The sequence below is a fragment of the Scyliorhinus torazame genome, unplaced genomic scaffold (genome assembly GCF_047496885.1).
Source record: "Scyliorhinus torazame isolate Kashiwa2021f unplaced genomic scaffold, sScyTor2.1 scaffold_328, whole genome shotgun sequence".
In the NCBI taxonomy this organism is placed as follows: Eukaryota; Metazoa; Chordata; class Chondrichthyes; order Carcharhiniformes; family Scyliorhinidae; genus Scyliorhinus; species Scyliorhinus torazame.
In genome coordinates this window covers 3,724-114,321 of record NW_027308055.1, presented here as the reverse complement: position 1 = coordinate 114,321, position 110,598 = coordinate 3,724, and the positions used below count along the sequence as shown (strand labels likewise).

At 48.3% G+C, this 110,598-nt stretch overlaps 3 protein-coding genes and 2 pseudogenes across 3 annotated transcripts in view; 2 read left to right on the top strand and 3 right to left on the bottom strand.

Annotated features, from left to right (window-relative positions):
• Positions 1 to 8,977: 8,977 nt before the first annotated feature.
• LOC140406163 (uncharacterized) lies at positions 8,978 to 27,959 on the bottom strand (annotated as a pseudogene).
• A 350-nt stretch (positions 27,960 to 28,309) lies between these two features.
• LOC140406152 (uncharacterized) lies at positions 28,310 to 48,672 on the top strand. Its single transcript, XM_072494292.1, is given in 4 exon segments — positions 28,310 to 28,572; positions 32,385 to 33,470; positions 47,980 to 48,629; positions 48,632 to 48,672. Coding segments are annotated over 3 exon segments (1,614 nt in total). The 5' UTR covers positions 28,310 to 28,572; positions 32,385 to 32,547.
• Positions 48,673 to 52,546: 3,874 nt separating this feature from the next.
• LOC140406157 (uncharacterized) lies at positions 52,547 to 80,134 on the top strand. Its single transcript, XM_072494297.1, has 2 exons — positions 52,547 to 52,809; positions 74,013 to 80,134. Exon 2 carries the CDS (start codon positions 74,370 to 74,372, stop codon positions 75,462 to 75,464), a length of 1,095 nt encoding a protein of 364 aa, XP_072350398.1. The 5' UTR covers positions 52,547 to 52,809; positions 74,013 to 74,369; the 3' UTR covers positions 75,465 to 80,134.
• Positions 80,135 to 85,116: 4,982 nt separating this feature from the next.
• On the bottom strand, positions 85,117 to 90,809 carry LOC140406165 (uncharacterized; annotated as a pseudogene).
• Positions 90,810 to 107,810: 17,001 nt separating this feature from the next.
• LOC140406151 (uncharacterized) overlaps positions 107,811 to 110,598 on the bottom strand; it is a 6,077-nt gene continuing 3,289 nt past the window's right edge. The window contains exon 2 of the mRNA XM_072494291.1: positions 107,811 to 109,278. Coding sequence (XP_072350392.1) covers positions 108,054 to 108,923 — 870 coding nt within the window. The 5' untranslated portion in view covers positions 108,924 to 109,278 and the 3' untranslated portion in view covers positions 107,811 to 108,053. The remainder of the gene's footprint in view (positions 109,279 to 110,598) is intronic.

Below are 110,598 nucleotides of genomic sequence, written 5' to 3'. Positions count from 1 at the left end.
CCAAATCTAACACCTGTCCTGGTTCATTACCCAGTACCAAATCCAATATGGCCTCACCTCTCGTTGGCCTATCTACACACTGTGTCAGGAAACCCTCCTGCACACATTGGACAAAAACGGACCCATCTAAAGTACTCAAACTATACCGTTTCCAGTCAATATTTGGAAAGTTAAAGTCCCCCATAACAACTACCCTGTTGCTTTCGCCCCTACCCAGAATCATCTTTGCAAACCTTTCCTCTACATCTCTGGAACTTTTCGGATGCCTATAGAAAACCCCTAACAGGGTGACCTCTCCTTTCCTGTTTCTAACCTCAGCCCATACTACCTCAGTAGACGAGTCCTCATCAAACGTCCTTTCTGCCACCGTAATACTGTCCTTGACTAACAATGCCACCCCGCACCCTCTTTTACCACCTTCCCTGAGCTTACTCAAATATCTCTTCATCTTTACAGCGGCTGGTTTTTTTTTGGTTAGAGGAGGAGGTAGGGAGGGAAACACTGAAGAAGTGCTTCGGGTTTAAGTGTCACTTGACAACAGCTCCTCCACAAACCACCTTCAAGTTAGGGTGATCACACGGACATATGCAAATTTCCACAGCAACAGCCAATCAGCAGCTCCGCTCTACTGCCCTCTGCTGGATGCTTGTCTTCACTTGAACAGCTAGGGTCTCTTGCACATGTACACCTTCAAGTTAGGGTGACCACACGGACGTATGCAAATTTCCCCTGCAACAGCCAATCAGCAGCTCCACTCTACTGCCCTCTGCTGGAGGCAATTGCTAAAGGCAATTTATCATGGCCAATCCACCTAACCTGCACATCTTTGGACTGTGGGAGGAAACCGGAGCACCCGTACAAAACCTACGAAGACCCTGGAGATGTGAAGCAATGTGCTAACCACTGTACTACCATGCTGGCCATCTTATCTCTCGTTCTAGAATGCCTGAAAGACGTGCTGTTCGGTGAATTGAACATTCTGAATTCTCCTTCTGTGTACCCTAACAGGCGCCAGAATGTGGCAACTTGGGGAGTTTCACAGTAACTTCATTGCCGTGTTTTGAAAAAAAGTTTAAAGTACCCAATTCATTTTTTCCAATTAAGGGGCAATTTAGCGTGGCCAATCCACCTACCCTGCACATCTTTGGGTTGTGGGGGTGAAACCCATGTAAACACGGGGAGAATGTGCAAACTCCGCATGGACAGTGACCTAGATCCGGGATCGAACCTGGTACCTCGGTGCCATGAGGCGGCAGTGCTAACCACTGCACCACCATGCTGCCCCATTGCGGTGTTAATGTAAGCCTTGTGACAAAAATAAAGATTATTATTCTTATTATTAAGTGGGAGTAGCCTCTCCAAGGCAGCCTTCAGGATGCACGACAATGCAGAATCGCCGAGCACAAACTTGTAGCCAAGTTCCGCACACAAGTACGGCCTTGACCGGGACCTTGGATTCATGACACATTACATTCACCCCGCGCCCCCCCCCCCCCCCCCCAACCATCTGGCCTGGGCTTGCAAAATTCTACCAACTGTCCTGGCTTGAGACAATTCATACCTCTTTAACCTGGGATTATCCCTCTCTCCAGTCACTCCGTCTGGACCTGTAAAGACTTAATTACCTGCAAAGATTCGCATTCAAAAGTATCATCTTGCATCATTGACTTTGTCTATGTATGTTTCTGGAACCCATCTCTTCATTCACCGGAGGAAGGAGCTGTGCTCCGAAAGCTAGTGATTCGAAACAAACCTGTTGAACTTTAACCTGGTGTTGTAAGACTTCTTACTGTGCTCACCCCAGTCCAACGCCAGTATTACCATATTAAAGTAAAGGGGCAAAGTGGCACCATGGTGGCGCAGTGGTTAGTGCTGCTGCCTCACGGCGTTGAGGTCCCAGGTTCGATCCTGGCTCTGGGTCACTGTCCGTATGGACTTTGCACATTCCCCCTGTGTTTGCGTGGGTTTCACCCTCACAACCCAAAGATGTGCAGGGTAGGTGAACTGGTAATGCTAAATTGCCCCTTAATTGGAAAAAATAAATTGGGTACTCTAAAAAAAATTTAAAAGTAAAAGGGCAAAGTCTATTTATAGTTTAAGAGATACATTCCTAATAAAAATAGTGTTTAGGCATTGTTGCTTCTAGTTTTTTGCAGTAAAAGTTATAAAACCTGAAGTCTTTGCCTTATGACTCTTTAATTTGTTCACTGGGTTTAGAATTTATCTTTTAAAGTTACTGATCTTTTCAGAAATCTTACACAGTTGATTTAGAGCTACAAGTTTCAACTTCCCATTAAGCCTCAGGCAACTTCTGTCTCTCTATTGCTCATGTCAATGACAGCCCAGCAACAGAGCTGAGGGCTGGAGATGCCGTCACTCCTTGTAGGAGCTGGAATCAGTAGAAAGAAGAACCATAGTTTCTGGTTGAGCTTTGTGTGAGCTGTCTGACCATGATGACCATATATAAATAGCGAACCAGGTAATATGCTCTGATGAGGGTTTAGAAACAGACCCTGGGTAGACGGGTTCACTGAAGCTGTGGGCTTGTCAGCTGTACAATGAAACCAGGCATCCAACAGCCACAGAGACTTCTAATATTGGACACTGGGTTTAACCCTGTTCTGTATTAAACAGACCTATCTGATACTGGGGGTGATAATCTGACCCTTAATTCATTCAATTCCAAAAGTGAATAACATTGTTTCAAGTACAGTGATTACTCTGTTAATCTGTGAATAAAGTGGTGTCAGTTCATGCAGATCTCTGTCTGAACTCAATTTCATTACTTATTTTTGTTACTGACTAGGCTCTCTCTCTCTTCTCTCCTGCCTCTCTCAGTATCTGGTGCGCCTTTCTCCCTCTGCTGCCTCTGTCACTCTCAGCTGCCTCTCACTCTCTGTTATCAGTGCTTAGGAAGGCTGGTGGGATAGTTTCCTTTGGTAGCCGAGGGCCAAGAATATAAGAACAGGGAGATTATGCTGGAACTGGATCAAACACCAGTTAGACCACAGCCGGAGCACTGTGGACAGTTCTGGCCACCACATTACAGGAAGATGTGATCGCACGAGAGAGGCTGCAGAGGGGATTTATGATGATGTTACCCAGGATGGAGAATTTTAATGATGAGGAAAGATTGGAGAGGCTGGGGTTGTTCTCATTGGAACAGAGGAGGCTGAGGGGAGATTGAATTGAGTTGTGTATAATTCTGAGGGGCTCAGATAGAGTGAATATTCCCCTCAGCAGAGTCCAACCCCTGCAGTCAAACATGAAGTCACTGGTGTGTCAGGAAGTGGGATGAGTGAGTGACTCTCTATCCGCACAGAGAACATGGAAATAGCAGCTCCCCAGTTTGAACTCGCTGGTGTGTCAACAGGCTGGAGGATTGGCTGAATTCCATCCCACTCCTGGAACATTTTTCAATGTCCTCTCCCCATTGCCAGCAGGCTGCCTGACTGAGAGAAGCTCTGTCCACAGACAGAGCAGATGAATGGCCTGTCGTTAATATGGAGATGCTGGTGTCATCTTGATGTTGTTCGTTCCGGGGACTTCCGGTGAAACACCTTGGGATATTTAATTACATTAAATGTGCTGTATAAATGCAGATTCATGTATTATTGAAGGCGGTCACTTGAGCTCCTCCACTACCCTGAACACCAAGTCCCCGAACATGAACAGTCTGATTAACCAGCTTATTCACACAGATCAGACCAGCCCACCCATTCTCACTGCATCTGCTTTGCTCAGGCTCCCATGTAACTCCATCCCTGCTCTCACTGCGCTGAGCTCAAGTGCCAACAAAGCATTTATGTCTTCAGATTTTTACTGTGAGGTTAAACCTATCCGGAGACAATGAATAGGCTGGGCCACTGCTCTCTTCAAAATACAACGCTTAGGGGCTAATGGAGGGCTGTAAATTATGAAAGATTTTGATACACAGGGAGAATGTTTTCACTTGTAAGGGTAAGAACAAGACTCAAAGCTGTCAATGTGAGATAATCTAATCAGGAATTCAGGAGAAATTTCTTCCCCAGAGAGTGGTGGGAATGTGGAACTCGCTACCACAGGGATTGGTGGAGGTGAATAACATCGATATATTTATGGCGAAGCTGGATGAACATGAGGGAGAAATGAACAGACGGATAAACTGATAGAGTCAGATGGGAACGCATGAGAGGAAGCTCAAATGAAGTCTAAACACTGGCATGGATTGGTTGGGCTGTATGTTGTATATTCAATGTAATTTAGCCTGGTATTGCCTTTAACTCTCACATAGTCGATTCCAGGTTAAAGTGAAACAGTTTCACTCCCAGAAACATTTCAGCTCATTGTTTCCAGATATTGTCCAATCAGTGCCTCTTGTCAGCCAGGTATCCGTGTGAAGAGTCAAGGTATTCAATTCAACTACAAAGATCTCCTGTAATTTGTAACAATATATCTTTGAAGAGCAGATTTTTTTTCAAATAGACTGGATTATTTAAATTTATTAGGTTTTACTCAATTCTTTAAAGTGCTTGATTATCAGACAGTCTTATTCAAATCGGAGAGTTTGTTTGACACAAGACAAAGTAGGCACATGATCAGCACCCCATTCACCAGCTCCACCATTGATACCCAGTGGCAGCAGTGTGTAGCATCTGCAAGTGGCACAGTGGCACAATGGTTAGCACCATTGCTTCACATCACCAGGGACCGAGGTTTGATTCCCGGTTGGGTCATTGTCTGCGAGGAGTCTGCACGTTCTCCCCGTGTCTGCGTGGGTTTCCTCCGGGTGCTCCGGTTTCCTCCCACAAGTCCTGAAAGATGTGCTGTTAGGTGACTTGGACATTCTGAATTCTCCTTCAGTGTACCCGAACGGGCGTCGGTGTGTGGCAACAAGGGGATTTTCACAGTAACTTCATTGCAGTGTTAATGTAAGCCTACTTGTGACAATAATAAAGATTATTATATTAATCTCCAAAGATTTATTTTCTAAGGGGCCTCGGTAGAGTTGAGGTTTCCATCAGATCAGCCAGGAACTTACTGAATGGTGGAGCAGGCTCGAGGGGCCGAGTGGCCTATTCCTGCTCTAATCCATATGTTATCACATCCTTTATAATAGATTGTAGCATTTTCCCTCCTACTGATGTCAGGCTAATGGGCCTGTGGTTCCCCGTTTTCTCTCTTCCCTCCTTAAATAATGGGGTTACATTTACCACCTTCCAATCTGCAGGAACCATCCCAGAATCTATAGAATTGTGAAAGATGATCACCAATGTATCCAATGTCTCTACAGCCACCTCTTTCAACACTCTGGGATGTAGAGCAGCAGCTTTTGGGGATTTATTAACTTTCAACCACATTAATTTCTCCAGTACTACTTTTTCACTAGTGCTAATCTCAGTTGGGAGCTTCCGGTGACGGCGGGCGGGAGGCTGCCACACAATGGAGGGCTCCCATTCGGGAACGGCATTTTCGGGGCTTTAAGCCCGGTCCCAGGGTCCACGGAGGTGGCAAAAGCAGGGAAAAGGCACAGAGGAGGCAGTGAAGGCACAGTGAAGAAAAATGTCGAGGGTGAGCAACAAAACGGCTGTAAAGAAAACAGCTGAAGGTCCGTCGGGGAGTGGAAAGGTCACCGCGGGGTCACCAAGGAAAATGGAGGCTGGAGCACCAGGGGAGGCCGCATTGTTTACGGCTGAAGAAATAACTAAGGTGATGGCTGCGGAATTCGAAAGGCAGTTTACAAAATACATTGAGACAATGAGGAAGGAGATGAGAGAGGTTTTGAGTGTGCTGGTGGAGGAGGTTACCCCGGTGACGACGGTGGTGGCGAGCGCAGTGGCTGAGTTGCGAGAGCAAGGGGAGGCGCTGAAGGAAGTAGAGGAGACATTATTGCAGCACGGTGATCAACTTACCTCGAAGGGGAAGGAGATGCGGAAAGTGATGGAGATTAACAAGGATCTGCGAGGAAAAATGGAAGACCTGGAAAACAGATCCAGGCGACAGAATTTGAGGATTGTGGGGCTGCCCGAAGGAGTTGAAAGACTGAGGCCGACTGAGTATTTTGCCGCGATGCTGGCAAAACTATTGGGGGAGGATCCCTCCCGATATGAGCTGGATCGGGCTCACCGGTCGTGGAGGCCTGTACCAAAGGCGAGTGAGCCGCCAAGGGTAGTGACTCTGTGCTTCCGTAGGTCCAGTGTGAAGGAGAAGGTCCTGTGCTGGGCCAAGCAGAAGCGGGTGGTGCAGTGGGCTGGTATACGTGTATACCAGGACTTTACGGTGGAGCTGGCGAGGAGACGGGCTGCCTTCAACCGGGTGAAGACGGCACTGTACATTAGGTGCAGTGTGGCATTCTATATCCAGCGAAGCTGAGGGTGACTTACAAGCTCAAGGACTTCTATTTTGGAACGGCGGAAGCAGCGGAGGAGTTTGCGAAGGCAGAAGCACTGTGGGAGAACTGAGAAATGGCCATGTGCCGATGTAACCTCAGGACTGTATTTTCTCCTTTTTTGTTTCACTGCGTGCGGGTGTATGGGTTAAAGGAGCCAATGTTGTATATATTTGGACAAGGGAAGTGATGGGACTTTCACTCGAAATGACGGCTCTTTGGGGTGTAGGTTGATATGCAGGGTTTGTGTGCTAAAAGGGGATTTCTGGGCTTTCCTAGGGTGGGGCAAGGGGGAAAGGGACCCGGACGGGGGCCTCCGCGCTGGCCGGTTTAAGCCGGCCAGTGAACGGGAGTGAGGTGGGGGGAGGGGCTGCGGCCATCGAAGCCTGGCAGAACAGGTCCGAGTGATCACGCCGGGGTGGAAAGTTGGGAGGGGAAGGAACCGAGGTTGGGGGAGGAGTTTTACAAGAGGCAGTGGACGGGAGGAGTTGGAGAGGGGGGTGTGTGTTTACAACTCTTGGGTATCATGTACGGTTCTCTTTCAGAGGTTGGATGGCGTTGAGTGTGTGTGTGTGTGGGGGGGGGGGGGGGGGGGGGGGGGGGGATGGACTCGATAGGCTAATGGTGACCATGTGCGATCCCGGACTCCTTTTTCTTTTTCTCCTTTGTTTTTTGTTTGCACCGTGGGAGGGTTTGTTTCATTGGATGCATATATTGACAGGTGGGCCGTTGTTTGGGGTGGTGGGTGGATGGGATCGTTGTTATTGTTCAGGGGATTGATTTTGTATTTGTTATCATTTACTGTCTGTGGGTGGGGTGTAAATTTTCAAGGAAAATGTGAAAACGGAGAATAAAAACATTAAAAAAATATAAAATATTAATCTCAGTTCCTCGTGCTCACTACGCCCTTGGTTCTCTCGTGTTTTGGGGATGATTTCTGTATCTTCCTCTGTGAAGACAGACACACATTGTTTAGTTTCTCTGTCATTTCCTTATTCCCCATTATAAACTCTCCTGTCTCTGCCTGGAATGGACCCACATTGGTCTTTGCGAATCTTTTCCTTTTCACATTCCTATTGGAGCTTTTCCAGTTCTCCCCAGTTTGCTCTCATATTCTATTTTCTCTTTATCAGTTTCTTGGTCCTTTGCTGAATTCTAAAACAAGTTCCCAATCCTCAGGCTCACTACTATATTGTCTCCTCCATTCATCTAATGGAATATTTAACTTTTCTTGTTAGCCACGATAGCTTCACTTTTGCTGGTGGATTTTTGTTCCTTAAAGGAATCTATATTTTATGTAAGTAAAATGCGAGTGGTTGCCTGTCTATTGTCTATCGTCATACAAAGAACAACAAAGAACAAAGGACAGTACAGCACAGGAACAGGCCCTTCGGCCACCAAGCCTGCTCGGATCATGATGTCGGTCTAAACTAAAACCTTCTGTGCTTCCAGGGTCTGTATCCGTCTATTCCCATCCTATTCATTTATTCGTCAAGGTGCCTCTTAAACGTCATTATCGTACCTGCTTCCACCACCTCCTCCGGCAGCGAGTTCCAGGCACTCACCATCCTCTGTGTAAAAATCGTACCTTGCACATCTCCTCTAAACTTTGCCCCTCGCACCTTAAACCTATATCGCCTGGTTTTTTCAACTTTTCCAACCTAGGAAAAAGCTGCTGACTATCCACTCTGTCCGTGCCACTCATAATTTTGTAAACTCTTATCAGGTCGTCCCTCAACCTCTGTCACTCGAGTGAAAACAATCCGAGTTTATCCAACCTCGCCTCATAGCTAATACCCTCCAGGCCAGGCAACATCCTGGTAAACGTCCTCTGTACTCTCTCCAAAGCCTCCACATCCTTTTGGTAATGTGGTGACCAGAATTGTCGGCAATATTCCACATGTGGCCTAAGGTTCTGTACAGCTGCAGCATGACTTGTCAATTTTAATACTCAAAGCCCCGACCAATGAAGACAAGCATGCCGTCTGCCTTCTTAGCTCCTTATCCACCTGCGTTGCCACTTTCAGTGATATATTTATTGTAATTTCCCAATCTACCACAGACAACTTGCCCCTCATACCATGACAGTTTCCTTCTGCGAGAAACACCCAGATAAATTAGGCAAAAGAACCATGTAACCACCACAGCCCATCTTAATGGCCACGATGTGGAGATGCCGGCGTTGGATTGGGGTGAGCACAGTAAGAAGTCTTACAACACCAGGTTAAAGTCCAACAGGTTTGTTTCGATATCACTAGCTTTCGGAGCGCTGCTCCTTCCTCAGGTGAATGAAGAGGTATGTTCCAGAAACATATATATAGACAGATTCAAAGATGCCAGACAATGCTTGGAATACGAGCATCTTAATGGCAACATGGCTGCTTTGGGAACTAAATATCTTCCAACGTGCAAACACCTTTTCATTCTGTGCTCCCCGTCAAACTTGGAACCAGGTAATCGCAACTAACCTCAAAAATGGTCAGCCCACTGGAGGCAGAGGTGCTAGACTGACCAGTCCAGCAGAAAGAAACCCTCCAATCATCACCATTCACCAGATATCAGAATGAACAAAATGCAGTCCTGGATGTCAGTGAGAGCAGAAACAATAACAACGGAGCCAACATCTGTAATTTATTGTGAACTTGTTGGGAGTCACAACAGGTGTGATGAATCACAAAACCCCTCCCCACATTGAGAGCAGATGAATGGTCTCTCCCCAGAATTAACTCACTAGTGTCTCCGTAGTTGGGACGGATCATTGAATGTCTCCCCTGCTTAGGGCAGGTGAATGGCTTCTTCCAGGTGTGAACTCTCTAGGGTTCCTGCAGGGTGTATGGATATCTGAATCCCTTCTCTCACTAAGAGCAGGTTAACGCCTTCTCCCCAGTGTGAACTCGCTGGTGTCTCTGCAGGCTGGATAACTGAGTGAATCCCTTCTCACACTGATAGCAGGTGAACGGCTTTTCCACTGTGTGAATTCGCTGGTGTATCAGCAGGCTCGATGAAGTAGTGAATCCCTTCTCACAATGAGAGCAGGTGAACGGCCTCTCCCCAGTGTGAACTCGCTGGTGTTTCTTCAGGCTCGGTGAAGTAGTGAATCCTTTCTCACACTGAAAGCAGGTGAACGGCCTCTCCCCACTGTGAACTCGCTGGTGTATCTTCAGGCTGGATAACTCAGTGAATCCCTTCCCACATTGAGAGCAGGTGAATGGCCTCTCCCCAGTGTGAACTCGCTGGTGTTTCTTCAGGCTTGATAAATGAGTGAATTCCTTCTCACACTGAGAGCAGGCAAATGGCCTCTCCCCAGTGTGAATGCGCCGATGAGTTTCCAGTGCAGATGGGACTCTGAATCCCTTCCCACAGACTCCACATTTCCACGGTTTCTCCATGTTCTGGGTCTCCTTGTATTTCTCCAGGTCGGACAATCAGTTGAAGCCTCGTCCACACACAGAACACGTGTACGGTCTCTACCCGCTGTCAATGATGTGATGTTTTTTCAGGCTGTGTAACTGGTTGAAGCTCTTTCCACAATCAGTGCTCTAGCACACTCTCACTCGGGTGTGTGTGTCTCGGTGCTTTTCCAGTCACACTGATGGTTTAAATGTTTTGATGCCGACAGATCGGGTAAACATGAATTATTCTGGATTCAAAGGCCGATGATATTCAGATGCTAATGAATCAAGTGGCTCTTTCAGATCGAGATGTGACGTTTTGAGATTTCTGTCTGTAATTCCTCCTCTTGTAATAAGCTGTAAAAGGAGTTTACAAAGTCAACTCAGTATCAGATAGAAATTCAGAACAAACAATTCTAGTTTCTGTATCACATTCTTTCCTCTCTCATTCCCCAATACCTCGTCTCCAATACCTCTTCCCCATACTTAGTCTCCAGGGAGGGATGGAGTATTGGAGCATAAGTATAACAACCTTACCTCGGGATTCGCGGCCTAAGGTCTCCAGGGAACGGACTCGGAGGCGCGGAGTATGTGAGCTAACAGTAAAAAAACCTTATCTTGGGAATTTCGTCAGAGTCTCCAGGGAGCGGACTCGGAAGGACGGAGTACCGGAACTGTGAGTATAAAAACCTTACCCCGGAGATTTAGTATCAGAGTTGTGGGTATAAAAACGTTATTCGGGGATTCACAACCGAGTCTACAGGGAGCGGACTCGGAGGGGCAGGGTATCGGAGCAGTGACTGTAGGAAGGATGAGCTGGCTGACCACTGCACCCTGGTACAGGAGGCCATTCAAGCGGGGGGAGGAAGTGGTAGTTGTTGGGGATTCTATTAGGGGAACTGATAACATCCTTTGGAAGCAGGACCGAGAGTCCCACATGGTATGTTGCCTGCCCGGTGCCAGGGTGAGGGCATCTCTAACCGGCTTGAAAGGATTTTGGAGAGGGAGGGGGAGGATCCAGTTGTTGTGGTCCACATTGGGACAAACAACATCAGCAAGACTAGGAAAGAGGATCTGTTCGGGAATATCAGAAACTAGGAACAAAATTAAAGAACAGGTTCTCAAGGGTTATAATCTCTGGATTATTCCCCGAGCCACGGGCAAATTGGCATCGGGATGAGAAAATTAGGGAAGTAAACACGTTGCTAAAGGAGTGGTGCAGGAAAGAGGGGTTCCATTTCATGGGGCACTGGCATCAGTATTGGGACAGGGGGGATCTGTACCATTGGGACGGTCTCCACCTGAACCGATCTGGGACCAGTGTCCTCGTGGAAAAGATAAATAGGGAGGTAGTCAGGAACCTAACGTCAGAAACTGCAGCTAATGACAAAACAACAAGAAAGCACAACAGCGCCTATACTTCCTCAGGAAACTAAGGAAATTTGGCATGTCCACATTGACTCTTACCAACTTTTACAGATGCACCATAGAAAGCATCCTATCAGGCTGCATCACAGCCTGGTATGGCAACTGCTCGGCCCAGGACCGCAAGAAACTTCAGAGAGTCGTGAACACCGCCCAGTCCATCACACGAACCTGCCTCCCATCCACTGACTCCATCTACACCTCCCGCTGCCTGGGGAAAGCGGGCAGTATAATCAAAGATCCCTCCCACCCGGCTTACTCACTCTTCCAACTTCTTCCATCGGGCAGGAGATACAGAAGTCTGAGAACACGCACGAACAGACTCAAAAACAGCTTCTTCCCCACTGTCACCAGACTCCTAAATGACGCTCTTATGGACAGATTTCATTAACACTACACCCTGTATGCTTCATCCGATGCCAGTGCTTTTGTAGTTACATTGTATATGTTGTGTTGCCCTATTATGTATTTTCTTTTATTCCCTTTTCTTCTCATGTACTTAATGATCTGTTGAGCTGCTCGCAGAAAAATAATTTTCACTGTAACTCGGTACACGTAACAATAAACAAATCCAGAAGTATACTGGTTAAAGCAAAAGTGAAAAGTAACAAACAAGCAAATAACAAACAAGCAGTGCTGAGGGAGCGGGCAGGGGGAACAGCCCAATTAAGAGTTCTATAGACAAATGCACGGAGTGTAAGGAATAAACTAGACGAGCTTCAGGCGTAAATGCAAGTTGAAGATTATGATGTTGTCACTATTGCAGAGAATTGGCTGCAGGATGGTCAGGACTGGGAACTAAATATACCAGTTATAAAGTTCACAGAGAATATGGCAGAGGGGGTGGAGTAGCCTTTCTGATTACGTGGGGGCATAGGTTTAGAGGAGATGTACGAAGCAAGTTTTTTTTACAGAGGTCAGTGGGTGCCTGGAACTCGCTGCCGGAGGAGGCGGTGGAAGCAGGGACGATAGCGACATTTAAGGGGCATCTTGACAAATACATGAATATGATGGGAATAGAGGGATACGGACTCCGGAAGTGTAGAAGATTGTAGTTTAGACGGGCAGCATGGTCGGCACAGGCTTGGAGGGCCGAAGGGCCTGTTCCTGTGCTGTACTTTTCTTTGATGTGGAGATGCCGGCGTTGGACTGGGGTGAGCACAGTACGAAGTCTTACAACACCAGGTTAAAGTCCAACAGGTTTGTTTCGATGTCACTAGCTTTCGGAGCGCTGCTCCTTCCTCAGGTGAATGAAGAGGTCTGTTCCAGAAATCAGTCGCATTCACAAGACAGCCCCGAACGTCACCCAAGCACAACGCAACGCCATCCGCGCTCTCAAGGCCAACCGCAGCATCGTCATCAAACCAGCAGACAAAGGAGGGGCCACTGTCGTACTGAACAGAACCGACTACTGCAAAGAAGTATACCGACAACTGAACTACCAAGAACACTACAGACAGTTACCCGCAGATCCGACCAAGGAACACATCCGCCAACTTAACAGACTGATCAAGACCTTGGATCCAGATCTTCAGAGCACCCTACGTGCTCTCATCCCACGTACGCCCCATTGGAGATCTCTACTGCCTCCCGAAAATACATAAGGCCAACACACCAGGCCGCCCTATCGTTTCAGGCAATGGGACCCTGTGTGAGAACCTCTCTGGCTACATTGAGGGCATCTTGAAACCCATCGTACAAGGTACACCCAGCTTCTGTCGCGACACGACGGACTTCCTACAGAAGCTTAGCACCCATGGACCAGTTGAACCAGGAACATTCCTCGTCACAATGGACGTCTCGGCACTCTACACCAGCATCCCCCATGACGACGGCATTGCTGCAACAGCCTCAGTACTCAACACCGACAACTGCCAATCTCCAGACGCAATTCTGCAACTCATCCGCTTCATTCTGGATCACAACGTCTTCACCTTCGACCACAAGTTCTTCATCCAGACGCACGGAACAGCCATGGGGACCAAATTTGCACCCCAATACGCCAACATCTTCATGCACAAGTTTGAACAGGACCTACTCACCGCACAGGACCTTCAACCGATGTTATACACCAGATACATCGATGACATTTTTTTCCTTTGGACCCACGGCGAAGAATCACTGAAACGACTACACGATGACATTAATAAGTTCCATCCAACCATCAGACTCACCATGGACTACTCTCCAAAATCAGTTGCATTCTTGGACACACTCGTCTCCATCAAGGACGGTCACCTCAGCACTTCGCTTTACCGCAAACCTATGGATAACCTCATGATGCTCCACTTCTCCAGTTTCCACCCTAAACACATTAAAGAAGCCATCCCCTATGGACAAGCGCTCCGTATACACAGGATCTGCTCAGACGAGGAGGAGCGTAACAGACATCTACAGACGTTGAAAGATGCCCTCGTACGAACGGGATATGGCACTCGACTCATCGATCGACAGTTCCAACGCGCCACAGCGAAAAACCGGACCGACCTCCTCAGAAGACAAACATGGGATACAACCGACAGAATACCCTTCGTCGTCCAGTACTTCCCCGGAGCGGAGAAACTACGTCACCTTCTTCACAGCCTTCAACACGTCATTGATGACGATGAACATCTTGCCAAGGTCACCCCCACACCCCCACTACTTACCTTCAAACAACCGCGCAACCTCAAACGAACCATTGTTTGCAGCAAACTACCCAGTCTTCAGAACAGTGACCACGACACCACACAACCCTGTCATGGCAATCTCTGCAAGACGTGCCAGATCATCGACATGGATACCACTATTACACGTGAGAACACCACCCACCAGGTACGAGGTACATACTCGTGCGACTCGGCCAACGTTGTCTACCTCATACGCTGCAGGAAAGGATGTCCCGAAGCGTGGTACATTGGCGAGACCATGCAGACGCTGCGACAATGAATGAACGGACATCGCGCAACAATCACCAGGCAGGAATGTTCCCTTCCAGTCGGGAAACACTTCAGCAGTCAAGGGCATTCAGCCTCTGATCTCCGGGTAAGCATTCTCCAAGGCGGCCTTCAGGACCCGCGACAACGCAGAATCGCCGAGCAGAAACTTATAGCCAAGTTCCGCACACATGAGTGCGGCCTCAACCGGGACCTGGGATTCATGTCGCATTACATTCATCCCCCACCATCTGGCCTGCGAAATCCTACCAACTGTCCTGGCTTGGTACAATTCACACCTCTTTAACCTGGGGTTACCCCATCTCTGGATCTGTAAAGATTTAATCACCTGCTAATGGTCGCATTCCAGCATTGTTTGGCATCTTTGAATTTGTCTATATATATATATGTTTCTGGAACAGACCTCTTCATTCACCTGAGGAAGGAGCAGTGCTCCGAAAGCTAGTGACATCGAAACAAACCTGTCGGACTTTAACCTGGTGTTGTAAGACTTCGTAATGTCTTTAAGGGAGAGAGACCTGGGCCAAGCTTTGCAGAGTCTGCACCCTCCCTGGATTCACTTCCTTTCCCTTCAGTTGCTGCAAGTCACCAATTGAAGGTGAGAATGAGAAAATAAATGGAACGGGGGAGAAAAGAAAGTGTTTTACTCACAGATGTTTGGAGACAGGAGACAGTTTCCGTCTGTGAAACGCAATTTTCATTCATACAAATCCCGCGCACTGATTGGCTGGAGGACCAGAGTCCTTCCGATCCACCAATTGTTCCCATTGGTCAACACCTCAGCAGGAAGGTCAGGTTGTTGACTCTTCTCCGCACATGCGCAGTCCCGGGCCGCCCGCACGGCGGATAGAACCATTTCTCGAGTGCGAGGAATTGTGGGAGCCGTGACCGCCATTACTCATCTGGAGCCCAGTCTCCAAACTCCTGGGACTGGGATGAAAAGTGGGGGTCCGGGAGGGAGCAGTGACCCAACCCTGACACAAAGTCACTAGATTTGACTGTGACGTCTCCCTTTGCAGAATAGTTTGTTAACTTCAGGGTGTAAAGATTGAGACACCTGGGTGACATATTGGGGAGGGAATAGGTGAATGTGAACTGAACCCGAGAGCCAGCACCTTCAGGGAAGGAGAATTGGGGGAAAAGTAGGAGGAGGATAGTGGGATGAAGTAGTGTTGCAACAGGTAGGGAGGAGGTAGAGATTGGGGACACAGATTTATTGTTTGAGACGAAGATTGATTTTGCTGTTGTTGCTGTACCAAACCTTATTGGTGCTGAAGATTGGGGCCTATTTTTGCTGATGTTAGAGACCCCTGGAACTGAGATGGAATTTAAAATTCTGGATTTAGGTCAAATGAACCAAATTTGAATTGCACATCCTATGTCATGTCCTTCGTGTAGTTCAGTTGGGTCTGCTGCTTGCTGGGTGATCAGTGCCTTTTTAAGAACTGCTGCCTGTGATCTCTCCACATTCATTGAGGGACTCTCAGCTGCAATTATTTTACAATAAAACAGTTCACTTTCAGCATTGCACCCAAACAAATCCATTGGTGTGAAATCAACAATTCCAAGTCTGAAATGTTCCACTGATTGAAATGACATAGAATGGACATCAAATAAACATGCCATAAGGTCCACCTGGTCTGTGATGGTTTTGATGCTCCACATGTTTCCTCCCAGTCTTCTTCACCTTCACTGTCAGTCAGGCTCAGTGGATAACACTCCTGCCTCTGAGTTCCAAAGGTGCTGGGTTAATTTCTCAATCAGGACTGGAGAACAAACTCCACGGCTGCCCTCAAGTGCAGTGCTGAGGGAGTGCTGCTCTTTTGGAGGTGCCATCTTTCAAATAATGTGTGAAACTGTGGTTCCATTTTCCTCCTTTGGTGAATATAAAATATCCCACATCATTCTTTTTGAAGAAGAGCAGGGGAATTAATCTCGGTGTCCTGGTCAATACATATCCCTCAATCAACATCACTAAAACAGATCGTTATTATCCTATTGCTGTTTGTGGGATTTTGTTAACTGTGAATAGGTTGTAGGGAGTCTACAAACAGATACAAACAGGTTAAGTGAGTGGGCAACAATTTGCAGGATGGAATATAATGTGGGGAAGCTTGACTGTGTTCACTTTGGCAAGAAGAATAGAGAAACACAATTCTATTTAAATGGAGAGCGATTTCAATACTCAGTGTTACAGAGGGATCTGGGTGTCCTGGTACAGGAATCACAAAATGTTAACATGAAGGTACATTAAGTGATTAGGAAAACAACTGGAATATTAGTGTTCCCACAAGGGGAATGAAAGTTACAGCTGTGCAGGTCCTTGGTGAGACCACATCTGGAATATTGTGCACTAGTTCTTCACTTTTTTTGAAACACAAAAATATAATTGTGTTAACAGCAGTTCAGAGAAGGTTCACTCGACTCATTCTCAGGATGAAGGGCTTCTCTTATGCAGAAAGGTGGACCATGTTAGGTCCTTAGTCACTGAAGTTCAGAGGAAGGAGTGGTAATATTATAGAAACATTTACAATCCTGACTGAGGTGATTTAATAGGGTGGAAATTAGGCAGATGTTTCCAAATATGAGAGAGACTAGAACCAGGGGACACAGTTTATCAATATGAGGACCACCATTCAGACGGAGATTGAGGAGAATGTTTTTCTCATAGAGGGTGTTTAGTCTGTGGAATTCTCTTCCCCAGAGAACAGTGGGGGCTGGGTCATTGAATATATTCAGGGCAAAGTTGGACAGAGGAGACAAGGGTTATGGGGGTGAGACAGGAAAGTGGAGTTGAGATCACAGCCAGATTAGCAATGATCTTATAGAATTGGGCAGCAGGTTCAAAGAGCTGAAGGGCATACTCCTGTTCCCATGTTCCTATCTTGTTTTGCCTAAATTTGCTGCCACGTTTCCTACACAACAGTGACTTTAATGCACCACGAAATAGAAAGTGCATGTCAGAAAGGCAAGGTCACAGTGATCATGGGGGACTTCAATATGCAGGTGGACTGGGTAAATAATGCTGCCAGTGGACCCAAGGAAAGGGAATTCATTGAATGTTTACAGGAGGGCTTTTTGGAACAGCTTGTGATGGAGCCCACGAGGGAACAGGCCATTCTGGACTTAGTGTTATGTAATGAGCCAGACTTGATTAAAGATCTTAAAGTAAGGGAGCACTTAGGAGGCAGTGATCATAATATGGTCGAATTCAATCTCCAATTTGAAAGAAATAAGGTAGAATCAGATGTAACGGTGTTACAATTAAACTACAGGGGCATGAGGGAGGAACTGACGAAAATCAACTGGGAGCAGAGCCTCGTGGGAAAGACAGTAGAACAGCAATGGCAGGAGTTTCTGGGAGTAATTGAGGACACAGTACAGAGGTTCATCCCAAAGAAAAGAAAGGTTATCAGAGGGGGGATTAGGCAGCCATGGCTGACAAAGGAAGTTAGGGAATGCATCAAAGCAAAAGAGAAAGTCTATAATGTGGCAAAGAGTAGTGGGAAGTCAGAAGATTGGGAAGGCTACAAAAACAAACAGAGGATAACAAAGAGAGAAATAAGGAAAGAGAGGATCAAATATGAAGGTAGGCTAGCCAGTAACATTAGGAATGATAGTAAAAGTTTCTTTAAATACATTAAAAACAAACGGGAGGCAAAAGTTGACATTGGGCCGCTCCAAAATGACGCTGGTAATTTTGTGATGGGAGACAAGGAAATAGCTGAGGAACTGAATAAGTACTTTGCGTCAGTCTTCACAGTAGAAGACATGAGTAATATCCCAACAATTATGGAGAGTCAGGGGGCAGAGTTGAATATGGTAGCCATCACAAAGGAGAAAGTGCTCGAGAAACTAAGAGGTCTAAAAATTGATAAATCCCCGGGCCCAGATGGGCTACATCCTAGAGTTCTAAAGGAGATAGCTGAAGAAATAGTGGAGGCGTTAGTTATGATCTTTCAAAAGTCACTGGAGTCAGGGAAAGTCCCAGAGGATTGGAAAATCGCTGTTGTAACCCCCCTGTTCAAGAAGGGAACAAGGAAAAAGATGGAAAATTATAGGCCAATTAGCCTAACCTCGGTTGTTGGCAAGATTCTAGAATCCATTGTTAAGGATGAGATTTCTAAATTCTTGGAAGTGCAGGGTCGGATTAGGACAAGTCAGTATGGATTTAGTAAGGGGAGGTCATGCCTGACAAACCTGTTAGAGTTCTTTGAAGAGATAACAAATAGGTTAGACCAAGGAGAGCCAATGGATGTTATCTATCTTGACTTCCAAAAGGCCTTTGATAAGGTGCCTCACGGGAGACTGCTGAGTAAAATAAGGGCCCATGGTATTCGAGGCAAGGTACTAACATGGATTGACGATTGTCTGTCAGGCAGAAGGCAAAGAGTTGGGATAAAAGGTTCTTTTTCGGAATGGCAACCGGTGACGAGTGGTGTCCCGCAGGGTTCAGTGTTGGGGCCACAGCTGTTCTCTTTATATATTAACGATCTAAATGACGGGACTGGGGGCATTCTGGCTAAGTTTGCCGATGACACAAAGATAGGTGGAGGGGCAGGTAGTATGGAGGAGGTGGGGAGGCTGCAGAAAGATTTAGACAGTTTAGGAGAGTGGTCCAAGAAATGGCTGATGAAATTCAACGTGGGCAAGTGCGAGGTCTTGCACTTTGGAAAAAAGAATAGAGGCATGGACTATTTTCTAAACGGTGACAAAATTCATAATGCTGAAGTGCAAAGGGACTTGGGAGACCTAGTCCAGGAATCTCTAAAAGTAAACTTGCAGGTTGAGTCCGTAATTAAGAAAGCAAATGCAATGTTGTCATTCATCTCAAGAGGCTTGGAATATAAAAGCAGGGATGTACTTCTGAAGCTTTATAAAGCATTAGTTAGGCCCCATTTAGAATACGGTGAGCAATTTTGGGCCCCACACCTCAGGAAGGACATACTGGCACTGGAGCGGGTCCAGCGGAGATTCACACAGATGATCCCAGGAATGGTAGGCCTAACATATGATGAACGTCTGAGGATACTGGGATTATATTCATTGGAGTTTAGGAGGTTGAGGGGAGATCTAATAGAAACTTACAAGATAATGAATGGCTTAGATAGGGTGGATGTAGGGAAGTTGTTTCCATTAGCAGGGGAGACTAGGACCCGGGGACACAGCCTTAGAATAAAAGGGAGTCACTTTAGAACAGAGATGAGGAGACATTTCTTCAGCCAGAGAGTGGTGGGTCTGTGGAATTCATTGCCACAGAGGGCGGTGGAGGCCGGGACGTTGAGTGTCTTTAAGACAGAAGTTGATAAATTCTTGATTTCTCGAGGAATTAAGGGCTATGGAGAGAGAGCGGGTAAATGGAGTTGAAATCAGCCATGATTGAATGGTGGAGTGGACTCGATGGGCCGAATAGCCTTACTTCCACTCCTATGTCTTATGGTCTTATGGTCTTTATTTCAGAAAGTACATCATTGGCTGGAAAGTGCATCGAGAAATCCAGTGGCCCTGAAAGCTGTTATACAAGTCTAAAGCTACGTTAGAGTATCTGACACTTAAAGGTAGATGCTATTGAAGATATTTCATCACCGAGCTTATGTACAGTACAGATTATTAATTACACAAATGTGTTAATGAGGTGAAGTCTAACAGCCAATTATGTTAAAGTGGCTGACTCCAACTATTCTCCATGGAATCACCACTCTTTTTAGTGACTACAATGTACTGACATCACCAAACCTAAACACGTAGAGCTTCCATGCTCATCGATCCCCAAACAGGCTGAATTTGCCCTACACACCAAAGTGGGGAGTCACAGGAACAGCTAACAGAGGAGCCAAAGAGAAACCATTTGGATCCAGAACATTGTAAATATCCTTTTACTCTGGCTGTCTTTGAGCCTCAACTCATTTTCTGCCTTTTATAACCATGTTCAGTTTCATTAATAAACTTTTATCAGGAAAAATATTTGATTGTTGTTGACTTTTCTTGATTAGACTGATGCACATTAAGGATAGCGGCTAAGAGGGGTTGACAGACTCTTTAACAGAAAGTGAGCCACTCTAAGGCAGTGTTTTTCAAACATTTTTACCTAGTACCCATTTTTACCAACCGGTCGACCTTCACGACCCACAACGGCCGAACTTTGCGACCCACATCGGCCAATCTTTGCGAGCCATGTCGGCTGACCTATGTGACCGTGGGAGTTTTAAAGGATAACTTTCCCTTTCTAACTTTGCATTGTCTATAGTGTCAGCCATGGCTCAGTGGGCAGCTCTCTCACCTCTTGAGTCAGAAGGTTGTGGGATCAAATCCCAGTCCAGGGACCCGAGGACAAAAATCACATCCAACATTCCTTGTTCCAGCACTGAGGGAGTACTGCACTGTCAGAACAGCCTTCTTTCAAATAAGATGTCAAACTGAGGCCCTGTCTACCCCTCTCAGATGGATGTAAAAATATCCACAGCCACTATTTTGAAGAAGAGCAGGGGAGTTATCCCCGGTGTCCTGGTCAATATTTATCCCTCAATAAACATCACTAAAAACAGATCATCTGCTCATTATCACATTGCTGTGTGTGGGATTTTGCTGTGTGTAAATTGGCTGCCGAGTTTCTGACATTAAAACAGTGGTTACACTTCAAAATTACTTAATTGGCTGTAAAGCACTTTGGGACGTCCTGTGGTTATGAAAGACGCCGTAGAAATGCAAGTTTTTAAATTGAAGATTTATGTTATCTGATCTTGTTATCTGGAACTTAATTGATTTCAGTCATCTCCAACATACCATTTAATAAATTCACTTTGGTTCAGACAAGACTTTAATTAATTAAGGCAAAGGCAGAATTCTCTGGATAGAACATTTAAAAATAAGTTTATTAAATGAAAAAGGTTTACTGAACAACTTTAAGACATTGACTTTTACAACATCATGTGGGTGATCAGTCTGTAGAAGCGTAACCCTCTCTGGCTCCTTCTTTGACAGGAATTCTTGTGGAATTCAGCCTCGGGAGTCTGGCTCCTTCTTTGACAGTAATTTCCTTGGAACTCGGCCTCAGGAATCTTCAGTACTTGGCCAGCAAGGAAGACCTTCAGAATCCCCAAAGTGACCATTACCTCACGTCAGAGTTGGGCCTGTTGTAACATGACCATTGGTCAATTTGGTCACTGGATAAATTTAATTGGTTCCTAATTACTGACACCACCTTCTCTCATTATCTCAGACAGGAATACAATAGAACTGTTTCAGACTATCCCTTTATCTGATTCTACACAATCCCATTAATCATACAGTTTCAAATGTTGAGGCGAATCAGAGTTTGAAGGTCTATCTTGCCAGAACATTTATCCTCATTACACAGCAATTTAGCTTTTACATTTTTACAACTAATAAAAGTCAATTCTTTACTATAACTACTGATTCATGATTGATTCATTAGTTGTAATTCGACTGAGGACATACAACATTTCTCGTCCCAGCACTGAGTGAATGCTAAACTGTCAGAACAACCTTCTGTCAAACAAACTACTTATTACTGTACTGACTGGTGCCTAATTAATACAGTAATCTAATTTTTTTTCTTTTAAAATAAATTTAGAATACCCAACTATTTTTTTCTCATTCAGGGGCTATTTAGTGTGGCCAATCCACCTAACCTATACATCTTTGGGTTGTAGGGGTGAAACCCACGAAGACACGGGGAGAATGTGCAAACTCCATACAGTCAGTGACCTGGGGCCGGGATCGAACCCGGGTCCTCGGGCCGTGAGGCAGAAGTGCTAACCACTGTGTCACCATGCCGCCCCCAGAAATGCAAACTAAATATCTTCTCACTTCCAAACACCCTATCCCTGCCCCGGGTCACTGTCTGTGGGTACTCTAAATGTATGTTAAAAAAAACTTCCAAACACCCTTTCACCCTGTGATCCTTGTGACATTTTAAACCAGGTATTTGCATCAAGGCTCAAAGAGCATCAGCCAACTGGAGGTAAAGTCGTGACACCAGACAGTCGAGCAAAATGAAACACTCTAAATCCCCATTGACCAAATGTCAGAAAGAACAAAATGCAGCCCTGGATGTAATTGTTTTTAATTTAAAGTACCCAATTCTTTTTTTTTCCAAATTGAGGGGCAATTTAGCATAGCCAATTCACCTACACTGCACATCTTTGGTTTGTGGAGGTGAGAGCCACGCAGACATGGGGAAAATGAGCAAACACCACACGGACAGTAACCAGGGGCCGGGATCGAACCACTGTGCCACCAGCCCTTGATGTAATTGAGAACAGGAACAATAACAGCAGAATCAAACCCCTTTAATCACTTGTGAACTTGTTGGTGTCTCCGCAGGGCGGATGGATCACCGAATGCCTTCGCACAGTGAGAGCAGGTGAATGGTCTGTCCCCGGTGTGAACTCTCTGGTGTATCCGCAGGTTGGATGATTTACTGAATGCCTTCCCACACAAAGAGCAGGTAAATGGCTTCTCTCCTGTGTGGACACGTTGGTGTACCCTCAGGGTGGATGATTCACTGAATTCCTTCCCACACTGAGAGCAGGTGAATGGCCTCTCCCCAGTGTGAACTCGCCAGTGTATCTGCAAGTGGGATAAATTACTGAATCCATTCCCACACTGAGAGCAGGTAAATGGCTTCTCCCCAGTGTGAACTCGCTGGTGTGTCTGCAGGTTGGATAACTGAGTGAATCCCTTCTCACACCGAGAGCAGGTAAATGGCTTCTCCCCAGTATGAACTCGCTGGTGTTTCCGTAGGTTGGATAACTCAGTGAATCCCTTCCCGCATTGAGAGCAGGTGAACGGCCTCTCCCCAGTGTGACTGCGTCGATGAATCTCCAGCTCTGATGGGTATCTGAATCCTTTCCCACAGTCCTCACATTTCCACAGTTTCTCCATGTTTTGGGTCTCCTATGTCTCTCCAGGTTGGATAATCAATTGAAGCCTCGCCCACACACAGAACACGTGTACGGTCTGTCCCTGATGTGAATGGTGTGATGGTATTTATTCAGGCTGTGTAACTGGCTAAAGCTCTTTTCACAGTCAGTGCTCTGGAACACTCTCACTCGGGTGTGTGTGTCTCGGTGCTTTTCCAGTCACACCGATGTTTAAAACCTCTGAAGCAGACAGACCAGAGAAACATTTCTCCTCCAAGTATCAAAGGCTGGTAATATTCCAGACCCATGGAATTGAGTGACTATCAGATTTTGATGCAAAGTTTGGTTTGAGATTTCTGTCTATAATTCCTCCTCTTCTAATATCCTGTAAAAGGAATTTACAAATGTCATCACTGTCAGTACAGAATAGAAACTCAGAACAGACAATTCTAGTTTCTCTGGAACATTCTTTCCTCTCATTCCCCAAAAGCTGTAAATCTCCATCCCACACACTCTCTCTCCCTCCATTCTCACTCTGCTGTACCTAATATTGACCCTCCCAATTCTCCTGAAGGTGCTGATTCAGGCTGATTGACAGATCCATGCTCACTGCTTCCTGTGCAGGACACAATAGATTCTGCAGTCGGCCATTCGGCCCATTGAGCCTGCTCATCCATTAGAGATAATTGGCCGATCTACCTCAGCACCATTTCCCCACACTATCCTCCATATTCCTTGATATCTTCATCATCTAGAAACCCATTGACCTGAAAATACTTGATGACTCCACAATCCTCTGAGGGAGAGAATTCCCCACATTCTTGGGTGATGAAATCCCTCCTCACCTCAGCTTTCTCTCCATTTTCCTGCCAGTTCCCCATAACCCTCGACTCCCTCGTCAATCAGAAATCTGTCCATCTCAGCGGTGAATATATTCAGTGACCCCCAAACTCCACTGGTCCCTGTGGAAGAGAAATCCAGAGACTAACAACCCTCTGAGGGAAGAGATGACTGGAAATATATAACGTAGCTACAGCACAATATTACACAACTGGAATTAATAATAAATGTATTTTATATGGATTGTTAATTGCAGGCAATAAACATTGCAAATCAGTGAGAGATTTGGTTTGCTGTCAAGGCTCAAGGTCTAAAATCCAATCACCTCTCTCAGATGCAGGGATGAGCATGGGGTGTGAAGTCAGTGATTATTGTAAATTATCTGTGTGGGCAGCAGAGAAGGGAGCAGCTGTTTTTAGTTGCCTGCCCCAACTGCAGCTGGGTTAAGGCCCAACAGTGTAGATCACTGTTTGTCTCTCACAATGCGCTATCTTTATAGGTTTATAGCCCTAATGTAAACAGAAGTAATTGCCCCACCCGTCTATCCACCTTTAGCTGCTCATTAACTATTGAGAACTTGTTCCTCCTCAGCCATTTGTTGAATGCAGTGACCTGAGCCAGGTCTCTTCTTGCTCAGTATGAACCTCCTCAGGATCCGGCCCTCTGGATTTTATCACAAGTGAGGTTTCATTTCCTCAATGTGATGGCAGAACATGATGCAAAATATAGAAAAGGAAGGAGGAACTTCTGTTTCGTGGACAAACGCAAGAAGGTTGGTTTATTCTTCTTGGAGCAGGAATGATTGGGGGGAGTTAATCGAAGTGTTCAATGGGCTGGATGCTCCGGTGCCCCAGTCACGTGTTTCTCAGCAGCGCGCCATTCAAGGGCGGCGGGATTCTTTCTTCCCGCTGTTTGTCGATGGGATTTCCCATTGAAGCCATCCCGGAGAATTCCGGCCATCTGAAGGAGTGAATTCTCCACCTCCCCAGTCGCATGTTTCTCGACAGTAGGGCTCTCCATTCCCGGTGCTGGCCAATGGGATTTCCCATTATATCTATCCCATGCTGCCGGGAATACTGCAGGCGGGGATGTGCGGCCGACACAATAGAAAATCCCACCGGTGGAGAATTCACCTTGAGGTGTTTTGATGGAGTAAATAAACAGATACTGGGCTGCATTCTCCATTCGGGAGACTAAGTGCTGCCGCCGGTGTAGAATCGGGGTGCAGTGAAGAGGGGGTATAGATTTTACAGACGGATATAGGTAGGCTCGGAGATTGGGCCAAACATTGGCGATGGAGTTTAATGTGGATAAGTGTGAGGTTATCCATTTTGGCCAAAAAAAAGAAAGGCAAATTTTATCTGAATGGAAAGCAGATTCAAAATGCATTTGGGCAGAGGAATCTGGGTGTCTTTGTTCATGAATCGCAGAAAGTCAGTATGCAGGTACAGCCTGGAATTAAAAAGGCAAATGGAATGTTGGCGTTTATTGCAAAAGGACTGGAGTAGAAAAGTAGAGAAGTGTTGTTGCAATTGTACAGGGTGTTTGTGGGACCACATCTGGAGTATTGTGTCCTGTATTTGTTTCCTTATTTGAGGAAGGATGTGGTGGCATTGGAGGCAATTCAGAGGAGGTTCACATGATTGATTCCGGGGATGAAAGGGTTGACGTACGAGGAGAGAATAAACATTTTGGGCTTATACTCATTAGAGTTTAGAAGGATGAGAGGGGATCTGATCGAGGTATATAAAATACTAAAAGGGATTGATAAAGTAAACATAGATCAAATGTTCCCCCTTGTGGGGAAATCTAGAATGAGAGGTCACAGGTATAGTTTGAGAGGCGGTAGATTTAGAACTGAGGTGCAATCTTTGTAATTTTTGTATCCTCACTACCTACAGGTGAGGTCCCAGAGGGGCGGAGAATAGCTAATGTTGTTCCTTTGTTTAAGAAGGGTAGCAAGATTAATCCAGGAAATTACGCCAGTGGTAGGGAAATTATTGGAGAGGATTTTTCAATACAGAATTTACTCTCATTTGGAAGTAAGTGGAGGTATTAGCGAGAGGCAGCATGGTTTTGTGAATGGCAGGTCGTGTCTCACTAACTTGATTGAGTTTTTCGAGGAAGTGACAAAGATGATTGCTGAAGGTAGGGCAGTGGATGTTTTCCACATGGACTTCAGTAAGACCTTTGAAAAGATCCCTCATGTCAGAGTGGTACAGAAGGTGAAGTCTCCTCAGAGATAAGCTGGGTACAGAAATGGCTCGGTCATAGAAGGGTAGTGGTGGAAGGGTGCTTTTCTGAATGGAGGGCTGTGACTAGTGGTGTTCTGCAGAGCCTTTGATGTTTGTAAATGATTTGGAGAAAAATGTAACTGGTCTGATTAGTAAGTTTGTGGAAGACACAAAGTTTGGTGGAATTGCAGATAGTGATGAGGACTGTCAGAGATTACAGCAGGATATAGATCGGTTGGAGACTTGGGTGGAGAGATGGCAGATTGAGTTTAATCCAGACAAATGTCAGGTAATGCATTTTGGAAGGTCTAATACAGGTGGGAAATGTACAGTAAATGGGAGAACCCTTAAAGAGTATTGACAGGCAGCAGGATTTGGGTGTACAGGTCCACAGATTACTGAAAGTGGCAACGCAGATGGATAAGGTAGTCATCGGCCGGGGCATGGAGTATAAAAATTGGCAAGTCATGTTGCAGCTTTCTGAACCTTAGTTGCCGCACCTGGAATATAGTGTTCAATTCTGGTTGCCACATGACTAGAGGATGTGGAGGCTTTGGAGAGGGTACAAAAGAGGTTTACCAGGATGTAACCTAGTATGGAGGGCATTAGCTATGAGGAGAGGTTGGATAAACGCGGTTTGTTCTCACTGGAATGATGAAGGTTGAGGGGCAACCTAATAGAAGTCTACAAGCTTATGAGGGGCATGGACAGAAGCTTTTTCCCAGGGTGGAAGAGTCAATTACTTGGGGACTTAGGTTGAAGGCACGAGAGGCAAAGTTTCCGGGAGATGTGCGAGGGAAGCTTTTTTTTTTTTTTTACATAGAGGGTAGTGGGTGCCTGGAACACTCTGCTGGAGGAGGTGCTGGTGGAAGCAGGTATGATAGTAACGTTTAAGGGGCATCTTCACAAATACGTGAATAGGATAGGAATAGTGGGATACGGAAGTGTAAAAGGTTTTAGGTTAGACGGGCAGCATGGTCGGTGCAGGCTTGGCTTGGAGGGCCGAATGGCCTGTTCCTGTCCTGTACTTTTCTTCCTTCTTTGTGACTTGTTTCTCACAGAGGGTGGTGAATTTGTGGAACTCGGCCCTGCATAGTGAGGTAGAGTTTGAGTCATTAAATGGTTTAAAGGAGATAGACATATTTCTGATTTTAAAAACAGGTTTAAGGGATATGGGAACAGGTAGGGAGGTGGATTTGCGAGCAGGAAGAAATCAGCCATGATCTGGTTGAATGGCGGAGCAGGCTTGAGGGGCCGAAATGCCTACTTCTGCTCTGAATTCCGAAGTTCCTATATTACAGAACCATAAATAATATATCCAATCTGTACCATATAAGAACAGTAGACATATTTCTGTCCTATATTAATTTACCATCTCCTTAAATGTCAGCCATCTCCTGGGGAAACCTGCCCTTTAATTGTGAACATTAGGAAAGAGACCATCCTTTAGCCAGACAAATAAATGTGTCAAGCTGAGGGAGGAAAGGATGTCAATGTCTTTAAGCGAGAGAGAGAGACCTGGGCCAAGCTTTCCAGAATCTGCACCTTCCCTGGATTCATTTCCTTTCCCTTCAGTTGCTGCAAGTGACCAATTGAAGGTCAGAATGAGAAAAGAAATGGAAAGGGGGAGAAAAGAAAGTGTTTTACTCACAGATGTTGGAGACAGGAGGAGGTTTCAGCCTGCGTGAAGCTCAATCTTCATTAACACAAAGCTCGTGCTTCGATTGGCTGGAGCACCAAAGTCCTTCCGGTTGTCAGCATATTCCCATTGGTCAACATCTCAGCAGGAAGTTCAAGGGACGGGTTTTCCACTGCCCATGCGCAACTTCCCCTCTCTCGCTCTCTCTCTCCCTCCCTAACCCCCCTCCCCCCCTCCTTTGGACATGCGCAGTCCCGGGGGGGGGGGGGGTGAGAGATCTCACTCTGGCCGGAGTATCAGCCGATTGCCTCGAAACCTTGTCTCGAGAATGTGCAGGAAGAGGGGACACAATCGGTGGGGACGGGGTTCCCGTGTCCGCGCGCCCGGCCTGGAACCCGGAGACATCAGGGCGCAGCAGACTAATTGTTATTGGATGATTCAGGCACGGCGTCATTGTGACGTCACAAAGACTGCCCAGCACATGGCACATGGTCGCCCATTGGGAACAATATCACTGATCCCGGTTGCATGGAGCTTGTCCACTGTCTGCCCAGCAAAGCTGCTGCTCCTCTGTCGCTGAGTGAAGATTGAGCTCCACCCAGACTGAAACATCCTCCTGTTTCCATCATCTATGAGTAAAACACTTTCTTTTCTCCCCCATTTCTATTTCTTTTCTCATTCTGACCTTCAATTGTTTAAATCCCCAGGCCCAGATGAGATGTATCCCAGGCTGCTGTGGGAGGCAAGAGAGGAGATTGCAGAGGCTCTGACAATTTTCAAATCTTCTCTGGTCACAGGAGCGGCGTCAGAGGACTGGAGGACAGATAATGTGGCTCCATTGTTCAGGAAGTAAAGTAAGGAAAAAAATGAAATTACAGGCCAGTGAGCCTAACCTCACTGGTAGGGAAACTTTTGAAAAAATTCTGAAGACCAGAATTGATCTCCACTTGGGGAGGAAAGGATTAATCAAGGATAGTCAGTATGGTTTTGTCAGGGGAGATCATGTCTCACAAATTTGACTTGACTTTTTTCAGGAGCTGTAGTACAATACGGTAGTACAGATCATGTAGACTACAGGGACTTCAGTGAAGCATTTGACAAGGTCTCACATGGGAGACTGGTCAAGAAGGTAAGAGCCCATGGGATCCAGAGCAATTGGCAAATTGGATCCAGAATTGACTTAGTGGCAGGAAGCAGAGGGTGATGGTTGAAGATTGTTTTTGTGACAGGAAGCCCGTGTCCAGTGGTCTTCAATATGGATCAGTGCTGGGGCCTTTGCTGTTGTAGTGTACATTAATGATCTGGATGTGGGGGGAAGTTAGGGCCTCGGCGTGGACCCCATTACGGGGGAACCACCGGTTCGCCCCAGGAAGAACAGGTGGAGGGTTTTCGGGGTGGCACAGGGCAGGCATACGTAAGTTAGGGGACCTGTTTGTGGACGGGAAGTTCTTGAGCTTGGGTGAGCTGGAGGAGAAGTACGGGCTCCCCCCGGGGAACACTTTCAGGTACTTACAGGTAAGGGCGTTTGCCAGACGGCAGGTGGTGGAATTCCCACGGCTACTGCCACACACAGTACAGGACAGGGTGCTCTCGGGGGGGGGGGGGGGGGGGTGTGGCTGGGATTGGGGAAGATCTTGGAAACTTACCAGGTGATGCAGGAGGAGGAGGAGGCCTCGGTGGTGGAGTTGAAAGGTAAGTGGGAGGAGGAGTTGGGAGAGGAGATCAAAGAGGGGACGTGGGCAGATGCCCTAGGGAGGGTGAACTCTTCCTCTTCATGCGTGAGGCTCAGCCTCATACAGTTTAAGGTGCTGCACAGGGCACACATGACCGGGACTAGGATGAGCAGGTTCTTTGGGGGTGAGGACAGGTGTGTTAGGTGCTCAGGGAGCCCAGCAAATCACACCCATATGTTCTGGGCACGCCCAGCACTGGAGGAATTTTGGAAGGGCATAGCGAGGACGGTGTCGAGGGTGGTAGGATCCAGGGTCAAACCGGGCTGGGGGCTCGCAATATTTGGGGTGGCAGAGGAGCCGGGAGTGCAGGAGGCGAAAGAGGCTGGAATTCTGGCCTTTGCGTCCCTGGTAGCCCGGCGGAGGATTCTCCTTCAGTGGAAAGATACGAGGCCCCCAAGTGTGGAATCCTGGATCAGCGATATGGCAGGGTTCATTAAATTGGAGAGGGTGAAATTCGCCTTGAGAGGGTCGGTACAAGGCGGTGGCAACCGTTCTTAGACTTTCTGGCAGAACGCTAGACATTGGTCAATGGCAGCAGCAGCTCGGGGGGGGTGGAGGGGGTATACTTTATTTTTGTTTATGTTATTTACAGTGGAAGGGTCTGAGGGGGTGTATACACCTGTTGTCTTAAGTCGGGGTGTTAATGTTAATTTATTATTTAGGTACAGGGGGAGGGGTTTGGGGGGGTTGCTTTTTTAGATTGTGTTTTGTACTTACCCCTGTTGGGTTCTTTTTTCTTTCTCATTTTGTTATTGATATTTTATGAAAACCTTTAATAAAAATTTTTTTTTTTTTAAATGATCTGGATGTGAATGGAGGAGGTAGGATCAAGTAAGTTTGCAGATGATACAAAAATTGGTTGTATGATAAGTAGTGAGGAGGAAAGATTAAAGGGTGATATAGTCGGGCTGGTTAAATAGACAGAACAGTGACAAATGGAATGTAACCCTGAAAAGTGTGAGGCAGTGCATTTTGGGAGGATGAAAAGGCAAGGGAATATACAATGAATGGTAGGACCCTAGGAAGTACAGAGGGTCAGAGCGACCTTGATGTGCCTGACATAGATCCCTGAAGTCAGAAGGGAAGGTAGATAAGGTGGTGAAGATGGGATATGAGATACTTCTATTAGCTGAAGTATAAAATTTAAGAGTACGGAGGTTACGATGGAGCTGTATAAAACACTCGTTAAGCCATACCTGGAGTACTGAGTGCAGTTCTGGTTACCACACTAGAGGAAGGACATGATTGCATTGGAGAGGATGCAGAGGAGATTCATAAGCATGTTGCCGGGGCTTTTCAGCGATGAAGGGACCCTGGTTAGGAGTTTTCTGGGAGCAGTGGAGGCTGAGGGGATATGTGGTTTGGGCAGCATGGTAGCACAGACCTATGAAGGACATAGCTAGAGTAGATAGGAAGAAAGCTTTCCCCTTAGTTGACAGGTCAGTAAACAGTGGGCAGAAGGGTAAGGTAAGGGGCAGGGGATTTAAAGATGTTTTGAGGAAAAGCATTTTACCAGAGGGTGGTGGGAATCTGGAACTCGCTGCCTGAAAGTGTGGCAGAGGCAGGAAACCTCACAACATTGAAGAAGCATTGAGATGAGCACTAGATAGGCCATAGCACACAAGGTTATGGTCCAAGTGATTGGAATTCATACGTGCTTGATGGCTGGTGCAGAAATGATGGGCCAAAGGGCTTCTTGCTCTGCTGTAAAACTCTCTGTTTTCATCGAATCCCTACAGTGCAGAAAGAGGCAATTGGGCCCATCGAGTCTGCACCAACCCTCCAAAAGAACACCTCACCGAGGCTCAAGCCCTCACCCTATCCCCATAACCCCAGCTAATGTTTTTGGACACTAAGGGGCAATTTAGCATGGCTAATCCACCTAATCTGCACATCTTTGGAATGTGGGAGGAAACACGAGCTCCTGGAGGAAACCCATGCAGACACGGGGATAAAGTGCAAACTCCACACAGACAATCTCCCAAGGCTGGAATTGAACCTGGCTCCCTCATGCTGTGAGGCAGTAGTGCAAACCACTGTGTCTCACCGTGTGTTATATGCTACAGATTAGATATATTACTGATGGTTCTGAAATAAAATACATTAATTAGTCTTGTCTAGTACTGTAGCTACATTATATATTTCCAGTCAGATTTATAAAAGAAGAGGGCAGCACAGTGGCCCAGTGGTTAGCACTGCTGCCTCACGGCGCTGAGGTCCAGGTTCGATCCTGGCTCTGGGTCACTGTCCCTGTGTAGTTTACACACTCTCCCCGTGTTTGCGTGGGTTTCACCCCCACAACCCAAAGATGTGCAAGGTAGGTGGATTGAACACGCTAAATTACCCCTTAATTGGAAAGAATGGATTGGGTAGTCTAAATTTTAAAAAAGAAAAAAATAAGATTTATAAGAGAAGAGAAGGAGTCCATTGGACATTTTGCGTCGAGGCCAACTCCTTGAGCAATTCTGTCAATGTCGAGTGGATCCCATTCTGTAACCCTGCAGCACCCATCCAATTTCATTTAGAAATTACTAATCATCTCTGCTTGACTCCCCTCAGAGGCAGCAAGTTGAAGAACATGATCAGTCACAACCCCCTGTATCTTAACCAACTGGAACAATCCTAAACATCAAAACATTTTTAGTCCAGTAATATTGACATATATCTGCCTGTCAGCCTGCATGAAGATTTTCAGGTCTTCATGTCCAGGACAGGAAGCAGTGAGCAGGGATCTGTCAATCAGCCTGAATCAGCACCTTCATGAGAATTGGGAGGGTGAATATTAGATACAGCAGAGTGAGAATGGAGGGTGAGTGTGTGGGATGGAGATTTACAGATTTGGGAAATGAGAGAGGAAAGAATGTTCTAGAATTGTCTGTTCTTAATTTCTATCCTGTACTGACAGAGATGATTTTTGTAAACTCCTTTTACAGGATATTAGAAGTGTTCCAGAGCACTGACTGTGGAAAGAGCTTTAACCAGTTACACAGCCTGAAAGAACATCGCACCATTCACAGCGGGGAGAGAAAGTACCCGTATCCTGTGTGAGACTTTAACTGATTGTCCGACCTGGAGAGTCACAAGGACACCAGCAACATGGAGAAACGGTGGAAATGTAGGGACTGTGGGAAGGGATTTAGGTTCCCATCTGTGCTTGAAACCCATCAACACAGTCACACTGGGGAGAGGCCGTTCACCTGCTCCGTGTGTGGGAAGGGTTTCACTCAGTTGTTTCACCTGCAGCGACACAATTTCACTCATACCAATGAGAGACCCTTTAAATGCTCCGACTGTGGGACTGGCTTCAAAAGCTCTCAAGAACTGATGTCCCACCAACGAATTCACACTGGGGAGAGACCGTTCAGCTGCTCTCAGTGTGGAAAGGGATTCGCTCACTTATCTAACCTGCGGAGACACAGTGTCACTCACACCAATGAGAGACCCTTTAAATGCTCTGACTGTGGGGGTGGCTTCAAAAGCTCTCGAGAACTGATGTCTCACCAGCGAGTTCACACTGGGGAGAGGCCGTTCACCTGCTCTCACTGTGGGAACGGATTCTCTCAGTTATCCACCCTGCAGAGACACCAGCAAGTTCACACTGGGGAGAGGCCGTTCACCTGCTCTGACTGTGGGAAGGGATTCTCTCGGCTATCCATCCTGCAGACACACCAGCGAGTTCACACTGGGGAGAGGCCATTCACATGCTCTGATTGTGGGAAGGGATACACTCAGTTATCTGGCCTGCTGGCGCACCAGCGTTTTCACACTGTGGAGAGGCCACTCACCTGCCCAGACTGTGGGAAAGGATTCACTCTGTTATCCACCCTGCAGAAACACCAGCGAGTTCATACTGGGGAGAAGCCATTCGCCTGCTCTCAGTGTGGGAAGGGATTCAGTCATCCAGCCCACCTACGGAGTCACCAACGAGTTCACACTGGGGAGAGGCCTTTCATCTGCTCTCAATGTGGGAAAGGATTTTGTGTTTCATCGCACCTGCTGAGACATCAACAAATTCACAAGTGAACAAGGGGTTGGATTCTGCTGTTAATATTTCTGCTCTTAATTACAGCCAGGACTGCATTGTGGTCATTCTGTCAGTTGGTCAATGGGGAGGGTTGGAGGGTTTCTTTCTGCTGGACTGGCCGGTCTCACAACTTTGCCTCCAGTTGGTTGATGTCCTTTGAGCTTTGTTGTGAATACCTGGTTCCAAGTTTCACGAGGACCAGAGTGTTAGGGTATTTGGACATTGGAAGATATTTTGTTCCCATTTCTGTTTGGAACCCCCAAAGCCAATGCCACATTGCCATGAAGATGGGCTATGGTGGTTACATGGTTCTTTTGTTTAATTTATCTGGGTGTTTCTCACAGAAGGAGACTGTCAACGTATGAGGGACAAGTTGTCTGTGGGCACATTGGAAACTTACAATAAAAAGTGTGACAATAGATAGACAATTGCTAGCATTTAAAATATTATTACATATTTACATCAAATATAAATTCCTTTTAGAAACAAAAATCCAACAGGAAACGTGAAGGAACCGTGGCAAGCAAAGTTTAAGATTCCCATTAGTTCAAAGGAAGAGATTCATAAAGTGGGTAAGAGTGTAGTCAGCCTGAGGATTGGGGACTTGTTTAGAATTCAGAAAAGGAGGTCCAAGAAACTGATGAAGAGAAATTAGAATATGAGAGCAAACTCCGAATAGTCAACATGGAGTTAGGAATAGGAAATCATGTTTGAGCAACCTTTTGTAGTTTTTGAGGATGTTACTAACAGAATTGATGAAGGGGAGTCTGTGGACGAAGTACACTTGGATTTTCAGAAGGTTTTGATAAACACCCCACAGGAGGTTAGTTAGCAAAAGGAAAGCACATGGGATAGGAGGTAATATACTGGTGATGCAGTGGTTAGCCCTGCTGCCTACAAAGCTGGGGACCCGGGTTCGATCCTGACCCCAGGTCACTGTCCATGTGGAGTTTGCACGTTCTCCCCGTGTCTGCGTGGGTTAGGTGAATTGACCATGATAAATTGCCCTTAGTGACCACAAAGGTGAGGAGGGGTTATTGTGTTACGGCGATAGGGTATAAGTGAGGGCCTAAGTGGGTCGGTGCAGACTCAATGGGCCGAATGGCCTCCTTCTGCATTGTATGTTCTATGTTCTAAACCCCCGCAACCCAAAGATGTGCAGGGTAGGTGGATTGGTCACGCTAAATTGCCCCTTAATTGGGAAAAATAATTGGGTACTCTAAATGTAATTTTTGTTTTTAAAAAATGTCAATTTAGATTCTCTGCCATTTCTCTATTCCCCCTACTATGGCGAGAAACATAAAAAAACGACTGGTAAAGCTCCTATAGGAATGTGAAAAGGGGGGAAACGATTCGCAAAGACCAATGTGGGTCCATTCCAGGCAGAGACAGGAGAGTTTATAATGAGGAATAAAGAAATAGCTGAGAACTTGGAAATATTACATTGACTCTCCACACCCAAATCATTGTATAAACTGTGAACAGCTGGGGCCCAAGTACTGATCCTTGTGATACCCCACGAGTCACAACCTGTGAGAATGACCCATTTATTCCTCCTCTCTGTTTTCTGCCTGTTAGCCAATCCTCAATCCATGCCAGTATATTACCTCCCATCCCATGTGTTTTCATTTTGCTGACTAACCTCCTGTGGGATGTTTATCATAAACCTTCTGAAAATCCAAGTGTGTCACATCCACAGACTCCCCTTCATCAATTCTGTTAATAACATCCTCAAAAACTTCAAAAGGTTCGTCAAACCTGATTTCCTATTCCTAAATCCATGTTGTATTTTCCCAATACTGATGTCAGGCTAACAGGTCTGTAGTTCACCATTTTCTCTCTCCCTCCCTTCCTGAATATAGGGCTGACATTTACCACCTTCCAATCGGCAGGAGCCATTCCAGAATCTATAGAATTGTGGAAGATGATCACCAATGTATCCACTATCTCTATAGCAACCTCTTTCAACACTCTGGGATGTAGAATATCAGGTCCTGGGGCTTGTCAACTTTCAGCCCCATTAATTTCTCCAATACAGCCTTCTTCCTAATACTCATTGCCTTCAATTTATCATTCTCCCATGTCCCTTGGATCACTAACTCTGGGAGATTTCTTGTGTCTTCCTCAGTGAAGACAGACACAGAGTAATCATTTAAATTCTCTGCCATTTCTCTATTCCCACTTCTATAAATTCTCCTGTCTCTCCCTGTAACGGACCCACGTTTGTCTCAGCCAAATATTTCCTTTTTACGTACCTATAGAAGCTTTTACAGTCCACACAAAACCACTACTGTTTGCAACTCATGTTTGCTGCCCTCTGCTGTTTCTTACCTCCACCTAAACAGTTTCCACATATTGTATTCCTGTTCTGAGATCCTCCCTTACTAATGTACTGACGCCACCCCTTGTTTTCGGCGCAGCATCACCTCTTTTTCCTTTTTGCCGCAGTATTAGCAAACGTAACGATCAGGCCTTCAGTCCCTTCATCAAAATCATTTATATAAATTTTAAAACGTTGAGGTCCCAGCACTGATCCCTGTGACACCCCACTCGTTACATCTTGCCAACCAGAAAATGACCTATTTATGCCTACTCTCGGTTTTCTGGTAGCTCGCCAATCATTCGCTGTGAAAGACAGTTCTGGGGTTAAAGCCTGCAGATTGGGAAAAGAAAAGAACGGAAACCTCGGGAATGAATAATCACTTTGGACTGGTTCTGAGACAATTAAGTTTCGACTTCCGGGGTAGAGTCGAGAATAATTGTGGAGTAGAATTTTAGATTGTGTAAAAGGGAAAAGTTATATTTTATACTTTAATGTATAGGTTTCCTTCAAAAATAATGTTTAGTTAATGTTGCTTCTATTTTGTTTGTTGCAGCAAAATCATCAAGGAGCATTGTCATGTAATCCTTTAAATTGTTGACTGGGAATTAGATTTTTTAATATTAGTTACTGATCTTTACTGAGATCCTAATCCACAAGTTTTGACATCCCATTTGAGCCTCGGGCACTTTTCTGTCTCTCTATTGCTCACATCAGTGACAGTCAGGCAACGGAGCTGAGGACTGAATTTAGCTGGGACCTGCATCCCAGTTGGGAAATTGTCACGGGCGTGACACTAATAAAGAGACAGGAAGGTGCTGGAGGACTGACTGGAGAATGGACCCTCCAACCAATCCGGGTTCGGTGCTGGGGTAACTGGAGCTGATGGGGATGTGACCCCCCAGGTGCAGTGCCCCTGTGTCCAATGTGAGGAGTCACGGGAACAGAGTACAGGGGAGTTGAAGAGAAACATTTGGGTCTAGAACATTGTGAACATGTTTTTATTCTGTTTATTCTTTTACTCTGGTTGTCTTGGATCCTCAAGTCATTTTCTGATTTTTTTTAAACCCATATTCTGTTTAATTAATAAACTTGTTTCATTAAAAATAAATGTTTTTTTGGTCTTTTTCTGATTAAATTCATTCACTTTGGGGAAAGTGTGTGAGAGGGGTTGGCAGGCTCTTTAACAGAGAGTGAGCCCCTCAAAGGTAATTAGCAAAGGAGCCAGAGGGGTGGAGGAGACCTTTTCTTTTGACACACAATGTTTAAAAATGAGATTCAGGGATGAACTAATTTATCCAGGCTCTTTGAGGAGGTAACAAGGAATGTTAATAAAGGGAAACCTTGAGATGTGGTTTATCTAGATTTCCAGAAGGTATTTTCCAAGGGGCCGCATCAAAGGTTATTACATATAATACAAGCTCATGGTGTAGGGGGGTAACATGGATAGAGGATTGGTTAGCTCACAGGAAGCAGAGAGTAGGTATAAATGGGTCATTTCTGGGTTGGTAAGATGCGACAAGTGGAGTGTCAGAAGGATCAGTGCTGGGCCCTCAACTATTTACAATCTATATTAATGAGTTGGGTGATGGGATTGAATGTATGGCGGCTAAATTTTCTGATGACGCAAAGATAGTTCAGAAAGTAATTTGTGAAGTGGACATAACAAGTCTGCAAAGGACGTTGAGTGAATGGACAAAACTCGACAGATGGAGAATAACGTGAGAAAATGTGAATTGTCCACTTTGGCAGGAAGGATTAAATTAAACAATATTATTTAAATAGTGAGACATTGCAGAACGATGAGGTACAGAGGGATCTGGGTGTCCGTGTACAGGAGTCACAATAAGTTAGTTTGCAGGTACAGCAAGCGGCTCGATCGAGTCCTTGAACAGTTTCATCAGGCTTTATCGAGTGAGTTGGAAGCAGTTCAGAGGAGGTTGGCCCCCGGATTCCTGGAATGAGGGGGTTATCTTCTGAGGAAAGGTTTGACAGGTTGGGACTGTATCCATTGCAGTTTAGAAGAATGAGAGGATTTCATGTGTTTCTAGAAGATCATGAGTGGAATTGACAAGAGAGATTGCTGAGAGAATGTTTCCCCCTTGTGGCAGAGACTAGAATTAGGGGATACTGCTTAAAAATTAGGGGTCTTCCATTTAAGATGTGGATGAGAATATTGTTTTTCTCCTGAGGACTGTGGGTCTGCGAATCTCTTTCCCCAGAGGGTGCTGGAGGCAAGGTCAGTGAATATGTTTTCGGATTGAACTTAAAAGATTCTTTTTTTAAAAATTCTTTTTATTCAAGTTTTTCTTAAACAAAATGTTACATAACCAATAACAAAAAGGAGAAAATTTAACAAACAAGGTGGTTATAGTCCATTTACAAAAGAAGAGTATGCATTCCATACACAGTCCTCCACCCCTCCCCCGCCCCCCAGATTGCTGCTGCTGCTGACCTTTCAACGTTCTGCCAGAAAGTCAAGGAACGGCTGCCACCGCCTGGAGAACCCCAGCAAGGACCCTCTTAAGGCAGACTTTCTCCTCTCAAGACTGAGAAACCCAGCCATGTCACTAACCCAGGTCTCCAGACTCGGTGGCCTCGTGTCCCTCCACATTAACAAGATCTGTCTCCGGGCTACCAGTGAGGCAAAGGCCAGGACGTCAGCCTCCTTTGCTTCCTGCACTCCCGGATCTTCTGACACCCCAAATATCGCAAACTCCGGACTCGGCTTTACCCGAGTGTCCAAGAGGGGCTGTTTCGGGGCTGTTTAGCACAGGGCTAAATCGCTGGCTTTGAAAGCAGACTAAGGCAGACCAGCAGCACGGTTCAGTTCCCGTGCCAGCCTCCCCGAACAGGCGTCGGAATGTGGCGACTAGGGGCTTTTCACAGTAACTTCATTGAAGCCTACTTGTGACAATAAGCGATTTTCATTTTCAAGACCTTGGACATAGCCTTTGCAAAGCCCTGCCAGAATTCTTTAAGCGCCGGGCACGCCCAGAACATATGGACATGCTTTGCCGGGCTCCCTGAGCATCTCGCACACCTGTCCTCCACCCCAAAGAACTTGCTCATCTCGCTGTCGTCATGTGTGCCCGTTGGACGACGTTAAACTGAATTAAGCTGAGCCTGGCACATGATAAGGAGGAATTAACCCTGCCTAGGGCATCAGCCCACAGGCCCTCATCCAGCTCCTCTCCCAGCTCCTCCTCCCACTTGCCCTTCAGCTCCTCCGCCGAGACTTCCTCTGCCTCCTGCAGTTCTTGGTATATGTCCGAAACCTTCCCCTCTCCTACCCAGATGCCAGAGACCACCCTGTCCTGTATCCTGTGGTGGAGTAGTAGAGGGAATGCCACCACCTGTTTCTTCAGAAAAGCGCAGGCTTGGAGGTATTTAAAGGCATTCACGTGGGTAGACTAAATTTCTCCTCTAGCGCCTTCAGGCTAGGAAAAGTCCCATCTATAAACAGGTTCCCCATCGTTTTGATACCCATCCTATGCCAACTTTGCTCAGAACAAATCTATGATTATGCCGTATCGGGGTCCAGACTGAGGCCCCTTCCTCCTTCCTGTGCTTTCTCCACTGACCCCAGATCCTCAGTACCGCCATCACCACCGGGCTTGTGGTGTACCGTGCCGGCAAGAACGGCAGCGGTGCCGTTATCAGTGCCCGTAAGCTGGCGTCCTCGCATGACGCCGCTTCTAGCCGCTTCTATGCTCCCCCATTACCCATTTCCTAATCACCACTATATTAGCCGCCCAATAATAACTGCAGAAGCTCGGCAGCGCCTGCCCCCCCCCCCCCCCCCCCCCCCGGCTGCGCTCAAAGAACAGTCTTTTAACTCGCGGGGTCTTGTTTGCCCACACAAATCCCGTGATAATCTCGTTCACCCGCTTGAAGAAAGATTTGGGGATGAAGATGGGAAGGCACTGGAAGACAAACAGAAACCTGGGAAGGGCCGTCATTTTCACGGACTGCACCCTACCCGCCAGGGAAAGTGGGAGCATGTCCCACCTTTTGAAGTCTCCCTCCATCTGCTCTACCAGCTGAGATAGATTGAGCTTGTGTAGGGCATCCCAATTCCTAGCCACCTGTAAACCCAGGTACCGAAAGCTCCTCTGCACCCTCTTGAGTGGGAGCTCCCCCAGTCTCTCCTCCTGGCCCCTCACATGGATCACAAATAGCTCACTTTTCTCCTGAGGATCTGCATGACCTCCCCCATCCTCTCTAGCGGGTCCAAAATATACAGGAACAGGTTGGCTTGCTCCCCCAGCCCCCCCCCCTCCCCCGAACCAGCCCCCTCCAGTTTCTTGAAGTCCTCAATGCCATGGCCAATGGCTCAATTGCCAGGACAAATAGTAGCAGGGACAGGGGGCACCCCTGCCTCGTCCATCGGTGCAGCTGAAAAATACTCTGACCTCAGTCGGTTCGTGGACACACTTGCTACGGGGGCCTGATACAGTAGTTTGACCCACCCTATGTATTCCTCACCAAATCCAAATCTACTTAACGCTTCCCACAGGTACTCCCACTCCACCCGATCAAAGGCTTTCTCTGCATCCATTGCAGCCACTACTTCTGCGTCTCCTCCTTCTGAGGGCATCATAATAATGTTTAGGAGCCTCCGCACGTTCATGTTCAATTGCCTGCCCTTGACGAACCCTGTCTGATCCTTGTCAATCACCCCCAGGACACAGACCTCTGTTCTGGTGGCTAAGATCTTAGCCAGCATTTTGGCATCTACATCTAGGAGCGATATCGGCCTGTAGGACCCACACTGCAACGGATCCTTGTCCCGCTTAAGGATGAGCGAGATCAAACCCCCGACATCGACGGGGGGAGGGTTCCCCTCTCCTTGGCCTCGTTAAAGGTTCTTAGCAGGAGTGTGCTCAGCAGCTCCGAGAATTTCATGTAGAATTCTACAGGGTAACTGTCCGGTCCCGGGGCCTTGCCCGACTGCATATTCTCCAAGCTCTTAACTATCTCCTCCAACTCAACCGGGGCCCCCAATTCCTCCACCAGCTCCTCGTCCACCCTTGGGAACCTCAATCGGTCCATAAATTGCTTCCTCCCTTCCAGGGGCTCTGACTCATACAGCTTGCTGTCGAACTCCTTGAAGACTTCATTGATCTCTTCCGGGCTCAGGACTATGTTACCCCCCTTATCCCTAACTCCCCCAATTTCCCTGGCCGCCTCCCTCCTTCGAAGTTGGTGTGCCAGCAGCCTACTCGCTTTCTCCCCATACTCATATACTGCCCCTTTCACCTTCCTCAGCTGTGCCTCTGCTTTCCCTGTGGTCAGCAGGTCAAACTCCGCCTGCAAACTCCGGCGCTCCTTTAGCAGCCCTTCCTCGGGGGTCTCCGCATACCTCCTGTCTACCCTGAGTATCTCTCCCACTAACCTCTCCCTCTCCGCCCTATCCTTCTTCTCTCTGTGGGACCTGATAGAGATTAACTCCCCTCTGATAACTGCCTTCAAGGCCTCCCAGACTGTAGTCACTGTTACCTCTCCCGTATCGTTTGCTGTCACATAGTTTTGGATGCTCCTCCTAATCTGACCACAGACCTCCTCATCCGCCAACAGTCCCACGTCCAATCTCCAGAGAGGGCGCTGCCCTCTCTCCACCCCCAGTCTCAAGTCCGCCCAGTGTGGAGCATGGTCTGAGACCGCAATGGCCGAGTACTCTAACCCCTCCACCCCTGGGATTAGCGCCCTGCTCAACACGAAAAAATCAATCCAAGAGTACACTTTATGCACGTGGGAGAAGAAAGAGAACTCCTTCGCCCTTGGCCGAGCCAATCTCCACGGGTCCACTCCCGCATCTGGTCCATGAAACCCCTCAGGGCCTTGGCCGCTGCTGGCCTCCTCCCCGACCTGGACTTGGACCTGTCCAGTGCCGGGTCCAGGACTGTGTTGAAGTCACCCCCAATTATCAAATTGTTTGACTCTAAGTCCGGTATTTTACTCAGCTTGCGCTTCATGAATTCCGCGTCATCCCAATTTAGGGCATAAACGTTCACTAGCACCACTCGGGCCCCCTGTAGCTTACCACTCACCATAATGTACCTGCCCCTATTGTCCGCCACAATACTTCCCGCCTCAAATGCCACCCATTTGCTTAACAGGATTGCGACCCCCCTGGTCTTCGCATCCAGCCCTGAGTGGAACACCTGGCCCACCCATCCCGTCCTCAGTCTAGTTTGGTCAGCGAGTTTTAAATGCGTCTCCTGTAGCATGGCTACGTCTGCCTTTAATCCCTTTAAGTGTGAAAACTGGCCCGTTACATCCCCGTTTAGGCCCCCCCCTCCCCGCTGACTAGCCATCTCCTTTTTCGCCCAGCCACGTGCCCGCACCCCCCGCTCACTCAAGCCCTCCCACCGGAGGCTCTCCGTCCCGACTCTCCGTCTGTTCCCGAAAGTTGGCTCCCCTTCAGCCAGCAAAGCAGCATCCCGCCACCGCCCCCCCACCCCCCAATCTCAATCCCCCATGTCAAGCCCCCGCTTAACACTAACTCTCTCCCCATTGAACTTCCGTAAGTCAGCTGACTTATGCTGACCCGGCCGCTCCCGCCTCTCCCTCCAATCCTCCTGTTGTCTCCTTCTTCAGGCCCCCAACCACCCCTCCCACAGGGTAAGAGGGAGAGAGCCACCCCATTCTTCCCGTGCAACAAGAAAAAACAACGAACAAACTCCGGGCTTTACCCCGAACAACGAACGACCCCCCCCCCCCACCTGGCGAGCTGCCCTAACTGACGGGCCCATCTCCCCCTCCTGCGGCATGGCTCCGCGAAAGCAGAGGACTGGCAAAGGACCCCGAGGGCAAAAACAAAGAGAGAACGGGGCAAACCAACATAACATAGCTCCTCCAGCCGCCTCCCCAGCCCCCATGCAACTTACACTCTGCTTCCAATCTTACATTAGGGCAGCACCCGGTTACACCTCTTCACCCGGGCGTTCCAACAATGTGCAGCTGCCCATTAGTTCAAGTCCAACTTCTCATTCTTAATGAATGTCCATGCCTCGTCTGGCATATCGAAGTAGTGGTGCCGGCCTTGGTACGTGACCCACAGCCTCGCCGGATGTAGCAGCCCGAACTTCACCCCTTTGTTGTGGAGGGCTGTCTTGGCCCGGTTGAATACCGCACGCCACTTAACCAGATATGCTCCCCTGTCCTGGTCAATTTGAATCTCATAGTTCTCCCATTTATTGCTTCGCTCCTTCTTTGCCCACCGCAGGACACGTTCCTTGTCTGTGAAGCGGTGGAATCTTATCACCATAGCCCTCGGCGGTTCGTTCGCCCTAGGACTCTGCGCACCCCATCCAGTTCCAGGGGCTGCGGGAAGGCCCCCACGCCTTTCAGCGACCCCAGCATCGTGGTCACAAATGCGCTCGCATCCGATCCCTCCGCACCTTCGGGGAGGCCCAGGATTCGCAGGTTCTGCCTCCTCTACCTATTTTCAAGTTCTTCCAGTTTCTCCTGCCATCATTTGTGCAGGGCCTCGTGCGCCTCCACCCTGACCGCCAGGCCCAAGATCTCATCCTCATTTTCAGAGATCTTTTTTTCCACCTCTTTGATCGCCTTCTCTTGCATCTTTTGAGTCTCCACCATCCTTTCCATGGAAGCCTTCATAGGGGCCAGCATCTCCGTCTTGAGCTCTGTGAAGCAGCTTCTCAGGAATTCCTGCTGCTCCCGCGACCACTGGGCCCCACGCCTCCTGGTCCGCGCCGGACGCCATTTTGTCGTTTCGCACCCGTGCCCCTCGTTTCACCGATCCAGCCTTCTTTACTGCCCCACTACTGGTCCACTCCATACAGCGCTGGGGGGAACCTCACCAGCGTTTACTGTCCCACCGGGGATCGCCGCCCAAGTGCCGCCAAATGTCCGATCTCGGCGGGAGCTGACGAATGTGCGACCACGACCAGAAGTCCACCAATTCCCTTTTCACTTGGCGCAGTCTTATCAACGGGTTGAACTGTTGATTACCAGAGGCAGCAGCAACACATCCAGCTCTACCTGGCCCTGCTTTCCTCTGCCTAAACTGGTCACTATTTCTGGATTGTTCCTGGAAGCAAGGACAACCCAGATTCTGTTCTTCATGATCATCTTCTTAAATCTCTCTCCTGACTTCAAACAAGTGCAAGGAGCTCATTGATTTCTTTGTCACTGACACTGAGATCATCCGTTCAGCTGAATCTACTTCCTAAAGTTATTAGTGAACTCGCCTGTGTCTCATTAGGTTTTGTGACTGCGTGAATCTCTTCCCACACATGGAGCAGTTGAAAGGCCTCTCCCCGGTGTGAACTCGCTGGTGTGTTAGAAGGTCAGATGAATTAGTAAAACTCTTCCCACACTTGAAGCAGATGGGCGGTCTTTCCCCAGTGTGACCACGTTTGTGATGAACTGCTGAATCCCTTCATACACACAGAGCAGATGAATGGCCGCTCTCCAGTGTGAATTCGCTGGTGTGTGCGAAGGTTAAACAATCGATTAAATTGTTTCCCACACATGGAGCAGGTGGAAGGTCTCTCCCCTGAGTGACTACGCAGATGAGTTTCCAGTTGGGATGGAGATATGAATGCCTTCCCACAGGCCCCACATTTCCATGGTTTGTCTATGGTGTGGATGTCCTTGTGTCTCTCCAGGTTGGACGATTTCACACCTGTAGATTTCAAATTTCCCATAAAAAGAGTTTATGAACATCATCATTGTCAATACTGAATAAAAATTAAGGGGAGACAATTCTCATTTGTACGGAACAGATTTTCTGCAATTGTTTCTGCGAAACCGTAAATCCTCATCACATCCATTCTCCCTCCTCCCTATGCTGGAATCCAAACCCCAGGGTGACAAACCAGCCCACATTTTATGGGCCATATTTGAATCCACTGAGATTTGCTGCTTGGGTGTCTGACTCGTCAACTGGACCTATGTAGAACTCTGTTCCAACCGTTCTGGCAGCCAATCACCCCCTCCCTGGCCTCGCATTTCTGTCAGCAGCCCACCCAACACCGCCCACCTCTTCACACAGACCCATGCAGGCTTACCTTTAATTTTCACCATGAGAGTTTGTCAGTCTGCCAAACCTTTCTAACCATCTTCAAAATTCCATTCCTTACAGTTTACCCGCTCCCTCCACTCTGGCTGGGTTCAGTTCTCAAGTCCCTCTGTGCAGTGAGAATAAATCGGTAATTTTCTCTCCTGGTCACTGGTATCCTGATGCCCCGCCCACTCTGTTGTTTCACCAGGACGGCCGCAGCTGAAGCAAACAAGCCCCGGGAGCTGCAAAATCAGGATCTGTGGGTTCTTCTTGGCGGGTTGGGGCCTCCAGCGGGTGTTTGCGAATCCTCCCTGCCCACCTCCCAGAGTTTCCTTCCTTTCCAGAGATCAGAGTCCTCATTGATTTGAGTGCAAAGTGTGAGCTCTTATTTATTGTCCCCTCTCCCCCATCTTATGATGTGAACCATCCTCCAGTCGCTGAAGCAGGATGGTGACCGTTAACCTGGGCCTGTTCCTAGGAGGGAGAAGCCCCGCAGCTGCAAACCAGGGAGCTGACAATGATTGTGTAGGGTTTGCGGATCCTCCCTCCCACCGCCTGATGCTAACTTTGCTTCCGCGGGACAAAGGACTCTCCTCCAGACGAACAATAGCATTGCACCTGCGCGCTAGTGTCTCGCCTCATCAACCGCACTGCGCATGCTCCAGATCACAATGCCCAGGGGAATGATTGACGGTGGCTCAGGACCACTAATAATAGGGGGCAGGACTGGAGAACTGAATGGGAGCGGCTGGTCCTCCAACCAATCTGAGCGAATGAGGGGCAGTGAATGAAGCATGCGCAATGCTGGAAATGGCGAGGGGTGGATGATTTATTGCTCGGATCCGTAATTTGTAAGCGGAAAATCACAGATCGGAGCGTATGATGGAACCGGCGTGTGGACGGGAAGATTTCTATACAGATTTTGTGATCTACAAACTCCCTCAAAAACTCATCAATCGCATTTGTACTGAGCGGGGCCAAAGATCCCTTAAATCGTCCCAGTTAATGATCACCATCTTTATTGGGGGCAATGTGCAGCACTGAGCATGTGCGGCCGCCATCACGTTGGGGGCATTATTTTCATAGCTGGGTGGAGCTTGTCCCCCATTGTTTCGAATTGAGACAACCTGTCCATCAAACTGGGTCACCCTTTGAGTCCCAGTGTCTTAATGATGAGGCAGGGTGGAAGCAGGGAAGGAAAGAAAAGGATGTAAATCCTGCTCTCTGGATCCTACTACCTCAAGGGACGTCCTGCCTTATGTGCCCAAAAATCTGTGGCGAAAGTACCCTAAAACATATGGAATTATGTTCACTACTCCCAAAATGTTCCCCTACTGAAACCTCAACCACCTGTCCAGGCTCATTCCCCAATACCAGATCCAGTACTGCCCCTTCCCTCGTTGGACTATCTACATATTGCACCAAGAATGAACTGCTGACAATGACAAGGGGTAAAGTTAAGTTCAGTAGGGCACACGAGTGGTCATCCGAAGTTAGAATTATATTCACAACCAAAGATGTGCTGGTTGGGTGGATTGGCCACGCTAAATTGCCCCTTAATTGGAAAAGAATCCCTGTTTCTGGGAGGGCAGTTTACGAGCTTTGAGGGGCTGATTGAGATGTTTGGGTTGGCGTGGGGAGAATGTTTTAGGTATATGCGGGTGCTGGACTTTGCAAGGAAGGTTTTCCCGACCTTCCCAATAGTGCCTGTCTCCTCGCTGTTGGCGGCGGTGCTGTCAGCGGACCAGAGGGTGGGGGTGGGGGGTGGGGGTGGGGGGGGGGGGGGGGGTGAGGGGGGGGGGGACTGGACAGGGGTACGTCTCGGTGATTTACAGGAGCGATTTAGGTGTAAATCGAAGTGGGAGGAAAAGATGGGTGTGGCGCTGGAGGAGAGGGTGTGCTGCGGAGGCTGAATGCCTCAACTCTGTGTGCGAGGCTGGGGCAGATACCACTGAAGGTGGTGTACAAGGTGCACCTTACAAAGTCTTGTGGTCTTGGCACCTTCAGGTGATGCCACCTAAGACAGAGTAAATAAAATCAGGAATACTCAGGAAGTATCAATTCGAGGAGCATAGATCTCTCAGAGATAACGAAGGAATAGATCAGAGTTTTAGCAACAGATGCTCTGAGCCTTGGCTGGAGTCAGGCAATGTTACTGAGGTGGAATCCAGTCTTCAAGATGATGTAAATATGTGGTTGGGAGCAAGCCACAGGGTCAAATATCACACCAACCATTTGGACAATCTCAATCTCAATCTCAAAACAATGACCAGGGTGAGGGATGGAGTCAGTGGCTAATAAATGGAGTTTGTTACAGGGGCTGAACGCAATGTCTTCCCAATACTGAAGTGGAGAAAGTTTCTGCTCACCCATTACTTACTGTCAGAACTGTGTGTGCCTTGGAGGGGAACCTGGATGTGATGGTGTTCACAGACCCGATATCCTGGTCCTTCAAGGAGGTGGAGGTTGAGGGTTTGGGAGATTCTGACAATGTTCTGGTTAGATTTTGGAAATATAAATTCTCTCTCCTTCTCCTCTGCTCTCAATCTTTTCTCACTCTCCTCCCCCCACAGAGGCCTGAAACTTTTCTGGCCCAGACCTGTGGAAGATTCCCTTCCCTGAACGACATCAGTGAATCGGTTGTTCTTTTGTGAAAATCTGGCAGTTTTCAAGGTCACCTTTTCCTAGTGCCGGCCTCACAAATGACCAGATTTCAGCTCAATTTCACAATCCACCTTTGTGTTTTTCTGCATTTTCTTTCACTCCTTTTTTTCTGTCTAAACTGATTTCACAGGATATTGGAAGGGGAAGGTTTGCATTTGGGAAACATCACATCAGGATCTGACGGAGTCGCTTAAGTTATCGTTACTGAATATCAGCAGGTTTTGAACATAATATAAGAACATAAGAACTGGAAGCAGGAGTAGGCCACCTGGACCTTTGAGCCTGCTCCGCCATTCAATGAGATCATGGCTGATGTATTGTCGACTCAGCTCCACTTTCCCGCCAGAACACCATAACCCTTTATTCCTTTATTCTTCAAAAAACTATCTATCTTTATCTTGAAAACATTTAATGAAGGAGCCTCAACTGCTTCACTGGGCAGGGAATTCCATCGATTCACATGGAAGGAAAAAACACCGTTCACAGTGGAGAGAAACCATACATGTGTTGTGTGTGTGGACGAGGTTTGAGCCAATCGTCTGGCCTGTCAAGACACAAGCGCATTCACACTGTCGCGAAACCGTGGAAATGTGGGGATTGTGAGGCGGCATTTGGTTTCCCGTCTGAGCTGGAAACTCATCGACACACTCACACTGGGGAGAGACCATTCATCTGCTCCATGTGTGGGAAGGGATCTACTTGGTCATCAAACTTGCTGACACAACAGCGGGTTCACACTGGAGAGAAGTTGTTCACCTGCTGTGTGTGTGGAAAAGAATTGACTGATTCATCCAAGCGACTGAAACAGCAGCGAGTTCACACCGGGGAGAGACCATTTGCCTGCACTGAGTGTGGGAAGGGATTCACTCATTTATCCACCCTGCCGAGACACCAGCGAGTTCACACTGACAAAATGCCTTTTAAATGTCTGCACTGTGGGAAGTTCTTTAAAAGCTCTGGAAAACAGATGTACCATCAACATGTTCACACTGATGAGAGACCTTTTAAATGCCGAGCCTATGTGAAATGTTATGAAGGCTCCTGGGAGCTGATGTCCCACCAATATATTCACACTGATGAGAGACCGTTCAGGTGCTCTCACTGCGGGGCTGGGTTCAGGCGATCATCTAAACTCACTTCCACCAGCGAATTCACACTGGGGAGAGGCCATTCATCTGATTGTGGGAAGGGATTCATCCACCTTGCTGAAATACTGGTGGGATCATATTGGGGTGATACAGTAGCACAATGGTTAACACTGTTGCTTCATAGCGCCAGGGTCCCAGGTTAGATTCGCGGCTTGGGTTGCTGTCTGTGCGGAGTCTGCACGTTCTCCCCATGTCTGCGTGGGTTTCCTCCGGGTGCTCCAGTTTACTCCCACGAGTCCCGAAAGAGGTGAACATAGAACAATATGCAAGAGCAGCACGGTGGCGCAGTGGTAGCACTGCAGTCTCACGGCACCGAGGTCCCAGGTTCAATCCCAGCTCTGGGTCCCTGTCCGTGTGGAGTTTGCACATTCTCCCCGTGTTTGCGTGGGTGTCACCCCCACAACCCAAAAAAATGTGCAGGGTAGGTGGATTGAATGTGCTAAATTGCCCCTTAATTGGAAAAGATGAATTGGGAACTCTAAATTTAAAAAAAAACCAGAACAATACAGCACAGAAACAGGCCCTTCGGCCCTCCAAGCCTGCGTCGATAATGGTACCTGCCTAAACTAAAACCGTCTGCACTTATGGAGTCCATATCCTTCCATTCCCACCCTATTCATATATTTATCTAGTTGACCCTTAAATGCCACTACCGTACCTGCTCCCACCACCTCCCCAGCCAGCACGTTCCATATATTTCCACCCTGTATAAAAAACCTACTTCGCACATCTGTTCTGAACTTTTCCCCACGCACTTTAAACCTATGTCCCCCTTGTACTTGACTCTCCTATCCTAGGAAAGAGCATCTGACTATCTACACCACTCATAATCTTGTAAACCTCTATCAGCTCGCCTCTCAAACTCTGTTGTTCCAGTGAGAACTGACCGAGTTTATCTCACGTGCTGTTGGGTAATTTGGACATTCTGAATTCTCCCTCCGTGTACCCGAACAGACGGCAGAATGTGGCGACTCGGGGCTTTTCACTTCATTGCAATGTTAATGTGAGCTTACTTGTGACAATAGAGATGATTATTATTAAAGACAGACCTTTCAAATGTTTAAACTGTGGGAAATTCTATAAAACGTCCAGGGAACTGATGCCCCATCAGCTTGTTCACACTGATGAGACTGTTCAGGTACTCTCACTGTGGGACTAGATTCAGCAACTCACTGTATACCGGCGAATTCACACTGGGGAGATCTAAACTTTCCTTACAGTTAAAATTCTCCATCCCTGGTAACATCATCATAAATCTTCTCTGCAACGGGCAGCATGAGGTCCCAGGTTCGATCCCGACTCGGGGAGATTGCACATTCTCCCCGTGTTTGCGTGGGTTTCGCCCCCACAACACAAAGTTGTGCAGGGTAGGTCGATTGGCCACAATAAATTGCCCCTTAATTGGAAAAAATTAATTGGGCACACTAAATTTAAATAAATAAATCTCCTCTGCAGTCTCTCTCGGATGATCACATCCTTCCTGTAATATGGCTGTGGTCTAACTGGTGTTTGATGCAGTTCCAGCACAATCTCCCTGTTCTCATAATCTCAGCCCTCGGCTACCAAAGGAAACTATCCCACCTGCTTTCCTAAGCACTGAAGAGAGAGAGTGAGAGGCAGCTGAGAGAGACAGAGGGAGAGAGAGGAAGCAGAGGGAGTGAGAGGCACCAGAGAGAGAGAGGAACACCAGAGACTGAGAGAGGCAGGAGAGAGGGAGGAGAGAAGAGAGAGACAGTCTAGTCAGTAACAAAAATAAGTAATGGAATTGAGTTCAGATACGGATCTGCATGAACTGACACCACTTTATTGACAGATTGACAAGGTAGTCACTGTACTTGAATCAATGTTATTCACTTTTGAAATTGAATGAACAAAGGGTCAGATTAACTATATCACAATCACCCAGATTCAAATAGGTCTGTTTAATACAGAACAGGATTAAACCCAGTGTCCAATATTACAGGTGCCTGTGGCTGTTTGATGCCTGGTTTCATTGTACAGCTGACAAGCCCACAGCTTCAGTGAACTCGTCTATCCAGGGTCTGTTTCTAAACCCTCATCACAACATAATACCTGGTTAGCTATTTATAAATGGTCAGCCTGGTTGGACAGCTAACACAAAGCTCAATCAGAAACTATGGTTCTTCTTTCAACTGATTCCAGCTCCGACAAGGGGTCACAGCATCTCCAGCCTTCAGCTCTGTTACTGGGCTGTCATTGACATGAGCAAGAGAGAGACAGCAAGTTGCCTGAGGCTTAAATGGGAAGTTGAAACTTGTGACTCAAAACCAACTGTGTAAGATCTCTGAAAAGATCAGGAATTTTAAAAGATAAATTCTAAACCCAGTGAACAAATTAATGAGTCATAAGACAAAAACTTCAGGTTTTATGACTTTACTGGAACAAACTAGAAGCAACAATGCCTAAACACTATTTTTATAGGGAACGTATCCCTTAAACTACAAATAGAATGTAGCCCTTTTACTTTTCAGACAATCAAAAATCACACTCCATGGTTACGTCGCTGAAGTTGTAACTCAATTCTCCTGGACCCAGCCCAATGTGATTCTTCGTTCCTGTGTTTACTTCCATTGTGTTCCTTTGCCTGACTGGCAATCCTTAACCCCAGAAGTATCTTTTGCAGTGATGGTTCTCCTGATGATATTCAGGTCCCGATAAACCAAGTGACTCTTCCAAATCCTGAAGTGGCGTTAGGTTTTTTTCTGCAAATCTTCATCTAATATCCTGTAAAAGGAATTTACAAATGGAAATTGAGAACAGGCAATTCTAGTTTCCATCCAACACTCTCCCTCCATTCTCACTCTGCTGTAATATTCATCCTCCTAATTCTCTAAAGGTGCTGATTCAGGCTGACCGACAGATCCTTGCTCCCCGTCTTGGAGAGGCCTGAAAATCTCCATGCAGACTGCCAGACAGAAATATGTCTATGTTACTGAACTCAAAATGTGTGGAACATAGACTGGATTCACTTCCTTTCTCTTCAGCTGCTGCAAGTCACCAATGTCCCCTCAGAATGAGAAAAGAAATGGAAAGATAAAGTAGACTTGGAGCGGCTGCTGCCTCTTGTGGGGCATTCCAGAACGATAAGCGGTAGCAAATTCAAAAGTTTTAATTAAAAAAATTTTTTTTTAAGAGTACCCAATTATTTTTTTTTCCAATTAAGGATGGAAACTAGAATTGCCTGTTCTCAATTTAGTGTGACCAATCCACCTACTCTGCACATCTTTGGGTTGTGGGGATGAAACCTACTCAGTCACGGGGAGAAAGTGCAAATTCCACACAGACAGTGACCCGGGGCCGGGATCGAACCCAGATCCTCAGCGCCGTAGGCAGCAGTGCTAACCATTGGGCCACAGTGCTGCCCTATTCAAAACAGAGTTGAGGAGAAGCTGCTTCTCCCGAGGGCTGTGAATCTGTGGAATTCACTACCCCAGAGTGTGGAGGAGCTGAGACAATGAGTAAATTTAGGGAGAAGTTAGACAGATTTTTAATTGGGTTGAAGGGTTCCGAAGAACTCTCAGGACGGTGGAGATAAGGCCAGGATGAGATCAGCGATGATCGAATGGCGGAGCAGACTCGATAGGCCAAATGGCCTAACTGTTCTTATATCGTATGAACTTCTGTAAGGGGGAGACATTGATTTGCTCCCAGATGTTGCCCAGAGGAGGACATTTTAGTCTGAAACCCATTGTTCAACCCCCACATTGTGACATCACAAAGCTGCTCATCCTCTAAATCAGCCAATAGGAATCCATTCGCTCCGTGCTGACGTCACTGCATTAGTGCGCACACGCCGGCGTGGGACACGCGAGCGACTCCCCCAACACATCCTCGAGACGGTTTCCAGCAACCGGCTGACAGTTCCGGCCTTCGGGGATCGCCCCTTCCCTGATCCGGGACCGCGCATGTCTCAGGGAGAGGGACTGTTGCGCATGCGTAGGGGAGCTCACTTCCGCTGACCTTACCTCTCAGGTGTTGACCAATGGGAAGAGTTGGACGACCGGAAAGACTCTGCCCCTCCGCCAATCAAAGCTCCCCCATTGTCTCGATGCGAAAGCTGCACATGGCGGTTTCTGCCGAGCAAAGCTGTTGTTCCCCCAACCCTGAATAAGTTTGAGCTTCACACAGACTCCTGTCTCCAACATCTGTGAGTAAAACACTTTCTTTCTTCCCCCTTTCCATTTCTTTTCTCATTCTTTTTAAAAAAATATATATTTTATTCAAATTTTTTGGCCAAACATAACAATAGTTTTTTCCTTTTTAACAACAATAAAGCAATATAAATAACAGTGGCCAGTTTTTAACAAATAAATAAATAATATATAAACAAACAACTAAATGGCAACTGCCTTATCAAAAATAATTATTCTCCAAAAATACAATCCAACAGTCCAATATACATTATCATAGAATTTACAGTGCAGAAGGAGGCCATTCAGCCCATCGAGTCTGCACCGGCTCTTGGAAAGAGCACCCTACCCAAGGTCAACACCGGCACCCTATCCCCATAACCCAGTAACCCCACCCAACGCTAAGGACAATTTTGGACACTAAGTGCAATTTATCATGGCCAATCCACCTAACCTGCACATCTTTGGACTGTGGGAGGAAACCGGAGCACCCGGAGGAAACCCACGCACACACGGGGAGGATGTGCAGACTCCGCACAGACAGTGACCCAAGCTGGAATCGAACCTGGGACCCTGGAGCTGTGAAGCAATTGTGCTATCCATATACAGAGACATCCCTGAGAACCCGCCCGGGTCCTCCTCCCCCCCCCCCCCTTCTCTCCCCCCTTCTCTCCCCCCCCCCCCCCTTCTCTCCCCCCCCCCCCCTTCTCTCCCCCCCCCCCCTTCTCTCCCCCCCCCCCTTCTCTCCCCCCCCCCCTTCTCTCCCCCCCCCCCCCCCTTCTCTCCCCCCCCCCCCCCTTCTCTCCCCCCCCCCCCCTTCTCTCCCCCCCCCCCCCTTCTCTCCCCCCCCCCCCCTTCTCTCCCCCCCCCCCCCTTCTCTCCCCCCCCCCCCCTTCTCTCCCCCCCCCCCCCTTCTCTCCCCCCCCCCCCTTCTCTCCCCCCCCCCCCTTCTCTCCCCCCCCCCCCTTCTCTCCCCCCCCCCCCTTCTCTCCCCCCCCCCCCCCCCCTTCACCCCCCCCCTTCTCCCCACCCCCCTTCTCCCCACCCCCCTTCTCCCCACCCCCCTTCTCCCCACCCCCCTTCTCCCCACCCCCCTTCTCCCCACCCCCCTTCTCCCCACCCCCCTTCTCCCCACCCCCCTTCTCCCCACCCCCCTTCTCCCCACCCCCCTTCTCCCCACCCCCCTTCTCCCCACCCCCCTTCTCCCCACCCCCCTTCTCCCCACCCCCCTTCTCCCCACCCCCCTTCTCTCCCCACCCCCCTTCTCTCCCCCCCCCTTCTCTCCCCCCCCCCTTCTCTCCCCCCCCCCCTTCACTCCCCCCCCCCCCTTCACTCCCCCCCCCCCCCTTCACTCCCCCCCCCCCCTTCACTCCCCCCCCCCCTTCACTCCCCCCCCTTCACTCCCCCCCCCCTTCACTCCCCCCCCCCCCCTTCACTCCCCCCCCCCCTTCACTCCCCCCCCCCCCCCTTCACTCCCCCCCCCCCCCTTCACTCCCCCCCCCCCCTTCACTCCCCCCCCCCCCCTTCACTCTCCCCCCCCCCTTCACTCTCCCCCCCCCCTTCACTCTCCCCCCCCCCCTTCACTCTCCCCCCCCCCTTCACTCTCCCCCCCCCCTTCACTCTCCCCCCCCCCTTCACTCTCCCCCCCCCCTTCACTCTCCCCCCCCCCTTCTCTCCCCCCCCCCCCTTTTCTCCCCCCCCCCCTTTTCTCCCCCCCCCCCTTTTCTCCCCCCCCCCCTTTTCTCCCCCCCCCCTTTTCTCCCCCCCCCCCTTTTCTCCCCCCCCCCCTTTTCTCCCCCCCCCCTTTTCTCCCCCCCCCCCTTTTCCTCCCCCCCCCCTTTTCTCCCCCCCCCCTTTTCTCCCCCCCCCCCTTTTCTCCCCCCCCCCCCTTTTCTCCCCCCCCCCCTTTTCTCCCCCCCCCCCTTTTCTCCCCTTTTCTCCCCCCCCCCTTTTCTCCCCCCCCCCCTTTTCTCCCCCCCCCCTTTTCTCCCCCCCCCCCCTTTTCTCCCCCCCCCCCCCTTTTCTCCCCCCCCCCCTTTTCTCCCCCCCCCCTTTTCTCCCCCCCCCTTTTCTCCCCCCCCCTTTTCTCCCCCCCCCCTTCTCCCCCTTCTCCCCCCCCCTTCTCCCCCCCCCTTCTCCCCCCCCCTTCTCCCCCCCCCCTTCTCCCCCCCCCCTTCTCCCCCCCCCCCCCCTTCTCCCCCCCCCCCCCTTCTCCCCCCCCCCCCCCTTCTCCCCCCCCCCCCTTCTCCCCCCCCCCCCTTCTCCCCCCCCCCCCTTCTCCCCCCCCCCCCTTCTCCCCCCCCCCTTCTCCCCCCCCCCCTTCTCCCCCCCCCCCCTTCTCCCCCCCCCCCCTTCTCCCCCCCCCCCCTTCTCCCCCCCCCCTTCTCCCCCCCCCCCTTCTCCCCCCCCCCTTCTCCCCCCCCCCCTTCTCCCCCCCCCCCTTCTCCCCCCCCCCCTTCTCCCCCCCCCCCCTTCTCCCCCCCCCCCCTTCTCCCCCCCCCCCCCTTCTCCCCCCCCCCCTTCTCCCCCCCCCCCCTTCTCCCCCCCCCCCCCTTCTCCCCCCCCCCCTTCTCCCCCCCCCCCTTCTCCCCCCCCCCTTCTCCCCCCCCCCCTTCTCCCCCCCCCCCTTCTCCCCCCCCCCCTTCTCCCCCCCCTTCTCCCCCCCCCCCTCTCCCCCCCCCTTCTCCCCCCCCCCCCTCCCCCCCCTTCTCCCCCCCCCCCCTCTCCCCCCCCCCCCCTCTCTTCTCCCCCCCCCCTTCTCTTCTCCCCCCCCCCCTTCTCTCCCCCCCCCCTTCTCCCCCCCCCCCCCTTCTCCCCCCCCTTCTCCCCCCCCCCTTCTCCCCCCCCCTTCTTCTCCCCCTCCCCCCCCCCTTTCTCCCCCCCCCCTTTCTCCCCCCCCTTCCCCCCTTCTCCCCCCTTCTCTCCCCCCTTCTCTCCCCCTTCTCCCCCCCCCCCTGCTCCCCCCCCACCTCCCCCTGCTGCCCCCTGGGTAGCTGCTGTTGCCTTCCCATTCCCTCTGTCGTTCTGTGAGGTAGTCTATAAACGGTTGCCACCGCCTGGTGAACCCTTGAGCTGAACCCCTTAATGCGAACTTTATCCGTTCTAGTTTTATAAACCCTACCATGTCATTTATCCAGGTCTCCACGCCCGGGGGTTTGGCTTCCTTCCACATAAGCAATATCCTTCGCCGAGCTACTAGGGACGCAAAGGCCAAAACATCAGCCTCTTTCGCCTCCTGCACTCCCGGCTCTTCTGCAACCCCGAATATAGCCAACCCCCAGCCTGGCTCGACCCGGACCCCCACCACCTTCGAAAGCACCTTCGCCACCCCCACCCAGAACTCCTGTAGTGCCGGACATGACCAGAACATGTGGGTGTGGTTCGCTGGGCTTCTCGAGCATCTCCCACACCTATCCTCTACCCCGAAAAATTTACTGAGCCTTGCTCCGGTCATATGCGCCCTGTGTAAAACCTTGAATTGTATCAGGCTTAACCTGGCACACGAGGACGATGAGTTTACCCTACGTTGGGCATCAGCCCACAGCCCCTCCTCAATCTCTTCCCCCAGCTCTTCCCATTTCCCTTTCAGCTCATCTACCATGATCTCCCCCTCGTCCCTCATTTCCCTATATATGTCCGACACCTTACCATCCCCCACCCATGTCTCTGAGATCACTCTATCCTGCACCTCCTGCGTCGGGAGCTGCGGGAATTCCCTCACCTGTTGCCTCGCAAAAGCCCTCAGTTGCATGTACCGAAATACATTCCCTTGGGGCAACCCATATTTTTCCGTCAGCGCTCCCAGACTCGCAAACGTCCCATCTATGAACAGATCTCAGTTGCACTACCCCAGCTCTTTGCCATGCTCCAAATCCCCCATCCATTCTCCCCGGGACAAACCTATGGTTATTTCTTATCGGGGACCGCACCAAGGCTCCCGTCCTTCCCCTATGCCGTCTCCACTGCCCCCAAATTTTTAATGTTGCCACCACCACTGGGCTTGTGGTGTATTTCTTCGGGGAGAACCGCAACGGTCACCATTGCTTGTAGGCTGGTCCCCTTGCAGGACGCCATCTCCAATCTCTTCCACGCCGCTCCCTCCCCTTCTCCCATCCACTTACACACCATTGAGATATTGGCGGCCCAGTAATAATCACTTAGGCTCGGTAGTGCCAGCCCCCCCCCCTATCCCTCTACGCTGCAAGAACCCCCTCCTCACTCTCGGGGTCTGCCCGGCCCACACAAAACTCATAACACCTTTCTCAATTCTCTTGAAAAAAGCCTTCGTGACCATCACCGGGAGGCACTGAAACACAAAGAGGAATCTCGGGAGGACGACCATTTTAACCGCCTGCACCCTACCTGCCAGTGAAAGGGACACCATGTCCCATCTCTTGAAATCCTCCTCCATCTGTTCCACCAATCATGTTAAATTAAGCCGGTGTAAGGTTCCCCAATTCCTGGCTATCTGAATCCCTAAGTACCGGAAATCTCTTGTGACCTTCCTCAGCGGTAAATCATCTATTCCCCTGCTCTGCTCCCCCGGATGCACCACAAACAACTCACTTTTCCCCATGTTCAATTTGTACCCCGAAAAATCCCCAAACTCCCCAAGTATCTGAGTGCTGAATTTGGTGCATTTGAGTGCGATAGTGAGAGTTTGGTGACCGAGGGAGTGCTGAATTTGGTGCATTTGAGTGCGATAGTGAGAGTTTGGTGACCGAGGGAGTGCTGAATTTGGTGCATTTGAGTGCGATAGTGAGAGTTTGGTGACCGAGGGAGTTAGGTGAGGAGGGAGTAAGGCGCTCCTTTCATTTTGTTTCCGACATTTCCGCAAAGAGTGCGAAGAGAGCCAGGAGTTTACAGAAAGTGTAGCTGACTGGGAGCAGGGTCGGAGGGCGGAGATCTAGTTAGTCCACAGGGCAGCTATATTCTGTCAGGTAAGAGGGGATGGAGGCTAGGCCAGTTACATGCTCCTCCTGTAGGATGTGGGTGGTGAGGGATACCACCGGTGTCCCCACTGACTATACCTGCGGGAAGTGCACCCAACTTCAGCTCCTCAAAGACCGTGTCAGGGAACTGGAGCTGAAGCTGGATGAACTTCGGATCATCCGGGAGGCAGAGGGGGTGATTGAGAAGAGTTACAAGGAGGTAACCACACCCAAGGTACAGGACAAGAATAGCTGGGTTACAGTCAGGGGGAAAATAACAAACAGGCAGAAAGTGCAGGGATCCCTCGTGGCCGTTCCCCTTCAAAACAAGTATACCGTTTTGGATGCTGTTGGGGGGGATGACCTACCGGGGGAAGGCCCTAGCGGCCAGGGCTCTGGCACTGAGTCTGGCTCTGGGGCTCAGAAGGGAAGGGGGGAGAATAGAAAAGCAATAGTTGTAGGAGATTCAATGGTTAGGGGAATAGATAGGAGATTCTGTGGTCGCGAGCGAGACTCCCGGAAGGTATGTTGCCTCCCGGGTGCCAGGGCCAGGGATGTCTCGGATCGTGTCTCCAGGATCCTTAAGGGGGAGGGGGAGCAGCCAGAAGTCGTGGTGCACATTGGTACCAACGACATAGGTAGGAAAAGGGGTGTGGAGGTAATAAACAAGTTTAGGGAGTTAGGCTGGAAGTTAAAAGCCAGGACAGACAGAGTTGTCATCTCTGGTTTGTTGCCAGTGCCACGTGATAGCGAGGCTAGGAATAGGGAGAGAGTGCAGTTGAACACGTGGCTGCAGGAATGGTGTAGGAGGGAGGGCTTCAGGTATTTGGATAATTGGAGCGCATTCTGGGGAAGGTGGGACCTGTACAAGCAGGACGGGTTGCATCTGAACCAGAGGGGCACCAATATCCTGGGAGGGAGGTTTTCTAGTACTCTTCGGGAGGGTTTAAACTAATTTGGCAGGGGAATGGGAACCGGATTTGTAGTCCAGCAACTAAGGTAGCCGATATTCAGGGCGCCAAAGCGTGTAATGAGGCAGTGGGGAAGGGAACACTGACAAAGGAGAGTACTTGCAGGCACGGAGAGGGGTTGAAGTGTGTATACTTCAACGCAAGAAGCATCAGGAATAAGGTGGGTGAACTTAAGGCATGGATCGGTACTTGGGACTACGATGTGGTGGCCATCACGGAAACTTGGATAGAAGAGGGGCAGAAATGGTTGTTGGAGGTCCCTGGTTATAGATGTTTCAATAAGATTAGGGAGGGTGGTAAAAGAGATGGGGGGGTGGCATTATTAATTAGAGATAGTATAACAGCTGCAGAAAGGCAGTTCGAGGAGTATCAGCCTACTGAGGTAGTATGGGTTGAAGTCAGAAATAGGAAAGGAGCAGTCACCTTGTTAGGAGTTTTCTATAGGCCCCCCAATAGTAGCAGAGATGTGGAGGAACAGATTGGGAAACAGATTTTGGAAAGGTGCAGAAGTCATCGGGTAGTAGTCATGGGCAACTTTAACTTCCCAAATATTGAGTGGAAACACTTTAGATCAAATAGTTTGGATGGGGTGGTGTTTGTGCAGTGTGTCCAGGAAGCTTTTCTAACGCAGTATGTAGATTGTCTGACCAGAGGAGGGGCAATATTGGATTTAGTACTGGGTAATGAGCCAGGGCAAGTGATAGATTTGTTAGTGGGGGAGCATTTTGGAGATAGTGACCACAATTCTGTGACTTTCACTTTAGTAATGGAGAGGGATAGGTACGTGCAACAGGGCAAGGTTTACAATTGGGGGAAGGGTAAATACGATGTTGTCAGACAAGAATTGAAGTGCATAAGTTGGGAACATAGGCTGGCAGGGAAGGACACAAGTGAAATGTGGAACTTGTTCAAGGAACAGGTGCTACGTGTCCTTGATATGTATGTCCCTGTCAGGCAGGGAAGAGATGGTCGAGTGAGGGAACCATGGTTGACAAGAGAGGTTGAATGTCTTGTTAAGAGGAAAAAGGTGACTTATGTAAGGCTGAGGAAACAAGGTTCAGACAGGGCATTGGAGGGATACAAGATAGCCAGGAGGGAACTGAAGAAAGGGATTAGGAGAGCTAAGAGAGGGCATGAACAATCTTTGGCGGGTAGGATCAAGGAAAACCCCAAGGCCTTTTACACATATGTGAGAAATATGAGAATGACTAGAGCGAGGGTAGGTCCGATCAAGGACAGTAGCGGGAGATTGTGTATTGAGTCTGAAGAGATAGGAGAGGTCTTGAACGAGTACTTTTCTTCTGTATTTACAAATGAGAGGGGCGATATTGTTGGAGAGGACAGTGTGAAACAGATTGGTAAGCTCGAGGAAATACTTGTTAGGAAGGAAGATGTGTTGGGCATTTTGAAAAACTTGAGGATAGACAAGTCCCCCGGGCCTGACGGGATATATCCAAGGATTCTATGGGAAGCAAGAGATGAAATTGCAGAGCCGTTGGCAATGATCTTTTCGTCCTCACTGTCAACAGGGGTGGTACCAGGGGATTGGAGAGTGGCGAATGTCGTGCCCCTGTTCAAAAAAGGGACTAGGGATAACCCTGGGAATTACAGGCCAGTTTGTCTTACTTCGGTGGTAGGCAAAGTAATGGAAAGGGTACTGAAGGATAGGATTTCTGAGCATCTGGAAAGACACTGCTTGATTAGGGATAGTCAGCACGGATTTGTGAGGGGTAGGTCTTGCCTTACAAATCTTATTGAATTCTTTGAGGAGGTGACCAAGCATGTGGATGAAGGTAAAGCAGTGGATGTAGTGTACATGGATTTTAGTAAGGCATTTGATAAAGTTCCCCATGGTAGGCTTATGCAGAAAGTAAGGAGGCATGGGATAGTGGGAAATTTGGCCAGTTGGATAACGAACTGGCTAACCGATAGAAGTCAGAGAGTGGTGGTGGATGGCAAATATTCAGCCTGGATCCCAGTTACCAGTGGCGTACCGCAGGGATCAGTTCTGGGTCCTCTGCTGTTTGTGATTTTCATTAATGACTTGGATGAGGGAGTTGAAGGGTGGGTCAGTAAATTTGCAGACGATACGAAGATTGGTGGAGTTGTGGATACTAAGGAGGGCTGTTGTCGGCTGCAAAGAGACATAGATAGGATGCAGAGCTGGGCTGAGAAGTGGCAGATGGAGTTTAACCCTGAAAAGTGTGAGGTTGTCCATTTTGGAAGGACAAATATGAATGCGGAATACAGGGTTAACGGTAGAGTTCTTGGCAATGTGCAGGAGCAGAGAGATCTTGGGGTCTATGTTCATACATCTTTGAAAGTTGCCACTCAAGTGGATAGAGCTGTGAAGAAGGCCTATGGTGTGCTCGCGTTCATTAACAGAGGGATTGAATTTAAGAGCCGTGAGGTGATGATGCAGCTGTACAAAACTTTGGTAAGGCCACATTTGGAGTACTGTGTACAGTTCTGGTCGCCTCATTTTAGGAAGGATGTGGAAGCTTTGGAAAAGGTGCAAAGAAGATTTACCAGGATGTTGCCTGGAATGGAGAGTAGGTCTTACGAGGAAAGGTTGAGGGTGCTAGGCCTTTTCTCATTAGAACGGAGAAGGATGAGGGGCGACTTGATAGAGGTTTATAAGATGATCAGGGGAATAGATAGAGTAGACAGTCAGAGACTTTTTCCCCGGGTGGAACAAACCATTACAAGGGGACATAAATTTAAGGTGAAAGGTGGAAGATATAGGAGGGATATCAGAGGTAGGTTCTTTACCCAGAGAGTAGTGGGGGCATGGAATGCACTGCCTGTGGAAGTAGTTGAGTCGGAAACATTAGGGACCTTCAAGCAGCTATTGGATAGGTACATGGATTACGGTTAAATGATATAGTGTAGATTTATTTGTTCTAAAGGGCAGCACGGTAGCATTGTGGATAGCACAATTGCTTCACAGCTCCAGGGTCCCAGGTTCGATTCCGGCTTGGGTCACTGACTGTGCGGAGTCTGCACGTCCTCCCCGTGTCTGCGTGGGTTTCCTCCGGGTGCTCCGGTTTCGTCCCACAATCCAAAGATGTGCGGGTTAGGTGAATTGGCCAATGATAAATTGCCCTTAATGTCCAAATTGCCCTTGGTGTTGGGTGAAGGTGTTGAGTTTGGGTAGGGTGCTCTTTCCAAGAGCCGGTGCAGACTCAAAGGGCCGAATGGCGGCCTCCTGCACTGTAAATTCAATGATAATCTATGATTAATCTAGGACAAAGGTTCGGCACACCTTCGTGGGCCGAAGGGCCTGTTCTGTGCTGTATTTTCTATGTTCTATGTTCTATCTGCATTATCTCTGGCATCCCCTCCACTGGGTCCGCAACATACAGCAATAAATCATCTGCATACAAAGATACCCGGTGTTCTTCTCCCCTAAGCACTCCCCTCCACTTCCTGGAGCCCCTCAGTGCTATGGCCAGGGGCTCAATCGCCAATGCAAACAGTAACGGAGACATGGGACACCCCTGCCTCGTCCCTCTATGAAGACGGAAGTAATCAGACCTCTGTCTATTCGTGACCACACTCGCCACCGGGGCCCTATACAGCAGCTGTACCCATCCGATATACCCTTCTCCAAAACCAAATCTCCTCAGCACCTCCCACAGATAATCCCACTCCACTCTGTCGAATGCTTTCTCGGCATCCATCGCCACCACTATCTCCGCCTCCGCCTCCCCCTCTGGCGGGGGCATCATCATTACCCCTAGCAACCTCCGTATGTTCGTGTTCAGCTGTCTCCCCTTCACGAACCCGGTTTGGTCCTCATGGACCACCCCCGGGACACAGTCCTCTATCCTCGTCGCCATCACCTTGGCCAGAACCTCAGCATCTACATTTAAAAGGGAAATGGGCCTGTAAGACCTGCATTGCAGCGGGTCTTTTTCCTTCTTTAAAAGGAGCGATATCGTTGCCTCCGACATAGTCGGGGGCAGCTGCCCCCTTTCCCCAGCCTCATTAAAGGTTCTCGTCAAAAGCTGGGCCAGCAAGTCCATATACTTCCTATAAAATTCCACCGGGAATCCGTCTGGTCCTGGGGCCTTCCCCGCCTGCATGCTCCCAATCCCTTTCACTACCTCCTCCATCTCAATCTGTGCTCCCAGTTCAGCCCTCTCCTGCTCCTCCACCTTAGGGAATTCCAGCTGATCCAAGAAACACAGCATTCTCTCCTTCCCTTCTGGGGGCTGAGCCTTATATAACCTTTCATAGAATGCCTTGAACACCCCGTTCACTCTCTCCGCTCCCCATTCCGTCTCTCCCTCCTCATCTCTCACCCCCCCTATCTCCCTCGCTGCTCCCCTCTTCCTCAGTTGGTGGGCCAGTAACCGACTCGCCTTCTCTCCATATTTATACTGTACACTCTGTGCCCTCCTCCATTGTGCCTCTGCATTGCCCGTGGTCAACAGGTCAAATTCTTTTTTTTTTTTTTAAATATTTTATTGAAAATTTTTGGTCAACCAACACAGTACATTGTGCATCCTTTACACAACATTGTAACAATACAGATAATAATGACCTTTTTAAATTTAAACAAAAACAACAACAAATAAATAAATATTAAATAACAAAAAATAAAAACTAGCCCGAATTGGCAACTGCCTTGTCTCAGGCCACCCCCCCCCCCGCCCATCCCACCCCCCCCCCCCCCCCCCCCCCCCCCAAGTCCTGGGCCGCTGCTGCTGCCTTCTTTGTTCTCCCCTATCTATCTTTCCGCAAGATATTCGACGAACGGTTGCCACCGCCTAGTAAACCCTTGAGCCGACCCCCTTAGGACGAACTTAATCCGCTCTAACTTTATGAACCCCGCCATATCATTTATCCAGGTCTCCATCCCCGGGGGCTTGGCTTCTTTCCACATTAGCAATATTCTGCGCCGGGCTACTAGGGACGCAAAGGCCAAAACATCGGCCTCTTTCGCCTCCTGCACTCCCGGCTCTTGTGCAACCCCAAATATAGCCAACCCCCAGCTTGGTTCGACCCGGACTCCTACTACTTTCGAAAGCACCTTTGTCACCCCCATCCAAAACCCCTGTAGTGCCGGGCATGACCAAAACATATGGGTATGATTCGCTGGGCTTCTCGAGCACCTCGCACACCTATCCTCCACCCCAAAAAATTTACTGAGCCGTGTTCCAGTCATATGTGCCCTGTGTAATACCTTAAACTGAATCAGGCTTAGCCTGGCGCACGAGGACGACGAGTTTACCCTGTTTAGGGCATCTGCCCACATCCCCTCCTCAATCTCCTCCCCTAGCTCTTCTTCCCATTTCCCTTTTAGTTCGTCCATCATAGTCTCCCCTTCGTCTCTCATTTCCCTATATATATCCGACACCTTACCGTCCCCCACCCATTTCTTTGAGATGACTCTGTCCTGCACCTCTTGTGTCGGGAGCTGCGGGAATTCCCTCACCTGTTGCCTCGCAAAAGCCCTCAATTGCATGTACCTGAATGCATTCCCTTGGGGCAACCCATATTTCTCGGTCAGCGCTCCCAGACTCGCAAACTTCCCATCCACAAATAGATCTTTCAATTGCGTTATACCTGCTCTTTGCCACATTCCATATCCCCCATCCATTCCCCCCGGGGCAAACCTATGGTTGTTTCTTATCGGGGACCCCCCCAGTGCTCCGGTCTTTCCCCTATGTCGTCTCCACTGTCCCCAAATCTTCAATGTAGCTACCACCACCGGACTCGTGGTATAGTTCCTTGGTGAGAACGGCAATGGGGCTGTCACCATAGCCTGCAGGCTGGTTGGTCCCCCTACAGGACGCCCTCTCTAATCTCTTCCACGCCGCTCCTTCCTCCTCTCCCATCCACTTACTCACCATTGAAATATTAGCGGCCCAATAATACTCACTTAGGCTCGGTAGTGCCAGCCCCCCCCCTATCCCTACTACGCTGTAAGAATCCCTTCCTCACTCTCGGAGTCTTCCCGGCCCAAACAAAACCCATGATACTCTTTTCTATCCTTTTGAAAAAAGCCTTCGTGATCACCACCGGGAGACACTGAAACACAAAGAGGAATCTCGGGAGGACCACCATCTTAACCGCCTGCACCCTCCCTGCCATTGACAATGCTACCATATCCCATCTCTTGAAATCTTCCTCCATCTGTTCCACCAACCGCGTCAAATTTAGCCTGTGCAATGTGCCCCAATTCTTAGCTATCTGGATCCCCAGGTAACGAAAGTCTCTTGTTACCTTCCTCAACGGTAGGTCTTCTATTTCTCTACTCTGCTCCCCTGGATGCACCACAAACAGCTCACTCTTCCCCATGTTCAATTTATACCCTGAAAAATCCCCAAACTCCCCAAGTATCCGCATTATTTCTGGCATCCCCTCCGCTGGATCCGCCACATATAGTAGCAGATCATCCGCATATAAAGATACCCGGTGTTCTTCTCCTCCCCTAAGTATTCCCCTCCATCCCTTGGAACCTCTCAGCGCTATCGCCAGGGGCTCAATCGCCAGTGCAAACAGTAATGGGGACAGAGGACATCCCTGCCTTGTCCCTCTATGGAGCCGAAAATATGCCGATCCCCGTCCATTCGTGACCACACTCGCCACTGGGGCCCTATACAACAGCTGCACCCATCTAACATACCCCTCTCCGAACCCAAATCTCCTCAACACCTCCCACAGATAATCCCACTCCACTCTATCAAATGCTTTCTCGGCATCCATCGCCACTACTATCTCCGTTTCACCCTCTGGTGGGGCCATCATCATTACCCCTAACAACCTCCGTATGTTCGTGTTCAGCTGTCTCCCCTTCACAAACCCAGTTTGGTCCTCATGAACCACCCCCGGGACACATTCCTCTATTCTCATTGCCATTACCTTGGCCAAGACCTTGGCATCTACATTGAGGAGGGAGATTGGTCTGTAGGACCCGCATTGTAGCGGATCCTTTTCCTTCTTTAAAAGAAGCGATATCGTTGCTTCTGACATAGTCGGGGGCAGTTGTCCCCTTTCCTTTGCCTCGTTAAAGGTCCTCGTCAGTAGCGGGGCGAGCAAGTCCAAATATTTTCTGTAAAATTCAACTGGGAATCCGTCCGGTCCCGGGGCCTTTCCCGTCTGCATGTTCCTAATTCCTTTCACCACTTCTTCTACCGTGATCTGTGCTCCCAATCCCATCCTTTCCTGCTCTTCCACCTTGGGAATTTCCAGCCGATCCAAAAACTCCATCATTCTCTCCCTCCCATCCGGGGGTTGAGCTTCATACAATTTTTTATAAAATGTCTTAAACACTTCATTCACTCTCTCCGCTCCCCGCTCCGTCTCTCCATCTTCGTCTCTCACCCCCCCTATTTCCCTCGCTACTCCCCTTTTCCTCAATTGGTGTGCCAGCAATCTGCTCGCCTTCTCTCCATATTCATACTGTACACCCTGCGCCTTCCTCCATTGTGCCTCTGCAGTGCCTGTGGTCAGCAAGTCAAATTCCACATGCAGCCTTTGCCTTTCCCTATACAGTCCCTCCTCCGGTGCTTCCGCATACTGTCTGTCCACCCTCAAAAGTTCTTGCAACAACCGCTCCCGTTCCTTACTCTCCTGCTTCCCTTTATGTGTCCTTATTGATATCAGCTCCCCCCTAACCACCGCCTTCAACGCCTCCCAGACCACTCCCACCTGAACCTCCCCATTGTCATTGAGTTCCAAGTACTTTTCAATGCATCCCCTCACCCTTAAGCACACACCCTCATCTGCCATTAGTCCCATGTCCATTCTCCAGGGTGGACGCCCTCTTGTTTCCTCCCCTATCTCCAAGTCTACCCAGTGTGGGGCATGATCCGAAATGGCTATAGCCGTATATTCCGTTCCCCTCACCCTCGGGATCAATGCCCTACCCAACACAAAAAAGTCTATGCGTGAATAGACTTTATGGACATAGGAGAAAAACGAGAACTCCTTACTCCTAGGTCTACTGAATCTCCACGGGTCCACCCCTCCCATCTGCTCCATAAAATCCTTAAGCACCTTGGCTGCTGCCGGCCTCCTACCAGTCCTGGACTTCGACCTATCCAGCCTTGGTTCCAACACCGTGTTAAAGTCTCCCCCCATTATCAGCTTTCCGGTCTCTAGGTCTGGGATGCGTCCTAACATTCGCCTCATAAAATTGGCATCGTCCCAATTCGGGGCATACACGTTTACCAACACCACCATCTCTCCCTGTAATTTGCCACTCACCATCACGTATCTGCCCCCGTTATCCGCCACTATAGTCTTTGCCTCGAACATTACCCGCTTCCCCACTAATATAGCCACCCCCCTGTTTTTCGCATCCAGCCCCGAATGGAACACCTGCCCTACCCATCCTTTGCGCAACCAAACCTGATCTATCAGTTTCAGGTGCGTTTCCTGTAACATGACCACATCTGCTTTAAGTTTCTTAAGGTGTGCGAGTACTCGTGCCCTCTTTATCGGCCCGTTAAGCCCCCTCACGTTCCACGTGATCAGCCGAGTTGGGGGGCTTCCCACCCCCCCCCCTTGCCGGTTAGCCATCATCTTTTTCCAGCTTCTCGCCCAGTTCCCACGCAGCTGTATTTCTCCCAGACGGTGCCCCCCCCGCCCATCCTTTCCCGTACCCACTCCCCCCTTTCCCCAGCAGCAGCAACCCAGTAATTCCCCCCCCCCCCCCCCCCCCCCCCCCCCCCCCCCCCCCCCCGCCAGACCCCCCGCTAGCGTAATTACTCCCCCCATGTTGCTCCCAGAAGTCAGCAAACTCTGGCTGACCTCGGCTTCCCCCCGTGATCACGGCTCGCCCCGTGCGGCGCCCCCTCCTTCCTGCTTCTCTATTCCCGCCATAATTATCATAGCGCGGGAACCAAGCCCGCGCCTCTCCCTCGGCCCCGCCTCCCATGGCCAACGCCCCATCTCCTCTCCCTCCCCACCTCCCCCCATCACCACCTGTGGGAGAAAGAAAAGTTACCATACCGCAGGATTAATCATACAATCCCTCTTCGCCCCGCCCCCCCCACTCGTCCCACCACTTTGTCCAAACGTTCATTTTCGTAGTCCAATCATTCCAATTTTTCTTCTACAATAAAAGTCCACGCTTCATCCGCCGTCTCAAAGTAGTGGTGCCTCCCTTGATATGTGACCCACAGTCTTGCCGGTTGCAGCATTCCAAATTTTATCTTTTTTTTGTGAAGTACCGCTTTGGCCCGATTAAAGCTCGCCCTCCTTCTCGCCACCTCCGCACTCCAATCTTGATAGACGCGGATCACCGCGTTCTCCCATTTACTACACCGAGTTTTCTTCGCCCATCTAAGGACCATTTCTCTATCCTTAAAACGGAGAAATCTCACCACTATGGCTCTGGGAGCTTCTCCTGCTCTCGATCCTCGCACCATAACTCGGTATGCTCCCTCCACCTCCAACGGACCCGTCGGGGCCTCCACTCCCATTAACGAGTGCAGCATCGTGCTCACATATGCCCCGACGTCCGCCCCCTCCACACCTTCAGGAAGGCCAAGAATCCTCAAGTTGTTCCTCCTTGCGTTATTTTCCAGTGCCTCCAACCTCTCCACAGATCGTTTCTGGTGTGCCTCCTGTATCTCCGACTTCACCACCAGGCCCTGTATATCGTTTTCATTCTCTGCTGCTTTCGCCTTCACGACCCGAAGCTCCTGCTCCTGGGTCTTTTGTTCCTCTTTCAGCCCTTCAATCGCCTGTAATATCGGGGCCAACAACTCTTTCTTCATTTCCTTTTTTATCTCCTCCACGCAGCGTTTCAAAAACTCTTGTTGTTCAGGGCCCCATATGAAACTGCCACCTTCCGACGCCATCTTGGTTTCTGCTTGCCTTCCTTGCCGTTGTTCCAAAGGATCCGCTGCAATCCGGCCACTTTCCTCTCCTTTTTCCATCCGTGTCCAGGGGGAACACCCTTCTGGTTTACCGCACGGTGTTTTCAGCCGTTAAAATTGCCGTTGGGGCTCCTATCAAGAGCCCAAAAGTCCGTTTCACAGGGAGCTGCCGAAACGTGCGACTCAGCTGGTCATCGCCGCACCCGGAAGTCTCAACAGGTCAAATTCTACGTGTAGCCTTTGTCTTTCCCTGTGTAGTCCTTCCTCCGGTGCCTCCGCATATTGCCTGTCCACCCTCAAAAGTTCTTTCAGCAACCGCTCCCTTTCCTTACCCTCCTGCTTTCCTTTATGTGCCCTGATGGATATCAGTTCTCCTCTAACCACTGCCTTCAATGCTTCCCAGACCACTCCCACCTGAACCTCCCCATTGTCATTAAGCTCCAAGTACCTTTCAATACACCCCCTCACCCTTAAACATACCCCCTCATCCGCCAATAATCCCATATCCATTCTCCAGAGTGGGTGCTGTTCTTTTTCCTCTCCTACCTCCAGGTCCACCCAATGTGGAGCGTGGTCCGAAATAGCTATGGCCGTATATTCCGTCCCTGTCACCTTCGGAATCAGTGCCCTTCCCAAAACAAAAAAGTCTATCCGTGAGTATACTTTGTGGACATAGGAGAAAAACGAGAACTCCTTACTCCTAGGCCTACTAAATCTCCAGGGGTCTACTCCTCCCATCTGCTCCATGAATTCCTTGAGCACCCTAGCCGCTGCCGGCCTCCTCCACCCGGTCCTGGACCTCGATCTGTCCAGCCCTGGGTCCAGCACCGTATTAAAGTCTCCCCCCATTACCAACTTTCCCGCCTCCAGGTCCGGGATACGTCCCAACATACGCCTCATGAAATTTGCATCATCCCAGTTCGGGGCATATACGTTCACCAGAACCACCGCCTCCCCTTGCAATCTGCCACTCACCATCACGTATCAACCCCCACTATCCGCCACTATGGTCTTTGCCTCAAACAGTACCCGTTTCCCCACTAAAATAGCCACCCCCGTGTTCTTCGCATCTAAACCCGAATGGAACACCTGCCCCACCCATCCTTTACGTAGTCTGACCTGGTCTGTCAGTTTCAGATGCGTCTCCTGCAACATAACCACATCTGCCTTTAATTTCTTTAGGTGTGCGAGTACCCGTGCCCTTTTAATCGGCCCATTCAGCCCTCTCACGTTCCTTGTCGACTAGCCATCCCCTTTTTTAACCCAGCTCCTCACCCGGTTCCCAGGTACCCGTATATCCCCCCGACGGCGCCCTCCCGCCTCGACCACCCCACCCCATACCAGCTCCCCCTTCTCCTTAGCAGCAGCAACCCAGTTAACCCCCCCCCCTCCGCTAGATCCCTTTCTAGCGTAGTTGCACCCCTCATGTTGCTCCCAGAAGTCAGCGAACTCTGGCTGACCTCGGCTTCCCCCCTTATCCTCGGCCCCCACTGTGCGAGGCCCCCTCCTTCCTGCTTCCCTGTTCGTGCCATAATTACCATAGCGCGGGAACAAAGCCCGCGTTTCCCACTTGGCCCCGTCCCTAATGGCCGGCGCCCACAGTTCCTCATCCCCCCCCCCCCCCCCCCCCCCACAACGTGGGGAAGAGAGAAAAGTTACAGGGTCGCAAGATTAACAACTTGAAAAATCATCCCCTCCCCCTTTTCCCCCCCCCTCACCCCACATAATCACCGCACCACTTTGTCCCAAACGTTCTTTTTCTCGCCCGCCTATTCCAGCTTCTCGTCCACAATAAATGTCCACGCCTCTTCTGCCGCCTCAAAGTAGTGGTGCTTCCCTTGGTGTGTGACCCACAGTCTTGCCGGCTGCAACATTCCGAATTTGACCTTTTTGTGAAGCACCGCCTTAGCCCGATTAAAACTTGCCCCCCTCCTCGCCACCTCCGCACTCCAATCCTGGTATACGCGGATCACCGCGTTCTCCCACCTACAGCTCCGAGTTTTCTTCGCCCATCTGAGGACCATCTCTCTGTCATTATAGCGGAGAAACCTCACCACTATAGCTCGCGGTATTTCTCCAGCCCTCGGTCTTCGCGCCATAACTCGATAAGCTCCCTCCACCTCCAAAGAGCCCGTCGGGGCCTCCGATCCCATTAGCGAGTGAAGCATCGTGCTCACATATGCCCCGACGTCCGCCCCTTCTGCGCCTTCGGGAAGACCCAGAACCCTTAAGTTCTTCCTCCTCGAATTATTCTCCAGCACCTCCAGCCTTTCCACACACCTTTTGTGCTGTGCCTCGTGCGTCTCTGTCTTCACCACCAGGCCCTGTATTTCGTCTTCATTTTCAGCAGCCTTTGCCTTCACGACCCGAAGCTCCTGCTCCTGGGTCTTTTGCTCCTCCTTTAGCCCTTCAATCGCCTGTAATATCGGGGCCAGCAGCTCCTTCTTCATCTCCTTTTTCAGTTCTTCCACACAGCGCCGCAGGAACTCTTGTTGGTCTGGGCCCCATACCAAACGGCCACCTTCCGACGCCATCTTGCTTTGAGCTTGCCTTCCTTGCCGCTGCTCTAGAGGATCCTCCGCAATCCGGCCGCTTTCCTCTCCCTTTTCCATACGTGTCCGGGGGGATTCCCTCCTGGATTATCGCACCGTGTTTTTGGCCGTTTAAATTGCCTTTGGGGCTCCTATTAAGAGCCCAAAAGTCCGTTCCACCGGGAGCTGCCGAAACGTGCGACCTAGCTGGTCATCGCCGCACCCGGAAGTCCCTTCTTTTCTCATTCTGACCTTCAATTGGTGACTTGCAGCAACTGAAGGGAAAGGAAGTGAATCCAGGGAGGGTGCAGACTCTGCAAAGCTTGGCCCAGGTCTCTCTCTCTCAAAGACATTGACATCCTTTGCCCCCTCAGCTTGACACATTTATTTGTCTGGCTAAAAGAATGGTCTCTTTCCCAATGTTCACAATTAAAGGGCTGGTTTCTCCAGGAGATGGCTGACATTTAAGGGGTCAGTAAACAGGCTAAATCCAACTCAGCCAATTACTTCCCTGTCGGAATACTCTCCATCATCAGCAAAGTAATGGAAGGAGTCATCAAAGGTCCTATTAAGTGGCACTTATTCTGCGATAACCTGCTCCTGGACGCTCAGTTTGGGTTCCGCCAGGGCCACTCAGCTCCTGACCTCATTACAGCCTTGGTTCAAACTTGGACGAAAGAGCTGAATGCCAGAAATGAGGTGAGAGTGACTCCTCTTGACATCAAGGCAGCATTTGACCGAGTATGGCATCAAGGAGCCCCAGCTAAACTGGAGTCAATGGGAATCGGGGGATAACTCTCCACTGGTTGGAGTCATACCTGGCACAAAGGAAGATGGTTGTGGTGATTGGAGGTCAATCATCTCAGCTCCAGGACATCACTGCAGGAGTTCCTCAGGGCAGTATCAGAGGCCCAACCATCTTCAGCTGCTTCATCAATGATCTCCCTTCCATCATAAGGTGAGAAATGGTGATGTTTGCGGATCCGCAGACATGTTCAGCACCATTCTCAACTCCTCAGATAATGAAGCAGTCCATGTCCAAATTCAGTAAGACCTGGACAATATCCAGACTCGGGCTGATAAATGGCAAGTTACATTCGCGCTACACAAGTGCCAGGCAATGATCATCTCTGACGAGAGGATCTAACCACCACCCCTTGACATTCAGTGACATTCCCATCGGTGAATCCCCCACAACCAACATCCTGGGGGTTACCATTGATCAGAAACTGAACTGGACTAGCTATATTAATACTGTAGCTACCAGGGCAGATCAAGGGCTGGGAATCCTATGACGAGTAACACGCTTCCTGATGCCCCAAAGCCTGTCCACCAGACATCTACAAGCACAAGTCAGGAGTGTAATGGAAAACACTCCACTTTGCTGGATCAGTGCAGCTCCAACAACACACAAGACGCTCGCCTCTATCCAGACAAAGCAGCCTGATTGATTGCATCGCCTTCCACAAACATTCAAACCTTCCACCACCGACAAACAGTAGCAGCCGTGTATACCATTTACAAGATACACTGCAGTAACTCCGAAAGGTTCCTCAGACAGCACCTTCCAAACCCACAACCACTGCCATCTAGAAGGACAAGAGCAGCAGAAACCTGGGAAGCCCACCACCTGGAGGTTCTCCTCCAAGTTACTCACCACCTTGACTTGGAAATATATTGCCATTCCTTCACTGTCCCTGGGGCAACATCCTGGAATTCCCTCCCTAACAGCACAGGGGATGTAGGGCAGCATGGTGGAGCAGTGGTTAGCGCTGCTGCCTCACGGCTCCGAGGTTCCATCCCGGCTCTGGGTCACTGTCCGTGTGGAGTTTGCACATTCTCCCCGTGTTTGCTTGCGTTCGTTCCCACAACCCAAAGATGTGCAGGGTAGCTGGATTGGTGACGCTAAATTGCCCCATAATTGTAAAAAATGAATTAGGAACTCTAAATTTATAAAAAACAAATGAAAAAAAAAAACAGCACAGGGGATGTACCTACACCTCAAGGACTGCAGAAGTTCAAGAAGGCAACTCACCACTACTTCGGAAGGGCAACTGGGGATGGGCAATAAATGCTGGCCTGACCAGCATTGTCCACATCCCCTAAATTAATTTTTAAAAATGTAATATCGGACAGAAATATGTCTAGTGTTATATGGTACGTATTATATATATTATTGATGGTTCTGTGATAACATACATGTATTATTATTTCTAGTTTTGTAATATAGTACTGTACCTACATTATATATTTCCAGTCATACAGTCATTGCAGCACTGACAGAATCCATTTGGGAACTCAAGTCAATGCTGACTCTCTGTACAGCAATCCAGTCAGTCCCATTCCCCCTCGATATCCCTGTTCACCTGCAAGTTTATTTTCTTCAAGTAACTATCCTATTTTATTTTAAATGATTGATCATCTCGACTTCCACAACCCTTGTGGGCAGTGAGTTCCCTGTCATGACCACTCCATGACTAAATAAAATTCTTCCTCAGAATTTCCCTATCTCAAATCAGTAAATGTACTTATATGGAGATTCTCTACTCTTGTGCAGGTTTTAGTGAGTTTAGATTTGTTGATCAGCACCTTCAGGAAAATTGGGAGGGAAAGTAAGTGAATACAGTCTGTTTATTACACACATTTTTCATCCAGTAATATAGATATATATCTGTCTGGCAGCCTGCATGAAGATTTTCAGGTCTGTGTCCAGGACAGGAAACAGTGAGCTTGGATCTGTCAAACAGCCTGAATCAGCACCTTCAGGAGAATTGGGAGGGTGAATATTAGATACAGCAGAGTGAGAATGGAGGGAGAGTGTGTGGGATTGAGATTTAAAGCATTCCAGGGAAAGAGAGAGGAAAGAATGTTCGATAGAAACTAGAATTGTCAGTTCTGAATTTCTATCCTGTACTGACAATGATTACTATTGTAAAATCTGTTTGCAGGCAGTTCGAACGAGAGGAGTTTGAGGCCGATATCTCATACTAAATATCAGGTCAAGAACTGACTGAGTCACTCAATTCTTGGGATCATCGGCCTGAGAATCTAGAAGGAGAAATGTTTGTCTATTCTGTCTGCTTCAAGAGATTTTAAACAACAGTGTGTCTGGAAAAGCACTGAGACACACACACACACCCGTGTGAGACTGTTACAGAGCACTGACTGTGGAAAGTGCTTCAACCAGTGACACAGCCTGAAAACATACTACACCATTCACAGCAGGGAGAGACTGTGCAGGTGCTCTGTGTGGACAAGGTTTCAACTGATCGTCAAGCGTGGTGAGACGTAAGATCACCCGGATCATGGAGAAACCATGGAAATGTGAGGATTGTGGGAAGGGATTTAGAGCCCCACACGAGCTGGCAACGCATCAACGCAGTCACACTGGCAAGAGGCCTTTCACCTGCTTTCAGTGTGAAAAGGGATTCGCTCAGATTGGCAAGCTGCAGAGACACGAACGAGTTCACACTGGAGAGAGGCCTTTCACCTGCTCTGTGTGTGAAAAGGGATTCACTCAAATTGGCAACCTGCAGAGACACGAACGAGTTCACACTGGAGAGAGACCTTTCACCTGCTCTCAGTGTTTAAAGGGATTCACTGACATTGGCAGCCTGCAGAACCACCAGCGAGTTCACACTGGAGAGAGGCCTTTCACCTGCTCTCAGTGTGAAAAGGGATTCACTGAAATCGGCAGCCTGCGGAAACACGAACGAATTCACACTGGCGAGAGACCGTTCACCTGCTCTCAGTGTGAAAAGGGGTTCACTGAAATCGGCAACCTGCGGAGACACAAACGAGTTCACACCGGGGAGAGGCCGTTCACCTGCTCTGACTGTGGGAAGGGATACACTCAGTTACACCACCTGCAGAGACACCAGCGAGTTCACACTGGAGAGAGGCCTTTCACCTGCATTCAGTGTGAAAAGGGATTCACTGACATTGGCAGCCTGCGGAAACACGAACGAGTTCACACTGGGGATTATCCATTCAACTGCGCTGTGTGTGATAAGGGATTCACTAACATTGGTGACCTGAGGAAACACGAACGAGTTCACACCGGGGAGAGGCCATTCATCTGCACTGTGTGTGATAAGGGATTTGCTCGATTATCCACCCTGCTGAACCACAATGTCACTCACACCAAGAGCAAGCCCTTTAAATGCCCTGACTGCAGGAGGGGTTTCAAAAGCTCACAGCGACTGATGTCCCACCAGCGCATCCACACTGAGGAGAGACCGTTCAGCTGCTCTCACTGCACAAAGAGATTTCAAACAACGTCCACATTGCGGAGACACCAGCGAGTTCACACTGAAAGGAAGCCAATCCCCTACACTCACTGTGGGGAGGGATTCACTCAGTCGTCCAACATGCTGAGACACCAAAGGGTTCACAAGTGATGATGGGTTAGATTCTGCTGTTAATTACATCCAGGACTGAAACTGGAGTGGGTGGAGGGGTTTGTCTCCTCGTCAACTCCTGGTGCTCGGATGTGGCGACCCTGGCGAACTACTGCTCCCCGGATCTGGGATACCTGACTGTGAAGTGCCGCTGATACTACCTTCCACGGAGTTCACCTCTGCCATCAACACGGCGGTCTACATCCCATCCCAGGTGGAAGTGAAGAAGGCGCTTGATGAATTGTAACCGCTATAAATAACAATGAAGCAGAATACCCGGAGGCCTTGTTCATCGTGGCCGGGGACTTTAACCAGGCCAACCTCGAGTGTACTGCCAAAATTCCACCAACATATCGCCTGTCCCGACAGGGGCCCCAACATCCTTGACCACTGCTACACAAACATCAAGGGCGCCTGATGATCTATCCCGCCTGCACTTCGGAAGATCGGATCACAAGACGGCGCTCCTTCTCCCGGCATACAAGCAGAAACTTAAGCGGGAGAATCCGGTTAAGAAGGTTGTGCAAATGCTGGTCCGAGGCAACTGAAGAGCTCCTACACGACTGGTCCATATTTAAGAACTCAGCAGCCAACCTAAATGAGTATGCCAGCACCATCACAGAGTTCATCAGCAAGTGTGTAGAAGATTGTGTGTCAAAGAAGGTAGTATGTACGTTACCCAGCCAGAAACCATGGTTTAATCGGGAGATTCACTCTTGACTGAAGGCCACGTCTGAGGCACTCAAGTCAGGCAACCCTGACCGAGACAAAAAAATCTAGGTACGACCTCATCAAAGCCAACAGGGATGCCAAGAGACAACAGAAGAGTTGTCCAGACTAAGCTAGAATCATGGACTCTCATCGATTGTGGCAAGGCTTAAACTACATAATGCGCTAAAAAGCAAAGCCGAGTAGAATCTTTAGCAACAGCGCACCCCTTCCTGACATACTCAATGCATTCTATGCTTATTTCGAGCAGGAAACCAACAAACCTTTGTCATCTGCCCCAGCAGCCTTGGGCACACCCATGCCCACCGTCACAGCGTACAAAGTCAGATTGGCCTTCTTGAAAGTGAACTCTCGGAAAGCGACGGGTCCTGACGGGAGTCCCTGCCATGCACCCAGATCCTGCGCGAGCCAACTGGCAGGTGTGTTCGCGGACATCCTCAACCTCTCCCTACTCCGTTCTGAGATTCCCACCTGCTTCAAGAAGACCACCATCATACCGGTGCCAAAGAAGAACCAGGCAATGTGCCTCAGTGAATACCATCCAGTGGCCTTGACATTGATCATTATGAAATGCTTAGACCACAGCTGGAGTAATGTGTGCAGTTTTACTCCCCTTACCTTAGGAAAGGTATTGCCACAGAGGAACAGCAACAAAGTTTCATCAGACTTGTTCTGGATTTGGCAGGACTGTCCCAGGAAGAGAGATTGGGGAAACTAGGCCTCTTTTCTCTAGAGTTTCAAGGAATGAGAGGGGATTTCATTGAAACTTACAAAATCCATAAAGGAATAGACCGGGTGGGTGCAGGTGAGATATTTCCCCGAGTTGGAGAGTCTGGAACCAGGGGACACAATTTCAAACTAAGGGAGAAACCACTTAGGACGGGTCTCTGAGGAGACATTTCTTTACTCAGGGGGTTGTGAATCTTTGGAATTCTCTACCCCAGAGGGCTGTGGGAGCTCAGTCACTGAGTGTGTTTAAAGCAGAGACTGACAGATTTCTGTTTCTTTGTTTAATAAATTATTTTTTTCTAATTAAGGGGCAGTGGAGCGTGGCCAATTCACCAATGCTGCACAACAAGTTCGGTTGTGGATCTGAGACCCACAAGGCACTAGGAGAATGTGCAAACTCCACATAGACAGTGACCCGGGGCCAGGATCGAACTCAGGTTCTTGGTGCCGTGAGGCAACAGTGCTAACCAGTGGGCAACCGTGCCACCCAACTGACAGATTTCTAAATATCAATAACACAAATGGATATGGAGATAGTGTGGGGAAAAAGACATTGAATCATAGAATCATAGAATTTACAGTGCAGAAGGAGGCCATTCGGCCCATTGAGTCTGCACCGGCCCTTGGAAACAGCACCCAACCTAAGTCCACAACACCACCCTATCCCAGTAACCCCACCCAACCTTTTTGGACACTGAGGGCATTTTAGCATGGCCAATTCACCTAACCTGCACATCTTTGGACTGTGGGAGGAAACCGGAGCACCCGGAGGAAACCCACGCAGACACAGGGAGAAAGTGCAAACTCCGCACAGACAGTGACCCAAGCCGGGAATCGAACCTGGGACCCTGGAGCTGTGAAGCAACTGTGCTAACTACTGTGCTACCGTGAAGTGGATGATCAGCCATGATCGTATTGAATGGTGGTGCAGGCTCGATGGGCTGAATGGCCAACTCCTGCTCCGATGGTATAAAGATAGGTAGGAAAGTAAACTGTGAAGAGGACATAAGGAGACAACAATGGATAGAGGTAGGTTACGTGAGTGGGAAAAGATCTGCCAAATGGAGAATAATGTGAGAAAATTAGAAATTGTCCATGTTGCCAGAAGAATAAAAAAGTTTCTGATCTGAATAGTGAGAGATTGTAGAGCTCTGAGACTCAGAGGGATCTGGGTGTCCAAGAGCATGAATCACAAAAAGGGAATTGAATACAAAAGTAGTGATGTTATGCTTCAGTTATACAAGACATTGATGAGTCCACATCTGGAGCACTGTGTACAGTATTGCTCTCATTTAAGGAATGATGTAAATGTGTTGGAAGCAGTCCAGAGAATGTTTACTGGACTCGTACCTGGAATTGGAGGCTGGTCTTATGAGGAATAATTGGACAGGCTGGGCTTGTGTCCGATGGAGTTTAGATGACATGATTGAACCGTATAAGATCCTGAGGGGCCTTGACAGGGTGGATGTGGAAAGGATGTTTCCTCTTGTGGGAGAATCTAGAAATTGGAGTCACTTTAAAAGTAATACTTGCCCATTTAAGGCAGAGGGGAACTTTTTTCTGTCAGAGTTGGAAGTCTTTGGAACTCTCTTCCTCAAAGGGCAGTGGAAGCAGAGTCTTTGAATATTTTGAAGATGGAGATGAATAGATTCTTTCTAAGCAAACTTATTGGGGGGGGGGAGTTGAGGTTGCAATCAGATCAGCCGGGAACTTATTGAATGGTGGAGCAGGCTCGAGGGGCTGAGTGGCCTACCCCTGCTCCTAATTTGTATGTTATCACATCCTTTATAATAGATTGTAGCATTTTCCCTCCCACTGATGTCAGGCTAATGGGTCTGTGGTTCCCCGTTTTCTCTCTCTCCTTAAATAGTGGGGTTACATTTACCACCTTCCAATCTGCAGGAACCATTCCAGAATCTATAGAATTGTGAAAGATGATCACCAATGTGTCCACTATCTCTCCAGCCGCCTCTTTCAACACTCTGGGATGTAGAGCAGCAGCTTTTGGGGATTTATTAACTTTCAACCACATTAATTTCATCAGAGCTACTTTTTCACTAATACTAATCTCTTTCAGTTCCTCGTGCTCACTGGTCCCTTGGTTCTCTGTTTTTGGGACGATTTCTGTATCCTCCTCCATGAAGACAGACACACATTGTTTAGTTTCTTTGTCATTTCCTTATTCCCCATTATAAACTCTCCTGTCTCTGCCTGGAATGGACCCACATTGGTCTTTGCGAATCTTTTCCTTTTCACATTTTGCAGGAACTTTTCCAGTCGTTTTTTTATGTTTCTAGCCAGTTTGCTCTCATATTCTATTTTCTCTTTATGAGTTTCTTGATCCTCCTTTGCTGAATTCTAGAACAAGTTTCCAATCCTCGGGCTTACACTTATTTTGGCAGCTATATGAGTGATAAGATCTTTTATTTTATCTTCAAAAATGAGCCCAAGATCTGGTTGATCGGAGGTGTCCAAAAATACAACTTTATTGCTAATTATCCACCTTGATTCTCTTACATAGAAATAAATCAAAATTCAGATCAAATAATACATCAAAACATAATAAAGAGAGTTAAACAAAAACATAAGAAAATATTAGGAAATGAATAGATGGTTCAGAATTTCTTAAAGCATGAATACAGAATAAACTTTAGTCATGAAACTTTAGTCTTAAATAAATTCTTATCAATGATCTAACCCCTTATTGGTTTCAAATTCTCAGCTGAGGGTTCCTGATTTATTCAAAAAACTCTCTGTCACTTGGAGCATGATTTGTTATCCAGGCATTGGTCATTACTTAAGATTCATTAATGTCTATCAAATTAATTAAATGTCTATATGCTCCCGCCACGTGTGCCAATCCTCTGAAGATAAGGTGTTCTGCATTAACCTTGCTTGTTGCTGAGGTTTTGCTACATTTTGTGAATGTTTCTGTTGCTAAGGCTGCAATACTTTTTCATTACTACATGTATTTGTAGAACAATGGTTTATTCATTTCGAGGGCTTTTATGCAACTTTTCTTGAAACCGTGTTAGATTCTGACACACATTAAGTTGCTGTACAGCAATTCTCATATTTTTATCTGAAACAATGACTTTGCCTTGTGGATATTCCATTTTCTGTCTGTATGTATACTGAATTTAAGAATTATACTGCATTGATTCTTCAAGGTACCAATAAATCAGTGAAGCAATAAATCTGTAATCTATCAATGAGCCTCTTCCTTTGACCTGATGGAATCTTTAATTTTTCTTGTTAGTCACGGTTGCGTCACTTTTCCAGTTGGATTTTGTTTCTTAAAGGAATCTATATTTTATGTAAATATGTGATAATTCCTTAAATGCGACTGCCTGTGTATCATTACACATTTTATTGTAAGTTCCCAATCAACTTGGCCCTCATAGCTTGACCGTTTCCTTCTGAGACAGAACCATGTAACCACCAAAGCCTATCTTCATCTGAACTGCATGCTTTGGGGTTCCAAACAGAAACTGGAACTATCTGTCATCTACCTTCCAAACACCCTTTCACTCTGTGATCCTGGTGAAATTTGAAGCCAAGTATTTGCCACAAGGCTCAAGAGCATCAGCCCACTGGAGGCAAAGTCGTGAGACCGGCCAGTCCAGCAGAACGAAATCCCTCCGACCCTCCCCATTGATCAACTGACAGAATGAACACAATGCTGTTCTGGGTGTAATTGAGAGTAGCAACAATAACAGCAGAATCCAACCCCTGTAATCACTTGTGACCTTGTTGGTGTCTCAGCAGGTACAAGGAAACACAGAATCCCTTCCCACATTGAGTGCAGGTGAATGCTCACTCCCCGGGGTGAACTGGCTGATGTCTCCGCAGGGTGGATAAATGTCTGAATCCCTTCCCACATTGAGAGCAGGTGAACGGCTTCTCCCCAGTGTGAACCCTCTGGTGTGTTTGCAGGGTGAATGACTGACTGAATCTTTTCCCACACTGAGAGCTGCTGAATGGCCTCTCCCAGTGTGAATGCGCCAATGAGCTTCCAGTGCAGATGGGGCTTTGAATCCCTTCCCACAGTCCCGGCATTTCCACTGTTTCTCCATGTTTTGGGTCTCCTCGTGTCTCTCCAGGTTAGACAATTGAAGCCTTACTCATACAGAGAACACGTGTACAGTCCCTCCCCGCTGTGAAGCTCTGTAACTGGTTGAAGCACTTTCCACAGTCAGTGCTCTGGAACACTCTCACTCGGGTGTGTCCCCCCCCAAAGAATCAAGTGACTCTGTCATATCAAGATGTGATGTTTGGGATTTCTGTCTGTAATTCCTCCTTTTCTAATATCCTGGAAAAACAAATTACAAAATACATCACTGTCAGTACAGGATAGAAACTCAGAACAGGCAGTTCTAGTTTCTCTGGAACATTCTTTCCTCTCTCATTCCCCCAAAGCTGTAAATCTCCATCCCACACACTCTCCCTCCATTCACTGTATCTAATATTCACCCTCCCAATTCTCCTGAAGGTGCTGATTCAGGCTGACTGACAGATCCCTGCTCACTGCTTCCTGTCCTGGACACAGAGATCAAAACAAATAGGAGCTGCAGTCGGCCATTTGGCCCATTAAACTTGCTCAACCCTTTATTTGTCGAATGAGGAACGGTTGAGGACTCTGGGTCTGTACTCGTTGGAGTTTAGAAGGATCGGGGGGGATCTTATTGAAACTTACAGGATACTGTGAGGCCTGGATAGAGTGGACATGGAGAGGATGTTTCCACTTGTTGGAAAAACTAGAACCAGAGGACACCATCTCAGACTAAAGGGACGATCCTTTAAAACAAATGTGAGGAGGAATTTCTTCAATGGTGAATCTGTGGAACTCTTTGCCGCATTTGGGTTTTCCTCATTTGGGAAGGCCCACGTGCCTCGGACACCAACGACATGGCCGGTAGGGACAAGCCCCGCCATCAAGGTACCGGATTTAATTGGACATTATCGACCAAGGCCAAATCACTGAGTGTCTTTAAGACAGAGAGAGATAGGTTCTTGATTAATAAGGGGTCAGGTGTTATGGGGAGAAGGCAGGAGAATGGGGATGAGAAAATATCAGCCATGATTGAATGGCGGAGCAGACTCGATGGGCCGAGTGGCCTAATTCGGCTCCTCTGTCTTATTAGTGTCACAAGTAGGCTGACATTAACGCTGCAATGAAGTTACTGTGAAAATTAGGGCTGAACCTATCCAACGTTGGCTCCCTTACACAATTGAAATCCACACCACCTCCTCCCATAATCAGCTGGTGAGAATCCAAATCCTAGATTTGACTATTTTGAAGGCAGTGCTGGATAGATTCTTAATAAGTAAGGGAGTGAAAGGTTATCGGGGGGTCGGTGGGACTGTGGAGTTGAGGTCAGCTGTGAACTTTTTTTTAAAAAAAAAATATTTATTAAAGTTTTTTAACACAATTTTTCTCCCTTACAAACAATAACCCCCCGCCCCCCCCCCCGTAACAAAAAAAAGAGAAATCGCGCAGAGCAAGATATATACATGGCAAAATGATATATTTACACAGCTTTGTACACTGGCCCTCGCCCGTATGTGCCAGTTTCCCCAACCCTTCATGTTACCTCTTGCTCATCCACCCTCCCAGGCAGTCCCCCCTTTCCACCCCCCCCCCCCCCCCCCAGGACGTCCCCTCCACACACCCCGCCCCCCAAGGTTGCTGCTGCTGCTGACCGATCTTCCTCTAACGCTCCGCGGGATAGTCTAGGAACGGTTGCCACCGCCTGTAGAACCCCTGCGCAGACCCTCTCAAGGCGAACTTAATCCTCTCCAACTTTATGAACGCAGCCATATCTTTTATCCAGGCCTCCACGCTGGGGGGCTTTGCCTCCTTCCACATTAGCAAGATCCTTTGCCAGGCTACTCGGGACGCAAAGGCCAGAATGCCGGCCTCTTTCGCCTCCTGCACTCCCGGTTCGTCCACTACTCCAAATATTGCTAGCCCCCAGCTTGGCTTGACCCGGACTTTCACCACCTGAGATATTGCTCCCGCCATTCCTCTCCAGAACCCCTCCAGTGCCGGGCACGACCAAAACATATGGACATGGTTCGCCGGGCTCGCTGAGCACTTTCCACATCTGTCCTCTACCCCAAAGAACCTACTCAACCTCGCCCCCGTCAAGTGCGCTCTGTGGACTACCTTAAATTGTATCAGGCTGAGCCTGGCACACGAGGAGGAGGAATTAACCCTACCTACGGCATCAGCCCACAGACCTTCCTCGATCTCCTCCCCCAGCTCCTCCTCCCATTTACCCTTCAACTCTTCTACCAGCGCTTCCCCCTCTTCTTTCAACTCCTGGTGTATTTCCGACACCTTGCCCTCCCCGACCCATACACCCGAGATCACCCTAGCTTGAACTTCTTGTGCCGGGAGCAACGGGAATTCCCTCACCTGTCACCTCACAAAAGCCCTCACCTGCATATATCTAAAGGCATTTCCCGGGGGTAACTCGAACTTCTCCTCCAGTGCCCCGAGGCTCGCAAACGTCCCGTCGATGAACAGGTCCCCCATTCTTTCAATCCCCGTCCAACTTCCCCGGGACAAACCGGTGGTTTCCCCTGATCGGGGACCACACCGATGCTCCCATTGCACCCCGGTGCCGTCTCCACTGGCCCCAGATCCTTAGCGTTGCCGCCACCACCGGGCTCGTGGTATACTTTGTCGGCGAGAGCAGCAGCGGTGCCGTCACCAACGCCCCCAGGCTCGTTCCTTTACAGGACGCCATCCCCATCCTCTTCCATGCTGCCCCCTCTCCCTCCATAACCCACTTGCGGATCATCGCCACATTTGCTGCCCAGTAGTAGCTCCCCAGGTTTGGCAGCGTCAACCCTCCTCGGTCCCTACTACATTCCAGGAACCCTCTCCTTACTCTCGGGGTCTTATTCGCCCACACAAACCCCATAATACTCCTGCCTACTCTCTTAAAAAAGGCCTTAGTGATCACGATGGGAAGGCACTGAAACACAAACAGAAATCTCGGAAGGACCACCATTTTGACCGACTGCACTCTACCCGCCAGCGAGAGCGGTAACATGTCCCATCTTTTGAAATCCTCCTCCATTTGCTCCTTCAACCTCGTCAGATTCAGTTTATTAGGGTCCCCCAACTCCTGGCTATCTGGATCCCCAGATACCGAAAGCTCCCCTCCGCCCTCAGCGGTAGGTCCCCTATCCCTCTTTCTTTGTCCCCCGCCGATAATACAAAGAGCTCACTCTTCCCTACATTGAGCTTATAGCCCGAAAACTCCCCAAACTCCCTTAGAGTCTGCATGACCTCCACCATCCCCTCCATTGGATCCGCCACGTACAGCAACAGGTCATCGCATATAGCAACACCCGATGCTCTTCACCCCCTCGGACCACCCCCCTCCATTTATTAGACTCCCTCAATGACATGGCCAATGGTTCGATCACCAATGCGAACAACAGGGGGACGGGGGCACCCCTGCCTCGTCCCTCGGTACAGTCGAAAGTACTCCGACCTCCGCCGGTTCGTCACTACACTCGCCATCGGGGCTCTGTAAAGGAGCTTAACCCAATTGATGAACCCTACCCCGAACCCAATCCTACGCAGCACCTCCCAGAGGTACTCCCACTCTACTCGGTCAAAGGCCTTCTCCGCGTCCATAGCTGCCACTATCTCCGAGCTGTGAACTTATTGAGGGGAGCCTGCTCCACAGTTTGGTTGTGGGATGCAGAATGTATTTATCCCATAACCCGACTCATTCCACTTCCCTTTCTCTTTCCTCTTTTTCGGAGGTCATGTTTGGCTGATCCCACATGCTATTTACACTTCTGAACCTTTTGGTGTTTGCTGCTACACAAAATCGGGCTGCCCTAAAATTCGGCCCCTTCAGTGAGCCTCTGAGCACCCGGGACAAAACTGAATAGAACTGACCCCTCTAAAATTCGGCCGGTTCAGAAAGCCTCAATCACTGTATTAAGTTGATCTTTTCTCTACACCTTGCTATAGCTGGAACATTATATTCTGCATTCTCTCCTTCCTTCCCTATTTACGGTATGCATTGTTTGTACTGCATGCAAGGAACAATACTTTTCACTTTATCCTAATACATGTGACAATAATAAATCAAATCAAATCAAAAAAACTACATTTGCATCATCATCAAAACATATACACAAGGGCAGGCAAAGAATTGTACAGTCAGTAGGAAAGACAATCTGGCGAGTGTCTATTCTGCACTGGTTGGCTGCTCACTGAAGGGATTTGGTTTTTCTTGCCCTTGGATGTCCTCTCCTGGTCTTCAGAAGATGACTCTCCCCTGGAAGGTGTTATAATCTCTTTTGCAGACAGAAGATTAGGAGCAGCAATTGGTTCTTCAGCAATCTCGGTTTCTGCGGATTGACCAGAAGTCGCAGTCACATGATCGGGTAGTATGGATGGCGGTTCATCCTGAGGTAGTTCTAGCACACATGGTAATGGCACATTGATGGGTGTCATTAACAACTGATCTGTGTCGTCTCCACACTCGCTCATCTTCAGTTTGCACAGTGTAGGAGACAGGGCCAGTTTCAGACAACACAGTTACAGGGACCCTCTTCTCGCTGGTGGTGCAGCTGCACACCAAAACCGGCTCTTCTTGTCCAAAAAAAGCACCTTTTGGGATTCCCGTCTCTTCTTCAGGTTTGTGACTGCTGATTGTGTTCCACTGTCTCAGACGTCTCCAGGGGAAATGTTGATCAGATGTTGTTCTCAGTTTCCTCTTCAGTCGTAGTAAAGCTGGGGAACTCTGAGTGGCCGTGTGTGTGGTGTTGCGAGATGTCGCCAAGAAACTGTTTAGACGGCAATTTGATGAACCTTGGACCTTGAAGATTTTCAGTGCATCTTCAAGGACTGGACAAACCTTTCAGCTGAACCATTTGTGGATGGGTGGTAAGGTGCTGATTTTGTGTGTTGGATACCACTCATCTTTAGATAGTTCTCAAACTCCTGAGCTGTGAATTGTGGACCGTTATCACTCACAATTTGTTCTGGTTTCCCAAATCTGGCGGGAGAATCGCATCGGGATTTTCGATGGCTTGTTCTGCAGTTGTTGATTTCATTAGAACCACCTCAAGCCATTTGGAATGCGTATCTATGACAACCATCAACATCTGCCCCTCGTATGGCCCTGCAAAGTCAATGTGTAACACCATGGTTGAAGTATCCCTGCTGCCAATGAAGGAAAACCTTTTGTGGCCCAAAATAGTTAAGGGCCTGTGGGCCGTTAGCAATGTGAAGTGACGACCACAGAGATATTGGTGAAATCTTCTCGCACCATAAATAATACTCAGTGCCTCCTTCTCCAACTGGGCATAATCTGATTCAGCACTTGTTAAGGTATGTGACAAAAGCTATTGGTCTTTCTTCCCCTGAAGGTGGTATGTGTGACACCACCATCCCAACACCGTACGGCGAGACATCATTGGTAAGTTGTGGTGGTAACTTTGGGTTGAAATGGACCAACGCTCCTGAGTACTTCAGTGTTTCTTTAACTGACTGATGTGCTTTTTCACACTCTGGTGTCCATTGCTATGCTTGTATTATGCACAACTAATTAGGTCATGGTTTAAGCAGGGTTTTGAATCAAATTCCTCATATTGGTTAATTAACCCAACGAATGATCTTAACTGTGTTACATTCATTGGTCATGGATCCTCCATTATACCCTCCATCTGCCTTCTGTTAGAATGCCTAGCTGCCTTCTGTTAGAATGGTGAGCAAATGTGGAGATTCAGCCTCAACATTCATTTACAGGTCAGCCTGCGAAAGGTCAATTTTACTGAATTTCTGTCCTCCTGCTAGGCCGGTGAACAAAACCTCAATCAACAGTAGCAGGTATTGATCCGCACATAAAACCAGATTGATGGTAGTTTTAAAATCTCCGTAAATGCATATAGTCCCGTCCTGCTTCATTACAGGCACAATAGAGGCTGCACAGCCACGAGCGGTGATGAGTTGACTAGTAGTTAATTAATACACTAGTCTTCAATTAACACATTTGGTTAATATAAGATCCGCTGGTTCAAAAAGACAATTTGTGGAAAACAATAGCTTTCTTTCTTACTAATCTTGAGTAGATTCAGCAATGAGCCTTATTCTTGACACAGACTTTGACAGAATATGATGTCATGCAGTTTATTAAAATAAGGAAATATTCTCTTAGTTTAAATAATGTCTGGTGGCTCTGCTGTTTCTCGGAACTTTTAGGAACAATGTTATTTTTTAAAATACATACATCTATGTTATCTTCCTTGACCTTGTTCTTTATGACAGCGAATACATTATTAAAATGATTGATTTTTAAAACTAAAATTGATTACCGAAGCCTACATACAGTTTGCTAAATTACAACGGTGATTACACTTCATTGGCTGTGAAACATTTTAGGACGTCCTGTGCAAAATTTTCAATTGTCCAGGAATTTAGATATATTACACTCAATTCCTTCATCAAGCTGATTAATAAAAATTCAATCTTCAATTTCTGTGATACCCATATATTTGACACCATTTTGAAAACTCTTGTGAAAATCCAAACACAGTGTCCTGAATGATTTGATTCAAAACACAGCGAGTTGTGATTTGGAATGTGCGCCTGAAAACAGCGCAAGAAGCAGTTTCAACTGTTGTCTTTCAAAAGGGAACTGGACAGATTCTTGAAAGGACAGGAAAATTGCAGGGTGATGGTTTTAATTGGATAGCTCGGCCAAAGCATGAGCTGGTTGGGCAGAATGGCCTCCTGTGCACTCTGAGCTTCGTGTGCATTTAAACCGAGTGGTAATGAGCTGGAACCCATTTCCTATGAGGCCGGGAGAAGCCTAGATGACAGGATGGTTATAAATGAAATTTGGATCAGTACTTTAGGGAAATAAACCTGCAGGGGTATAGGGATAGAATGGGGAAATAGAACTGACTGGTTTGCTCTACACAGAGCCAGCATGGCCTGGTTCCGAGTGGCTCCATTCTCTACCCTCATAAACCCACAAAGTAAAGAGAGAAATTCCATCAGCTCCAGTCTCTCCAATTGAAAGCAGAAGCGCATCTGAATCCAACCATTGTCATCACTTGTGAACTCGTAGTGTGTCAGCAGGTGGTGTGAGTGAGTGAATCCCTTCCCACACTCAGTGCAGGTGAACAGGCTCTCCCCGGTGTGAACTCGCCCAATGTCTCAGAATGCCGGACGACATTTTAAATCTCTTTGCGCCGTGAGAGCAGCTAAACGGTTTGTTCTCGGTGTGAATACGCTGGTGGACCCTCAGAACCGCAGCATTTTTGAAGCCCTTCCCACATTCCGAGCATTTAAAGGGTCTTTCATTCGTGTGAGTGACCTGGTGTACAAGCAGGCTAGATGACTGAGTGAATCACTGCTTACACATGGAGCAGGTGAATGGCCCCTCCCCAGTGTGAACTCGCTGGTGTCCGCAGGGCCGGTGCCTCACTGAATCTCTTCCCACACTCAGAGCAGACGGATGGCCTCGCCCAGTGTGCACCCGCTGATGTGTCACTAAGTTGGAAGAATTCCTAAATCTCTTCCCACAACTGGAGCAGGTGAATGGCCTCTCACCTGTGAACTCGCTTGTGTATCTGTAGATAAGTTGACCGATTGAATTCTTTTCCACACTCAATGCAGGTGAAGAGCCTCTCCCCAGTATGAACTCGTCAGTGTGTCGGTAAGTTGGATGAATGACTGATTACTTCCCACATTCAGGACAGGTGAACGGCCTTTCCCCAGTGTGATTGAGGCAAAAAATCTCCAGCTTAGATGGCGCTGTGAATCCCTCCCCACATAGAGAGCAGGTGAGCGGCCTCTCTCCGGTGTGAATGCGACGATGCGTTTCCAGCACAGATGGAGATCTGAAGCCCTTCCCAGCCACCACATTTGCATGGTTTCTTCATGATGTGGATGCATTTGTGACTCTGCAGGTTGGACAATCAGTTCAAATGTCATCCACACACAGAACACATGTACGGTCTCTCCCCGCTGTGAAGAATGTGATAAATTTCTTCTGCTGTTTAATTAGTTAAAGCTCTTTCCACAGTCAGTGAACTGGAACACTCTCACTCGGGTGTGTGTGTCTTGGTGCTTTTCCAGTCACACTGATGATTAAAATCTTTTGAAGCAGACAGAACAGAAAACATTTCTCCTTCCCGCCTTCAAAGGCCGATGATATTCCGGTCTCAAGGAAACGAGTGAATCTTATCAGATCGAGACATGACATTTGAGATTTCTGTCTGTAAATCTTCCTCTTCTAATATCCTGGAAAAACAATGTACAAAAGTTATCACTTTCAGTACAGGATCGAGATTCAGAACAGATAATTCTAGTTTCTCTGGAACATTCTTTCCTCTCTCATTCCCCAAAAGCTGTAAATCTCCGTCCCACAAACTCTCCCTCCATTCTCACTCTGCTGTATCTAATATTCACCCTCCCAATTCTCCTGAAGGTGCTGATTCAGGCTGAGTGACAGATCCCTGACACTGCTTCCTGTCCTGGACACAGAAACATGAAAATTTAAATGCAGGCTGCCAGACAGATATATGTCTATATTACTGGACTAAAAACTATAGAATCTACCGTGCAGAAGGAGGCCATTTGGCCCATTGAGTCTGCACCGGCCCTTACATAGAGCACCCTACTCAAGCCCACGTCTCTACTCTGTCCCTGTAACTGTCACCCAGTAACCCCCACTTAATCTTTTTAGACACTAAGGGCAATTTAGCATGGCCAATCCACCTAACCCACACGGCAGCATGGTACCACAGTTGTTAGCACAATTGCTTCACCGCTCCAGAGTCCCAGGTTCGATTCCTGGCTTGGGTCACTGTCGGTGCAGAGTCTGCATGTTTTCTCCGTGTCTGCGTGGGTTTCCTCCAACAGTCCAAAGATGTGCAGGTTAGGTGGATTGGCCATGATAAATTGCCCATGGTGTCCACAAAGGGTTGATGCGGTTACGGGGATAGGGTGGAGGAGTGGGCTTAGGTAGGGTGCCCTTTCCAAGGGCCGATGCAGACTCGATGGGCCGAAGCGCCTCCTTCTGCACTGTAAATTCTATGATTCTGCATCTTTGGACTGTGGAAGGAAACCGGAGCACCCAGAGGAAACCCACGCAGACACGGGGAGAACGTGCAGACTCCGCACAGACAGCAACCCAAGCTGGGAATCGAACCTGGGACCCTCGAGCTGTGAAGCAACTGTACTAACCACTATGCTACTGGGCTGCCCCTGAAAAAATATGTTCTGCCTTAAAAAATGTGGTTAATATACAGGCTAGATTCCCTTTCTACCCCTTCAATTGCTGCAAATCACCGATTGAAGGTCAGAATAAGAAAATGAATGAAAAGGAGAGAAAATAAAGTATTTTACTCTCAGATGTTGGAGACAGAATGAGGTTTCAGTCTGTGTGAAGGTCAATCATCGTTCAAACAAAGCCCGCGCTCTGATTGCCTGGAGGACCAGAGTCCTTCCGGTCCTCCAATATTTTCCATTGGTTGCCGGCTGCCTGAAAACAATGGGGAACGATGTGACGTGCCGCTGGAAGAACTTTTGACTCTTGGAACGCGGACAATTTGGCCAATGGGATTAGCAGTATCCAGCACATGCGCAGCTGCCCCTCTCCCTTGGACGTTCAGTACCGGGCTGCCCGCCCGTGCGGCGGATAGAGTGGTTTACCCAGCGTGGGGCATTGTGGGAGGCCCGGTCGCCATTGCTCATACGGATCCTAGTCTGGATTGGAATGAAAGGTGTCACTCTGACACAACGTACATATGGGTGGTCACTGGATTTGATTGTGATGCCCCTCTTAGCAAAACAGTTTCTTAACTTCAGGTGTAAAGATTTAGATACCTCGATGACATATTGGGAAGGGCATTGGGTGAATGTGAAACTGAACCCGAGAGTCAGCACCTTTAGGGGAGGAGAATTGGGGAAAAGCAAGATAACATAGTGGGATGAATTAGTGTCACAATTAATAGGGAGTGTGTGGGTGACAGAGATTTATTGGTTAAGAGGGAGAAGGTTTCTGCTGCTGTTCAGGACCAAACCTTATTCATTTGAAAGGTTGGGGCTCGTTTTTGCTGATGTTAGAGACCACTGTAACTGGGCTGTAGTTTAATGCTCTGGATTCAAGTCCAATGAACCAGATTTGCATTGAACTCCCTGTATCATTTCCTTGATGTGGGATAGTTGGAACTCTGATTTGCTGGGTTAACAGTGTATCTTTAAGAACTGCTGTTTGTGATCTCTCCTTATTTATTCAGGGACTCCCAGCTGAAATTATTTTACAAAACAGTTCACGTTCAGCATCGCACCCAAACAAATCCCAGGTGTGGATTTGACAATTCCAAGTCTGAAATGTTTCATTAATTGAAATGACATAGAATAGATATTGAAGAAACATGCCATTCAGGCCACCTGGTATGTTATGGCTTTGATGCTTCACACATGGTTCCTCCCAGTCTTATTCACCTTCACTGTCAGTCAGGGCTCAGTGGGTTACACTCCAACTTCTGAGTTCCAAGGTTCTGGGCTCATGCCCCCATTCAGGACTGGAGAACTACACTCAGGGCTGACACTGCAGTGCAATACTGAGGGAGTGCTGCTGTGTTGGTGTTACCATTCTTCAGATGAGATGTTACTGAGGCCCAGTTTACCTGCTTGGTTAGATTTAAAAGACCGCATGTTGTTATTTTTGAGATGAGCAGGGGAATTGTCCCGGTGTTCTGGTCAATATTTATCCCTCAATCATGAACAACAGCACAAAAACAGATCTTCTGCTCATTATCACACTGCTCTTTCTGGGGTTTTGTTAATTGTCGATAGGTTGCAGGGTACAGAAATGAGTGTGAAAAATTTGCAGATGGAGTATAAGGCAGGAGGAATAGAGAAGCAGTATCCTATTTAAATGGAGAGAGATTACAATATTCAGTGTTACAGAGGGATCTGGGTGTCCTGGTATAGGAATCACAAAAGGTTGGTGTGCAGGTACAGCAAGTGATTAGGAAAGCAATTGGAATATCAGTGTTTCTCACAAGGGGAAATAGAAGCTACAGCTGTGCAGGGCCTTGGTTAGACCACATCTGGAATATTGTGCACTGCATCTTCACCTTGTTTGAAAAACAAAGATATAATTGTGTTAGCTGCAGTTCAGAGAAAATTCACGTGACTCATTCCTGGGATGAGGGGCCTCTCTTATGAAGAAAGGTTGAACATGTTGGGCAGACTTTAGATGAAGGAGAGGTGATCTTAATGAAACATTTACAATCCTGAAGGGATTTGATAGGGGAGAAATCAGGAGGATGTTTCCAATTTTGGGAGAGACTAGAACCAGGGGACACAGTTTATCAATATGAGGTCCACCATTCAGATTGAGGAGAATGTTTTTCTCGCAGAGGGTCTTTAGTCTGTGGAATTCTCTTCCGCAGAGAGGAGTGGGCACCGGGTCATTGAATATATTCAGGGCAGAGTTGGACATATTATTAACAGAGGAGACAAGGGTTATGGGGGTGAAACAGGAAAGTGGAGTTGAGATCACAACCAGATGAGCCATGATCTTATAGAATGGGACAGCAGGCTCGAAGGGCTGACTGGCCTACTCCTGTTCCTATGTTCCTATCCGGTTGTGCCTAAATTTACATCACAACAGTGACTACACCTCAGAAAGTACATCATTGGCAACAAAATGCCTCGAGAATTCCAGTGGCCCTGAAAGATGTTATATAAATACAAGTCTTTTTTTAATCTGCAAATCCCTCTGTTCCTTTCTCTTTCATGGACTTATCCAGCTTCTCCTTAAAGTCACGCACACATTGACACTCAAATTGATAAAGGAACCAAAGGCCACATGAGGGAAACCGTTTTTAAAGAGCGATGGGTGAGGATCTGGAAGGTTCTGATGAGAGTGTGGTGGAGGCAGATTCAATCACGGTTTTCAAGGGGGAATTGGGTAAATGCTATCAAGGGAAAGAATTTGCAGGGTTATGGGGGAAAGGCAAGGGAGTGGTGCTAGCTGAGCCGCTCTTGCTGAGCGGTGACAGACACAATGGGCCGAATGGTCTCCTTCTGTGATGTGAGTATTCTGTGATTCTATGCTGCAAATCGTGGGATCTCCAGGATCCATCAGAAAGTTATGGAATGGGACTTCCGGGTGCGGCGATGACCAGCTGAGTCGCACGTTTCGGCAGCTCCCTGTGAAACGGACTTTTGGGCTCTTGATAGGAGCCCCAACGGCAATTTTAACGGCTGAAAACACCGTGCGGTAAACCAGAAGGGTGTTCCCCCTGGACACGGATGGAAAAAGGAGAGGAAAGTGGCCGGATTGCAGCGGATCCTTTGGAACAACGGCAAGGAAGGCAAGCAGAAACCAAGATGGCGTCGGAAGGTGGCAGTTTCATATGGGGCCCTGAACAACAAGAGTTTTTGAAACGCTGCGTGGAGGAGATTAAAAAGGAAATGAAGAAAGAGTTGTTGGCCCCGATATTACAGGCGATTGAAGGGTTGAAAGAGGAACAAAAGACCCAGGAGCAGGAGCTTCGGGTCGTGAAGGCGAAAGCAGCAGAGAATGAAAACGACATACAGGGCCTGGTGGTGAAGTCGGAGATACAGGAGGCACACCAGAAACGATCTGTGGAGAGGTTGGAGGCACTGGAAAATAACGCAAGGAGGAACAACTTGAGGATTCTTGGCCTTCCTGAAGGTGTGGAGGGGGCGGACGTCGGGGCATATGTGAGCACGATGCTGCACTCGTTAATGGGAGTGGAGGCCCCGACGGGTCCGTTGGAGGTGGAGGGAGCATACCGAGTTATGGTGCGAGGACCGAGAGCAGGAGAAGCTCCCAGAGCCATAGTGGTGAGATTTCTCCGCTTTAAGGATAGAGAAATGGTCCTTAGATGGGCGAAGAAAACTCGGTGTAGTAAATGGGAGAACGCGGTGATCCGCGTCTATCAAGATTGGAGTGCAGAGGTGGCGAGAAGGAGGGCGAGCTTTAATCGGGCCAAAGCGGTACTTCACAAAAAAAAGATAAAGTTTGGAATGCTGCAACCGGCAAGACTGTGGGTCACATATCAAGGGAGGCACCACTACTTTGAGACGGCGGATGAAGCGTGGACTTTTATTGTAGAAGAAAAATTGGAATGATTGGACTACGAAAATGAACGTTTGGACAAAGTGGTGGGACGAGTGGGGGGGGGGGGGGGGCGAAGAGGGATTGTATGATTAATCCTGCGGTATGGTAACTTTTCTTTCTCCCACAGGTGGTGATGGGGGGAGGTGGGGAGGGAGAGGAGATGGGGCGTTGGCCATGGGAGGCGGGGCCGAGGGAGAGGCGCGGGCTTGGTTCCCGCGCTATGATAATTATGGCGGGAATAGAGAAGCAGGAAGGAGGGGGCGCCGCACGGGGCGAGCCGTGATCACGGGGGGAAGCCGAGGTCAGCCAGAGTTTGCTGACTTCTGGGAGCAACATGGGGGGAGTAATTACGCTAGCGGGGGGTCTAGCGGGGGGGGGGGAGGGGGGAATTACTGGGTTGCTGCTGCTGGGGAAAGGGGGGAGTGGGTGCGGGAAAGGATGGGCGGGGGGGCACCGTCTGGGAGAAATACAGCCGCGTGGGAACTGGGCGAGAAGCTGGAAAAAGATGATGGCTAACCGGCAAGGGGGGGGGTGGGAAGCCCCCCAACTCGGCTGATCACGTGGAACGTGAGGGGGCTTAACGGGCCGATAAAGAGGGCACGAGTACTCGCACACCTTAAGAAACTTAAAGCAGATGTGGTCATGGTACAGGAAACGCACCTGAAACTGATAGATCAGGTTAGGTTGCGCAAAGGATGGGTAGGGCAGGTGTTCCATTCGGGGCTGGATGCGAAAAACAGGGGGGTGGCTATATTAGTGGGGAAGCGGGTAATGTTCGAGGCAAAGACTATAGTGGCGGATAACGGGGGCAGATACGTGATGGTGAGTGGCAAATTACAGGGAGAGATGGTGGTGTTGGTAAACGTGTATGCCCCGAATTGGGACGATGCCAATTTTATGAGGCGAATGCTAGGACGCATCCCAGACCTAGAGACCGGAAAGCTGATAATGGGGGGAGACTTTAACACGGTGTTGGAACCAAGGCTGGATAGGTCGAAGTCCAGGACTGGTAGGAGGCCGGCAGCAGCCAAGGTGCTTAAGGATTTTATGGAGCAGATGGGAGGGGTGGACCCGTGGAGATTCAGTAGACCTAGGAGTAAGGAGTTCTCGTTTTTCTCCTATGTCCATAAAGTCTATTCACGCATAGACTTTTTTGTGTTGGGTAGGGCATTGATCCCGAGGGTGAGGGGAACGGAATATACGGCTATAGCCATTTCGGATCATGCCCCACACTGGGTAGACTTGGAGATAGGGGAGGAAACAAGAGGGCGTCCACCCTGGAGAATGGATATGGGACTAATGGCGGATGAGGGGGTGTGCTTAAGGGTGAGGGGATGCATTGAAAAGTACTTGGAACTCAATGACAATGGGGAGGTTCAGGTGGGAGTGGTCTGGGAGGCGTTGAAGGCGGTGGTTAGGGGGGAGCTGATATCAATAAGGACACATAAAGGGAAGCAGGAGAGTAAGGAACGGGAGCGGTTGTTGCAAGAACTTTTGAGGGTGGACAGACAGTATGCGGAAGCACCAGAGGAGGGACTGTATAGGGAAAGGCAAAGGCTGCATGTGGAATTTGACTTGCTGACCACAGGCACTGCAGAGGCACAATGGAGGAAGGCGCAGGGTGTACAGTATGAATATGGAGAGAAGGCGAGCAGATTGCTGGCACACCAATTGAGGAAAAGGGGAGCAGCGAGGGAAATAGGGGGGGTGAGAGACGAAGATGGAGAGACGGAGCGGGGAGCGGAGAGAGTGAATGAAGTGTTTAAGACATTTTATAAAAAATTGTATGAAGCTCAACCCCCGGATGGGAGGGAGAGAATGATGGAGTTTTTGGATCGGCTGGAAATTCCCAAGGTGGAAGAGCAGGAAAGGATGGGATTGGGAGCACAGATCACGGTAGAAGAAGTGGTGAAAGGAATTAGGAACATGCAGACGGGAAAGGCCCCGGGACCGGACGGATTCCCAGTTGAATTTTACAGAAAATATTTGGACTTGCTCGCCCCGCTACTGACGAGAACCTTCAACGAGGCAAAGGAAAGGGGACAACTGCCCCCGACTATGTCAGAAGCAACGATATCGCTTCTTTTAAAGAAGGAAAAGGATCCGCTACAATGCGGGTCCTACAGACCAATCTCCCTCCTCAATGTAGATGCCAAGGTCTTGGCCAAGGTAATGGCAATGAGAATAGAGGAATGTGTTCCGGGGGTGGTTCATGAGGACCAAACTGGGTTTGTGAAGGGGAGACAGCTGAACACGAACATACGGAGGTTGTTAGGGGTAATGATGATGGCCCCACCAGAGGGTGAAACGGAGATAGTAGTGGCGATGGATGCCGAGAAAGCATTTGATAGAGTGGAGTGGGATTATCTGTGGGAGGTGTTGAGGAGATTTGGGTTCGGAGAGGGGTATGTTAGATGGGTGCAGCTGTTGTATAGGGCCCCAGTGGCGAGTGTGGTCACGAATGGACGGGGATCGGCATATTTTCGGCTCCATAGAGGGACAAGGCAGGGATGTCCTCTGTCCCCATTACTGTTTGCACTGGCGATTGAGCCCCTGGCGATAGCGCTGAGAGGTTCCAAGGGATGGAGGGGAATACTTAGGGGAGGAGAAGAACACCGGGTATCTTTATATGCGGATGATCTGCTACTATATGTGGCGGATCCAGCGGAGGGGATGCCAGAAATAATGCGGATACTTGGGGAGTTTGGGGATTTTTCAGGGTATAAATTGAACATGGGAAAGAGTGAGCTGTTTGTGGTGCATCCAGGGGAGCAGAGTAGAGAAATAGAAGACCTACCGTTGAGGAAGGTAACAAGAGACTTTCGTTACCTGGGGATCCAGATAGCTAAGAATTGGGGCACATTGCACAGGCTAAATTTGACGCGGTTGGTGGAACAGATGGAGGAAGATTTCAAGAGATGGGACATGGTAGCATTGTCAATGGCAGGGAGGGTGCAGGCAGTTAAGATGGTGGTCCTCCCGAGATTCCTTTTTGTGTTTCAGTGTCTCCCGGTGGTGATCACGAAGGCTTTTTTCAAAAGGATAGAAAAGAGTATTATGGGTTTTGTTTGGGCCGGGAAGACTCCGAGAGTGAGGAAGGGATTCTTACAGCGTAGTAGGGATAGGGGGGGGCTGGCACTACCGAGCCTAAGTGAGTATTATTGGGCCGCTAATATTTCAATGGTGAGTAAGTGGATGGGAGAGGAGGAAGGAGTGGCGTGGAAGAGATTAGAGAGGGCGTCCTGTAGGGGGACCAGCCTGCAGGCTATGGTGACAGCCCCATTGCCGTTCTCACCAAGGAACTATACCACGAGTCCGGTGGTGGTAGCTACACTGAAGATTTGGGGACAGTGGAGACGACATAGGGGAAAGACCGGAGCACTGGGGGGGTCCCCGATAAGAAACAACCATAGGTTTGCCCCGGGGGGAATGGATGGGGGATATGGAATGTGGCAAAGAGCAGGTATAACGCAATTGAAAGATCTATTTGTGGATGGGAAGTTTGCGAGTCTGGGAGCGCTGACCGAGAAATATGGGTTGCCCCAAGGGAATGCATTCAGGTATATGCAATTGAGGGCTTTTGCGAGGCAGCAGGTGAGGGAATTCCCGCAGCTCCCGACACAAGAGGTGCAGGACAGAGTCATCTCAAAGAAATGGGTGGGGGACGGTAAGGTGTCGGATATATATAGGGAAATGAGAGACGAAGGGGAGACTATGATGGACGAACTAAAAGGGAAATGGGAAGAAGAGCTAGGGGAGGAGATTGAGGAGGGGATGTGGGCAGATGCCCTAAACAGGGTAAACTCGTCGTCCTCGTGCGCCAGGCTAAGCCTGATTCAGTTTAAGGTATTACACAGGGCACATATGACTGGAACACGGCTCAGTAAATTTTTTGGGGTGGAGGATAGGTGTGTGAGGTGCTCGAGAAGCCCAGCGAATCATACCCATATGTTTTGGTCATGCCCGGCACTACAGGGGTTTTGGATGGGGGTGACAAAGGTGCTTTCGAAAGTAGTAGGAGTCCGGGTCGAACCAAGCTGGGGGTTGGCTATATTTGGGGTTGCACAAGAGCCGGGAGTGCAGGAGGCGAAAGAGGCCGATGTTTTGGCCTTTGCGTCCCTAGTAGCCCGGCGCAGAATATTGCTAATGTGGAAAGAAGCCAAGCCCCCGGGGGTGGAGACCTGGATAAATGATATGGCGGGGTTCATAAAGTTAGAGCGGATTAAGTTCGTCCTAAGGGGGTCGGCTCAAGGGTTTACTAGGCGGTGGCAACCGTTCGTCGAATATCTTGCGGAAAGATAGATAGGGGAGAACAAAGAAGGCAGCAGCAGCAGCCCAGGGCTTGGGGGGTGGGGGGTGGGGGGGTGGGGTGGCCTGAGACAAGGCAATTGCCAATTAGGGCTAGTTTTTATTTTTTATTTATTTATTTATTTTTTATTTTTTATTTATTTTTTGTTATTTAATATTTATTTATTTGTTGTTGTTTTCTTTTGTTCTTGTTTAAATAAAAAAGGTCATTATTATCTGTATTGTTATAATGTTGTGTAAAGGATGCACAATGTACTGTGTTGGTTGACCAAAAATTTTCAATAAAATATTATTTAAAAAAAAAAAAGAAAGTTATGGAATGGGGAGAATCGAGAATCCCTCAAATGTTGCCCCTCCCTGTCATAGTCATCAGCCAACATCCTTCTCCCTCTCCAACTACGAGTCCCCCACAATTAATCACTTTGAACTTGAACAAAAGGAGCTATCTGGCAGAAGGGAGACCAAATTCAACGAGACCCAGCAGAGGTGGCAGCAGAGTGGTGTTGAATTCACACAATGAGATTGGAGATGAATCAGTCTTGTTGCCGATGATACAGAATGACCAGCAGAGGCAGTGTAGATGGAGCCAGATGTGCAATTTGGGCTAGAGGCCCTTTGTATGTGATGCTGCTGGATCAATGTTAAAACGGCAGACTGAGACTGTGCAGTACAGCAAGGCAATATTACTGGTTTCACAAACCAGAGGCCATGTCACATCACCCTCATCTCTCCAGGACCTGTATCCCTCATCTGGTACCCCGAGATTGTTGAATGGCTCAGCCATTAAGAATTGAAAGGAAGGCTGTGGGGCTCTTTGTCTCAGCAGACAAACAGACTCCTGTTGGACAGCCTGGGATATGAAATGCAGATGGCTTTTGTATAGCTCTCTTTGAATTTTGTCTGTGTGGCCCACAATGTGGCTTTGGTGGGTCTTCAGGGATAATGAGGTGCAAATTTTCTGTACACTATCAGATCACTCTTTTTATTCAAGGGCATCTCTCTTAAACAGACATAGATTCAGTCATTTTGGTGTCTTTGTTGAGTGACCATGTCTCTATACAGGTTGAGATCGTTGTCCCTCAACATGTCACACAATCTTATCAAAACTTCACAGGACTGTTGTCCCAATAGCTTAGCTTATGTCTCTCTTTATGCACATGATATGTCAGGCAGCATCTCGGATTTTAAGCATAGAGCTGGATTCTCCACTGTCGGGATTCTCCTTTGCACCGGCAGTGCACCGAAGCCCGGGAATTTCCTAACGTAGCGGGGTTGCCCAAAATGGGATATCCCATTGGCCGGCTGGCAGGTCGGAGAATCCCGCTGCCAGCGGGGGTGGCGGATATACAACTGGTGCAGCGGGACGGAGAATCCCATCCCTGGTTTTCCTTTTAAGGTTTCAGAGGCAAATGATCAAAATATTATCAAGAAAAAGGCAACTTATTCATCTCATCTACAAGTCCCTGAATCTCACTGGAATATAGGTGGACACCAGTTTGTTACATTCCAGGTAACTATACCCAAGGTGAGTTATTCTAATTCCTTTCTGTCCAGGACAATCAAACATTCCCATCTGATCCCAGGTATTAACATATTCTGTTTGTTTATTCTTGATTGTCGATGTCAGGCTGGGGTTGTTCACCTTGGAGCAAAGGAGGTTGAGGGGAGATTTGATAGAGGTGGACAAGGTTATGATAGAGTTCGGTAAGGTGGATAAAGAATAGCTGTTCCCATTAACTGATGGGACAAGGATGAGGGGGACACAGATTTCAGGTTTGGGGTAAGTGTTTCAGGGGGATGGGAGAGAGAATATTTTTACACAGCGAGTGGTAATGACCTGGAACTCACTGCCCATGAGGGTGGAGGAATTGGAGGTAACGACCAATTTCAAAATGAAATTGATGGGCACTGGAAGGAAATAAACTTGCAGGGGAACAGGGACATCGAGGGGGAATGGGACTGACTGGATTGTTCTACAGTCAGCATGGACTCCAGTTACTGAATAGACCTTTTTGAAGATAACTTTGTGACATTGAACCCGAATCTGTGCAGCTGTTGATCAAAACGAAAACTTTTTCATCAAATATTTCTGACTCTTGACCAATGGGAAAAGTGTTACCAGCTTCCCCACAACAAATTGAGGCAATCAGCTTGAAGCCTCTTCGAACGATGAACTAAAACTTGTATCAAACAGGGTGTCCGGGAATAGCTGGTAATCTGACCCCTTCCTGACCTTAACATCAGTTTTGTTGATTCTTAAAGCTACAGTACAGTATTCAACACTTAAAGAGACATGCCACTGAAGACATTTCATCACTGAGCTTACGTACAGTACAATTTTTTAATTATACAAACATGTTAATGAGGTGATGTCTAACTGATACTGAGGGCTGACTCCAGCTATTCTCTATGGAATCACCACTCTTTTTAGTGACTACAATGTACTGACATCACCAAACCTAAACACGTAAAGCTTCCATACTCATCGATCCTCAAACAGGCTGAATGTGCCCCGGTTCCCAAAGCGGACGTCACAGGAACAGGGTACAGAGGAGCCAAAAATAAACCATTTGTGTCCAGAACATTGTGAACATCCTTTTACTCTGGTTGTCTTTGATCCTCAAGTCACTTTCTGCTTTTTTTAAACCATGTTCGGTTTCATTAATAAACTTGTATCAGGAAAAATATTTGATTTTTCTGGACTTTTCATTAGATTGATGCATTTTAGGGAAAGTGGGTGAGAGGGGTTGACAGGCTCTTTCACAGAAAGTGAGTCCCTCTGAGGTAATTGGCAAAGGAGCCAGTGGGGAAGATGAGATTTTGTTTTACTTTTTGACACAGCGAGTTGTTCTGATCTGCCTGAAAGCAGATTCAATGGTATCGTTCCAAAGAATAAATACTTGAAAGGGAAGAATTTGCAGGGCTGTGGGGAAAGGGCAGAACAGTTGGATGAATGGGCGAGACCTTTCAAAGAGATAGCAGGGGCACGATGGGCTGAATGGACTCCTCCTGCAGCCTGTGAATCTGAGCCTCCTGTTTTTGTGCAGGTTAAAAGGGACAGATTCATTGCAGCCTCTTCCCTGTATATGTATTTAAAGAGACGGGTTTCTCTTTAGCTCCGAGTGATCGATATAACAATTGGTTGGAGGCCCATTTCCCGGTCAATCCTCCAGTACCTTCCTCTCTATTAGTGCGACACCCATGGCAGTTTCCCAACTGGTGTGCAGGCCCCGTTATTCTCAGCTAAATCGGGCAGGAGATACAGAAGTCTGAGAAAACGCACGAACAGACTCAAAAACAGCTTCTTCCCCGCTGTTACCAGACTCCTAAATGACCCTCTTATGGACTGACCTCATTAACACTACACCCTGTATGCTTCATCCGATGCTGGTGCTTATGCAGTTACATCGTATACTTTGTGTTGCCCTATTATGTATTTTCTTTTCTTCTCTTTTCTTCCCATGTACTTAATGATCTGTTGAGCTGCTCGCAGAAAAATACTTTTCATTGTACCTCAGTACACGTGACAATAAACAAATCCAATCCAATCCAATTCAGCCCACAGCTCCGTCTCCTGCCTGTCATTGACATGAGCAATAGACACAGAGAAGTGCCCGAGGCTCAAATGGGAAGTTAAAACTTGTGTCTCTAAATCAACACTTCAACATTTGTCAGTCAAACATGTTATTTATACTGGGGGGTTTATTATTAGATTTAGGCACTGGAGGCAAAGGGTGGGGGATTTAAAGGGTAACTTTCCCTTTCTAACTTTGTATTGTCTATCGCATGAGCCGTGACTCAGTGGGCAGCTCTCTCACCTGTCAGAAGGTTATGGGATCAAATCCCAGTCGGGGACCTGTGGACAAAAACCAGTTCCAACATTCCTCGTCCCAGCACTGAGGGAGTGCTGCACTGTCAGAACAGCCTTCTTTCAAATAAGATGTTGAACTGAGGCCCTGTCTGCCCCTCTCAGGTGGGTGTAAAGGTTCCGACAGCCACTATTTTGAAGAAGAGCAGGGGAGTTATCCCCGGTGTCCCGGTCAATATTTATCCTCAATCAATATCAATAAAAACAGATCATCTGCTCATTATCACATTGCTGTGTGTGAGATCTTGCTGTGTGTAAATTGGCTACTGCGTTTCCTACATTACAGCAGTGACTACACTTCAAAAGTACTTAATTGGCTGGAAAGCACTTTGGGACATCCTGTGGGTGTGACAGGTGCTGTAATTATTTTTAAATTGAAGGTTTATGTTACCTGATGTTGTTATCTGGAACGCAATTGATTTAAGCCACCCCCAACTTACCATTTAATAAATTCACTTTGGTTCAGACCAGACTTTAACCAATTAAGACAAAGGCAGAATTCTCTGGATAGTAAATTTTAAAATAAGTTTATTAAATCAAAAAGGTTTACTGAATAACATTAAGACATTGACTTTTACAACTTCATGTGGGTGATCAGTCTGTAGAAGCGTAACCCTCTCTGGCTCCTTCTTTGACAGTAATTTCCTTGGAACTCGGCCTCGGGAGTCTTCAGTACTTGGCCAGCAAGGAAGACCTTCAGAACCTCTACTTTTATCCCCAAAGTGACCAATATCTCACGTCAGAGTTGGGTCTGTTGTAACATGATAACTGGTCAATTTGGACACTAGATTAATTTAATTGGATCCCCAATTGCTGACACCACCTCTCATTATCTTAGACAGGAATACAATAGAACTGTTTCATACTGTCGCTTTATCTGATTCTATACAATCCCTTATTCAGACAGTTTCAAATGTTGAGGCTAATCAGAGCTTGAAGGTCTCTCTTGTCAGTACATTTATCCTCATTGCACTTTCTTTAGACACAGCAATTAACCTTTGACATTTTTACAGCAAATGAGAATGAGGGCACAATCTAATGGCCACGATGCGCAGGCGCAAATCCAAGTGCGCCAGTTAGATCGCAGGAGAGTCCGAAATTGGGCACCAAGCGCCAATCGGTTTCTGATTTAACCGGCCTATTCCCATTGCCCGGATTAAGGACAATCTCCATCCCGTTAACGGGAAGGACCCCCTATCTAAAGGTCTCCCTTGATTTAAGCGACTCCCCAGTCGGTCACATGGACGCCGATTAGTATTGGCCCACACAGACAAGGGCCAGGCGTCACGGTACCTGAGGGGTTCCCAGGCCATTGGAGGCCCCCTTGAGTGGTCAGGGATAGGGCAGGGTGGTCCCCCAGCCCAGTCCCTGGAACGTATGCACCTTGGCACTGCCAGACTGCCACCTTGGCACCACAAACCTGGGTATTTCACACTCTGCCCATTCATGAAGATCACTCATAAAGACGGAGTATTGATTTTGTGCAACAACCATGTCTTTCTCTCTATTTCAAATCCCCTGTGAAAATCCAAACATAGAGTATCGTGAAATTATTAGATTTAAAACAGAACGAGTTGTTGGAATTCACTGCCTGACAATGGTGGAGGAAGTAAATTCAACTGTAACTTTCACAAGAACTGGACAGATTCTGTGGAAAAAGAAACTTGCTGGGCGATGGGACTAATTAGATAGTTCACTCAAAGAGCTAGCATGGGAACGATGGACAGAATGGCCTCTTTCTGTGCTCTCTGAGATTCATTTGCATTTTAAGAAAGTGGGAAATATTGGAAGCCACTTCCTACAATGCGGGTAGAAGCAGAGATGTTGGAATGTTTCCAAAAGGAAATTGGATGGGCTTTTGAGGGAAATAAACTGACAGGGATATGGTGTTAGAACAGGGCAATGGTTTGATCTACAGAGATCGACAAGTTGTAAATCTTTTGGAATTCTCTACCCCAGAGGCTCCTTCAGAATCTTGTATGTTTCAATGAGATCACCTCTCATTGTTTTAAATTTCAATGAGTAGAGTCCCAACCTGTTTAACCTTTGCTCCTCAGACACCTCCATACCTGGGATCATCCTAGTGAACCTTCGCTAAACCTCCGCCAATGAAATAATATATTTCCTGACATAAGGGGACCAAAACTGCTCTCAGCTGTACAGCTGCAGCAAGACTTCCCGACTCTTATACTCCATCCCCCTTGGAATCAGGGCCAACATTCCATTAGCCTTCCTGATTACCTGCTGCACCTGTCTGCTAGCTTTCTGTGTTTCGTGCACAAGTTCCCCCAAGTCCCTTTGTGCTGCAGCTTTCTGTAGTTTTTCTCCATTTAAATAATACTGTTCTTTTGTTCTCCCTTCCGAAATGAACTTCACATTTTCCCACATTATGCTCCATGTGGCAACTTTTTGTCCACTTGCTTAACCTATCAATAGCTCTTTGCAAACTGTTTGTATCCCCCTCGCAACTTGCCTTTCCAGCTAGTTTTGTGTTGTCTGCAAATTTGGGCACAGTACGTTCGCTTCCTTCCTCCAAGTCATTAATATAAATTGTACACAGTTGCGGCCCCAGCACTGACCCCTGTGGAACCCCACTGGTTACACGTCACCAACCTGAAAAAGAACCCCTTACCCCCACTCGTTGTTTCCTCCTCATTAGCCAATTCTCTATCCACGCCAACACCATGGGTTCTTATCTCATGACTTAACGTTTTGTGAGGTACCTTGTCAAAGGCCTTCTGGAAGTTTAAATACAACACATCTACTGGTCCCCCTCTATCCACTCTGGTTGAAACTTCCTCGAAACACTCTGATAAATTAGTCAGACACGGTTTCCCTTTCACAAAGCCATGCTGACTCTGCTTGATTAGATTATGATTTTCTCAATGTGCTGCTATTACTTTCTAATAATTGATTCCAACATTTTTTTCAACAATAAATGTTACGCTAATCGTCCTACAGTGTCTCGTTTTTTGCCTCCCTCCCATTTTGAATCGGGGGTTGTCACATTGGCAGTTTTCCAATCCTCTGGTACTTCTCCAGAATTCAAGGATTTTTGGAAAATTACAATCAATGCATCCACTATCTCTGTAGCCATTTCTTTTAGGATCCTAGGATGCAGCCATCCAGGGGACTTATCTTATCCCCATTAGTTTGTCCAATACAACTTCTCCAGTGATGGTATTTAATTGCACCCTCCATATTCTTTAGTATTAATGGGATATTCAAAGTATCTTCCACCATAAAGACTGATGCAAAATATCTGTTTAACTCCTCTGCCATTTTCTTGTTCCCCACAACTGACACAGCGGCATGGAGGCACAGTGGTTAGCACCGTTGCTTCACAGCTCCAGGGACCTGGTTCAATTCCTGGCTTGGGTCGCTGTCTGTGCAGAGTCTGCATGTTCTCTCCATGTCTGTGCGGGTTTCCTCCGGGTGCTCCGGTTTCCTCCCACAAGGCGTGCTTGTTAGGTGAATTGGACATTCTGATTCTCCCTCTGTGTACCCGAACAGGTGCCGGAGTGTGGCGACGAGGGGATTTTCACAGTAACTTCATTACAGTGTTAATGTAAGCCTACTTGTGACAATAATAAAGATGATTATAATAAAGAATATTATTACTATCTCCTCAGATTTATTTTCTCAGGGGCCTCTGTGGAGTTGAGGTTACAATCAGATCAGTCGGGAACTTAATGAATGGTGGAGCAGGTTTGAGGAGCTGAGTGGCCTACTCCTGCTCCTAATTCGTATGTTATCACATCCTTTATAATAGATTGTAGCATTTTCCCTCCTACTGATGTCAGGCTAATGGGTCTGTGGTTCCCCGTTTTCTCTCTCTCTCCTTAAATAGTGGGGTTACATTTACCACCTTCCAATCTGCAGGAACCATTCCAGAATCTATGGAATTTTGAAAGATGATCACCAATGTATCCACTCTCTCTACAGCCACCTCTTTCAACACCCTGGGATGTAGAGCATCAGCTTTTGTGGATTTATTAACTTTCAACCACATTATTTTCTCCAGTACTACATTTTCACGAATACTAATCTCTTTCAGTTCCTCGTGCTCGCTGGTCCCTTGGTTCTCTCGTGTTTTTGGGACAATTTCTGTATCTTCCTCTGTGAAACAGACACACATTGTTTAGTTCCCTGCCATTTCCTTATTCTCCATTATAAACTCTCCTGTCTCTGCCTGGAATGGACCCACATTGGTCTTTGCTAATCTTTTCCTTTCACATTCCTATAGGAGCTTTTCCAGTTCTCCCCAGTTTGCTCTAATATTCTATTTTCTCTTTATCAGTTTCCTGTTCCTTCTTTGCTGAATTCTAAAACAAGTTCCCAATCCTCAGGCTCACGACTATATTGTCTCCTCCATTGATCTAATAGAATCTTTAACTTTTCTTGTTAGCCACGATAGCTTCACTTTTGCTGTTTAAATTTTGCTTCTGAAAGGAATCTATATTTTATGTGAATAAAATGCGAGTGGTTGCCTGTCTATCGTCATACAAAGAACAGCAAAGACCAATGGACAGTACAGCACAGGAACAGGCCCTTCGGCCCACCAAGCCTGCTCGGATCATTATGTCTGTCTAAACTAAAACCTTCTGTGCTTCCAGGGTCTGTATCCATCTATTCCCATCCTATTCATGTATTTGTCAAGATGCCATTTAAACGTCACTATCGTACCTGCTTCCACCACCTCCTCCCGCAGCGAGTTCCAGGCACTCACCACCCTCTGTGTAAAAATCTTCCCTCGCACATCTCTTCTAAACTTTGCCCCTCGCACCTTAAACCTCTGTCACCTGGTAATTGACTTTTCCAACCTGGGAAAAAGCTTCTGACTATCCACTCTGTCCGTGCCACTCATAACTTTGTCAACTTTTATCAGGTCTTCCCTCAACCTCTGTCGCTGGAGTGAAAACAATCCGAGTTTATCCAACCTCTCCTCATAACTAATACCCTCCAGGCCAGTCAACATCCTGGTAAACCTCCTCTGTACTCTCTCCAAAGCCTCCACATCCTTTTGGTGACCAGAATTGTCGGCAATATTCCACGTGTGGCCTAACTAAGGTTCTGTACAGCTGCAGCATGACTTGCCAATTTTTATACTCAATGCCCCGACCAATGAAGACAAGCATGCCGTCTGCCTTCTTAGTTGCCTTATCCACCTGCGTTGCCACTTTCAGTGATATGCTTATTGTAATTTCCCAATCTACCACAGACAACTTGCCCCTCAGACCATGACAGTTTCCTTCTGCGAGAAACACCCAGATAAATTAGACAAAAGAACCCTGTAACCACCATAGCCCATCTTCATGGCAACGTGGCTGCTTTGGGAACTAAATATCTTCCAACATACAAACACCTTTTCATTCTGTGCTCATCGTCAAACTTGGAACCAGATAATAGCAACTAGCGTCAAAAATGGTCAGCCCACCGGAGGCAGAGGTGTTAGACCGGCCAGTCCAGCAGAAAGAAACCCTCCAATCATCACCATTCACCAGATGTCAGAATGAACAGAATGCACTCCTGGATGTCAGTGAGAGCAGAAACAATAACAATGGAACCAACATCTGTAATTTATTGTGAACTTGTTGGAGTCACAACAGGTGTGATGAATCACAAAACCCCTCCCACATTGAGAGCAGATAAATGGTCTCTCCCCAGAATTAACTCGCTAGTGTCTCTGTAGTTGGGACAGATCATTGAATGTCTCCCCTGCTCAGAGCAGGTGAATGGCCTCTTCCAGGTGTGAACTCGCTAGTGTTCCTGCAGAGTGTATGGATATCTGAATCCCTTCTCTCACGAAGAGCAGGTTAACTCCTTCTCCCCTGTGTGAACTTGCTGGTGTGTCTGCAGGTGGGATAACTGAGCGAATCCCTTCCCACACTGAGAGCAGGTGAACGGCCTCTCCTCAGTGTGAACAAGCTGGTGTATCCTCAGGCTTGATGAACCAGTGAATCTCTTCACACACTGAGAGCAATTGAATGCCCTCTCCCCAGTGTGAACTCGCTGGTGTCTCTGCAGGTTGGATAACTGAGTGAATTCCTTCTCACATTGAGAGCAGGTGAACGGCCTCTCCCCAGTGTGAACTCGCTGATGTATCCGCAGGGTGGATAACCGAGTGAATCCCTTCTCACACTGAGAACAGGTGAATGGCTTCTCCCCAGTGTGAGCTCGCTGGTGTTTCCGCAGGCTGGATAACTGAGTGAATCTCTTCCCACACTGCGAGCAGGTGAATGGCCTCTCCCCAGTGTGAACCCGCTGGTGTATACGCAGTTTCAATAACTCAGTGAAGTCTTTCTCACACTGAGAGCAGATGAACAGCCTCTCCCCAGTGTGAAGTCGCTGATGTATCCGTAGTTTCGATAACTCTGTGAATCCCTTCTCACACTGAGAGCAGGTGAACGGCCTCTCCCCAGTGTGAACTCGTTGGTGTCTCCAAAGGCTCGATAAAGTAGTCAATCCCTTCTCACACTGAGAGCAGGTGAACGGCCTCTCCCCAGTGTGAATGCGTCGATGTCTTCGCAGGGCGGATAACTGAGTGAATCCCTTCTCACACTGAGGGCAGGTGAATGGCTTCTCCCCAGTGTGAATACGTCGATGAGTTTCCAGTGCAGATGGAGCCTTGAATCCCTTCCCACAGTCCCCGCATTTCCAAGGTTTCTTCATGGTGCGGGTGTCCTCGTGTTTCTCCAGGTTTGACGATCAGTTGAAGCCTCGTCCACACAGAGAACACGTGTACGGTCTCTCCCCGCTGTGAATGGTGTGATGTTTTTTCAGGCTGTGTAACTGGTTGAAGCTCTTTCCACAGTCAGTGCTTTGGAACACTCTCACTCGGGTGTGTGTGTCTCGGTGCTTTTCCAGTCACACTGATGGTTAAAATCTTTTGAAGCCGACAGAAAAGCCAAACATTTTTCCTTCTGGATTCAAAGTCTGGTGATGTTCAGTTCCAAGAAATTGAGAGACTCAGTCAGATTGAGAGGTGACGGTTGGGATTTCTGTCTGTAATTCCTCTTCTAATATCCTATAAAAACAATTTACAAAAGACATCACTGTCAGTGCAGGATAGAAACTCAGAACAGACAATTCTAATTCCCAGAGAACATTCTTTCCTCTCTCATTCCCCAAAGCTGTAAATCTCCATCCCACACACTCTCGCTCCATTCTCACTCTGCTGTATCTAATATCCACCCTCCCAATTCTCCTGAAGGTGCTGATTCAGGTTGATTGACAGATCCATGCTCACTGCTTCCTGTCCTGGGCACAGAGATCATAACAAATACGAGCTGCAGTTGGCCATTCGGCCCATCGAGCCTGCTTGTCTATTATGTGGGATGATTGGCCGACCTATGTCAGCGACATTATCCGTGTTATTGACCAGAGGCTGAGTGTGCTGACTCAATATCTGTGAGCTCATGAGCCGAGCTGTAAAACACCAAGGGCCGACGATCCCGAGGAGAGAATCCTGAATGTTGAGCAAGATGCCTCCTCCGCGGAGGCAAAAATTTAATCCTTGGAAAACCGGCTGAGTGGTGTGGTGGACTCCTGCAGAACCGAGGGTCAGAGAAAGAACATCCGAGTCGTCGGCCTGCCAGAAGGGGTAGAGGGTAAGGCTCCCGCTAGGTTCTTCGAGGACCGGCTGCCACGTTTTCTCAAGCTGGATGTGAAGCCTGGGTGTTTCAAATTAGAAAGGGCATCAGATCCTGTCTTTGAGGCTGAGGGATAGTTTTCATCCCAGGCCTGTAACCATTCACTTCCACAACTTGAAAGATCACCAGAAGATCCTGGCGACAGGTAAGGTGAGGTGGGACCTGGCTCCATGAGGGAGTGAGGATTTCCTTCTTCCAGGACTTTTCGGCAGACACACAAACGAAGCATCGAGGCTTCGATGAAGGTTGAAGGGAACTCAAGGCTCCGGAGCGAATTATGTCGCTTTATGTCTAAGAGGTCTAAAAATTGACAAATCTCCGGGCCCAAATGGGCTACATCCTAGAGTTCTAAAGGAGATAGCTGAAGAAATAGTGGAGGCGTTGGTGATGATGTTTCAACAGTCACTGGAGTCAGGGAAAGTACCAGAGGATTGGAAAATCGCTGTTGTAACCCCACTGTTCAAGAAGGGAACAAGGAAAAAGATGGAAAATTATAGGCCAATTAGCCTGACCTCGGTTGTTGGCAAGATTCTAGAATCCAATGTTAAGGATGAGATTTCTAAATTCTTGGAAGTGCAGGGTCGGATTAGGACAAGTCAGCATGGATTTAGTCAGGGGACGTCGTGCCTGACAAACCTGTTAGAGTTCTTTGAAGAGATAACAAATAGGTTAGACCAAGGAGAGCCAATGGATGT

What these genes read in the sequence shown, in the direction of transcription:
- LOC140406157 (XM_072494297.1), top strand. Translation starts at nt 74,370, where the DNA reads ATGGAGAAACCATGGAAATGTGAGGATTGTGGGAAGGGATTTAGAGCC.